The 143,536-nt window shown below is 43.1% G+C and overlaps 5 protein-coding genes and 1 pseudogene across 20 annotated transcripts in view; 2 read left to right on the forward strand and 4 right to left on the reverse strand.

Moving 5' to 3' along the window:
• Window positions 1-682: 682 nt before the first annotated feature.
• Window positions 683-33,311, forward strand: TUBGCP6 (tubulin gamma complex component 6). 2 transcript variants are annotated; one of them, XM_079994034.1, is made up of 26 exons: window positions 683-930; window positions 2,377-3,208; window positions 4,198-4,361; window positions 5,672-5,882; window positions 6,666-6,839; window positions 9,221-9,342; window positions 11,523-11,592; window positions 12,071-12,180; window positions 13,240-13,331; window positions 15,962-16,101; window positions 17,548-17,697; window positions 18,755-18,836; window positions 18,934-19,022; window positions 19,166-19,281; window positions 19,741-19,879; window positions 19,990-20,103; window positions 21,736-22,975; window positions 23,769-23,824; window positions 24,421-24,613; window positions 26,248-26,416; window positions 27,815-27,956; window positions 28,251-28,445; window positions 28,658-28,790; window positions 30,262-30,475; window positions 31,729-31,928; window positions 32,854-33,311. In XM_079994034.1, exons 2-26 carry the CDS (start codon window positions 2,462-2,464, stop codon window positions 32,943-32,945), a joined length of 5,154 nt encoding a protein of 1,717 aa, XP_079850160.1. In that variant the 5' UTR covers window positions 683-930; window positions 2,377-2,461; the 3' UTR covers window positions 32,946-33,311. The 2 variants fall into 2 exon arrangements, with proteins under 2 accessions (XP_079850160.1, XP_079850161.1); XM_079994035.1 differs by having other exon boundaries at window positions 2,380-3,208.
• A 21-nt stretch (window positions 33,312-33,332) lies between these two features.
• On the reverse strand, window positions 33,333-45,671 carry LOC307225971 (angiopoietin-related protein 5-like). 4 transcript variants are annotated; one of them, XM_079994443.1, is made up of 7 exons: window positions 45,448-45,671; window positions 40,763-41,871; window positions 38,731-38,822; window positions 37,477-37,609; window positions 36,556-36,741; window positions 34,595-34,819; window positions 33,333-33,493 (listed from the first exon to the last, which is right to left on the reverse strand). In XM_079994443.1, exons 4-7 carry the CDS (start codon window positions 37,511-37,513, stop codon window positions 33,459-33,461), a joined length of 483 nt encoding a protein of 160 aa, XP_079850569.1. In that variant the 5' UTR covers window positions 37,514-37,609; window positions 38,731-38,822; window positions 40,763-41,871; window positions 45,448-45,671; the 3' UTR covers window positions 33,333-33,458. The 4 variants fall into 4 exon arrangements, with proteins under 4 accessions (XP_079850569.1, XP_079850568.1, XP_079850566.1 ...); XM_079994442.1 differs by lacking the exon at window positions 33,333-33,493 and adding an exon at window positions 44,930-45,093 and having other exon boundaries at window positions 34,421-34,819; window positions 40,763-41,867; window positions 45,448-45,670; XM_079994440.1 differs by lacking the exon at window positions 33,333-33,493 and having other exon boundaries at window positions 34,421-34,819; window positions 45,448-45,670.
• Window positions 45,672-45,738: 67 nt separating this feature from the next.
• Window positions 45,739-58,898, reverse strand: SELENOO (selenoprotein O). The gene is made up of 9 exons (XM_079994214.1): window positions 58,307-58,898; window positions 55,533-55,736; window positions 54,429-54,609; window positions 53,939-54,069; window positions 52,952-53,232; window positions 52,371-52,521; window positions 48,491-48,676; window positions 47,912-48,068; window positions 45,739-47,625 (listed from the first exon to the last, which is right to left on the reverse strand). The coding sequence occupies exons 1-9, from the start codon at window positions 58,855-58,857 to the stop codon at window positions 47,437-47,439; spliced, it is 2,031 nt and encodes a 676-aa protein (XP_079850340.1). The 5' UTR covers window positions 58,858-58,898; the 3' UTR covers window positions 45,739-47,436.
• A 2,615-nt stretch (window positions 58,899-61,513) lies between these two features.
• On the reverse strand, window positions 61,514-100,420 carry TRABD (TraB domain containing). 2 transcript variants are annotated; one of them, XM_079994368.1, is made up of 10 exons: window positions 100,190-100,418; window positions 85,702-85,764; window positions 84,231-84,309; window positions 81,117-81,283; window positions 80,251-80,391; window positions 77,245-77,355; window positions 75,034-75,173; window positions 69,439-69,611; window positions 67,101-67,212; window positions 61,514-64,623 (listed from the first exon to the last, which is right to left on the reverse strand). In XM_079994368.1, exons 2-10 carry the CDS (start codon window positions 85,723-85,725, stop codon window positions 64,446-64,448), a joined length of 1,125 nt encoding a protein of 374 aa, XP_079850494.1. In that variant the 5' UTR covers window positions 85,726-85,764; window positions 100,190-100,418; the 3' UTR covers window positions 61,514-64,445. The 2 variants fall into 2 exon arrangements, with proteins under 2 accessions (XP_079850494.1, XP_079850495.1); XM_079994369.1 differs by having other exon boundaries at window positions 64,485-64,623; window positions 67,086-67,212; window positions 100,190-100,420.
• Window positions 100,421-105,170: 4,750 nt separating this feature from the next.
• Window positions 105,171-106,361, forward strand: LOC307225536 (tetraspanin-7 pseudogene; annotated as a pseudogene). The gene has a single exon. The product of its transcript is annotated as a tetraspanin-7 pseudogene (transcript).
• Window positions 106,362-136,204: 29,843 nt separating this feature from the next.
• Window positions 136,205-143,536, reverse strand: part of PANX2 (pannexin 2) — a 58,269-nt gene continuing 50,937 nt past the window's right edge. For all 10 annotated transcript variants that reach the window (XM_079994204.1, XM_079994202.1, XM_079994206.1 and 7 more), the window contains 2 exons: window positions 143,469-143,536; window positions 136,205-139,893 (listed from right to left, as the gene is read on the reverse strand). The exon at window positions 143,469-143,536 is cut by the window's right edge. In XM_079994204.1, coding sequence (XP_079850330.1) covers window positions 139,514-139,893; window positions 143,469-143,536 — 448 coding nt within the window. In that variant the 3' untranslated portion in view covers window positions 136,205-139,513. The remainder of the gene's footprint in view (window positions 139,894-143,468) is intronic.

The following is a 143,536-nucleotide window of genomic DNA, read 5'->3' on the forward strand; positions in this document are numbered from 1 at the left end:
TATGCACTGGTGAGAACAAAAATTTCTTCTCTCCTCCCCTCATCACTCTCCAAACATCTTTCATCTCTTTCCTTTTCATAATTTTAGCTAATCCTGGAATGTTACTACGTATTTCCTCTGGCGTAGGATTTGACTTATCCAATCGTTTATCTAATACCATATTGAAACTCACCTGATTTTCATTAGGAGCATAAATATGAATTATAGTGTATTCTTCCCCTGCCATTGTTCCCTGAATTATAATGTATCTTCCTTCCAGCTGTTTTGGGACTACAGTTCCCATCATCCCTCACTACTGGTCCTGCTAGCTAGGGATGATGGGAGTTGTAGTCCAACAACAGCTGGAGACCCAAGTTTGGGAGAGCCTGATGACACCTTTCCTGCGTGCTAGAAAAGGCTACCATAGGAAAGGCGTTTAACACAAGTCCCAGTGCTTTCCGGGCATTTGCTTAGGACGCGCGCCTCTTTTAGCTCCAGCAGCCCTGGAAGTTACTTCCCGTGGTCTGGAAGCACTAAGGGCCATGTCCCGCCCTGAGCATGCGCACTGCGTCTTCTCCACACGCCGACAACCACAACAACGCCCCCCCCCGCCGCCGCTGCGTTTCCAGGGAGGAATCCGCGCTCGGGTGCTTGCTTAGGCCCCGCCCCCTTTCCTTTCCCCTCAGGCGGCGAGTCCTCAGCGTTCTAAAAACCCCGCATTCCCGCCTTCGTCGCTTCCTTGTGATGTCACAAGGCCGCGACTCGCAGAGGAGCGCGTTTTCCCATCACGGCGGCGGCGGCGGCGGCAGCGCTGAGGGCTCCGCGGGGCGCCCGTTTTTCGCGCCGCCCTTCAGCGGGGATGGGCTGAAGAGAGGCCAATACGGACGGGCGGCGGCGGGCGGGCGGTTCGCGTCGCCGTGAAACACCCCGGAGCGACGTGGGGCCTGTTCGGTATGGGGCGTTGCCATGGAAACCGTGGGGGGGGGAGCGGGAGCGCCAGGCGTTATGGAGGGGGAAGCTCCCGAGTCTCGACCCTAGAAGTTCTTCCCGCCTTCTTCGTTCTAGGTGGTATGGGGGCCTCTCAGGGTGGTGCAGGGTTGGCACTCAGCACTGGCTGAATGGGAGCCCTGGTGTTACATCCTAGTGAGCCCTGGCTCCTTTTAAGCCCCGTTAACTGCCCCTTCTTCTTTTTTTTTAAAAAAAAGTAGGGTCTGTTTTTTGGGGGGCGCAGGGGCGCACTTTGGTAATATGAAGGATGGAGACCAAAAGGAGGCAGCTTTTTTCGGGGGGAGGACACACACACACACACACACACACACAAAAGGAGCCCCTATGTTGCTTTGACTGTATACTTTATATTTGACTTACTTACTTACTTACTTACTTACTTACTTATTTATTGTTTTAAAATAGATACACTTATGCCAGGAAAGCAAACCAACCAACAAACATACAATCAAATAAACAAACTATGAATTGCCAAACAGACAATAGCAATATATGAACAAAACACAGTTCTTATAATTAACATCATTTATACTCCCAGTGATGTGGAATGATTGTAAAACTTGTAAAACAAGAAATTAAAAATTACTTCCAATTAGTCTCGCTGTACTTTATCTGTTGATTCTCTTATACCGCACAGTTACATATTTCTTATATAGTTTCTGCTAACTTCCCTACAAGCTTATATTTATACAATGCAAGGTTCAGTCTAATTCTGCCAAGGAGTTTCCTTTTATACCGTGATTTTTAAAGTATTCTTTAAAAATTCTCCAATCCTTATAGACTGTTTGTTTTGTTTGGCCTCTTATCTTTCCTGTCCTTTGCTAGCTGCAGGTATTCTACCATTAGGATTTGCTAATCCGCCGTGTTAGGTATTGCTGTATTTTTTACTTTCTTCAATAATGTCTAATTCTTGATTGTTTTTATTGATGTTTTAAAGTGCTGTAAACCACTTTGAGGTTTTTCTTAAAAATATAAAGCAGTAGAGAAATGAAATTAATAATAATAATAATATGGTACCATGAGCGAGGAGGACAAACTTCTCCCCCACCCATTTCTTTCATGACAATTCATTTGCGTACCATTGTTTTTGAAATGGATTTTGAAATGGATTATCTCTGTAGGTGCCTGTATAAATGTAGGTATGATTATCGAGGTATAGATATAGGTATGGTTGTTGGGGGTTCGTGGCTCCATTCAAATATTAAAAATATCGTAGGGATACCAAAATTTTGAAATGTAGACGGTCCATGGCTTGGCTTTTGAAGAACAGGGGTCCCATAGTACTTAGCTTTAATACACAGTTCGTAAGGATGTTGCATTAATAAAGGAATTGAAAATCTATTTCAGTAGGGAGAAGATCATTAATTATTCTCCTTTTGCTTTTCCAAGCAGCGTAATGGATCCCCAGCAGATTCTTAGTACTGGTTATACACGATCTTGACTTCAAAAGGATATCCAGTTAACTGCTGCTGCCATGGAGAGTATTACAAAGCTGTTTGGGGATTTGTGTGAGGCCCACATAGCAGGTTTGTCAAAGAAGGTCCATTTGGGCAGGGAAAAGAACAGCAAAAAAGGATCCAGTAAAAGCCTCAAGAAAATTGCATATAATGCTTTGTTTTCTACCCTTTTCGTGGATGAGACCCAGAAGGCACAGTCAAATGTTTCTAGACTTCCAGTGAAAAACAGAATTCTAATGCTATCTTTCAACTTGAGAGTTGCTGGAATGGGGAAGGAAGCTGACCGGCTGGAGGAGCTTGTAGATGATTTGGAAAGGTCTACCTGTTTACCATTTACTGAAATTACTTCTGTTCTGGATCTTCTGGTTCAGCTTGCAGGAACTGGACCACCTCAGTGCTTACCACCCAAGAAAGACTACTTTGCAAACAACAAATATGTTGGAAGAAATGTAAAATACCAAGGTTACGATTATTATGATGTTAGTGTGTTTGAAGCCAATATGCAGGCTTTAATTGCAAATGAGGAACATCAGTTTAGTGATACAGTTCAAAAGACACTGCAGATCATGGAGGCAGCACCTGGCACAGGTCTTCCTACTGTGGAATTATTTTCACAAAGCTGCTCGGTCGGCGACAAGTTTGAGAGAGAAACCCGTGTCTCGCTCTTTGGGGCTCTTATTCACAGTCGTACATACGACATGGATATCAAGTTGGATTTTCCACCAGTGCCTGACAGTGCAGATTTGTCTGGACTTGCAATCAAGGTATGGAACATTTTGGGTGACCCTTATTTTATTTATATTTAGCATAGATATTTGTTAGAGCATGCAAGTTGTAATAAATTGTGGCATCTTCTTCATCAATGCTGCTATTCTCAGTTAGATGCTCATGAGCAAAATTCTTTGTTAATAATTTCCTTTCGTCTTCCTTCTATTGTCTACCTGGTGTTTCTCTTTCTCTCTTGCTTGTGCATCTGTGAGAGCACTTGCAGCATTCTGACCCATTCAGCTCCTTTGCAAATAGTAGTTTCCACATGTCACATTGTTTTTGAAATCCAAAGTGGTACAATCAGTAGCCACCATCTTCTGTGTCGGATTTATATGTGCAGCAGGGCTTTTGTTGTCTTTTTTGCTTGCTTTCTTCCAACACCTTGTATACAACAGTATACACCATTGTAAACAACTTTTGAAAATTAAGGAGCAGGGGGAGGGAGAAGAAAGTATTTTTGTTTTAAGGAAATGCTTCATGTATTTCTCTCCTGAATCCTACCAAATGATGTATCCTGATCTGATCACAATCTGTATATTGCAACAGCTTTGTAAGATAGCTCATTAGCGTTCTCGTTTTAAAGAGGGGGCGGGGGAACCACGTCTTACTGTATGGCTAAACAAGGATTTGAACCCACATTTATGGTCAGTATTGTTTCTCGCTATGCCCTTTAGTTCTTCTGCCTATTAAAAGAGGCAGTACAGACCATCCCAAATGTAAGAATTAATTTATCAAGTTACTCCTTGCAGTTGGGCAATACATGCTTTGCCACACTTATTTCAGAGTAAATAAAAACCTATTAATCTTGGTCCACCAGGGAGTAGATAGAATATGCAGCACTGTACTAGGAATGATTTTTAATGAGGAGATGCAACAGGAACGATCTGAGCAGCTAGGGAGGCAGGCTAAGAAGTTAACTCTTTTGGTCACAATTATGGAAAATCACTGTGCTGAAAGATAATCGACTGGGTACATGTTTTTATAGGTCCCCCAAAGTATAGATCCTTCAGAAGATGAGGGATTCCAGTCTGCATCCAATCTCACCCCTGACTCTCAGTCAGAACCCAGTGTCACACCAGATATTGATCTTTGGGAAGCAGTGCTCACCTATGGACCTAGTAAACGGAGATGTTGGGAAAGGATTGGATGGTACGTATTTGTCTTTAAGATTCAGAATGTTGAGCTGTTTTTGTTGGAAGCTGCTGTGATTAGGATCAAGTCAATATTTGTCAGTGAATTTGAAACAAGTTTCCAAAATTATTTTTAAAATAGCAAAATTCAAGGCCTAGGGTGGTATTCAACTATGTTTTTACTCAGTGTAGACCTATTAAAATGAATAGACCTAACTTGTACATTAAATTCACTGTGTCTTTTCTGATTAAAACGTAGTTGAATACCACCCCTCTAACATTCCTAATAAAACTGGGACTTGAGAATGGCAGCTGAATGGAATCTGGGATCCAAAAGGCCATACACACCCAAGCTTCTCAGGCCTTCCTATTGTATCTTCCAAAAAGTTATGGAGCCTGGCAGATGGGGAATCTCTAGAGTTGCATCCATTGTACTATTAACTGAGGGGAATCTGGCAAACCCCCGTTGTGCTCTAGGCATTCCCATGGATCTGCTTAGATCCTAACAACTGGGAGACTTTGCATGTAATTCTGAACCATGGTCTACCATTATGAAAATCGGCTGCAGTGAGCCTTTGGATCCCAGGCTTTCCTTTCCTCCTTGTGACTTCAAGGAGATCATCTTAGAACTGTAGAGTTGGAAGGGACCCTGAGGGTCATCTAGTCCAACCCCCTGCAGTGCAGGAATCACAGCTAAAGAAACCCTGAGAGATAGCTGTCCAACCTCTGCTAAAAAGCCTTTAAGGATGTAGATTCCACCACCTTTCAAGGGAGACTGTTTCACTGTCAAACAGCTCTTCCCATCAGAAAACTCTTCCTAACGATTCTCCTTTCTTGTCTTTTGAATCTATTGGTTTGGGTCTCTCCAACCTACCGAGCAGCAGAAAACAAACTTGTTCCGTCTTCCGTGTAACGGCCCTTCATATATTTGAAGATGGCTCTCATATCTCCTCTGTCTCCTGTTATCCAGGCTAAACGTATCCAACTCCCATCAACCGATCCTCTTAGGCTTAGTTTCCAGACCCTTTATCATCTTGGTCACCTTCCTCTGCACGCTGACTTGTTGATATCCTTCTTAAATTGTGCTGCACAGGACCCCAGGTGGTGTTTGGCCAAGGCAGAATAGAGTAGATCTGGACTAGACTTCCGTTGATGCAGCCTAGAATTGCATGAGCATTTTTTGCTGTAACATCTGAATTGATAGAGGCCATGAAAATCCTAGGTGGGTTGGATGAAAGCCATTCAGAATATCTCTCTTCTACAGGCCTAAGTTTTTCAGAGTGGCACTTTATACATTTGATTGTTATTTGTTTTTCCCCCCAAACACAGTCCTCCTGGGAAAAAAGAGGAGCCGTACCTTTCTGAAGCTGGCAGAGAAGCCTTTGACAAATTTTGCAGACTTCGAGAAGGGGAATTGCAGTTTTTCAGCAGTACCAAACTTCAGCTTCCACAACGTGTTTTAATAAAAGAATCAGAACTTGTTAAAGATGTTTTGAATGTCCTTATTGGGGTGGTATCTACTTCATTCTCATTTAATCAGGTATACAGAAGTATGTAAATAGCTGCTGAGGAGCTCTAACCTTTGCTTTTAAGACCCAGCATGCACACTTGTATTTTCTGTCAGCAGAAATAATATTATAGTAACATACATCATTTCACAGAGAGGATGCATGTTACTGAATTTTGCAAAGAATATGAAAACACGACTTAAGATGCTCTGCAAGTATCACTTATATACCCTTATGCTTATGAAGAGTTACTAAGTAGACATAAAAACTAATACGGGTTGTATCCATCATAAGAGTATTCATTAAAAACACACACATAGGAATCACAAACTGGTTTATAGTACAAAATATGCAGTAAAACCAATACCTATATAATAATAACAGTAAATCCAGATTAAGAAGAGACTGACATTAATTGCCAGTATGGACCCAAGCACACAATCCAGGCATGGTAGATATGGCAATAAAATGCAATTTGCATTGTGCAGAAAGGAATGTTTTGGGAACTATCCCCTAGAAAACAAGGGTTTCCATGTGAATTTTCATTTTATGGATTTAATTTTCTTTACAATTTTACCATGTGTGTATTTTTATTTTTTTACCTTATGCCATAATATTGAATTTGCTGATAAGCTATTAATAATCACTTAGTGGTTTTGCATAGTAGGCTCACCCCCCCAAAAAAGATTTTAACAAACAGTACACCTATTTAGTAGCTCTAATTTATGATGACGAGGACTTGTGTATCAATTTTGTAACTACTTTGTGTGCTGTACATTTTTATTGATGACTTCCTCTCTTTTACAACCCTGTAGGCAGCTGTGCTGTTTGTGGCCAAGCAGGGTCTACATGTATCTGGAACCTCCCCTGAAAGCATGAGCAGTCTCCTGTCAGAAGTTGCTGAATATGGAACTTATTACACACGACTGAGCCGCTTCTCTGTCCAACCAGTTTTGGACTCTTCGTACAGAAAAGGACTTGTTTTTCAGGTAGCATGCTGGCAGTTTTGCTATCGCTAATCCATCTTGATGTTCTGCTATATTTCTGTCTTTATCTGATGTCTGTTCGTTAGATCCAATTGCGCCCTCTTGTTCATGAAAGCAGCTAGGATCCTACAGCTTCACCTCCCAAGCTGTACTGTAGCGTCCCCAACACTCCTGAGCAGAATTTTGGGAGAAACAATGGGGAAAGAAGAACAGAGCACTCCTTTCAATCAGTAGAACCTGGGGATCTCTGGAGAGTACCAAAACTCTTTCAGTGGAGTCCAAACTTTTTTCAAAGAGTGCCAGATTTGATGAAGTGAAGGGCCGTGAGGGCCGACCAAAGTTGTTAACTTTTTTTTTAGGGTTGAAGTAGGGTTTTTTAAAGGATTTTACCCCAGGAAATAAACTGCCACAGGGGCTGGATGAAACCGACCTGCGGGACGGATTATGCCCCCGAAACGGACTTTGGACATGCCTGCTTTACGAGTGGAAGTGGGGAGAGGTATAGTCTCTTCTCTGAACAAAATGTGCTGTTATACAGCTGTCTAAAAGCCAGTTTGGTGCAATGGATTTGGAGTTGAAATTGGGTCCAAAAGTTGTTGAAATCCTCTTTCAACCTACTGGGAGCAGCAGTGGTTTACTACATCGAGTCTTTGTGATGGTAGAGGAGGGAAATAAATGTGGTATGCCTTGGGTCTTAGTGATTAGGTGACTGGGTTGTGGATAAGAATTACTAGTTAGATCTCCCAAAGTGGATTGCGGAAGTTTGGGATCCGGTTGTTGGGGAGGGAAGTTGATGAAAGGGGCCTACAGGAGGAGGAGGAGGAGAGGAGTACAGGAACAAGTACAGTGGTACCTCAGGTTACAGTCGCTTCAGGTTACAGACTCTTCAGGTTACAGACTCCGCTAACCCAGAAATAGTACCTCGGGTTAAGAACTTTGCTTCAGGATGAGAACAGAAATCATGTGGCGGTGGCGGCAGCAGGAGGCCCCATTAGCTAAAGTAGTACCTCAGGTTTAAGGACAGTTTCAGGTTTAGAACGGACCTCCAGAACGAATTAAGTTCTTAACCTGAGGTACCACTGTAATGAGAAATGCTGTGTTTATCCAAGCAGTTAGAGCAATCAGTCCAAGTTGCTTTGTGGACAGTTGTTGGCATCTGTCTGTCTCAAGAGACAATTCACTGCCTCCAGGGGTGAAGTCAAATTGCTGGAGAATTACAGAACCTGCTGTGGCTGCAGAAACCTCCAACAAAGATGAACAAAAGTGTCCCAGGCGATTGCTGGGGATGTGGAGAAAAACCAGATACTCTACCATAAGTGGTGGCAATGAAAGAAAATGAATGTGTTTTGGGAGGGCATCCATTTAGAATTGCAAAAAATGCTAAAAGTCTCCTTTAACAGAAAACCAGAGGCCTACCTTCTGGGGATTACAGATTTGGATATACCAAAAGAAGAAGAAAAAGAAGAAGAAGAAGAAGAAGAAGAAGAAGAAGAAGAAGAAGAAGAAGATACCTTTTTATATGCTACAGTTGCAGCAAGAGTTTTAATCGCTGCAAATTGGAAATCTGACAAACTAGGATCTGTGCAAGATTGGATCCAAAAATTGACTGAATATACAGAGTTAGATAATTTGTCCGAAAAAATAAAGAATAAACCAAAACAGGTATTTGTTTCAAAATGGGAAGTCTTTAAAATATATTTGAAAAACAATTACAGAAGTTTAAACTTTGTTGCAGCATTTGACTAATTTCAGTAGTAGTATCAAGAATGATGTGAGATAAAAAAAAAACTAAGAATCAGTTAAACCATGTAAATACAAGAACAACATATAACTACATTAACTTGTTCAGTGGTACATTCTTATTAAGTTTCATATGCAGTACACAAGCTGTACGTTTATTTGTGCATTGTCAATTCAAGTATCCTCTCTACAGAGATTCTTGTGGGTGGAATGAAAACATATTCTGTCTCATTTATAAAGGAAAAGAATGGAAGCCAAGTCTTGCCAAAAGTGTCTTATCTTGTCTTTTGCAGGCTAAACATACCCAGCTCCTTCAACCCTGTTCCTCATAAGGCTTGGTTTATTTATATAAATATTTATATAAATATTTATTTACCACAAAATCATAAAAATATCAAAGCGATTTACAGCATTAAAAAGATAAAAGCCATACAATGCAAGTGAAAAAAAACTTAGGAAAAAAAGTTAAAAACAAGCGTCTGCTCATAGGGTGTAAATTGGGCTTGCACAGATCCTAAGTATCTGAAGGAGGCTCAACAAGAATAGTACACCCAGTTGCCACTTTCCTATAAAGCATACACTGAATGTATGCCATGCACAAACAATTTTCATAGCAGATCTTCTTTTCACTTCTCTCCTGCCAGGCATTTACAAGCGGGCTGAGAAAATACCTGCAGTACTACCGAGCGTGTGTTTTGTCGACTCCTTCCACTCTGACGCTTCTAACCATCAGCTTCCTCTTCAGGAAACTAGGACGCCAGCTAAGGTAATACCACGGCATTAAAAGTTAATGGAAAGGAAGCCTTGACATCTTACATGCTTGATCCAAACCACAAAGGAATCGAGAGACCTTTGAACTGCTGATAGCATTGCTGTAGTTTAGTCCACATTGGTAAAGAAATTTCAGACTAGATTAGCTAGCATTGTTCTGCTTCTCCTGTCTTCTGTAATCTAATGATCAGTTCTCAGTCTCCTTCACTGTTATACCGTCTTCTTATGCAGCATAATCGTAGCGTAATATTTTTAGTCAGTTAATTTAGACGGTGGGTTCATAGCTGAGATATTTTAAGTAACCATAGGGGCATAGGAAACTTACTTATACCGAGTCATGCCATTGGTCGATCTCAGCTCAGTATTGTCTGCCCTGATTGGCAGTGGCTCACTAAGGTTTCAGACAGAAGATTTCCTATTTCTACCTGGAGATGATGGGAATTGAACCTATGACCTTTTGCATGCAAGGCAGATACCCATGAGCTTTATATATATTATTCCCTTCCTCAGTAACCTATATTACTTACACTAGAACCAGGGTTTCCAGCTTCAGTACAGGCAACTCTCCACTTATGTGGGGCTTTTGTTCCTGGATATCCCTTGTATACGGGAAATTGTGTATAGTGGGGGGGAAACCTGTACCCTCTAAACCCCTGATAACCAGTAGCACATACCAGATTGGTATGAATGGCAGCACTGGTGGTTCTCAGTCTTCTTCATTGCCTCCTTTCCCAAATATCAGCTCTCCAAAGGCCTCAATGGTCGGTGCTCATGGAATTGCTGGCTGATTTCCCTGCTCTTTTCATGCCATCTCCCTCCCCATCCCCCAAGTTTTCACACTTTTGGGGTCTGTTTTTGTAGTTTAATTTGGATTATTTTTTTATTTCCTGGTGCTGCATATATATGTGGGGAGTTGCCTGTATTCTGAGGGATACTGTTCCAGAAGTGTATTCTATTAGGCAAACTGACACATGTTATAAAGCAGAGATATTCATAGAAAATGAATTGCATTGTAACTATATTGTAACTTTTGAATAAAAACAACTATCAAGTTGCTGTAGTGTAGCCATAACAGCTTCCCAAGTTTGGAGCATATATACACAGTCGTACTTCTGAAGTCAAACAGAATCCATTCTGAAAGTCTGTTCAACTTCCAAAATGTTTGGGAACCAAGGCGCAGCTACCGATTGGCTGCAGGATGCTTCTGCAGCCAATCGGAAGCCGTGGCAGACGTTCAGGTTCCAAAGAACATTTGCAAACCGGAAGTCAGTTGATGGAGTTGAAAATAAGGCCATTAATTAGACAGTGAGGCTGAAATTGAAGACAGTTTTTAAGAACAGTTTGGATGGTGTGGTAAGAGTTAGTGTTAGTCTTAGAGTAAGAGTTAGTGTTGATATGGTGTTGCCTACTTGCTTATGTGGCTTTAAAAAAAAAGGATTAGGCAAAAGTATGTAGGCTTGATAGCTAAATGGAACCTTCACTAACAGACTGATGTGGGTGGCGCTGTGGTCTAAACCACTGAGCCTCTTGGGCTTGCCGATCAGAAGGTCGCGGTTTGAATCCCTGCGATGGAGTGAGCTCCTGTTGCTCTGTCCCAGCTCCTGCCAGCCTAGCAGTTCAAAAGCATGCCATTGCAAGTAGATAAATAGGTACCGCTTGGGCAGGAAGGTAAACACAGTTTCTGTGTGCTCTAGTTTCTTTCACGGTGTTCTGTTGTGCCAGAAGTGGTTTAGTCATGCTGGCCACATGACCCAGAAAGCTGTCTGTGGACAAACGCCGGCCACCTTGGCCTGAAAGCAAGATGAGCGCCACAACCCCATAGTCGCCTGTGACTGGACTTAACCATCTAGGGGTCCTTTATATTTTTACCTTGCTGTACATCTCAGCACCAGCTGCAGGGGCCAAATACTGAAAAACAAAACGCAGAAGCATTTAGTTATCCACTGGGGAAGACAGAATTCTAGCCTGGAAGGTCCAGTAAACCGGTTCTTAGGCTCTTAAACAGGAAGCTGTGGCTCTCTGGGTCTTGGATTCCACCTTCTATCAGCTCCAGCCAGCATGGCCAATAACCAGGAGTGATGGAAATTGTAATTTGGGGCCCACAGATCTTCCTCCCACCCCATGCTCTTAAAGGTACTACGCAAGTGTAATTTGCTGCTGTTGTGTTTTATAAAGGTATATAGCTGAACTCTGCGGGATAGGAGTGACTGCGCAGGGAACTGCTGCTGCTGCTTCATTTCCAACAGTGAGTATGATTGTGCTTCTCTTTGTAGTTGCAGCCAACCGAGTGGTGTGCATTTTTAAACATGAAACGACTAGGTGTGATTCAAACATAAGCAAGCAATCTCAGAGCGCTTTGGGTGCTGTTTCCATCCTGTATGCTTCCATTTCTAGGAAAAGTGATTTCCACCGATGGATCAGCTTGTAATGTGTCTGCTCATCGGTATTTAAAAAAACCCATGTCAGATTGTATAGATGTGCCGGAATGTATTGGTTTTAAAAGAAATATAGTTAGGAGGAGCACACTTCTGCTTTCATTCAGCATTAATAAAAAGGTATCTCCAAGTCAACAAAAGGCTTTCAGGATTTTTCCAGCCAAACCAGCACTTCCAGCTGAGTCCTGCCAGTGCAATAAAACTATCCAATGAAGCTGAGCCTCATCAGAAGTACCTATATGTGTTTATGGTTTTCCTTTCAAAGAGTGGCTTATGCATTTATTTCAGGGTGTGAAACTACTTTCCTATCTATACCAAGAAGCTCTTAATAACTGCAGCAATGAACATTACCCAGTTCTTCTCTCCCTACTAAAAACAAGCTGTGAGCCATATACACGGTAAGTATTTCAGTTTAAAATTGTGCATTGTGGACGTGCTGTTACAAAGATGATCTAATGCATTTCCTATAGATGGCGTTCCTGTGAGTTCTTAAAAGGAGCTGGAATTTCTGAATGGCGACAGTCTTATTTTAGTGTGCTGAAATAAAGCTAGCAATTCATTCCTGTTTGCATATTCTCAGGTCCTATTGATTTCAGTTGAGCTTACTCCTTGGTCAGTGGGTATAGGATTGTAGCAAAAATCTTAAAATGGTCTATGCTTACTGAAATATGTTCTGGGACTTTTTAAGGTTTTTTCTTTTTGCACATTAAAATAATTCTCTGTGTATTTCAGAGTGGCATATTATTATTATTTAAATGCTTATATGGCGATCAAGACACTGAGAGGCCCTTCTGGAAACTCAAGTATCAAAGCAGAAATCCCAATTAATATGAGACTCTTCTTGACATGATAGTTAATCTATCTCTTTCAGTACCAGGGTAAAACTGAGCTGTTATAGCATTCAGGTATCTTCTTTGGGGACAGTTTTGAACCTGAGCCATAGATCTTTACAGTTGCTATCTAACCCGAATAGTTATTTTAGTGGTAGTATTTTTATCAGATCTATTTTCTGTTTGGACAGCATACCCATATTTAAGAGGGTGTTTATAAAATACAGAGACACGGGTGGTGCTGTGGTCTAAATCACTGAGCCTTGGGCTTGCCGATCGGAAGGTCGGCGGTTCGAATCCCCACGATGAGGTGAGCTCCCGTTGCTCAGTCCCAGCTTCTGCCCACCTAGCAGTTTGAAAGCACTTCTAAGTGCAAGTAGATAAATAGGTACTGCTCTGGCGGAAAGGTAAACGGCGTTAACGTGCGCTGCTCTGGTTTCACCAGAAGCGGCTTAGTCATGCTAGCCACATGACTGGAAAAACTGTCTGCGGACAAATGGGCTTCCTCGGCCAGTAAAGCGAGATGAGCACCGCAACCCCAGAGTCATTCGCGACTGGACTTAACTGTCAGGGGTCTTTTACCTTTTTATAAAATACCTTTTTCAACATTCAACCTTTTGCCTTTAGGTTTATACACGATTGGGTTTATAGCGGTGTATTCAGAGACGTGTACGGCGAATTCATGATTCAGGTGAATGAGGATTATCTTGGCTTTAGAGGTATGTTAGAAATTAATTGTTTTCTTTTCAAATTTCCCTTTGGCTAGCAGGGAATGGTATGCTGGGTTACGGCTCCACCATGTGACGAAAGGCAGGAACGAAAGCTTTGGAAGCTGGCATCTCCTGTGATGCTCTTGTAGCCTTATTGGAGTTCACCGATTGGGTCTGCATTGCTCCCGGACAGGAGGAAGGAAGTCAAATGACACCGAGGGTTGGTTCAGAGAAAGAGTTCTTTATTTCTGCTCTCTGGAACAGGAGAAAGGCACCTGTGTGGTGTGTCCACAGCAAGTCCAAAGAAATGAGAAATTTCATGCAGTATATATATCCTCCAGGCACCCTCTCCCCCTTCCCCAGGAATCCAGCCACGTCAGCTTGTACACACAGGTTGACATCACAGATGTTCCTGCTCCGGCACTCTTAACCATAAAAGGGTATTCCTTCCTATACTTCTGACCCTAAAAGGATATTTCTTCCTGTACTTCTGACCATAAAAGGATCTTCCTGTTCCTACTCTTATCTTGGAGCAAGAGGTCACCATCTCCAAGAACACCCTCTGGCGCTGTTCCCAGACTAGGTCTGTGCGCCTTTGTGGTCAGGATATAAGATAAGTCACAGACGTGTCTTCCCTGTTCTACTGGTACAGTCAAGGTCATCCTTGCCGTCACAAACTGATAAAGGAGAGGGCTCTGAGCACTTGTTTATACAGCTGGGTTTTTGGCTCAAGAGCTCAAGTTAAAGCATTTTAGCTAAGGAAAAATAGGGATTTTGGTGCAGTTTCAAACTGCCTGCACAGTCAGTTTTGGGTTTGGGAAACAAATTCCTTCACTCTGACTCGCTTCCTGCCTTCCTTGAATCTAGGCACGATCACTGTGGCTCCCTTGCTTTCTCCTCTGGCTAGTGACTTAAGGACCTTTGCCAGACAACTGGAAAAGTTATGGTTCAAATCCACATTACTTTTAGCACGTTGCTCTCTTTCAAATTTTGATGAAGTGCTAGCAGCATTACTTCCTGCCCTCCCATAATGGGAGATGATACAGTGTTAACTGTTTCCCCAAAATTTTGGTTCATGGGGTGCAGAAGAGGAGCCCTGCTGGAATCGAGTGAAGGGCCCATCTAGTTCAGCACTCTGTTCCTGCAGTGGCCAACCAGATGCCCATGGGAAGCCCGCAAGCAGGAACTGAGTTCAACAATATTGCCCCTCTAGGATTCCCATCAACTGGTATTCAGAGTCATGCTGCTTCCAACAGTGGAGGTAGAACATTGCCATTGTGGCTGGTATCCCTTAATGGACAAATTCATGGAGTGTAAGGCTAAATCCTCTTCTAAAGCCATCCAAATTGGTGGCCTTCACTACCTCTTGCGGGAGGGAATATTAGCAATCACACCTCAGGCTTTGTATCTCTAGGAAATAAGCCAGTAGGGAAATAAATAGCCAAAAGAGAACATTTCTTATGTGCAGAATGACATCTGGCAGAGGTGTTCCTGTTGTTTGTCCGTTTTCATCTTTGCTTTTATACCAGGGGTCAGCAAACTTCTTCAGCAGGGGGCCGGTCCACCTTGTGGGGGGGGGCGGCGGAAAGTATTTTGGGGAGAAAAATGAACAAATTTCTGTGCCCCACAAATAACCCAGAGATGCATTTTAAATAAAGGGGCACATTCTACTCATGTAAAAACACGCTGATTCCCGGACCGTCCACGGGCCAGATTGAGAAGGCAATTGTGCCGGATCCGGCCCCTGGGCCTTAGTTTGCCTACCCATGTTTTATACTGACCCGATCTCAATGCCAGTCACATCTGTTTGCCACTTTGATTTATTCCATTACCGTTTCCCTGAGAGATGGCATTAACTTTCGTTGTTCATAAACTAAGCTGTTCTTAAACCAAGCTACCATGGTATTCCCGTGCAGAGGTTATACAGCTAACAGTATCACAAGACACTAGCCAGTAGACATCAATGACACTAGCGTTACCATATTCCTGATGCCAGTCCCAAGGTCCATCATCTGGATGAAGTGTATTTTGCTTGAAATGAAATAGAGTGATTGCAAAGTAAATCATTGGGTTCTGTTCAACAAATAGATAATAGTTGCACTTTTATTGCATTAAAAGCTTAATACACCAAAGTACTCTTTATACCGTTTCCCTGAAAATAAGACAGTGTCTTATATTAATTTTTGCTCCCAAAGATGCGCTAGGTCTTATTTTTCCATGAAGAAGAATACGGTACACATTTATTGTCTAATTGTGAGTCAGCCAGACTCCGTCAGGGCAGAGCGAGCAGCAGGCAGCAGCTTGTCCTGGCAGCGCCCCGGGCTCTCTGATTTAAAGAGACCTTGCACTGCCTGAACAGCTCCGGCTGCGCCGCGGCCAATCAGTGAGCTGCGCAGCAGTGCCCGCCGCTATGGTCCAGAGGAGTCAGACACCTTACAGTAGCTTCGGGGGCCTTATATTCCGGGGAAGCCTTTTGTTCGGGGAAGGCCTTATTATCAGGGAGGTCTTATTTGGGGGGGATGCCTTATATTACAGCGAGAGGCAAAACTGGAAGTAGGTTTATTTTCGGGGGATGTCTTACTTTCGGGGAAACAGGGTATGCCTCACTTTCTGACCTCTCTGTCCTTTTGGATCTCTAGACAAACACTACTGGACCCATGGGTACGTTTTAATTTCCAAGGAAGTAGAAGACTGCGTGCCTGTGTTTTTGAAACATATTGCTAATGATGTCTACATTTGTGGGAAAACCATAAACTTGCTAAAGTTGTGTTGTCCCAGGGTAAGTACTCGTTGCTTTTAAAATCACGGAGTAAGCATTGTTTTCAAGTACATTTGAAGTCGTATACCCTTGGAAAGTCAGTTTTAGCTGCAGAGACTATGACTCCCCTTGCAGTCTCTCGGATTGGCTGAGAACACCTTCCCTAACAATGACATTCATGCACCATGTCCATATTTTGGGTTAATTTCTTACATAGACATTCCTTGCTCCTGGACTGTAAGCCACTGCCCCACCCAAATGTATTATAGGACCTTTCTACCGAGATTATTCTGTTATTGGCCAAGATCAAGCTATTATATTTATTTATTTATTTATTTATTTATTTATTTATTTATTTAATTTATATACCGCCCTATACCAGGAGGTCTCAGGGCGGTCCACAGAAAAGATCAACATAAAAATCTCAATATATATAATCAAAAAAAACAACAACAACCCAATTACACCCCCCTCCCCCAATTTACTGGAATCTTTTAGTTTAGAATGTTTCTTAAATTGAAGACTAAATGACAGCTAATTTAAATAAAAAGCTGAAGTCGTTGCTTCCCCCTCGTTTTTCATGCAAAGATAGACTTCCAAGTAAAGCATCTCTTCATAGGCTTAATTATGATTTGATTTTTTTTTTATCACAAATAAGAGTGATAAGAGTGCTTGCACTCTGTCATATCATGAATATATTGCTTGTCTTCCCTATCACGTTATCATGGAACGTAAGTTTAAAATTCTCACTTCATAATTGGCTGCCTTATGTTTGATCTAAACTAACCGTACGAACCTTTCACAATGAAACAATTTGAAAGAAATGACAAAGCATATCCCATGGAGGTGTTCACGACAAAACTTTCCACAAAGAAAAAAACAGAAACAGTCACTGTAGTCACACCGCCGAGCATTTAATGGAATAATATAATAAATACTGTCACAAGAGCGGATAACTCTTTTAACAATCCCTTCCAGGGAACCCATGCCAGTGGCACATGGAACAAGAGATGTTACTCTTATATTTGACGAGGGCCAGCCGCACATGCATTTCTACACATACAGTACATCTCTATGGTCAGGCAGCAGAACTAGAGGAGAGATTGTAGCCTAGACAGGGAGGGGTGTGGCCTGGGGAGATCCCTGAGGGCCATTTAGGGAGGCCCGGGGGCCACATTTGTTCCAGGCCCAGGTCATGAGGATTCCCACCCCCAGTCCACAACAGACTTAAGACTGAACGAGACCCTACCAATAGGTTTCCAGTTCTAAAGTGCATGAAAGCTTGGATTGCATTCTTCAGATGTTTACTGCTGCTCAATAATAATAATAATAATAATAAAATTTATTTATACCCCGCCCTACCCAGCCAAGACTGGGCTCAGGGCGGCTAACAGCCAATATAAAAACAAATTGATTGAAATACAACTTAAAAACAAGATTAAAACACAACATTAAAACATTTTGCAGCACTACATCTGCTGGTCCGACATCCCCGTTCCTCGGATTTCTGTCATCTTCTCCCTCGACGAATTGAGAGAGATTGAGAGAGATTGTGCAGTGTACGTGGGCCGAATGGAAAGAATTGCACGCTATAGTACCATCAGCAAGGAGGAAAAGGTAAACTGACTCAACCAAATAAATCCTTTTTTTTTTTTGTATCAGGAAAGTACCAATGCCCAGAACATGGACTCTGCCTTTGTATGGTGCATCAAAAACAACAGTGTGGTCCTTGCGCATTTGTGTTCGAAAATAAGTCATTAATTTCACTGGGACAAGTGAGAAAGCATGCTGCCTTGGCATAGACATTAGGGTGCTACTGGTGCAGCAGATCTTAGGCCCAGGCAAATGAAAAGCCAAGCTTTATTTTACCCATCAAATTACAATACTGTAATTGTTTCAGTTAAGACCCCCCCATTTATAGGTAAGATAGTTTCTTTAAGTTGTTTGCCTGATAACTTGTTCTTCCTTCATGAAATTGCACACCTGAATACATGCTTTGGGTTTTTGTTTTGTCCCCAAATACAGGAAAGCCTTTATATTCATTCACTTCAATGTTCTCCCGTCAGCTGTTTTTGGAAGGAAGACTTAATGGCACTCCATATGCAAATCTTGTATGTCTCTGTGTGTCAGTAAAGAGTTGTGTATTTTTTAATAGAGGTGACAGAACCAGACTTGTTTCTTCTTTGATCACACCCTTCTCAGAGTGGCGTACAGCCTTTTTACACCAGTAGTCTTCAATCTTTTATGACCTAGAACCTTCAATTAACAAAACATGCATTTGAGAACCTGCTTCTCAATTTTTAATCATATGTTTGTATAGCAGAAATGATACTTTTGCATTCCACTATTGATTGGGTTGTGAGCCTTTAGTGATGGTCCTGAACCATCAGATAAATGAATTGGTTGTAATTCATGTTCTAGCTATAAAGGTTTCTAAGCAATTTTGACATAATGGATGCTAGGGTTGTTTTTTTAATCTTGTGCTGGTGTGTGTGTGTGTGTGTGTGTGTGTCTGTGTGTATAGTACTGAAAATTGACCTTTCCGTATTTTTGTGTTTATTTCCCCCCACTGTATGAAATCCAAATGTTTGAGGGTTAGTGGATTATTAATAAAGTTGAACTGACCCGAGTTATGCTTGAAAACCACATTAAATCCTGTGAAATTGCTTCCTAGGACTTGCGCATGGAAATTGAAAAACAGGAGCTAATTTTCCACGCTCGAGAAACAGCTACCAAAGCTCTAAAAGCCTTTACTGGTAAGTTACAGGGGTCTTTGCAGTCCAGTTGGTTTTTCACAGCAACTGTTTTCTTTATTTCTTTTTAACATTGCTGCATCTTAAATTTTTGTTTCAGATCAACAAATATCAGAGAAAATGGTGCTGGATGCAAAGAAGCGTGAGCAGTTTCAGAAATTGAAAGAACAATTTGAAAAAGATAAAGAGGTATTTGCAACGTGTGTTTTCTGCTAGCAACGTTAAGAGACAGAGAATCTATATACTGTAGAACTTGCTTGGATAAAAATATGCAGAGCACAATGTGTGCTTTTGGAATGTGGTTTCTAAAGCTTTCTTAAATGTTTATGTAGCGCCGACGTGCTCTGAAACAGGAGGAGACTGATGATGATTTCAGTTATGCTCGGGAACTGAGAGAGAGGGAAAGAAGACTGAAGGCTTTGGAAGAGGAATTGGAGGAAAGGGCAAGGTAAAAGTGTGGAAGGAAGGAAGGCTGTTAAAATTGCAAGTACCTATTTATCTACTTGCACTTTGACGTGCTTTTGAAATGCTAGGTTGGCAGGAGCAGGGACCAAGCAATGGGAGCACACCCTGTCATGGGGATTCGAACCGCCGACCTTCTGATCGGCAAGTCCTAGGCTCTGTGGTTTAACCTGCGGCGCCACCTGCGTCCCCAAAATTTATAATTAGGTTTAGAATTATTTATTTTTCAGTGAGCATTGGTTGCTTAGGAACTTCAACATGTTATATGATGCATTGATAAATTATCCTACTTGCTAGCTCACTAAATTTTGAGCTTGTGAGCTACATTTTTACTCTGGATGGTAGCCTAAGTAATCTAAATGCCTTCCTGTTGTACTCTGCTCTATCATGGTATATATCCTGTAAAACTACATGGTGAAGTTATTCTACCTTTCTTTTCACTTAGGCAAGAGTTGATTGACCACTACAGCAAACTCTCGGAAGAGGCAGCCCGTAGAGAGAGAAGAGCCCTATGGAAAATTCAGAGGCACAAACTGGAAACGGCCCGTCTCAAATTTTTGATGGAAGATCAAAAGCGTACCGAGGTAGCTTAAATGCTGCTGCTGTTGCTTTTTTCTGGAAAGCACATTGACAGTGGTTATTTATGTATGCATTGGTATGTATAAATCTTTTATCTTTTTCATTTGATACCTAGGACATGCTTGAGAAACTTACAGGTGGAAAGTATAGGAGGAAAGCAGACATTGGGGAAGGGTGGTGTCAACAGACTTCTGCCGCAGTTGTGCCAGTCAGAGATTCCAGCATTCAGGTTGGTGTTCCTTTAAGAAAACTCCTGTTCCATAAACACCATCATCTTCTTGATTCACCTGTGGCAAGGACTACTTTCCCAATCTTCCATTCATTCATAAGTATCCCATTTTTTCAGGTTTTATGATTTAAGTAAGGTAATATATTATGTAATAAATTCTTCAGCTATCTTCTCTGTATTTGTTACCATTAGATTTTTGTTTATTTATTTTTTAAAAGTGTCACCTTTTAATTGTTTTCTTTTTTAATGTTTCTTTTCTAACTCCTCTATTTCTTTCATATATGCTTTTCCTAATTCTTTCTTTGTTCAGACAGGCTGATATAAATTGCTCTCATGAAATGGTTTTACTTGTATTCCATTATTAACATTTTTGAGACATCTGCGGTATTATTTATCTCAAAAACAGTTTTTTAAGTCTAACTTTTTTTGCATTATTTCTGGGTCTTTCAGTAAAGAGTTATTTTATCTCTGTACTCTTTGAGGTTTATTCCTCAAGCTTTAATCCTATTTCCCTCCAACTCCAGCTATATGGGAGTTGGATATCCATCGTCTATTTTCCGCTTTTCTTCATGGCTCTTAATATTTCCAGGGATACCAAAAGTAGATCCACTCAATGGTACAAATCTTTTGGGTTAGAGTAAAAGGTAGAGATTTGGCTGAGTAAAACATTGTATTTTATAGTAAAAGCGGCTATCGTGACCCTCCAGATGTTGTTGGACTCCAGTTCTCATAAGCAACGTCCTGCATAGCCAGTGTTGAGGGATGATGGGAGTTGTAGTCCAGCAACACCTCAAACTACTGGTTCACCACCCCCTGTTCTTCTGGCATTTTGTACTATATGTGTCAGATTTATTGATGTTTAGATCACCGTTTAGTCATTTCTGGGCACTCCTAGAACTTCCCTTTCTTTTTGCTTTCCTCCTTTTTTGTGATCTGTGCTTTGTAAGATTGCATGTCACAGTGTGCACAGTAAGACCCACATTTTAGAATAGGCACCCCAAGACTCGGCCCTCCAGATGTTTTGGGACTACAACTCCCATCATCCCTAGCTAACAGGACCAGTGGTAAGGGATGATGGGAATTGTAGTCCCAAAACATCTGGAGGGCTGAGTTTGGGGGTGCCTGTTTTAGAGCCCAGTAGAACTGCCGTCATACCTGTAAGGAGGCGAGTTTATAAAGTGGCCTGTTTTCTGGTTTTAAATTGGGAGCTTTTGGGGCCATATTGCATGTTAGTGTGAATAGTAGGTAGAATAGCCTGCCATTTGTTCTCTATGCATATCTTCTTTTTCTTGAGCAAGTGTTACACTGTTGGGTTATGGATTGTGAAGTTAAAAAAAATGTAGAAACCAGTGCTTCAAACAGAGGTCTTTGTTTTCACCCGATATCCGAACAATGCAGCTGGTTATGCAAGCAAATGTCAACTGTTTCCATAGTGACTGAAGGAGCTATTGGAGCATTTGAAAAGCTCGGTGAAGATGATAATAATCCTAAACTGCTTAAAAAATAAACAGTGATATAAAACTATAAATACTTTCAGAAACTATGGATGAAACAATTAAGGTGAAGATATCCCAGCTGTATAAGTGAGTTGCATATCTGTTCTAGTAATTAATTTTCTTTTTTCCATTTCAGTTAACTTCTGCAGAGCCTGAGTGTCCTGATGGTGTGGACATCGGCAGAGACCCAGAATCTCAACTGGTGATATCCCCAGGCTTACTGCAAGCAACAAATACACAGTCTAATGACTATTCAGAGTCCGAAGAAACAGAAACTGCATCTCAGGTACTCCATACGGAGCCAGCAGCTACTCTGCCAAAGAGCGTATCTGAACTTGGTCTGGAGTTTGAAGATTTTTTACCAAAGCCTCAGAAAGAAACATTTGTTGTCCCCAGTGCCCAAGAGACCAACTTGTTGGATGAAGCCCTGCAGAATATCAGTTCAGATCTTTCCTTGCACGGTCAGACAGATGAAAGCAGTTCTGCACCGAAAGGTGCGGCAGAAGGGGAAACCAGTACCCAAGTCTCTGAATATGACGGGTATGACTTTAATACTGTTCTCAGGCCTTCAGTCTCGCACAGCCATGTTGCAGCTGGAGAAAACGTCTTTGATGTTGAGGACAGGGTACCTCGCTGGAACATTCACGGCCATGCGTCTGATGCAAATATTAAAATTGGGGAATACGTACCTGACGCTGCACTCACCCATCCGCATTCAAACCCTCATGGCCACTCCTCGGATGCACACATCAAAATTGGACAGTATGCTTCCGAAGTCGAACCTAGCCGCCCACGCTGGAATGTCCACGGGCATGTCTCTGCCGCTCATATTCAGGTTGGAGAATATGCCTCGGAGCTTGAGCCATCAAGGCCAAGGTGGAATATCCACGGCCATGCTTCGGATGCCAATATTAAGATTGGAGAGTATGTGTCAAATATAGAGCCGGCTAGACCTCGCTGGAACATCCATGGCCACTCGTCGGATGCTAATATCAAAGTTGGGGAAAATACGTCTGATGTTGTGTCCTCGCGACCTCGCTGGAATATTCACGGGCATGCCTCTCAGTCGCACATTAAAATTGGAGACATGGTTTCTGATTCGGAGGTTTCCGTGCCCCGATGGAGCATCTTTGGCCATGCCTCGCAGTCGAGTATTCAAATAGGAGAGTGGACTCCTTCAACTTTCAGCGATCCGATACCTCATCTTAAAGCCATCTCTGGCCCCGCATCTGACTCTACAGTTCAGACATTCCTGTATAATGGAGAATTCCCTACAATCAAAGAGCATGATGCAGGACAAGAATCGATGCCTTCTGGTTGTGTGTTGAGCGATAACCTGGATGAAAAGCCACAAAGAAGCCTAGAAGAACAGGGGGGTGAGTGGCAATCAGTGAACAAATTACTTTGTAGACTTCCTCCCTCCCCTCCATTATTAAGAGCCCTAAAATAGAAGTCTATTCAGGCCGAGATGAACCAGTTAGGATCCTTTGTCTTCAGTGGAAGTCAGTGGGCTTACATCTGGGCAGGTGCCTTAGTGGGTTTGTGGTCAGGTTATACAGTCGTACCTTGGTTTTCAAACGGAATCCGTTCCTGAAGTTTGTTTGATATCCGAAACTGTTTGAAAACCAAGGCGCAGCTTCCAATTGGCTGCAGGAGCTTCCTGTATTTGATCAGAAGCCGTGTCAGACGTTTGGGTTCCAAAGAATGTTTGCAAACCAGAACACTCACTTCCGGGAGTATGGCATTTGGGCGCCAAAATGTTTGAGTTGCAAGGCGTTCGACAACCAAGGTACAACTGTACTGAATAAAAACTTTATTTTAACTATATTTTAATGGGCACTTAAAACAGAAATGAATTAACTGTGCATGTTTCCTAAATACTGCTTTCTCTACAAAGGAAACCTAGATCCACATAAATGCAAGAGACCATCGCCATAAACGGACAAAATTCTATTATGAAACAGAAGAAAAGCCTGATAGTTTTTTATTATTACTATATTGGTCCTGGGTAACATGAGTGGGAGACTAAATCATGTATTTGAAATGCTTGTGTTTCTTGTGAGGCTCTGTACATTTCACACTGCTTTTATATTCCTTAAGGCTAGACAATATTTGTCATGTTTCTCAGTTCCCTCCAGTAACAAGTCCCCTCTTTTTTGGTTAATATAGCAATCATAATGGATGATGCCAAAGATCTCTCCACAGCGCCTTCTCAGGATGTACAGGTGAGGAAACAGCAACTTCAGTTTCAAATTACTAGCCCCCTAATCTTAAGTAGATGAATCTCATTGTGATACTCAAGTAAAATTACTGAAATAATGGGTACTATGTTCCTTTGAATTATTTTAATTCTCCCCAATGTTATTCCCTATCTTCACTCATTTAAATCTTAAACAGAAAATATTACCAGCAAGTATTACTGTCTTTACTTGATGATTAGCTAAGTGCCCTCTGAATTCCTTATCTGAACCCTGTTTTATTCTCCCAGGGCCCTCTGACTTTAGGAATTTGCAAAAATTCTGATACCGACTTGACAGATCGCTTAGCTAAAATCAAAGTGAAAAGGGCAGAGAGAAAAAATTAAGCTTAAGATGAGGATAACTCTAGCCCATTTTCACATATATATCCTTTAACATACATGATTACAAGCAACACTATTACTAGCGACAATGCTAAGGAGGGCTGCTTAAATGACAAGAATCTTAAAGGTTCAGTAAAACCCAGGATGTAATGATAAGTGAGCTTAAGCAAGAGTGCAAAGCCTTCTGGATCAAAAATGAGCCTCCTTTTCTCCAATGTCCATTCCACTTTTTTTCATCAGGTAGAGGAACCTGAAAAATCGACCGAATTGGTTCTTATGACTCAGCAGATTTCTCTCTCTGACGTCAGCACATCTGAAAGTTCAGAAGGCGTAAGCACCGCTATTGCCAAGTGGAAGAAAGAGGAAGATTATGTGAAAGCCTTATCCGATCAGTATTGCCTTGAAAAATACCAGGACAGCTACGATTTGATGTGTGAGTACTCCTAACATGAGGTGCATTAAGAGAATGGAACCGCATATATGCTGTTACCCCTCAAGGAGAGTAGTGCTTGTGGAATTTTGTAGTCTAGAGCGTCATTCACTAAAAACGTTTCTGGCGAGTCTCTTTCCTGCAATCAACTTGGGTCACATTTAAATGATCCAGCCACGTAGGTTGGGGTCTCTTGAGGATGTCGATTCCATGATGGGGATTCACACAGCGGGCCCCCACCTGTGCTGTGGGGACATTTCAACTTTATCCAAGTCACTCAGATAAAAGCTGCTCACACATGGTATGGGTAACATCATCATTATCATTATTTATTAATTGAATTTATATACTGCCCTATACCTGTTCTTCTAGACAGAAAGGTTTTTTATTGTGCCATCATGCTGAATTTGCACACTTGGTATCATTAAGGCACACAGAGATTGTGTCAATCCTTCGCGGATTCTCACAAATAAGTACCAGACCACAGCAGTGTTGCGGCACAAGTTTGTGCAGGATTCTGTAGACCTCATTTGGTTAAACTCTAAATTGCATTCATTTGTACCCTTTCCTCATTATTAATTACCTCTGAAATGCCCTGCCTCTGGATGACTTTTCTTTTGGAACATCATTTAAATATATTTTTGTTCACAGTTTTGGAATTTCTTTTAATGGCAGGCACTTCCTTCGCCAATTGAGAGGCTCTTCTGAATGTGTACAGTGTGTTTGAGACAGATATATTTAGGCAGAGCGGGGGGGGGGAGATGTATGTGTGGCCCTGTGTGTGAAGAAGTGCGGGGAGGTATGTACGTAGCTATGTGTGGTGAGAGAGATGTATATGTGGCTGTGCATATGTGAAGTGAGTGTGCTGTGTGCGAGAGAAAGTGTGGCCAACTTGTGTATTTTATCTTGCAATGGAGGAAGGAATGCTCCCTGTTATTAAACAACAACAGCATTGTTGTGCGCCGGGGAGATTAGTATTGTTCGACCAGCAGGACATGGGTGACTTCCAAGCATGAGAAATGTGGAGCAGCTGTTACCACACACTATTTTTGTATTTTGCTGTGTCTCCTCCCCCCCCCCCCCCCCGTGACTGCCACCCGCACTTCCTTGAAATTTGAAATGGGCTCACTGGCCGAAATAGGTAAAGGTAAAGGTACCCCTGCCCGTACGAGCCAGTCGTGTCCGACTCTGGGGTTGCGTGCTCATCTCGCTTAAGAGGCCGGGAGCCAGCGCTGTCCGCAGACACTTCCGGATCACGTGGCCAGCGTGAAGAAGCTGCTCTGGCGAGCCAGCACCAGCGCAGTGCACTGAAATGCCATTACCTTCCCGCTATAAAGCGGTACCTATTTATCTACTTGCACTTAGGGGTGCTTTCGAACTGCTAGGTGGGCAGGAGCTGGGACCGAAAGATGGGAGCTCACCCCGCCGCGGGGATTCGAACCGCCGACCATATGATCGGCAAGTCCTAGGCACTGAGGTTTTACCCACAGCGCTACCCGCGTCCCAAAATGGTACTGGCCGAAATAGTTGCCTCTAATCCGAAATGGGTGCCTCTAATTTTTATTTGCTGTATAGCATTTTGTTTTGAAAGTGCTTTAGAAACAGTAATCATTGTTTTTACCTATGCTCTAACACAGCAGAACTTCCAGTTTCCCATCTTCTGCATCATGTGATACCAAGATCCTACACCTTCCCTGTGGACCCATCAGTGCAGTCAGCAACAGACGAAACAGCTGTACAACTGAGCGAGCTCTTATCACTCCCAGTACTGATGAAACGGTCAATCACTGCCCCTTTGGTTTCTCAGTAAGTAAAATTTAGAAGTGATCGGTCAACATTGTAGTAATAATATAGCTTGCATTGCTGGTCATATTCTTTCCTTAATAGGGAAACACATCGATACGGACATTAACCTTCTTTCCTTTTATTTGGTTAGTAACGTGAGCAATTTAGTGACTGCCGCAACAAGAAATGTGAACTGATTCAGCAGTATATAGTTCAGATATCTATTATTGGACGGCATTCTTTAGCAGATCTTTAAACTGCAAATCATACTGCTTCCTTTCCAGGATGGATGTGCCTCAGAGTTCTTATCCACTGTCCATTCACTTCAGAATGTGTAATGGGGGGGGGGGGATGTTTTACACCTGAGGTCTTCATGGACCCTTCACCAACCCTCTAGGGCTGGCCAAAACTCCACAGACACACACAAACACAGTAAAAACTACAAACTCATTGCTGCCATTCACCCATTATGAAGATCCCCATGTATAATCCTATTTCTTTCAGTGGAGAATCAGGGTTATACACACAAAGTACCTGAATAGAGATTTGCTTCCTTCATTGAAATTGATGGCTCTTCAAGTGGGAGAGCTCAGTATGGATTGGTCCCATTAAAAAAATAAAATGTGGCAATTAAAGTCAGATTTCAGAAAGTGTGGTGAAAAGCATGCAGAGCCAAGAAGGGACAGAGCAGTCTGAATATAAGGTGCTAGACTGGATAGGGAGTCTTGTGCTCCATTTCTTCCTCATCGGGATTTCCATGCCCTTCAGGACACCGGGCAAAAAGGTCTGAACTTCTCTGCCTAGCTAGCCTTGAGCCTTAATGGGGATGCAGATCATTCACTTGATGGAGCAGGGAAGGGAGCAGTTTCCATCTGCGTCAAAGCGCTAGGTGGTAGAGGTTTAAACTTATCTTGTCCATTCCAGAGCCTTGACAGCAACGCAGGTTGCGTTGCCTCTGCTTGGTTGTGCACACTTCCTCTCCCTGTACAGTGCAAACACTATCTACCACCAGTGAACTATTGAACAGGACCTAGTAGTGAAGGTTTGGTGCTCTGCTCTAGAATGAGAAACCGTAAAGCTTCTAGTTAGAACATAGCAGCTGTTACAGATTTTGAACAGTGCAGGAAGAATTACTTGCAAGTGTAATGAACAGAAGTGAGAATGGGCAACTGGGATTTCTTTCAAAGGGCGTTTTCTTGACACCCTTGCTGCATCCTGTGTTTTTTGCAAGTGACTGCCTAAAGGTACCAGCCCAATAGAAGTAGATTACTTCGAGGGAGCCTATAATTTGATTGTGGGTAGAGGATCAAAACGTTGGCCATTTTTAATTTACCCTATCCATGAAGCTAAAATGCTGTTTTACCTTTTTATTAGCTTTTTTTAAAAAAGTAACTGGTGTTTGTTTTCATTTGTTCCTAGTGTTTCACTTGTGAACAAAGCCATTGTTGACTACTATTTTGTGGAACTCAATATTGAGAAGCATTTTGGAGCACTAAGGCATTTTTTGTTGATGGAAGATGGAGAGTTTGCTCAGTCACTCAGTGATCTACTTTTTGAAAAGGTATTTGCAAAAGCTTTTCCTTAAACGCCTGATTCTTGACTATATATCTAGTTGCTGGCATGTGAGGAAATCATATTACATGTGTATGTCCTACTAAAGATAGGGATTGTGTAGCATTTGGCAGTAGTTTTCAATGATCACAACCTGAACAACCTCTCTTGGAAGTTTTAAATATAAGGGACTTTCTGGCTTGAGCTGTGTTTGTAGGAACATTTTTTAAAATCCCATTATCTACTTTGGAAAGGTTATTCTGACAAATAAATTCTCAATATCTAATGTGTTTTCTAATTTCAGCTTGGATCAGGACAGACACCTGGCGAACTTTTGAACCCACTGGTCCTCAATTCCATTTTAAATAAGGCTCTGCAATATAGTCTCCATGGGGACACTCACTTGGCTTCCAATCTCTCATTTGCACTGAAGTACCTTCCAGAGATGTTCAAGCCCAATGCGCCCGATGCCCTAAACTGCTTAGAACTACACTATAAGGTGAGAAGGCACACAAGAGTTGAGAAGTGAGCCAGATTTTAAGATTCCCCTATATGCATTGCAGTTAATCGATCCTGCTTGTTCTCTGATGCTACTTAGAAATGCATTCTGTTCTGCTAACTGTGACGTAATCCTCATCTTAAACAGGCAGCGGAATATTCTGATGCCTTGGGAGACATGCAGTCATAATAGGTTTTTTTGTTTTTTTATAGGTTGACTGGCCCATGAACATTGTCATTACGGAGAACTGCATGAATAAATATAACAAGATTTTCTCTTTCCTGCTGCAATTGAAGCATATGGTGTGGACTCTTAAGGATGTTTGGTTCCACTTAAAGCGAACTGGTAAGATAAAATCTGACTACTTTTATTTAGCCTGAAAGCTAACCTGTTCACAAGATTCAGATAAGTGAGTTAAATCTAAAGTCACTGTTTCCTATTTCTACCGTATTTACTTGAATCTAATTCTCACCTTTTTTGGCCCAATTACGTTGTGAAAATTGAGGTGCACATTAGATTTGATGGCACATTCACATTCGCCAGCAAATACTTTATTTAGTTTCAAGACTCTGATGAGGTGCGCATTAGAATCAATGGTGCCTTAGACTTGAGTAAATACAGTATATTCCATGAGAGTTTGATTATTCAACCGCAAACCCATATAACTGAAGGTGAAAGCGTTTGCTTTGACACAACAGAAGAGGTTTTGGATTCTCATCCAGATGGAATAAAAGAAAGGCCAATTGTCTTCCAAGGGTGGTATTCCAGTTTGTTCTGTGAGCTATTAATGCAACAGCAAGAAAAAATAACTCCTGCTTCACCTAGTACATTGTAGGTATTGCACAATACCATATTTGAAATAGTAAAGAGGAAAAACATAACCAAGCACAAAAAGACAAATGGATATATTGATTGAGGGTGAGTTTATGAAAGCCTGTTTCAAGTAAGATCTATTTGATTTCTAATCTGGTCTCCTAGTACAGTGGTTTTCAACCAGTGTGCTGTGGCACCCTGGGGTGCCTTGAATGATAGTCAGGGGTGCTGCGGGCAACACTGGCTTCTGTCCCTCCTCGCATCTCTGCCTCCCAAAGGTTTTCACAGCTGTTGGTTGCAGTGGCCCTGGCTACGAGCTCGCCAGGCATATATTACCTCTGGGGCTGGCCAGGGGGTTCTTCCCAGGCCCTTTTGTGGTGGTGGGGGAGGGGGGACTCAGAAACCTGGGGCTGCAGCTGCCCAGAGGACTCCCGAGGGGAGAGGAGACAGAGGGAACACTCCACAAGGGAGGGTGTTCAAAAAAGGGTGAGAGGCAGCCGGCTCTGCAGGCAAGGGGTGACGTAACTGGGCTCCTGAGCCCCACAGGGTTGCCACAGAAGGAATGTAGTTGGTCAAGGGAGCCGTGGACTCAGAAATGATTGAAAACCTCTGTCCTAGTCTTATTAAACCAGGATGGTGAATCTGTGGGCTACATACTATGACCCCCACGCTAAAAAATCTGACAGCTCCTATGGGTCCCCTACTGTGATGCCATGCTAAGTGTTTTGTGCCCTTGCAAGACGCCTCAGAGATTTTTCTATTTTAAGAACAGTTTAGATTCCCTCCCAAAAAGTAACTTAAAACATTGTTTTTTTACTGACTGCCCCCATAGGCCACCCGCTACTGTGATCCCAACATATTTTTGTGGCTCTTCACAAAATTTGTTAGTAAAAACTGACTGTGCCCGCTTTGCACCTTGGCTGCTTCTGCTTTGGCATGCGGGCCAAGGGTGGTGTTCCCTTTTCAGGCGCTGCGAGCCATCCTTATCATTTTGGTTTTTCAGCTCTGGTGAAGCATGCATCCAACTCAGTTCAGTTTCGACAGCTCCAGCTTTATAAGCACGAAATGCAGCACTTTGTGAAAGTTATTCAAGGCTACATTGCCAACCAAATCCTGCACGTGACGTGGTGTGAATTTGGAAATAAACTGTCTTCTGTGGGGAACTTGGAGGAAATCTACAGAATGCATGCTGACTACCTCAACAAAGCGATCTTCCGGTAAGAAGATTTCTTAACAAAGCGTTGCACATTTGCCTTCCCTTGTCTGCATGTAGAGATGGACAATTCTCATGTAACTAGAAAGCTGGGTGGACGTGTCTTTTCTTTACGTAGGCTTCTGCTGCCATTGTGACGTGGACAGCGGGAGGAATTAGCAGACCTCACCACTTAGCCCCTCGTCCAAGTGCCCATATTTGCAATGCCTAAGGAGAGTTGCACTTTGCTTTCAACATATTTACAACATCTGAGAAAGAGAACCAGACCATTTCTCTCGCAGACTGCACAATGCCTCTCCCCTCACCCAGCTTGTGGACTGAGGCAAGGAAAAGTGAAGTGGGAAGGAGCAGGAAGATGGAGACAGAAATGTCTCCGGAAGTGGTGCCTGTCTTCGGGGGGACCGAAGCAGGGAAATTCACAGAAGAGAGCAGAAAGGCCTAAACCTCTAAGCCCAGCCCCTTGGCGTGGATGCATATTGTCCCTCCCCAATTATCAACTAATCATTTGAGGAGAGGGTGATAAGATTCCACCCCAGCTGGTCTGCATGGATGTGTATATGTATGTCTTTGTGCATTTGCTGTGGGTAGAATGCCACACCCCCACTAGCAGGGCTGGGCGATAACTGCGAGCCAGAGTGACAGGGGGCTTGTTGAAGCAGAGGGAAGAACAAGCTGTATCACAGCTTGTTTCTCCCTCTGCAGCGGTATCAGGGCAGAGTGCGATTGTGGTTTCACTCAACAGTATATCGCTGGGGAAACTCATGAGTCCCAGCACCCAGATGTCGCTTGTTTTTCCCTCAATGCACTGGGTGCTGGTAGCAGAGGGACTCAGGAGGCGGCAGTTTCACCAGCGATATACTACTGAGTGAAGCTGTCATCGTGATCTGCCCCTAATACCCCTAATAGGCGATAATATAGGCCAGGCCCACAGCCTGGGCAAATGCATCTCTGACTTACAGTAGCAATCTGAAACAAACTAAGCCTTAGTAAATGCTCTATAGTACCTGGCTGCATCTAGTCCATCAAAATGTTATTTAGGATAACTATATCCTAGTACTGAAAGGTAAGAAGATACAAAGGACACAAATTCACTATATTACTGGCATGTTGTCTTTCCTATCTGAAACGATTCAAAAATTGCATCTGCAATCAAATGTCAGCAGACATGTTCTTTAAGATGCTCCTGAACATTGCTGCAGATGAAAAGTATTGCTGCTTGCTAACTTAATATCAAAACCATCTCTTTTCTTTTGACAGAGGATTGCTGACTGAAAAGGCAGCCCCTGTAATGAACATTATTCACAGCATCTTCAGCCTCATTTTAAAGTTCCGTAGCCAGTTAATCTCTCAGTCATGGAGTTTCGATACCAGCAAACAAATGGCTGTGCATCCCAACTTTGGCTTAATGCAGCAGTCTTATAACACGTTCAAGTACTACTCCCATTTCTTATTCAATGGTAAGACTTCTGTTGCTGCAAGGATGGGAACCTGGGGGCTGTCCCCAAACTCCCCATCAGCCTCTGATAGCATGGCCGATGGTAAGGGATGATGGAAGTTGTAGTCTAGCAACTTCTGGCGGAGGGGCACAGTTTCCCCAACTATATTGTGATGGTTAACTAGTGATATTTCACGCCCAGTCCTAGTCGTGACTATGTTCCTATTATTTTAAACCAGCCCTCCCCAACCCAATATGCTTCAGATGGTGTTTGACTGCAATTCCTGTCAACTCTGGCCAGCAGGATCAATGTCATGTCTGAACCAGGCCATTGTGTAAAGCTTGCATGATCTTCAACAGGAAGAGGTGCACCTATAGAAGATAACATAGGTTACCTTACATTGGGGTCAGGCTACTTGTCCGTCTTGCCCAGTATTTGTCTCCTCTGGCTGGCAGTACTCTCCAGAATTACAGACACAGCTCTTTAACATTGCTAGCTTCCTGGATGCCAGAGATTGAACCTTGGCCTGTTGGCATGTAGAGAATGTGCTCTGCTATAGTCCTTCCACTTGGTGTTCTGCTTTCAGTCCTATGTATGTTTGCTCGGAATCTGGTGTGCTCAACAGACCTTGCAGCAGTTGTAAGCGAAATCTGTAGAGCACTGTGCTTAATAGAGTTTGTTAGCATGGGCAAGTGAGATAATATTTACGATAAAAGAGAGAGCAGATGCCTAAAGTGTTCTTGGTTGGAACCTGTAAAAACGAATAGGCTCAACTGAAATGAAACCTCTGCTAGGACAAATAAAAGAGGGCAGCAGCTTGCTTACCTCATTGAGCTTGTGCACACTGTTAAGAGAGGAATATCAGAGGGACAGAGATTTGAGGCTGACCGATCTGTATATCTCTTGCCATATTAAACAAGTGTTGTCTTATTTTCTCTTCTTACAGTAGTAACTAAGCTTGTAAACAGGGGGTACCAGCCTCACCTGGAAGATTTCCTGTTGCGAATCAACTTTAATAACTACTACAAAGATAACTGAGCTTTCTTAAAATACATCGCAAACCAGTGATAGAACAGACTCAGCTACGTGTTTTCATTAACTGGCACACTGAAAGCTGCCAGTGTCAAGACGCTTCTGTAAAGAAAAGTATGTTTATCAAAGACAATTGAAGGATAGAAGGGGATCCATGGAAAATATCACCATAACTAGGAAGATAACGTCATCCCGCCCTGCTTAGCATGGTAGAAGTTTTTATTCTCCTCTGTGCTGCAAAGCATGCTGCCAAGTGCCGATACAGCAATATGTGCATTAGTGTAAATTTGTTAATGTGTATATTTTTCCTAGTAGCATTGTGAAATCTTCTCATGTAAATGTGTAAGAAATAAAAAGCAAAGCAGAAACATACCACTTGGTCGTCAGCAGTGTGTATTACTAACATCACTCTCAGGAAACAGATTGAGAATAAGAGCAGCAACCCAGTGGAACAGGAAGTTAAAGCACAACTAGTGGTGGCCACAGACTCAAGGTTATAACTGGAATGAATCAATCAGTTTATTGGTGTACAAAGCTTAACGGCCTTATGAAATCTGAAAAAAAGCAAATTGCATATTCTGAAAATTGAAGGAAATAAAGCAACAAAGGAATGTGATATAAATTGCATTGCATAAACCAATTCATGGTTTAATGGAATGCACTAATCATTGCATTGACAACAGCAATCAGAGTTAATGACATTGTCTCCTAAATTCCTCCAGCCCATTTAGTTGTAAAACCCAAATTCTAAATTCTCCTAGCTTTGGTAACAACACACTTTTATTCTATCTAGGGCAGTAGGTGAGGATTTTGCGGCCTCCATTCAGCTGGGCAAAGCATACAAAGCTGAGCAGATATCAAGCAACAGTAATAAAACATCCCTACCCACTAAAAAAATAAAATAAAAAGTAGCTTGGTTCTTGTGTGCAGTCCTAGCAGCAAAGAAGCCTGCAATTCTTTTGCCCAGGAAGAAAATGGTGGGGGAGCGAGATGTTCATCCAAGCAGCACACAAAACAGCTGGTTTTTGCCAGGAGAAATTATTCCATAAACTTTGAAATTTGGTGCAACTATTTGGGGAATAATCAAAGAGGGAAATTAACTGGTGGGGAGCTGTTGCACTGCTAAGGCACAGATGCCACATCTCTACTGTCTTGCCTGTTACCAAGCAAGATCTTTAATCTTACTTCCCCCTTTTTCATCCTCTCTCTTTGCATTGGGGTTTGATGGAAATATGGGTGGGTTCCTATCTAATTTGTTCTACAGGGGACAGTAGAAGTACGTCTAGGATTATGACTGCACTAAAATATATGTTCCTTATTCCTGAAATGGTTTTGGCAAAAAGGGAGGGGAAGGGAGGACTACGTCTACTGAAAAACTAGAAAGACTTCAACAATCAATTAGCAGAAACTTCATTTCTTAGATCAGTCAGACTTGCTACTTGATTATATGTTGCATACGCAGCGATTTGCTAGTAAGCAGCTGACATTCATAGTAACACAGGGATGGTTTTGTACTAAAACTGCTGAAGAAAAGGAAACGAACTCGCAAGCCATCTCTGGCTGTAGAGTCTGACATTGTTACAGCTAAGTACATTTTATCTTGAGTTCACTAAATAGCAGTGAATCAATATTACTCCATGTTTTCCAGTACACGCCAGATACCCAACCTCTACAGCTGTCTTTGGGATGCCACATCCCATTGAGGTCCGCCATGCCGCAGTTACTGTACCACCACCCAGAACTGTAGAGCTCGCCAGCGCAGCTGTCAAATGCTTCATCGCCCACAAAACATGGGCCACAGTCATCATTGTCACTATCAACCGCACTGAAGAAATTGCCATCTTGATTCTCAGAGGGTTCACGCCCTCTGAATGCATCTCCTAAACCAAGAAAAAAAAAACCCTAAATTTTAGTCTCGTTAATTGCCTGCATATGGGCATTTGGCGCAAAGAGAGACAAATTCTTATTGGCCTACTGGTATAATTTGTTTTTCTTCAAGCATTGTCCACAGTACTTCTGCTTTTATATTTTTCATAAAATAATTCTAACTGCCATAACCCTGGGGATGTCAACCTGACAACACACCAAAACAAATACACACGTTTTTCAAAGAACAGCAGGCTGTTCTTGGAGCTTTTACAAACTATTGAACTCCCCGGTGATTTAACACACCTTTTTACAATCTTAACCATGTTGCGATTAGGAGGTGTCAGTCTAGAGCAGCTGGCATTCTCCACTTGGCTCTGAAACTGCCTCATGGTAACTAAAATGCCCTTGCAAAATATAGTGTGAATCAAATTACCAGGTATTTGCTTCAATGCAACCCTAAATTTGTATTGTTTGGTTATCTGAAGAAAAGCAACAAGAGTAGTATGGGCTGAAGCAAGTGTGGGGAGCCTTCAGTCCTTCAGAAGTTACTGAACTACAAGGCTCATTTGGTCGAGCAAGCATGGTTATTTAAGGTTGATGAGAGATGTAGGGAAACAACATTTAAAGGGCAAAAAGCTTCCCGCACATGAACTGAAGGTGTAGAAGTGGTAAGATGTCCCTTGTCAAGTGCCAGAACCTGTGTAGCATCTAAATGGAAGCAACTGGAACAGTCACCTTCACAATACAGTGGTGCCCCGCAAGACGAATGCCTCGCAAGACGGAAAACTCGCTAGACGAAAGAGTTTTCTGTTTTGGAGGTGCTTCGCAAAACGAATTTCCTATGGGCTTGCTTTGCAAGACGAAAATGTCTTGCGAGTTCCTGCGGTTTTCCCCCCTTTGTCTAAGCCGCTAAAAGCCGCTAATAGCGCTAATCCACTAAGCCATCAATGGGCTTGCTTCGCAAAACGAAAAAACCGCTAGATGAAGAGACGGAACGGATTCTTTAAGTCTTGCGAGGCACCACTGTACTGTATACCCACACTCTTTGTTCTCCCCCCTCTAAAATAATTGTGTAATTCTTATTTTTTACCAAATATAAAATCTATGAACAGATAGAACCCAACTGGGGCCATTGCTCTCATTTAAGTATTTTGATCCAGAAGATGATTTTCAGAGGGATTTCCCTTTTTGCCCTGCAGACCCTCTCCATTTTCCACTGTGTCCTGGGGAGGGGGTTCCCCAGATCATGTAAGCTGTTTTTCTAGGGGTGTTAGGGGGAGCGGGAATCAGCAAAAATTACCTCTCCCATTAGAAGAGGTATCCTCAGGATCAAAATTAATTTTGAAAGTGCAGTTGGGTAAGAACCATATATGAGTTGTATGTACATTTCCCCTTTCATTTGTATTAAAATTATTTTCAATTGCAAAATATACCGATACTTCTTTCAACTTAATGCTAAAATTATGCTTATATCCAGCCACTACACACCTATCTAAAGGCAGCTGTATTTATTTAAAACCATGAATGCATTGCTACCAGGCCGGAGTGACTCTCAGTGGCTACAATGGCTCTGGAAGGTTAATCCTGCCTGAGAAGCTGCTTCAGGAAAATCAGAATTTTATTCCAGGGGTGCAACCTACCAATAATGTCTTTGTTTTCCAGCTTGCTTGGTTCTGGACCCAATTTTGAGAGATGCTAAACTGGTAAACATGGGAGTCATTGAACACATCATTACTGAATCTCTTACCCACATTCCCTCTGTATTGCCCCAAAGAAAGGCGGTATTTTTCATCTTCGTTGCCAATTTTGAAGGTCTTGTATACAGCATAGCCTTTCTTCCCTTCACAGTTTCTCATGTCCACTCGGAGCTCACATTTTTTGTCTCTCTGGTGGGTCAGAGCATGAATGTAGACAAGCCCTAGCCAATGTTCAACTGGAAAATATAAAGTTGTTTTCATGTATCCATCGCCAACTGTACATCATCTTGAATGCAAGGAAATAAACGCCTGCAGTTTTGAGAGCCACAACAGTTTTCAGCTTCCTACTTAGGGATGTGGGTGGCACAGTGGTCTAAACCACAGAGTCTAGGGCTTGCCGATCAGAAGGTCGGCAGTTCGAATCCCCACGACGGGGTGAGTTCCCGTTGTTCAGTCCCAGCTCCTGCCAACCTAGCAGTTCCAAAGCACGTCAAAGTGAAAGTAGATAAATAGGTACCACTCCAGCGGGAAGGTAAACGGCGTTTCCGTGCGCTGCTCTGCTTCGGCAGAAGCGGCTTAGTCATGCTGGCATCATGACCCGGAAGCTGTACACCGGCTCCCTCGGCCAATAAAGCAAGATGAGTGCTACGACCCCAGAGTCATCTGCAACTGGACCTAACGGTCAGGGGTACCTTTACCTTTACTTTCTACTTGTGCGTACATGGGAAAGGATCATAGCAGAGGCTTTTGAATGTGGAAGGTCCCAGGTTCAATCCTTGCCACCTCTTGAAAATAATTAGGTGGCAAAATGGGATGGGGCAAAAGACCTCTGCCTGAGTCCTTTGAGAAATTCTGCACATGTAGGTTGGTTGCTGAAGTCAATCAATAAGATCCATTTGTGCACATAGTGTGACGTCTAAAGGTAAGTCCACAGATCAAAAGATTTTAGTTGAGGGGAATAATTTACTTACATTCAACATGGCCAAATCCTTTTTCATATTCAGACATCCACCTCCAAAAGTTCTCAGGTCCACCATACACCCCTTGTCCATTGCGTCGCAGGATAACAGTCCATCCACCGTCGTATCTCTTTTCACAGAATACCTAGAAATTTACGTTGGTAGGTAACCGATCTGAATTATAGGATCCTAAACACAATTGACTATCAAAAGTGGGCAAAGGGAGCCAGATGGCTTTCCTTAGGAGTGCGTGAGCTGTGGCACCACCATCCTGGCACTCGCCCATCAAAACTCCTGCAAAGTCTGACCAGAGACAACAGGAGTCTAGGGCTCACCTGTATGCACAAAGGCATATACTTAAGGTAACCTGAGGCTCTTTAGGACTTTTCAGGTTAGTTTCAGCACTTTAATCTGAAGCCAGAAACCAATAGGTAACCAGTGAACCTGGTGTTGGGTCGGTGTAATATGATTCAGCCATGCTGCACTAACCATCAATCTTTTGACTGTATTTTGAACCAACTGGAGTTTCCAAAGTGTCTTTAAAGACACCCCTATGGAAAGAACATTGTAACCAACTTGGATGCAATTAGGGTACGAGTCAGAATTGCCTTCACCAGGAATGGCCAGACCTGGCAAACCAGATGAAACTTATAAAATATGGCCACAAACACAACTTGAAAATTCAAGGAAAATGGTGGCTCCAGATGTGCACCTAAGCTGCACACTTGAGCTTTCAGAGGAAGTTTGGAGGCAGGTTGTATATCACCTGCCAGCTCTCTCAATTGACTGAATTAAGTTCTCCTCCCCCCCCGCCAGACCCCCCCCTAATTCCAGACATTAGTTCAAGTTTCCAATGCCTCTCCAGGATCAGATTACAGTGGTACCTCGGGTTAAGTACTTAATTCGTTCCGGAGGTCCATTCTTAACCTGAAGCACCACTTTAGCTAATGAGGCCTCCCGCTGCTGCCGCGCCACCGGAGCACAATTTCTGTTCTCATCCTGAAGCAAAGTTCTTAACCTGAAGCACTATTTCTGGGTTAGTGGAGTCTGTAACCTGAAGTGTATGTAACCTGAAGCGTATGTAACCTGAGGTACCACTGTATAGAAGTAAAAGGTAGAGCTGTGTGCCATCAGTATACAGGCCCAGACCTCCAGATCATGCAGGTGTTCAGAAGACAAGGCATTTGTAAAAACAGGTGCTCTCAATAACACTTCATCATAAATGGAACCTGCGGCTCAGAATGTAATTGCAGAACCATACCTTACCTCAAAAGGCTTATGAAAATGCTTTGGCTTGATCCGGTAAACGCCGCTGGGGAGAGATGCATTGGCGGCAAATATCGCTGTGCAATCAGGTCCTGTAATGGAAAGAATGAGTAAGGCTGATGTGACTCCTGCGGCTCAGAATGTGTGAACAGCGAAATGGAGCCCTGGAATTAACGGCAGAAGCCGGTTGGTAATAAGGCAGAACCTGATGGAATAAGGGCAAAGCTCAGTGGTAGCTGATGAGAGTCAAGGGAAGTGGGTGGATGGGCTTAGGGATGTGTAAATCTGTCAGTTTCAGTTTCTCTGGGTTTCTTCCCATCTTGAGTTCAGTTCTCTACATTTTTATATCAACTAACAAAAGTTCTTTTAAAAAAATCCTTATGAAAATGCATCAGCATTTAAGTGTTAATTTCTCCCAGTATACACACTGATATGCTGTTTTGCCGAATACATACATTTTAGTCAATCCATTTCCCCAAATATAACCTATAATTGCATGCTATTTTGCTAATACATGCTTTTATGCACACTGAACCTTAGCATATGCATTTTTGCATAAATTACTAGGCACTGCAAAATTCATAGAGTGCAATTTTCAAAGGCTGGATATGTTTCAGTTCCTCTATCGTTTTAGAAAGTGCGGTTCACCTTTATATGTGAACTGAAGATAAATTCTTCCCCATCCCTAGCTGTGCTCGATGGAAGTGGGGTGAAGCAAATGACAAAAAGTAATTACTAATTGCATCCAAATATATAATTACCTATTCTGGTATGCATATGGGGTATTATGAGCCAAGCATGATTTGTTTCAGAAACATGGAAATTCATGCGTTCAACTAAACTTCCAAAGACTTTTCCCCGATAGTGTAGGTTTCTCAGATAGAAATATATTCAGCCAATGTGTGCAAAATCTCCTGCCAGACCTTCCTGTTAAAGATGCAAAGTTTGGGGATGAAGCTGGCGGAGATGGAGACACTGGAGGCTGAGACAGCATGTGTGGGCCCAATTCTTCCTCCATGGGTTTTCCAATGAACACCCAAATAAGGTTTAAAGTGTGAGAGACCAGTTTCATAGCCTCCTTGCTCCCAGTTTTTCAGCTGTAACTGTATCTAGCTTGGATAAGATCACAGGCCCAAATGATCCATCTTGTTTTCTTAAGGCTGATGATACTTAAGCAATAACCTGAGCCAGGAATTTTTTTGGATTGGCCATATTTTGTCCTTCACACAGGCTGCGCCAGGGTGTGTTTCCTCCCCGGTCCTTGAAGGATCAAACAGCGGTACTTAATTTCAAAGTGATGCAGCACATAGGAATAGCTTCCATTAAGTGCTGTTAATGAAATGCTACTCATTTGCAGCAATACATGCAGAGAATAATAAGAAGTCATTCTCCAGCTCTTTTCCCTTCCTTGTTACCTCTGCTATCAGCCACTTTTATGACTGAAGTTTACATCAATGCGAGGAATGAGATCTCTAGTCACCAATGCTTGCAAAGGCCATCAGAACCATGAAAACACTATATAACACTTAATTAAAAAACAAACAATCCCACCCCCCCCATGTCACATCTTGCCCTGTTTTTTGCAATGACCAACGTCTCCTGTGTTTTCACCACTTTGCTTCCTCTTAAAACTAGTTACAGGAAGTAAAGAGGCTCTGCACTGCAGGGGTTAGGCTAGATGACCCTGGGGTCCCTTCCCAACTCTACAAACAATTATATGAGTCTCCATTCAGTTTCTTTTATAAGACATCTGAAGGCAGCCCTGTTTAGGGAAGTTTTTAATATTTAATGCTGTATTGTTTTTAACACTTGATTGGAAGCCACCCAGAGTGGCTGGGGAAACTCAGCCAGATGGGCGGGGTATAAATAAATTATTATTATTATTATTATTATTATTATTATTATTATTATTATTAGAAGCTATTGTGAATCAAGGCCCCAGTCACATGCTTATCAAACAGGGATGTGCCCCCACATTGTATGAAAATAAGGTTAATGATCATTAAAATATGAACAACAACAAAACACCTACCTTGAGCCGCCCGCCATGGTTGTGCCTGCAGAGATCAAATTATGTTTATATTAGACCGCTGGAAACACTACTGTCGTAAAAACGAAATTGTCTAACTTTACTTATGTACAAAGTTAAAAACCATTCCTGTGTCTTCATGCAAAAACACCTCTCCCCCCAAAAAAAACCCCACTGCTGTACAAAAGTTTATATTTGAGATAAGCAGACCTTACACCAGTGCTGTCTTTCATTTTGGAGAAAGGTGGAAATCTGCAACTCCCTTGCACATTTTTGCCACAGGACTGCTCTCCTCTCTCTCTCTCAGCTCAGCCTTCCCCAATCTGTGGCCCTCCAGGTGATGTTGGACTCCAATTTTCAGCAGCACAGCCAATGGCCAGGAAGCTGCAGTCCCAACACCTGGAGGGGATCAGGCTAGGGATTGTTGCTCTAGTAGTTTCACCTGGAGGACAGCCAGAAAACTGAGTTTTTAAAGGGGTATTTCCAGATGAAAGGAAGTTATTTCCTCTCTCCAGTTGGGTAACTTGCGAGGCAGTCTTCTTTAGCGAAGACTGGCATTCAGAATAAACTTCTGCCACATTTCCACTCATCCATTCTCTGCTGTTTCCATACTGCCAGAGGCATTGCAGCCAGACAGTAAAAGTGAGGCCTAAAGAAGTAAAGCATCAATATCTGGCTTTTTTGCTTCAACCTGGGGTGGGGAATCTCTGGATCAGGGGTCAGCTGTGGTCCTCCAGGCCTCTCTATCCCACTCTCTCTCACCCTCCCTAAGCCACACCCCCTCATTCAGACCACTCCCCTCCCCAGGCCTGCTCCACATCCTGCTCAGGTGCCTCCACCTTGCTGGAATGTGTCCTTGAACCATGATAATGCCTCTTGCATACCTGGCTAAGAGCCACGTCCTTTGCTCTACCTGCTTTTGTATCTGGCTCCAGTCCCAGAAGGTCCCCCACAATGTGACCCTCAAATGGACAAAAAAATTCCCTGCCCTTGGGCTTCAACGAAAGTGGCAATATATTTGTTTACTACCTTTGTCCCGGCTTGCTGAAATTCCAGAATTAATAAAATCCCCGCAATGCTCTTGATCTGGAAACACAGGTTCATTCTCCTAACTGAAATAAATAATAATAATAATAATAATAATAATAATAATAATAATAATACAGTATAGCTATTGCTTTCCATAGCAAAGTTCAGCTTATATTTTAGAAACCACAGAATCACTACAGCACATACTTGTGGTTCCCAGTTAGCTAAGTACTGCAGGCCCCTTGTTTTTCAAAAGCCAAGCCATGGACTTCTGAAAATGCTGATATCTGTATGGTAGCTTTTGGTAAATTTACTATGGCAGTTCCCTAAGAACAGGGTTGACAGTCGTCAGAGGAAACTTGGTTATCAAAATACAGGTACCTGAATGTCTTGCTTCTTATGGCAAACATACACAATTTTGATCTGGGGGAGGGGGACAACATTGGGGGGGGGAGTTTTAATTTCACCTTCCTAGTGCAGGCTCTTCAGAGTCCCATGGATTGCAAGAAGATCAAACCTCTCCATTCTGAAGGAAATCAGCCCTGAGTGCTCACTGGAAGGACAGATCGTGAAGCTGAGGCTCCAATACTTTGGCCACCTCATGAGAAGAGAAGACTCCCTGGAAAAGACCCTGATGTTGGGAAAGATTGAGGCCACAAGGAGAAGGGGAGGACAGAGGACGAGATGGTTGGATAGTGTTCTCGAAGCTACCAGCATGAGTTTGACCAAACTGCGGGAGGCAGTGGAGGACAGAAGTGCCTGGCGTGCTCTGGTCCATGGGGTCATGAAGAGTTGGATACGACTAAATGACTAAACAACAACAACAGTGCCAGGTGGGTCTAAGGCGAGCCAACAGCTAGGAACTACCGTATTTTTCGCCCCATAGGACGCACTTTTTCCCCTCCAAAAATGAAGGGGAAATCTGGGTGCGTCCTATGGGGCGAATGCAGGCTTTCGCAGAAGCTTGGAGAGCGAGAGGGGTCGGTGAGCACCGACCCCTCTCGCTCTCCAGGCTTCAGGAAGACATCCGCAGCCCTGCAGGAGGTCCGGCAGGGCTGTCTAGGCTGCGGATAGCAGCCTGCTTCCCGGAGCGTCGGGCGCCCTGAAAGCAGAGCACCCGGCGCTTTGGGAACACATCCGCAGCCTAGGCAGCCCTGTGGGAGTTCTCCGTAGGGCTCCCCACGCTGCGGATAGCAGCCTGCCACCTGGCGGGCGGGGCGCCCTGGAGCAGAGTGCCCCGTGTGCCGGGCAGATATCCGCAGCGTGGGGAGCCCTGCAGGAGTTCCCCGCAGGGTTCCCTACGCTGTGGATAGCAGCCTGCCGCCCAGCGGGTGGGGCGCCCTGGAGCAGAGCGCCCCGCGCGCCGGGCAGACATCCGCAGTGTGGGGAGCCCTGCAGGAGTTCCCCGCAGGGCTCCCCACGCTGCGGATAGCAGCCTGCCGCCTGAGGCAGACATCGGCCAGCCCCACAAGCTCAGGGAGGCGCAGCGCCGTTCCTCGACCTGGTTCGGTTTCCCCGACCTGCTTTTGGGGGAGGAATAAAGGAAAAATTTTTTTCCTTTATTTCCCCCCCAAAAAACTAGGTGCGTCCTATGGGACGGAGCGTCCTATGGGACGAAAAATACGGTAGGAGCCATGAGGCCAGCAAGCCAGTCAGGACCAAGGAGAAGTCATAATTGTAGGGGAAGCTAGGTGGGAAGAGTCAAGGAGCAAGCCTATATTGAAGTCAGAGGCAGAGGATAAACCTGGAAGTGGGGTTAAGGAGCAAGCCAGAGACCTTGATGCTCAAGCAAAGCTCAGGTAGAACAGGAAGCTCTCTTACAATCCTTCCAATTCAGGTGAATTCAGCAGTGACCATGGAGAGCAGTCAGTCCAGGGCCTGACGGTACATTTTAAATGTGGTACATGCTGCTCACAAACTCCCACATCACATTTAAATTAGCCCTATGGTAAAAACCCCCGATTCACAATACTATATCCACAAGGAAGAATTCTGTCAAGGAAACAGAAGGAGAGTCACTAGGGGACATTAACGGCAAATGAATAAAGAGGAGTAGGCCATCTCCATTAATTACAAGAATTATATGTTTATAAAAAGAATCAGAGGGATGCTGCAACCATCACATCTAGGATCATACAGAAGTGTTAACCTCATTTTGTCTCCGAAATGTAAGACTGGTCATAGATCATCCAGCAACAACAGAGGCAAACAGTCATGACTGCTCTTATAACATTTTACAGTTATAAATTTGTTGCTGTGATAAATGAGTGTCTGTGTAAGCCTGTCTGGTCATCGATTTGGCACAGACAATACGAGTTACACTGCGTCAAGGACTAAATGGAGAGAGGAGGAAATAAGAGATCAGATCCTATGTATTTCACACTTACCTGGAAGTAAACTAGACTGAACACAATGGGACTTACTTCAGAGTAGGTATGTACAAGATGGTGCTATGAAGTTCCTTCTCCCCAATGCTAAGACTAAGAATGGTTATTAAACAGGAAAAACGACAGACAGCAAATACTCTCCACTATGCATAAAATCCCTCCAGATTCAAATTAGCAGAACAAGATTTTTGAACAATCCCCCCACCCCCCAAAAAACACACACAACCTCGTTAGTGAAACCTTTGTATCGGGTCCATGCCCAAGCACACTTGATCACCTTTCCAGCAGGATTTCCAGAAGGGGGAGGCTGTGTTACTTTGCTGCTACAAACCCAACAGAATGTCTAACGGCAATTTAAAGACTAACAAATGTATTATGGCATAAGCTTTTGTGGACCAGAGCCCACTTCAGCAGATGCATTATCCTAAATTAGCAGGTAAATTGGCTGGGGTGGGCAGTAGGGGAGGAGGAGCGGAGACGGAATTGAGGTTATAGTGAGGTTATAGGCAAACACAAAAAGTGAGGTTATAGGTAAACACAAAAAGTACAGACTGTGACAATTACATTTAATGTAATTGTCACAGGCTGTACTTTTTCTGGTTTCCACTAATCTCATTGTTTACAACCTCTACCTCTCTTCCAAAGCATCCGTATAGACCTGCCAGTTTAGCCTAGCAACATATCTGTACAAAAGCAAATGCCTTTAAGTAAATCATTAAACTTGGACCCAAACTTAATCAAGCTTAGAGTAAACGTACTGGAATTAATAGAGCCAAATAGTTACAACTAACTTCAATCCCATTGATTTCAATGGGTCTACTAAGTGCCAAAATCTGGATCCAAACAGTCTCCCAGGTAGTTCCACAAATCTCTGTTGTTATTTTCCCCCAGTAGATGTCTTTCTGAGACAAGCAGCTCCTAGATTTGGTACAGATGTGTGCAAAGGAGACCCAAAATGCAATGACTGCTCTTCACACACAGTGTATTTATGGCAATATATGGCTAGAACGAAAGGAAACATGGCTAACTGGAAAATACAAAGTTTCTACTTATGTGCCATTTCTGATCAATGTCTCTTTATGAATGATGGGGAAAAGGTACAAATGTGTAAATAATTACTGATATTTTAATGCTGATGTCTGATTGTATTTCATTGCATCTGGGACTGCAGAAGCAAAGGGGAAAGGGCCTCCAACTGCTATGCCGGCAAAAATGCCACCAAGGGAAGATCAGCCTGCCCCCAACTGCATATAACACCCATTCATAACTCACCACCTATAGAAATGCTCTCTTCCCATCTTTTCTCTTTTTTCCTGCATGTCATTGTGAGCCTGATTGTCAGTGCCTATCTTTCTCTCTCTAAAAAAACGACACAAGCCTTTTTTGGGAGACAATCCTCTGAAAAGTGGGGTGAAATACAGTAAATAAGTAATTAACAAAGATCCAGAAACTTCAGCATTGGATTTCTCAGAAATATAACGACAATGGACATACATGCAAGTAGTGAACATTTTAATAATTTCTCAGATTTCTTAATTAGTCTAAAAATAACACAGTACAAACTTTTAATATAAGCATGGTCAAAATAATTTATTTTCAATGAACACAGCTCAGGATACTAGATTTCAGATTTTTGCTATTTGCTGAATGAGTAAATGTCCACAACATCCTTCAAAAGGTATAGAGTGCAATACTTAAAAGTATCATAAAAACATTCACGTGGCGTGTTTTTATTGCTAAAACTGCATAAAAAGTAAGTAATTTTGATTGTGGGCAACAGGTATTCCATTCACAAGAGCTGACCTGAGCACTGTTTTTTTAATTTAAAACTCTACATAAGACCCTCAGAAGCCACAATTAAGATCTGCTAACAGCAAGACCAATTAATAATAGCCCTATTCATTCATTTGTGTGTACAGAACTCTAAATTAAAAGCAAGAAAAGTTTAGCAGTTGTTTGCAAAAATTCCTGCGCCTGCCATTTGTCAATAACTCACACCAACGTATTACTATTTTCCAACTGCTAGTCTACGTTTACATTATAAGGCAGAAAGATCACAATATCTCGGAGGTGCGTTGACACTCCAGTACATTCCTACTGATTTTAAAGGGATACTGACTATAAAGAACAGTCCTTAGGACTACAGCCACAGCCATCAGGATGTATTGGAGCAACACCTCTTTTAACACATCTCTGAAGAACAGCCATGTTTTCATGCAGCTGTTTCGCTGAAGCTGAAATAAGCTAAAGTTAATATATAGCTCAATTGCCACAAAAGGCAAAAAGCGCGAGAACGGAAGACTTTCCATGAGGTAGCAAAGTTGTTTACATAGGAAATAAATAGGTTATCTGAGATGCAAGAGTGAAAGCATACGTCATTTGAAGGCATTGTTCAAATACAAAGCAATTTATACATTATACATTTTGGCAAAAATTAACCTGTTGACTCATGCTCTCTACTGTCAATGCTGAACACCTACAGGAGGCAGAGGGGAGTCATTTCCCCACTATTCCAACAATTGGTGCTGTCAGCATGGAGCCTCTTTTTGTGGGATTGCATTAACTATTCCTGATCCAGTAACTCAAACTGCACGCACAAACCCAGAATAGAGTCTTGAACCATATGCTTTAGTATGGTTATGACCCTAACTGAAATCAGGCCACTATATGTAAATCATTTACACTGAAAATAGTTTTCTTCTTCATTCCATTTTTTAAAATATACACCATCGTCTTTTCCCTACGACCCAAAAATAATTTCTCTAAAAACCTGATTTAAACACAAAGGTTCACAATAAATGAACTACGCAATTAAATGAAACATAGCTTAGAATAAGCAATGATGAGCTTAAACCCACTCCCCATTGAGAGATATCCCTGCATAATAATAAAAAATGTTACAAATACATTGCCAGGAAGTACTATTAGTTCATTTTCAGACAAAAATAATTCCAGCATCTGGATTGCTATTTTTGTCTTCACAAACACAGATTTCACTTGGATGTTGACAGATGAGGGCGGAAAAAATATAACTGCACTTTGCAATGAATAAAAGATAAAACTTTGGTCTGTCTTTCAACAGTGTGCGTGGACAGTTGTGATGGTCGCAAGTAGTAAAATGAATACGGCTCAAGTGAGACTGTGAAGACATCCGACCCATCTGTTTGAGACTTAATAGCACTTCTATACACCTTGCTGCACTCTCCACCCGGGAAGATCACTATCCCTTTGTGGAAAATACAAACAAGGCAGTTAGGAAGATCATGTAACACAGAGCTCTGAAGCCCAGAGTGGAGGTTTACTGCTATAGGGAACTCTTCTCCTGGGTGCTGAACTGCACTCAGCAGCGGCAGCCCCCACTTCTTCTACTTCAGGATCCTCAGTTGCCTCATTGTAGCATTCCAAGTCTTCTTCATATGGCTTTTCTAGGAGCCTCAAAACTTTCCTTACCTGGAAAAGGAGGAGTACAATTATTACCGCCAAACCTCAACTGTATTTTTATTATTTTTGTCCCCAGGGGAAGCCAAAGTTTGGGGATTCTATATCTCGTGAATACCTCTCAATATTTATTTTGCAACGTTTAGCCCAGGCACCCACAAACTCCAGATGTTTTTGGGACTACAACTCCCATCATCCCTGACCACTGGTCCTGTTAGCTAGGGATTATGGGAGTTGTAGTCCCAAAAACATCTGGAGGGCCGAGTTTGGGGATGCCTGATTTAGCAATACTGCTTACCTCCATGAAGTCTCCATTTTCTGCTGCTTCTATAGCATTTTGAGCAATATAATTTCTCAATATGTATTTTGGGTTATTTGAGTTCATAATTTTCACATGCTCAGTACTCCAGTTATCAGAATTGCCAAATTGCTCCATTTCTTTTTCTAGCCGAACTCTGAAAGGACACAGAAAGCTTCGCATAATGGGTGAGTTTTAAACAAACTAACAAACACACTGCTTCTGTCACAATCCTGAGACTCAGGAGCATACAACGAAGAATCATTTAAGAGGACAGGTCTAAAAAGGCACTCTGATATCCAGAGCACAATGCTGAGAGTTCATCCTGAAAACTTATTTGAGCATTGTATGCTACACAGCCAATACAAACAATTCATTTCAAGAAGACAATTTTAAAGATCTTATTTGGAATATATTCTGATAACAAATGCTGCAATATGAAAGCCTTAGGGTGCTTCCATGAAGTCATAGCCAAATCCTTTACAACAAACATTTATGCACATATGTATCAATAGCATATAGAAATATATAGAAATAGAAATATATTTCCATTTCACAGTACATAACCACTAGTCTCACCTGTAGTTCTGAAGCCAATCTTTCCAGTGTCCTTTATTTCTACTAACCAGTTCAGATGCTGTTAACTGCTGTAGCTTAGAAAATTGCTCTATGCGTTCCAGTTCTTTATTTATGTTAGATTTTGTCCCAATTAAGGCAAAAAGTTGTGGGTTAGACTGGGCTAACATCAGCATCATTGAAAGCTGTCTAGAAAAAAGGGAAGGGGGGGAATGGAAGACCATCAGAAATTAGTTACTGTAAGTAGTATGTCAGTTATGCTTAAAAACATACAATTCCTTAAATTATGAATCATAAGGGTACAGACAAAATATTTGACTTCTAAGGGGAATTTTGAAAAAAAAATTAGCAGACATGTTTTGTTATACATTTCAGCTGCGCAACTCTGCTGAATGCCAGGGTATAATTCTGTCTTTACAGCCTGAAATCGCTAAACATGCACAAGGGCAGCATGTTTCCACTAAAAATGAAACAGTAAAGCAGTCAACAAAGAGAACAATGCTGGAAATCAATTAAAAGCTAAGTAATAGAAAGAAATAGAAAATGTTTTTTAAAACGTGAACTCCCCCACATATTATCCTTTAACTTTCAGCTCAATGCTATTTTTGATGGCTAGCTTATATGGTTTTCACTGTAGTGCAAATTTAATAATAAGTGAGCTGCTTTCAAATACCAAGACTTATTGACAGCTTGGCTGGGTGAACTATGTATGACAATAACCCTGTGAAAGGTATTGGGTCAACACACCCAAGTCTTCAGGGATATTGATGCTTGTAAGGAACCAGGTGATACGTTGGGTATTAGTTCTGCAAAACAGGTGGTATTAGGCAAATGGTATGCCAGTGGTGTGAGGGAGAACAAGTACACATTCCAAAATACATTGACAGTAATGTTCTAGTTGTGGAACTTCATTTAACTTGATGATTAAAGACTAAAAGTTACACTATGTATTGCTGTATTGTCTGCTGTACTGAATTTGTATGTAGTCATTTTACTGCATTTTTAAATTTAAAAAAACAACACAGATTAAAGGCTAAAATAGTTGCATGTGGTGATGTGAACAGTTTAATCTCCTATCTAGCTAGTGATCCAGACCTAAAGGACAATATATTCTTTCATTATGGACAATATCTTTTTAATTTTTCTGTTATGGTGGGCATATATGAACAAGCACAAGGAGGGGCTTAACGTCTCGATTCTTTCCAAGCAATGTCACCCCTGTTTTCATCATATCACTTATGCATCATTTTTTATTACTTATTATTTTATCATATTAATTATGCATGCTGGAGAACCATACACCTGTGACATTTGCCAGGTACTGGATGAAATTAAAGAGGATTTCAGAAAGGGTAATTTTCTTGTCAAGAAGTCTCCTGGATCCTGACAGTCAAATATGGTCGAAATGCTGTTGGCAAAACAGCAAGTATCATTGGCATCACCACAACTAACTATGAGAAGGTGGGACCTACAGCAAAGAGTCTCCGATTTCACTCCAGCTACTCCACAGGACAAATGGAAACAAGCTTTTAGTCATGTTAGTTGTTCTGAACTCACTTCTGCGTACTAAGATTTTAAGACAACAACCATTAAATGTCTTTGTCAAAACAAGGCTTCGCAAAAAGAACGAACGATAGCATCGGGTTCTGTGACACAATGGCGAACAATGCCTTGACATTCAGATCATTGTCTGCAGTTAAAAGGACAGTAACATTCTTAACTGGGTAACAGGTGGAACTCAGTGATGCAACACACCATTGTCCTAGTAAAAATGAACAGAATTCAGGACACAAAGCCTAACACCAGACACACCAATTTGAAATGTTGATTGTCCCTTATTTCTACTTGGCACTAACACAACCTTAATTAATGGTGGACAGGCACCAATACAATGCAACTCAGAAGCAACAATGAAGCAGTAGCAACCTTTGGAGACTTGCTAGATGCATAAATATCAGACTGAACAACAACATGTGCAGAGTGCCACTGGAGTGCTTCATGGGAAGGCTGTTTCCAGCTACCCTACCCTTTGGCCTTGGAAGAAGGAGGAGAGCTGCTGAAAGAGAGCAACATCATGTGAGGGGGTTTCTAGGACTATGGTGAAACTGTGAAGCTCCCTTGTTATTTTTGCTACTGGATGCTGCTGTTATGTTGTTTATATAATCTTGTATTTTATATATATAGTACTGAAATGTGTTATTTTTGTATGTTATTATGTTTTCATTTTGTTATATTCTGATGAAATTGTTGCCATGTTTTGCTATGTTTTTATGAAATTGTATTTGCAGTGTTTGTTTGAAATGCATCCCTGTTTCTTTGTTGGAAGCTGCTTTGATCACCATTTTTGGGAGGGGGGATAGAAAAACGGTATAAGAAATATAATTAATGAAAAAAACAAAAAAATCTTCACTTTTCTGAAGAGCGGTGGAAAACATCTCTTTCATTACTGGCAAAATAGAAATACATTAAAAAATGCAGCTAATAAAGCAGGTTTTGTCAGACTGCAACTTTGTCTTAATTGTTTAGGAACTTGTGGCTTCTCTATGTTGAGTCAGCCTATTTGGAAAAAGAATTGGAGAAACTCATGGAAATGCATGAAGATGACAAAACCAGAATTGCCCTCCACTATGCAATCAGTAAATCACCATGCACTGTTGTAGGCATGTCCAAAGTCTGTCTCAGGGGCCTAATACATCCCGCTGGTCAATTTAATCTGGCCCCCGTGGCACTATATGTCCGGGGGGGGGGGGAATCCTTAAAAAAGCTCAACAATTTCAGCCGGTCCTCAAGCATATTCACTTCATCAAATCTGGCCCTCTTTGAAAAAAGTTTGGGCACCCCTGCACTATTGGAACTCCTCATAATACCAATGTCATGATATTGTTCATAGAAAACAGTGAAATACCTTGCCTGTATATGAATTAGGAAAGGCTTAAAGACTCCTACTGGTGTGAAGCTGGCTTGAGAAATCATGCATCAAACAATAGCATTTTATAACAAAGTACTGTATAGGATGCATGTGCAATTTGGATAATGTTGTATGAACACTGAAAACTCAGCCTAGAAACTTAGTGAGTGCACCATAATCGGGAGTGAACACATCTCATGGTACAAACAACATGGACTTCAGAGATTTTGTTTCAATAGATCTGTCTCCTAGCACAAACTTGCTACTGCTAAATTGTTTCATAGTAACAATATCACGAACAGCTTTGTTCAGGCAGATTGTGTGTACTGAACACTTTAAAACTATTGATAGGTTCCTATATTCTGTTTGTAAAGTAAGTTTAAAAAAATCTAATTATACATGGAATGTTTTGCATGCCACATAAACTTCCATATGTGCATATTACTAAAGCAACCATTATTTATGTTAGTACTTGACAGCAGGACCATGAGCAAAACCCATCATGAGAGCAGGGAAAGAGAAACCATTTCTCTTAAACTCTAAATGTAAAAAGTTGCCTGTGTCTGAAAACAGGAAACTGAACAATGAAATATGCAACAGATTGACAGGAACTACATGAGTGCTTGGTATTGTATTGCTGTATTTTATACTATTATTTAATGTTATGGAAATATTCATTAAAAAAGAAAACAGGAACATGACAAAAGCTAAATTAGTGGCCATTATAGATCCAAATATTGCAGCTACACATCAGTGCTATATTCCTAGATCTCAAATGTAATATAATAGGATGATACTCAACAAATACAATCAATTTCCAGCATTTAATTGGCTGTAGTCTGATTCTCAAAAGCATTCTTTCATCCTGTTGTTTTTTAGTTTTTAGAATGAAGTACACTATGGCATAGAACTAAACATATCCAAAACATATTAAAAACACACAGGAACTTTGCACAATATCACAGCTCAGTATACCTGGGGTCCATTTGAGGCTTGTATGCAACTTTCAGTTCTTCCAAGGATGCACACTGCTTTGAAATCTTATCTAAGAACTCTTCCAGGTTTAAAGGATCAGAATCTGCTGGGAAAGAGCTCAGCAAGCGGAAAGTATTTGTAAAATCTGCACCTACGAAACAGATTTAATGGGAACTTTATTTAGCTGTTTCTATAATTCAGTTCAAACTGTTTTATCATGTACAGTGGTACCTCGGGTTAAGTACTTAATTCGTTCCGGAGGTCCGTTCTTAACCTGAAACTGTTCTTAACCTGAAGCACCACTTTAGCTAAAGGGGCCTCTTGCTGCCACCGCGCCGCCAGAACACGATTTCTGTTCTTATCCTGAAGCAAAGTTCTTAACCTGAAGCACTATTTCTGGGTTACCGGAGTCTGTAACCTGAAGCATATGTAACCTGAAGCGTATGTAAACCAAGGTACCACTGTATTGGCATTGTCTTTAATTTCAGAGTATTAATGTAGATGATTTGAATTATTTTATGTGGAACATCACATGAATTATACTTTGTTATTTTAAATATTAATATACAATTCACACTAACCTGTGACCCGCATAGTTTCCAATAAATCAGAAACCAATTTATTATCATCATCCAACTGGAGCTGAATTAATCCTAGCTTTTTTCTCATTGTTTGCAAATAATGCCTCTCAAATTCTGCTTCATATTCTTCTTCCAGGATGGGTATACTGATTTCCAATGGAAGTTCTGGGACTAAGGCTTCAGCAAGCTTGCCTAGGTTCCACTTACAAATCTCTGGTTGCTTATTATAAGCATAGCGCCCTGTGTTATCAGATCCATTGCAAATATGTTCAGGATCGTATCTGCAAAACAGGAGTATTTGGTTTAATATTTAGTTTATATGAATAGTAATATTGCAGTAACTAGATAACGTACAAATACAATGCAGACTGTTTCCTCCTCCCCTTGTAGTTTCCCACAGCATTTCCAAAAGGGTTCCCCCTCAGCCCGCTAGAGCAGTTTTTTGGGGGGAAGAGAGGGGGTTGTGGGAAGCCTCAGGGGGACAGGCAATTGCTGAAAAGAGCCTCAATCCCCATTTTGCTGGTGGGAAGCTCTGCTAAATCAAACAGCCTTCTGTTGGTGCACACCAATTGGATACAACTCTACATCTTTAAGAATTATTGTGTATCACCATGTCAAACAAATACTTTGTTTCCCTCTTCCCTAGTTTAATCTTACTCAAGGTACTTAGTAAATAACTGAACAGGGATAAAGTACAAGGTAACCAATATAAACCTTCAACACCTATAGATCTAACAAGGTTGATCACACTGCTGCTGCATTATACAGCAAAATTATCCTGGATTAAGTCCATTAACACTAACAAGTATAAGTGAATACAAGGGTTTTGCCAGGTCACCTGAAAACATATTACCATACATTTACATTTCTTCCACAGTTCACTAGAAATAATTTTTCAAAAATGAAAGCAATAAAAAGAGATCCTGGTGCCATTTGATCCAGTCAATATAACAAATCTATGTTTTGAAGTTACTGAGATACACTGACCTGTCCATAAATCCAAAGGGTCCATAGTCAATTGTAAGTCCAACAATACTCATATTATCCGTATTGAGCACACCATGACAAAATCCAACACACTGCCATTCGGCAACCATCCTTGCTGTCCGCCTTGTTACCTTAAAAATACAATCTGATTTTCAGTCACTTTTCATCTATGAACTTTATGCTTGCATACACACTGCATATTAAGTAGAGTAATATTTAAAAAACAGGCAGTTGCAAATGTGTGTTGAACATTTCCCATCCATGTATGCCATCTCCACAGATCCTTAAGAGTTCCTATGGAGAATAAAAGACTAATAGTTGCCAACGCTGTGTGAATGAAAATTGTCTTGTCTATGTTAACAGGATGCCAATGAGTATAAAAGGGTGAAAAATCAGCCCACTGCAGTCCATATAATTTGGAAAAGATTAGCATTCCAAGGAGTGGAATGCAAACATATTTTTTATAAAAATAGTAAGAATTAATTATTACCTCCCGAAAGAAAGCAGCATTCCTCTGGACATTATTGTCTGGGTGCGCTTGTAGAATCTCTGGGTAGAAAGTGCTGATTACATAATCAAGCATTTGTATTCGAATATCATTTCTATCAACACTGGGGCCTTTACGTCCTGTATATTCATCAGTAGCTTTAAAAATTTCAAATGATCCAAACCTAAACAAAAGGATTGTCAATTATTGAGCTATATCACCAGGATATAAATATATTTCATTGAGGGTTCCCGCCCCCGTATAGTTTATTTATATATATTTAAAAATAAAAGTAAATAAATTGCTATTTAGCTCCATGTACTGCAACAACAGGAAATGCTATGGTATAGTTTTACTAGAGAAACAGCATATTTAATTAGTAAGCCCCAATTCCGAAAAATGCGCTTTATAAGTATTTTGAAACCTCATAGCTTTCTTGGCTATTAGAGACAAGTGACTGAATTGTGTTTCAAGGATGGAATTGCCATCGCAGGGGACTGGACTAGATGACCCTTGGGATCCCTTCCAATTTATTTCTATAATTCTGAGATATGGAGCTCACCTCTGCCCCAAACAAGCATTTGGAGAACGACTTCTTAATTTTTTACCCATACTACTAGGGCTGCAATTGCAACTCGGTATTGGGCGCCAAATCACTTGTTGATGGCCAATATTTTAGAGCCAAATATGAGTACAGTGGTGCCTCGCAAGACGAAATTAATCCGTTCCGCGAGTCTCTTCGTCTTGCGGTTTTTTCGTCTTGCGAAGCACGGCTATTAGCGGCTTAGCGGCTATTAACGGCTTAGCGGCTTTAAGAAAAAGGAAACAAACTCGCAAGAACTCGCAAGACTTTCGTCTTGCAAAGCAAGCCCATAGGGAAATTCGTCTTGTGGAACGACTCAAAAAACGGAAAACTCTTTCGTCTTGCGCGTTTTTCGTCTTGCGAGGCATTCGTCTTGCGAGGTACCACTGTAATTAATATCTACAATTTTAGTAGGCAAAAGTCACAGGTACCTGAAATGTCTATATTATAGACAGTTTATCTGTAACACATCGAAACTGTATATAATACCTGTTTTAATATAAAACCCAAAGCAGGATATTTACCTAATAAACGTGGGTGCTATTCTCAGGACAATTGTGCACCTTTCTTTTTTTGGATTTCCATCGTAAAAAATGTCCCGAATAACTTCTGAATCAGATGTTACACAAGTTCCAGCTCTGGTTGTAGGTATTCCTAGGTGAAACATTGCTTCGCTGCACAGGAATTCTCTTATGCTTGATCGCAGAACTTTACGACCATCTGCTTGTCTGAAATTAAATTAATAAGATACTAGAATAAGTTTTTTAAAAAAAATAATCTCTAAAATATTTTAAAAGCACAATTAACAGATGAGAATGGTCAAATTCACTCAGTATCAATAATTAGGCATTTAGACAGCATTTTATTTCAGAAGAAAGAAGTATACTTGCTCTGTAGTAAAAAACGAAGCAGGGATTAAGCTACTTCTGCTCACTTTATAGCTCAATTCTAGACATGTCTACTCAAAAGTCCCAATTACTTACTCTCAGTGAAGTGTGTTAGTGCAGGGTTTCCCAAACCTGGTCTCCAGCTGTTTTTGGACTGCAACTCCCATCATCCCTAACCAGTGGTCAGGGATGAAGGGAGTTGTAGTCCCAAAACAGTTGGAGGTCCAAGTTTGGGAAACCCTGCCTTAGTGTGTCTGCACATACCAAGTCATGTTATCATCTCAATACAGATGTTTTATGAGAGCTCAAGTAAGCCCACAGGGGATCACACCTAAAGCCAAAATCACATACTGTGTAGCCAAAACACATTGGGTACAATGGCTAGAGAGATTGCCAGTCTTTCCCAAAACCCGTCCCGCTTTTTTAAACAATTTTTTTTTGCAATGCGCATAAAGCTTAAGGTTACCAGATGTCCCCATTTCCCAGGGACAGTCTCTGGATTTACAAATCTGCCCCCATACAAAATCCATTGAAGTTGAAAAGTATCCGCGGATTCATTGAAAAACATCTGGTAACCTTAATAAAGCTGAATGTGCACAAGTTAAATGTGTGTATGCTGCAGACTAACTGTACTATATTTAGGGGAAACTTTTCACATGTTCTTCTGCAGGCCGCTAAATGATGCAGCACCAAAGTGGATATACATGAAGCAGCCTTTAGCAACTGGAGCGGGGGCATGAATTCTGCTCATACTTTGTTATTCATGGTATGTTATGCATCCTTGACAATAGCTAACTAATAGCGCAGTTAGTAGAGCATGAGAATCTTAATCTCAAGGTCACGCTGGGCAAAAGATTCCTGCATTGCAGGGGGTGGAATAGATGATCCTCGGGATCTCGTCCTACTCCTACAATTCTGTGATTTTAAGAAAGACGAGATATGGATCTAAACCTTGATTCAAGTTGTCAAGGAAGAGAGAAAACAAAAGGCTGCATGAGCCAGTGACATGGGCGTAGGCAGGATTTACGTTAAGAGCAGCAGGTAGCAAGCATTTATGCTAGGTGCCATCATCCCGTCTGGCTCTGTCTAGCAGATCTGGAATGAAACTTCTCGACAAGAAGTTCACTTTAAATTACTTTCTTTTGACCCCATGTGCTCAGAAAAACCTGTCGAAAACCTTTCTACAATTTTTACTTTTGAGTAGTATTATTTATTTATCATTTTATTTTAGCTGCATGAAATTCTGGAACCAACGCTGTAATCTCTCGCTTCCAGGAGTAGCCTGGACAATTCTGCATTAGAATATTTTTATTTATTTACTTGATTTAGGGGGTGGGCTGCCCTCACCTTCATGGACATTAACAGGCCCAACCCAATACACATTGACTCAAGCCAGACTAAACCAAACGGGTTTTGTTTTTATTTAAATCACACTGCCCAACACAAAGGCCTGCAGACTGTATGGTGCGCAATGGCCTTCTCAGGGTCACATTTAGGTTTGATGAGGCCCTAAGCTACTGAAGGTAGTGGGGCCCTTTATATGTCCAGCTGTCCATTGCCAACAACAAATTGTCACTGTTTTTGTGTGTTGAATACATGCTATAACCTAATAGGTATCTAAAGGGATGCGGGTGGCGCTGTGGGTTAAACCACAGACCCGCGACGGGGTGAGCTCCTGTTGTGCGGTCCCTGCTCCTGCCAACCTAGCAGTTCGAAAGCACATCAAAGTGCAAGTACATAAATAGGTACCACTCTGGTGGGAAGGTAAACGGAGTTTCCGTGCGCTGCTCTGGTTTGCCAAAAACGGCTTAGTCATGTTGGCCACATGACCCGGAAGCTGTACGCCGGCTCCCTTGGCCAATAAAGAGAGATGAGCGCCGCAACCCCAGAGTCGGTCACGACTGGACCTAATGGTCAGGAGTCCCTCTTTACCTTTACCAGGTATCTAAAGCCATTTGCACATAACAAAATATGTATTTTATCAAAGTAATGGTTGAACTGAAATACAATTTTGAAGAAGTATATTAATAGTGAAATACTTTTAAATTTTTTGGGGCCCCCCCAAGAGAGTGGGGCCCTCAGCTATAGCTTGTTTAGCGTACAGTGGTACCTCGGGTTAAGTACTTAATTCGTTCCAGAGGTCCGTTCTTAACCTGAAGCACCACTTTAGCTAATGGGGCCTCCTGCTGCCGCTGGAGCACAATTTCTGTTCTCATCCTGAAGCAAAGTTCTTAACCTGAAGCACTATTTCTGGGTTAGCGGAGTCTGTAACGTGAAGCATATGTAACCTGAAGCGTATGTAACCTGAGGTAGGTAAATCCGGCCCTTCCTGCATTAAGAGAAGGGAGCCGGTCCCTGCCACTCCCCTCTCCCGAAAACAGCGCGTGTGTCGCTGGGCCTTCGCGGTTTACCGGGAGAAAGGGGTGAGGCCGGCTCCTTTGAGCTGGATCTCCCAGCGCTCGCCGCGCAGGTTCAGCACCTCGCCCAGGTAGAGGGCCGCGCCGTCGCCCAGCTGCCCGGCGAAGCTGCCGAACTGGTGGCCGCAGTAGCAGTGGGCGGCGGGCTCCGCGCCGGGAGGCAGCCGGTTCCCGCTGAAGTAGAGCGCCGCCTCGGCTTCCTCGTCGGCCGCGCGAGGCTCCCTCAGGCCCAGCAGCTCCAGCGCCGGCGCGGACGCGGCTACCAGGCGAGGGCCGCGCACCGGGGTAGGCCGCACCCGCGAGAAACAGGCGCCCGACACGGGCCGCGGCCCGTTCTCCTCGCTCGGGTCCAGAGGCAGGGCCCGCAGCGCCCGGTTGTCGAAGCGAAGCGCCCCCAGCCACAGACCAGCCTCGGCGGCCGGGCCTGAGGGAGGAGAAGAAGCAGCAGCAGCCGCGGCCTCCATGCTGCCGAAAGGGCGTGAAACAGGCACCGGCAACAAACGGCTGAGGCGCCGACTGTTACTACGCAGCAGTGCCGTTGCCATTCGCTTTTCTCCGGCCTTTTCGGCCACCGTCGGTCCCGCCCATAACCGCCTTGCGAGTCCCGCCCATAACCGCCCACCCTCTCTCTCTAGCCTATCCCAGCTCGCCCCTGGGCGCGAGCCTCCTTATTTTCACCCAATCAGGGAGGGGGCTCCAAGGAACTGGCCAATGGGACGAGGGGGAGAGATATTAACCGCCTTCGCCTCCGCTTGGGAGTGACGCCGTTGCGCAGGCGCAGCTGCAGCTGCCTCGGCAACGTGGGAACCGTTATTTGAACAGAAAGGGTGCGGGGGGAGGGGGGATCACTCTGCTAAAATCGATACATAATATCGTGTGGCCTATGATAGGTCCCTGTATATTTTAATTTCATAGAATTGGGAGGGACACCCAGGGTCATCTGGTCCAAACCCGCTGCAATGCAGAAATCTCAGCTGAAGCATTTATCAATTTATTTAAATTTCTATACCACTTTATATTTTTAAGAAAAGCCTCAAAGCGGTTTGCAGCATATTAAATCAATAAAACAATATGAAGAAAGTCAAATGTAGAGTATACAGTCAAAGCAACAGTCAAATATAGAGTATACAGTCAAAGCAACATAACAGAAAACTAAAATATTATCTTAAAAGATTTCAAAATAAAACATTACAAAGGAGGTCAGCTACAGACATCTATGACAGATGGCTGTCCAACTTCTGCTTAAAAACCTCCGAGGAATGAGGGTCCACAACCTCTCATTCCACTGTCGAAAGTTCTTCCTGATGTTTAGTCTGAATCTCCTTTCTTGTAACTTGAAGCCATTGGTTTGAGTCCTCCACTCCAGAGCAGGAGAAAACAAGCTTGTTCCCTCCTCCATGAGACAGCCCTTGAGATATTTGAAGATGGCTATCATATCTTCTCTTTTCCAGGCTAAACATACCCAGCTCCTTCAACTGTCCTTCATAAGGCTTGGTTTCCAGACCCTCAATCACCTTTGCTGCCCTCCTCTGCACACGTTCCGGCAGCTTAAATGTGGAAGAGTGCAGTTTATGATTTTCAGCCTTGGCCCCCCACACCAATAAAAAACACGGCACAGAATACACATCTTTAAGTAGAATTGCCTTTTCATACCTTTTGTTTTAATGCTTAAAAACCACCCATACAGCTAATGCTGCAGTTGGGCTCTCACTTACTTTGTAGTAAACCCCTTTGAACTGAATGGGATTTACTTCTATTTCACATGAGGTAGGATAGGACCCGAATTAAAATAGGAAATCTTAACTAGATTTGGTGATACTTTGGTAGATTAGGAGGACACCAGCCTGGTCATAGCTACAGTAAGACCCTCCATTTTTATAAAACCAGGATTTGGGTTGGCCAGCTGTCATGTCATGAATGATGGAGGGAATGTCTGCAGAAGCCCATGTTTACTCAAGTGAATCTCACACCAATTTCAACACAAGGACAGACTTCAAATATGCAAATATATATTTGTTTACAGTACTGTAGTTGCCTGAAATCAGTGTAAGTCTTGCCTCCCAAAAGTTATGAACCTAAACCAGGCATAGGCAAACTTGGCCCTCCAGATGTTTTGGGACTACAACTCCCATCATCCCTAATCACGGGTCCTGTTAGCTAGGAATGATGGGAGTTGTAGTCCCAAAACATCTGGAGGGCCAAGTTTGCCTATGCCTGGCCTAAACCCAACCTGTATAAAGGAAGATGGGCAGCTGTGTCAATAACTGGATTTATCTAAACAAAACCAGTTCCCACATTTACTTGGGAACAATGTTGACAAGCTTGTAAAACTTCAGGTGCAATGCAGAAGAACATTTTCAATTTTTTGCCTGGGATGCCATACTGGTTAAGGCTAATCCTAAGAAACTGAAGGGTTTGTTTTCCTCTAGTCTGATAGCATTAACCTAGGAGTTGGTTACCCATTATCTACAAAGGCTGTCACTGGTGTCTCTGGGCAGGTGTCCCAGACTCCAAATTTTCATTTTTTAAAATCACCTTCCTAGCCTTCCTAGAAAGAGAATTACGGTGCAAAGTCCAAGATCCTTCTGTGCAATTTCTGTGAAATGAGTATGGTGTGGCCACTTCGTACATAATGAATGCCCCCTTCTGCTATTGGACAGCAACAGCATCTCGGTGTCTGTAAAATCAATATTGTGATCTTCAGCAGCAGCACATCACTGACTTCTCATGGTAAAGTGTAAGGTTGCAGCAGGCAGGTGCCTCTCTAACTTTTGTTATACCACACCCCACAGCGCAGCTATTTTGTGATGGGCACGCTCAGCACTCTCAAAATTCAAAATGTGCCCACTAGCCCAAAAAAGTTGGCAACCCCTGCATTACACTATAGCTATGTTTGAAATAGGCTTATAGAATATGCTGTATCACCACAGTAAAAACAAGGGACTTGATAATTCACTTTTTATTACGTTGGTTTTGCATTTTTCAGGAAGTAAAAAAAAAATTCTATGAATCATCTTTATTCAGTATCCATGGGGCATATTTAAATCAGGCAATTTCAGTTAGGTCAAGCACTAAGAGGCATTCAATATATATCAAATACTGGTAGCCCCATTCAACTGCATTGTGCAGAAGTCTTTGGGACATGGAATAGCATATTCTCTTACCATACACTCTTGAAAGAACACACACACACACACTGAATTGGTAAATATGAAATGCTAGCTGTTGGATAGACCTTTTATTCTATTTCTCTCTTTTTGGCATATGGAAATACATAGAATACAGCATGCCTCAAGTCCATCATTTAACATTAGTCCATTCAAGCTTAAGGCTGACTCTTGCCATTCATCTTGTTTTTTGTAACTTTTGTGAAATTTACCTGAGTATGAATACTTTAAAGTAAACATAATACAGTTAACTTACAAAATGGGACTGGAGGAACACAATAAAGAGAGCCAACATATTTGGTAAGATGTAAAAGGTAATTTAATAGCTCATTCAGCTGATTATCTAACATTCCCAAGAGGTATGATAACAAACAAACAAAAATATCATTGGAAACCTTTTAAAAGGTAAAGGAGAAACCATCAAAATAAAAATAATCATTTCAATTGTTGAAAAGTTGCTTATAACATGGTACTTTCCAGCTCACTCCTTTTTCTTCCAAACAGTTGTCAGGAAATCAGTATAAGTGGCAAAGACCAATGACACAAACCTTTCTCTCTTGCATCTTGTGTTGAGCTGTACCTGTAAAAATCAACCTGTGCACCTTTCTCCCATCATTTAACAAATTTCCATTTTCTTCTGTACTGTATAAGGTATTCAAGAGGTTTGCCTATGGAGGGTATGTGGAAGAGTATCCCAACTCAAACCAATTAATTGTATCAATATACTTAACTGTTGCGGTTCCAGAGCAAATTGTCTCAAGTGCTATTAACAGGCAAGCGCCACCATTTTAATTTTTTTGCAAGATATAATTGCAATACATGATGCAAAAACAAAAAAAGCAGCATCAAATTTCATTTAGGGATATTTGTTTTCATTGATGTTGGGGAATACAATCTGTTAGGCCCTGTAAATCTATCACTTGAATTTAGTTAATTTAGTTAAAACTTTGGAATCCATCATAAAGTCCCATCAAAAGATGTAGAATTCCCCACCAGCATCATATCATCAGCAAAAATACCAAAGAAGAAGAAGACTATAGCCTCCTTTTGGTGAGAACCAAGAACTAAACCCAGGAACAATCATTACCCAGCTAATTGTGCATATTTCCTGTTTATCGCCCCTTCCCCGCAACTGGACCTAAGTGCACTTATCTGTGCTGCATTATGTCCAGTTAATGGAAACTTGCAAAAGAGCATTTTGAAAGACAGGCTGTAACGGTATTAATCTGGAAACGTTTGCTTTGCTAAATATGCAGTCAGGTTGTGGACTATGTCAGCGTTTAGTTTCTGCTCCTCAATTGCCACCTTCTCTAAAGAAGAGGGAGCAGGGAAGACTAAAGTCAGAAATTGTCTTTACTCCAGCCGATGGACAATTGCATAAAAGGCAAAAAGCTTTCCACGGGATAGATTAACAACCACATTTTTACGATTAATATTCTGTTGAGATGGCAACAAGCAATATGCACTCCAAGGCAATCTTAAGGGCATATAAATGTCTACAAAATGTACATGACAAAATGTTTCTTTAAAAAAATGTGTATGTTAAAAAAGTAGAATTATTGAAAGGGACGCATAAAAGCTACACAAACAAAACCTAGGCAGTTTCAAAAAATACTGATTGAAATCTGTTAAAACAACATTCCACTGATTTTTTCTTTTAAATCAGCATTTTATTACATTCCACTGGAATTGTGATAAATAGCTTACATGGCATCCGAGGGAGGGTAAATACGACATACACAACAGTTCCAGATTTGTTTTCCCCCAAAAGGAGAAGTGAAACGTCATTAGTGGGAGGGATAAGAGTCTCAATAATTTTGCAGTACTGAAATTTATCCTGACAAGGATTTGGTTTACTAATTATCAGTGACATTAATCTAACCTAGGAGGAACTGTGTGCCCTGTAAACAAAGGAAGTTACCCAACAACAACTTAAGGAGAGAGAGAAAAGCAGACATATTGCAATGTTTCATTTGAGACAGAGAAAACCTTGGGAAAGCCCCCAAACGACAAAGCACGATCTTGCTTGTCCTTCCCCAACTTTCCCCAGATGATTCTGAATTTAAAGACATCTGGAGGGCGTCAGGTTGGGCTAACCAAACATAAGGAGTCTTGAATGGAACTTGTGAGCTTTCCATTAATAAAAGAGTTGGGGTTTTAAAGTGATCCATTTTGGCGGGATACAATGCTGAAGGCAACTTTTTCTTTTTAAAAAAGTAAGGCTTGTAAAAGATATGTAGAGGTTTCATCGATAGCAGCCAGCACGTTTCTGGTATTTCAAAAGCTTTTTTTAGCAGTTTGTCTTCTTTTAAAAAAAGCCACTAAGTATAAAAGTTTTCCAGTAAGAAGAGGTCCTTCTAAGTCATCTTATAGGTGCTTGGCACCAGGAAGGATAGCCTGGTATTTATTTACCTGTACTGAACGCACACATACTTAATGGGCCACTGTGCTTTCTAATAGGAACACAACTAGCCTATGGTTTGTTCTGTTCCTCTGGGGGAGAAAACAGATCATGGGACACAATGCACCAGCAAGTTCTCCTGTGCCAGCTTCAGTTAAATCAACAGCTGCATCTTTGTACAGTCTCTTTCGTTTCAAAGGTGCTTGCATAACGGAAGTTTCCAGTGAATTGTGTCCAAGGATACTAGATTCTATGTTGTTGATCCATTATATCACCATCTTTATAAATGCACTATATACACATAATAGTATGATATATATGTGTACATACTTTAGGTACCCTATACTGGCATGTCATTTTATGCTGCCCATTTCACCAGGTTTGTGGGCAAATGCTTAGGTCGCAGCTGGTGTGGCGTTTAGTACTGATCCATGGTTATGCTCCAGCTCAGCATCAAATGAGACCTCTGGACAGAATTTGGTTAAATTTGACAAGTCACTCCTTTCCAACCTAGTTTTACGTATGTTAGATCTTGCCCCAGCTACTTGCAGAATCTTCTTCCAATTCAGTGCTGAGGCTTGACATCTGCCAGTTTCTGAAGATAGTTCTGTGCAACGGGCATGGAGAGAATAAACCGAACTGTCCTTTGTCCCATCCTATAGCAGCCGTAGCCCACTAGTCCAAATACTGTGGCCTTTATAGCAAACTTGAGGATTTTACTTGAGGTTGATGGAGGCGGCACACTGGAAAAAGGAGAAGGGGGGGAGGAGAGACTTACCATTTCACTTATGTTCAAATACTTAATACTTAACACTACTTGCCTATAACACTAAAGTGTCTGCCGTTACCTTTATTACTTGGGTGGGAATCCAGTATGCATCATGCAGCAATATGTGTGTTTTGTTTAATTGTGCCAATGTAATAGCTAATGAGCTTACACACACACACACAAAAAAAACCCACCACCACCAGAATAGGGCCATTTTGCCCTATTCTGGCCACTTATCTTTTGGGTAACAGCATACACAATACAGTTCAAGCATTATCAATTGCTTTAAATGAAAATAATCTTTCATGGATCAGGCCATGAGCTAACAGTCCACATCAGCAGAATTTGTTACATACATCTTATGATTTATTTATACTATTATACTATTATGGATTTGATTTTTGAAATTCTTTTCATTTTACAATGAGTCTTGCAATATATAAAAACGATTCCGTAAAATTAATTGATACATACATTTTGGAGAGGAAATCACAGGTGGATTTTTCTTGCACCGCTACCTTCATCTAAATGAGCATTTATTGGCTACATTCACATGCCATGTCAAAACTGTATTTAGCATGATGAGAATGAGTTGCAGATAACTTCAGGCTCTGCATTCCACCCCATCATTCTTAAGTGTGGCAGCTGACGCGGGTGGGAGGTTTGAAAGCTTTCAGTTCTGCTTTCCACTAACTACAGTTTAGCTTTCCATTCAAACTCTTAATTCCCAACTTATTAATATGAGCAAGAGTATGCTATTGCATTTATATTCAGATTGCAAGCTTCCTAGAGGCACCTGGTTTAAAATTTATTTTAAATTTAAATTTAAGTAGTTGGCCACAGTGAAAGGCAGGATGCTGGGCCAGGCAAGTGTTTTGGCTGATCTTATTATTATCTTATTATGCTCTTATAATATAATCCATGACTTGAAGTTGGTTTGTTAACATTAGCATGGCTAATGTTAAGCTACAGTTTAGTGGTTCCAATAATATGACAAGCTGCATTTAAGGAAAAACGGAAGTGGAACCCTTTATTTGACGCCAAAATGGCCTTGTTCACATGTATCGTATTTTTCGCTCTATAGGACGCACTTTTCCCCCTCCAAAAATTAAGGGGAAATGTGTGTGCGTCCTATGGAGCGAATGCAGGCTCCTTGTCTTCAGCGATAGCAATGTGAAGCTTCCAAAGCTCAGAAGGAGCGCTCCCTCCGCGCTCCGGAGGCTTCGCGTTGCTTTCGTTGAAGCCTGGAAAGTGAGAGGGGTCAGTGCGAACCGACCCCTCTCGCTCTCCAGGCTTCAGGGATAGCCGCCTGAAGCCTTCGGAGTGCAGCACAAGTTCCCGCTGTGCTCCGGAGGCTTCAGGTTCCTTTCGCTGAAGCCAGGAGAGTCTTGCGGGAGGTCCTGCTGCGCTCCGGAGGCTTCGGGTTCCTTTTGCTGAAGCCGGGAGAGCAAGACCCTCCTGGCTTCAGCAGAGAGGGAGAGCTGCGCAGCACCCCTTCAGCCAAGCGGGAGGAGAAATGGAAGGGGCTCCATTTCGCCTGCGGCTTCGCTGAAGGGGTGCTGCGCAGAGAGGGGGAGATTTTTTTTCTTGTTCTCCCCCTCTAAAACAAGGTGCGTCCTATGGCCGGGTGCATCCTATAGAGCGAAAAATACGGTAATTCCAAGCCAAATGATGGTTAAGTATGAATGGGCAAGCAGGCTGGTGCATAGAGTAAAAACTTCTCTGCTTTGCTCCTGTCGTGCTACTGGTAGCTAAACCGTGGTTTGGCTTATGGTTACATATGAACTGAGTCTTATTGTTCATCTCCCCCAAATGTACCACAAGCGACAAGTCAAGATGTAATCTTGGTTACAGCTTGCGGTTTGTTTGGCTTGTTCTCATCACTCTCAATGGTGACTCAGCATAATGTCTGAATGTCACCATTATATCTACTTGTGGTAGTTTCCAGGTTTATAATTTTGTAATAGGAACATCTATTTTTATAATGCACCTTTAATCATTGAAATATTCACCCCAGACACCCTTTCTTTTTTTGAAAAAACCGGGTGCTCTCTTTTCCCGTTTTATTTGTAGAGAGCATCAAATCTCAACCTTCAACATACTTCAGATCACAGGAAACAATCTGTATCTCAGGCCTCGGTACTGCACAGATAAAACAATAACCCAAAATGCATAGCCACTTAATCTTTGTTTTCAGTCATTTGTTCCATAGGGAAAATTGCACAACAAGCTTTCTCCCAAATACTCATTTCTCAGGAGATACTTCCTGCCTAACCAAGGACATTCTAGCATTTTAGCATCTCTGGGAGTTCATCCTGTTTCACCTTTAGTGTCATTAATAGTCTGCCACTATACCTATTCACTGCCTTTTATTTACCTCCTGCCCCCAGGCTAACTGCAGAAATCATAACATATAAGGAAAATGACCAAACCTACCAGAGAGAGAATTACCTCATTATTTCCTGGATGTTCAAGTCTGTATTCCAGTTCTTTTCGATCCCAGGCACGTGACCCATTCCAACCACCCCAACTACAATGGATGGGACGTATCTTCTGGGTTCAGCTGAGACAGCAGAAGAAACATAAACAAAAAGTTCATGTTCAATGTGTTTATTATATTTACTACCACTATTTTTCGGATTCTCTTCAGCCACAGCTCTCAAACAGAAACAAAGGGATACAGTGGTATCTCAGAAGTCAAATGGAATACGTTCCAGAAGTCCGTTTGACTTCCAAAATGTTCAGAAACCAAGACATGGCTTCCGATTGGCTGCAGGAAGCTCCTGCATCCAATCGGAAGCCGCGTCAGACGTTCAGGTTCCAAAGAACGTTCGCAAACTGGAACACTCACTTCTGGGTTTGCGGCGTTCGGGAGCCAAAGCGTTTGACTCGCAAGGCGTTCGGGATCCAAGGTACAGTGAACTACAAACCAAACCACAGCAGGCTGTTAAAGCCTGTGAAAAACATAACCTAAACATTTACAGAGGATAAGCAACTTGAGAGAGTGCTTGAATGTATTATTGCTACACACTGAATAAAATAAAATAACTCAACATATTCCTACAAATCCAGAATGGTTAAAAATGAAACCTGCCAGGTGACTTGCTATTCAAGAAGTTACTTCAGGAATTAAGAGAGAGAAAACCCCAGTTTATTGAATGCCTACGTTAGTTTTTTAAAAACAAAAAAACCAGGAAGCTGCCTTATACAGAGTCAGACCATTGGTCCATCCAGCATTTTTGTCTACACCAGGGATGGGGAACATCTTGCCCTCCAGATGCTATTGGATTCCAGCTTCTATCAGTCCCAGCTGGCACTCCCAATTGCTACAGGGAATGGGAGTTGTGGTCCAACAATATCTGGCAGGCCACAGAATTCCCATCCTGGCCTATACCAACAGAGACTTCCCTGAAAAGGATAATTCCCAGCCCTAACTGGAGGTGCTGAGAATTAACCTCAAGAGGCTCTGTATGCATAGAACACACTCTGCTCTTCCACATTATAATATTGCTTTAGGATAAGTTGCGAGGTTCCCTGAGAGTTCAATGGAATCATTTGAAAATAAAAAAACCTGTTGTTCATATAACTAGGGGTTATTTCTTCATCTCCCTCGCTTGCAAGGTAAAAACAACTATCTAATCAACAAGTGATTGGTTTGATTATCTGCACCCATGTGCCATCTTCCTATTAGTTTAATGCAAGCATGGCCAAACTTGGCCCTCCAGATGTTTTGGGACTACAATTCCCATCATCCCTGACCACTGGTCCTGTTAGCTAGGGATCATGGGAGTTGTAGTCCCAAAACATCTGAAGGGCCAAGTTTGGCCATGCCTGCTTTAATGCATTGGTCAGCTGGTAAGTCAGAACCCACTTCTGACTGACAAGTCCCACAGTAGCCCTATCATAATACAAACACATGGTACAAAATTCAGAAGTGGGTCCTAATACGCCATGTTTGGGCTAAAATATGGTCTTGGATCTGAAAAAAGCTGAATACTAATTTGGCCAGTTCTTCTAACAGGAACATTATCTAAAAACGTATGACCCCTTTATGAAAGGTACATAGAATTCCTAAATGGATAGTGTCACCTCTCTCATTTCAATAATCCTGCAAATCAGAATACTTTTAATTCCCATTTTGCAGGTAGGCTGCAATATTGGGCCAATTCACATGTCTTGCTATGTTGGCAACGTCACTTAAATTATGAAGACAGGGAAAAGTCTTGGCAGAGGAAACTGAACAAAACCGTGTATAATTTGAGGGGAAAGGAACAGGGAGCTTTTGTTTTAGTTCAAGCCTTGAACATAGCAGGGAAATGAAGCATACAGAGGAAAATTCCCTCAAATCTTCACAGCCAATTACAGTGGTACCTCTGGTTACGTACTTAATTCGTTCCGGAGGTCTGTTCTTAACCTGAAACTGTTCTTAACCTGAAGCACCACTTTAGTTAATGGGGCCTCCTGCTGCTGCTGCACCGCTGGAGCCCGATTTCTGTTCTCATCCTGAAGCAAAGTTCTTAACCTGAGGTACTATTTCTGGGTTAGCGGAGTCTGTAACCTGAAGCATCTGTAACCTGAGGTACCACTGTAGAGCATTTGCTACCTCAGTGAAGAAAAAACTTAGCAACCAGGCCGAGTGGCAACACTCTCTTGGCTAGTTGGCTATCAGAATTAATCCCTATCTTGTACATTAATCTACAAATATGTGCCTAGATTTCCTGAGAGGCAGCATAGTTGAAGAACCACACTGCTGGAGGAGTGCAATTCTTAGTCATAAATGTTAACTTACCTTCGGATGCACGAGGTAGTTCTGTTCGCTTTGCAGCTTGCTTCAACATGTAAGTCAAGTAAATATCTCTTTCTGAGACGATTGTCCGATGAAGATCAGGAAACTCGCCAATCATCTCGGCCATCATTTGCTCCAGCAGATCCTTTTGTTTACACTTCTCCACATCATCTTTACTGAAACAAACAGTTTCAACATCTACATTATGCTCTCAGTGATGAACGAAAGCAAAAGGAGAAAGAATAATAAACCGAACCGATGCCCTTCGGGCCTCAATAATGCCATAAATTGTTTGTTTTTAAAAAAATCCAGATGGATAAAGGCAAGCACAAGGAGGGATTTCTCCACTCTTTCAACTTACTATTTCTTACAGAAGAAGCCGAAAGTGTAACCTGTTATTACTGCCTGTCTCAACAGGCTAGCTACTAATGTAGAAGGTAAGGGTACAGTCTGGTATAGCTACTAGCCTTTCAGCATGTTGGATTTCCCGGGTTTATTGCACGTGAAATAATTGCAGAGCAGATTGGTATTTTAGATTCCCATGGAAAACTCCCAAGTGACTTCCACTCTGAAGGTACTGGGGAGTGTGGGTACAAAGTTGGTTACCTGAACCCACCCTCAACGAACCTACAAGCACGCTTGGAACAGAACCAGGACATGTAAGTTGCAGGAAAGAAAGTGCTGCTTAACTTCAGAATGGGGTCAGCGATAAGAACGGAATTCGCGGATTGCTTTTTCTGCAGAAAAGCCTTGCTGGAAGACAGCTCACAAAGAGATACAGCAGCAGCAGCAACACACACACAATTAAAAAGCACTGCATAAAAATTCAGTTTAGAATTTGGCACAGAACTCTTTCTTCCCAAGGAATCAATTTTCATTTCTGGAAAAAACAAACAAAAACAAATTGGCAGGCATCTGCGCTGAAAGTGCAGTGGAAAGAAAAAATCAAACCGGTTGTTACCCCTTTCACACTCAAGTACTGAGTGGGAGGTTTGGATGTGCAAAAGCATATCAACCTCATTCTAATTATAACATGTTAATTCCTTGGGGAGAGAGAGAGCGCTTCAGCCTTGCTCTGATGTCATAGCTATGTTGCGCTTCTGCCTTGATGCTGCCGAAACACAACAGCAGGAGCACAAAATGCACCTTTTAGCTTGTCAATTAGGCTTCACTTGATAACAATTCTTCCAGCATCAGCTTAGTCCAACTTAGTACTAGGGGACAGCTTCTAAGAATATTCCCAGTTTGATTATTTCTGAACATGCAGCTCATGATCTTTATTACATTTTAACAATAGCCAAGTCTTAAAGCACTAAACCGTGTCTAAAAAATTGCACCTCTACTCCTGTGATAGTTGAACTTTTATTGTTAGTCTCCCCCCACCAAAAAAACCCCATCTGGTTTAGTTGATCCATATTGCATAGTATTGTGGCGTGTGGGTCTTTTTATCCTATTCTCTTTTCCTAGGTGTAAACCCAATCCTGGAAAATTATGGTGGGGTGGGTGGGGTAACCAGTACAATAAATAATAATTAAATCTGCAGTCAGAAATGAGACAGACACTTGCACCCTTAGGGTCAATTCACACATTCATGTTAATCACCTGAGTGTATGAAACAGCCAGAGATAGAACTTCTGTTCTGCACTTCTTCGAGCAAAATTCACATCATGATGCATTTTCTGTGTTCAAGACAGTGGGAATATTTTCTGTGGGATCTTGCTATTTTGAATTTTTTAAGCTTTTGGATAAGATCCAAAGGTACACAGCTCTAACATTATTACTTGGGCTACCCACATAGTGGATAGCAAGGCAACCATGTCCCCTATTTTAAATATTCTTCCATACTCCGAGGTTCAGAGCAGAATCAGGCGAACCCAGTGGTGGTCAGGATTATTTATTATGAAAGCAGTCTCTCCTTGTATTCAGCAATAACAGTTTACCGCAAGTTTGGGGTTAGCTTACCTAAATGACATATTTTGCAACGCAACCCTATGCATTTCTACTAGGACGTAAGTCCCAATATGTACAGTCGGGTTTACTTCCCACTGAGAGATAAAAGAACTGCAGTATTGCTTATTCTCACCCACTACCCATTGCTCTCAACTGGCCAACTGTTAAGACACAAACTCCACCTGTATTTCTGACTACTATCTATCCATGCAAAGTATCTTAAAGTGCAGCGCCACTTGTAAACTGTATACGAAGGTCAAAACGTACAATAATGGGCCACAAGTTGACCAGATGTAAAACAATACGTCTTGTGTTAGTAATTCACTGCTACGCAGTTCCAGAAGCAGCTACGGTATCTCCCACTTGGCGAGTATTCCAACTCCTTCTGTTCTTATTAGGCTCCCGGTAAGCCCTTATGGAATATCTTTCAGATTGTAGTCTTTTTTGGGATGTGTTTATTTTCTCTAAATGCAACGTTTCTGAAGGACACAAAGCTACCTTGTTTGCTCCAGCCACAGCCTGAAACAGATACGCTATTGCCTTCAAATGTGTGTGTGTGGGGGGGGGAGCAGTGCAACTATATTACAAGCGGAGGCAATTTCTTGTGGGGGCTCCACATACCCCCATGTTGGCGGAGTGTGTATAAACATGCACAGCCCCATTACGCCCTCTTCTGGGTGCAAAAGGACCCATGCGCCAGCGGTCACGTGTCAATTGGAGGCAGCTAAAACGGTCGCTGCCTGTATTGTGGAAATAGTGCATTCTGTCAATCTCCCTGCGGGCTACAACTTAACAACTGAAGGGCTTTCCTAGAATAAACCAAAGGCAGCCCCCATTTGCGCAGGGGGGAAGCTAGGCGAGAAGGAACTGGGGGGGGTGTCATCTCCCCTGCACCGGGCTAAAAGCCACTTAATTTGCACAGTCCTCCCTAGTGGGAGGAAAACCCATTCCAGGATTCTCTCCTCCATTTTGTGTACCTGATGTATTCTGGTATCTGCAAGACATATGAAGTTGCCTTATCCTGAGCTACAGAACCCTTGCAATGTTCTTGCATATAAATGATGCTCATACACACAGTTAAAATATCCAACACGACTACAGCTTCTTTTCTCTCCCAGTCTTTTCTTTTTTTCACAGCTCTGTAGTGCCTGCTATATTTCTCAAACGGCCCTTCTTACCAAACACATTGCTCATTCTATTGCAGACAACGAGATTCTCTTGGGCGTACGACGGTTGCAAATGGTAGACACCTACTACTGCATATAATGCAATTTTTTATACACGGCAGCAGAAAAATAGCGCTGCGAGGCACTGAATCACACCGAAATGTAAACATGCAAATAACTGCTTATGGTAAAAGAACATCTCACTGCTGTTGCTGTGATGGATAAAAATAACCTGAAAATTGCCACGATGGAAGCACTTGTATTAGAAAATAGCTCTGTAGCCATGCATGAATGTATCAAATAATTCACTGACTACCAACACAGCGTAAACAAAGCCCTAGTTACATGCTACTCCCTCGTAGGGCGATGGTATGATGACTGGGGAGTGGGCCTGTGCTTTCAGCCCCACCAATTGCGTTCACTTCCAATAATAATAATAATAATAATAATAATTTATTATTTATACCCCACCCATCTGGCTGGGTCCCCCCAGCCACTCTGGGCGGCTTCCAACAAAACACTAAAAAATACAATAACCTATTAAACATTAAAAGCTTCCCTAAACAGGGCTGCCTTCAGATGTCTTCTAAAAGTTTGGTAGTTATTTTTCTCTTTGACAACTGGTGGGAGGGTGTTCCACAGGGCGGGCACCACTACCGAGAAGGCCCTCTGCCTGGTTCCCTGTAACTTGGCTTCTTGCAGCGAGGGAACCGCCAGAAGGCCCTCGGCACTGGACCTCAGTGTCTGGGCTGAACGATGGAGGTGGAGATGCTCTTTCAGGTATATTGGACCGAGGCCGTTTAGGACTGTGCATTGTGTACAGCTAGGTGTAAAGACAACTCAGCATATGAACTCTTGCTCATACGCAGCGGCAAAAATAGGCTTTAATTCACCTGGGTCTAAACTAGGCTTTAATTCACTCCCCACGTTTTTGCGTATACACACACACACACACACACACAGGCTGGGAGCCTCAATGGCACCCCTCTGGAAACTTCACCTGGGACAACCCCCCCCCCCCCGACCAGTACCCCCCCCCCCACGCCGTAGCTACGGCTCAGTCACATGTGTGAGCTCTGTGAAATTGGGGCATCCACACAACCAGGCACCCTGATCATATTGACCCTCTACATGTGAACTTCTTACAGACAACAGGAAAGAATCAGGGGCGGGTCTCAAAGTGCACCCCCATCCACCACACAATTGCTCGACGTGCGAGTAAAACGCATGTTTTGCAGAGGGCACCGAACACTCACTGACCCTAAGAGCTATTTGGCATAGCTTAAATAAAGAACAGCTTGTAGGATCTTGTCCTTTTATCAGGCGTTTTTAAACAGGCATCCCCATTTATGCGGTGTGTGTGTGTGTGTGTGTGTGTGGTTACTTTCCAAGGCACTCCACGCTTCGGTGAAATTGCATATACAGTGGTACCTCTGGTTATGAACTTAATTCGTTCCGAAGGTCCGTTCTTAACCTGAAACCGTTCTTAACCTGAAGCACCACTTTAGCTAATGGGGCCTCCCGCTGCCGCCGCTGCACCACCACCATGTGATTTCTGTTCTCATCCTGAGGTAAAGTTCTTAACCCGAGGTACCACTGTAATTGAAACCCATGGGAAAAGCCTGCAGATGTCCTGCCCTCACTTCTCCCTTTTAGTGATGTTTCTGGGTCACTTCTGGATTTGGCGTGATTGGTATACACAGCTGTGAACATACTGAATGCATGTAAATTGGGGGGGGGGGGGCTGCCTGCATTTCAACGGGATGAATGTTTATGTATTAAATTTACATCCCATCCTTGTTTCCAAAGGAACCCAGGGTGGCAAAACAGGTGATTAAATGTATTTAAAAATCCAATACAGATGAGAAAGGTCTCAACCAACCAGATTCCTACATTGTACAGTGCAGACCTCCAAATAAGGTATGTCAGGAAGCCCTCACCTGAAGGGCACAGTGACCAGTTGGGTCTAAAAGTAAAAGGTCAAAAGGTAAAGGACCCCTGGGTGGTTAAGTCCAGTCAAAGGCGACTATGGGGTTACGGCGCTCATCTTGCTTTCAGGCCGAGGGAGCTGGCGTTTGTCCAGACAGCTTTCCAGGTCATGTGGCCAGCATGACTAAACTGCTTCTGGCACAACAGAACACCATGATGAGTGCCAGAGCGTACGGAAATGCCGTTTACCTTCCCGACACAGCGGTAAATATTTATCTACTTGCACTGGCATGCTTTCGAACTGCTAGGTTGGCAGGAGCTGGGACAGAGCAACGGGAGCTGGGATTCAAACCGCCAACCTTGGCAAGCCCAAGAGGCTCAGTGATTTAGACCACAGCCCCTTCAGTTGGGGAGTTTGGTGTTGACAGGAGCTGGAATCCCAACAATATCCAGAGAGCCTCTAGTCTACTGTTCCAACGGTTGCCCTTTCTTTTGTTGTTACTGGCACCAGAAATATTTGCACCCAACCACAAGTTGCCACACTCATTCCTACCTGATTGGGTCAGAAAGGAAGCAGAGGCCCCAAGCAAGCTTGACCTTTTGCCAGAAAGAAAGTGCAGCAATGGCCCTCTTGAAGGTCACCGGGATTGGCCTGTCCCCAAGATGAAATTTGCAGAAAGGTACTTTACTAGCCTGCAAGATGAATATGAACATTAGCGATTAGACAGCATTACATACAACAGGACGCTAAGGCACTACACAGGGTGTGTAACATAACAACAACAACAACAACAACAACAATAATAATACAAATAAATCATTTTCAGTTTAGCTATCTTGCATAAAGGCTTCTTGCACAAAGGTTCTTTCAGGGTTTCATAGCTTACATCAGGCTATTAAGTTGGTTTTCAGAAATGATCTGTTTTCTCTTAGAGAAATTGTTGAAAGCAGAAGAAAAAAGGGACACAAGTAGCAGTAGCAAAGTCTTCAGACTTCTCTGAGATGCAACAGTTTCACTGTCCATTTCTGGGCACAATTCAAAGTGCTGGTTATAGCCTAGAAGGCTTCGGGGCAGGCTACCTCAAGGAAACTACTTTTCCTCTACAATCCCAGTTGAGTTCTTGTCCTGCCAATGGAAGATGAGCGTTTGGGCAAGAATTCAAGACAGGGCCTTCTCAGTGACTGCACCCAAACTTTGTTGATGTTGGCAGGTAAAACAGTATCTTAAGAGATGTTCAGATTACTGAGTGGATTTGTCTTGTTTTCCATTTTAATCGTAGTGAGTGGTATCTTACTAAGTTTTCCTCAATAGCAGATGAACTGAAATTAACAAACTAATGGATTTCAATGGGTCTACCCTGGGCAAAACTTAGTTGAATGCCACTCAACTTGTCTAACTAGTCGACAGCTGTTGTCTAATTTTCATCTTCTCTAATTTGATTATTCTTTGCTTTTTACTTATCATTTACACTAATTACTGCTTATACTTTATTGACTGGTCCCCATTTTGCTATGTATTTCATTGCTAACTGTCATTAACCACATTTTACATGAAAAAGTGTGGTAAAAATAATAAATAAGTGGTTATGGGTTGAAACTTATCATGCCAGCATTTACAGCTATACTGAATAATTACAAGTTACCAAAGCAGATTGGATACAAGAGACTCCTCAGACTAGCATGGCTAAGAAAGTGCAAGTGTTGTCATCACAAATCAAATGCAATTTGCGTGGACAATTCACATGAAAAAAATCGAACTCAATCAGTCAATCGATATAAGTTTATTGTTCTAGCTAAAGGCCATGACAAACCCGCAGAAGCAGTACCAATAAACAATACAGATTATAAATCCATAAAGATAAGCCAACAAACAAAATTATCAACTGCAATACCCATTGAGAAAAATGTTTCAATATGCAGTGAGAAAAAAATGCTTTAATATTGGCCAAGGATTATGGTAATAGTTCTAACACCTCTCTCAAGAAAAATAAATTCAAATTTATGAGATGATTTGCGCGATTACTGACAGGGGGAATCAGACAAAATTTGTTATGTAAAACAGAATTGTTCACAGATGCTCACCCAACTTGAAAATATTTAAAGGCTCCAGGATGGAAGCTAGAGGAAGGGCAGCTGTTAGTTAGTAAGAGGGCTTCCTTCCCTCCTCCCCCCATGGCGCCCCCAAATCTGGAGGTTCAGAACAGCATTGTAGGAAGAGGAAAGGGGGGGGGGTTGAAACAATCAAAATAGCGCAATGTTGAATTCCTCCCCCAGTTTTCCCCTTATGAAAACACAAACTTTCTCCACTCCCACCTTTTTTTGTTTTTGTTCTTAAAGAGAGATGTATCTGGCTTAATTGTTATCCGAAAATCTATTAGCCTAGCAGCCGAGACATGGGACAAAATGAATCACACACTCAATTTTCTGATATGTTTAAAGTTCCCTCAGTAGACGCAAAGGATACCATTCATATTACAGCTTTCATTATGTTTTGCCAGCGTTAAGACAATCAGACTGAAAACGGTAGATGGGAGGCCCAGATTTTAAAAACCAGATGTTCTTTGAACCGGTAATTATTATTTTTTTCCAGATTTTGATTTGTTTTTAAGAGACAGAATAATGCACAAAGAATTTGGCCCAAGTGAAACCCACACCGGTTTCTGCCGTTGCCAGCCTCCCAAAATTCACTCAGCCTTTTTTAGCTCAGGGGCGAAATCGCACACAAAATCACACACTTAAAAGAAGAAAGAAAGAAAAGTCTCACCTCTTTGAAAGCCTCCCTGAACTCTCCTCCGGGAGCCATTCCCAGCTGTTCTGTGATATGTGCAGAGACTTTCAGTAGCAGCATTTGCATCAACCCAGACATGACTCCATTCTATCATAAGAAGAACCATTAAAAAAGAACGAGTTAACCTTTTACAGATTACTAGAAAAGACAAGATGCACGGTGCCATTAAGAGCTGTGATGAAACACATCTGGCGAAGGAGTAAAACACCAAGTCTGCCTCTGGGAGCTCATTTATTGCTGAACACAAACCCCCTTATTTCAACATACAGGATCGTTGCTAAGATGCCTTTTAGACATCTGCTAATTTGTTTCCTTGTGGAGGAACAGAGGAGAAAATAGCACTAAATTAACTGTCTGGCGGCGTAATATTTATTATTTCTACCCACCCACCTCTGCCTGAGAGAAGAAAGTGATTTAAGTATGCAAATAGCAAGGGTAATTCCTTGCATAGGTTTGCAATTAAAACAGATTGGCATAGACTTATTTACCTATTGCATAAAAAGGGGGGGGGGATTGCAACATTTGAACAATTTAGAAGCACGCACACAGTACAAACAAAGCTTTACACTGAAAGTGTAGAAAATACTTAAAGCATGTACGTAATAGTTTCAGAGTTGAGGGTTTTAAAAATTATTTTTAAACCTGTCAACTCAGCTAGCTCTATGTGGGGCTACCTTTGAAGGTGACCCGGAAACTGCAATTAATCCAGGATGCGGCAGCTAGACTGGTGACTGGGAGTGGCCGCCGGGACCACATAACACCGGTCCTGAGAGATCTGCATTGGCTCCCAATACGTTTCCGAGCACAATTCAAAGTGTTGGTGCTGACCTTTAAAGCCCTAAACGGCCTTGGCCCAGTATACCTGAAGGAGTGTCTCCTCCCCCATCGTTCTGCCCGGACACTGAGATCCAGCACCAGGGCCTTCTGGCGGTTCCCTCATTGTGAGAAGTGAGGTTACAGGGAACCAGGCAGAGGGCCTTCTCGGTAGTGGCACCCACCCTGTGGAACACACTTCAGATGTGAAGGAAATAAGCAGCAATCCTATCTTTAAAAGACATCTGAAGGCAGCCCTGTTCAGGGAAGTTTTTAATATTTAATGCTGTACTATTTTTAACACTTGATTGGGAGCCGCCCAGAGTGGCTGGGGAGACTCAGCCAGATGGACGGGGTATAAATAATAAATTATTATTATGCAGGAAAATCTCATGTCACCAATTAGCTCCTGTTACTCCTGCAACTAAACAGCCTTCCCTCACAAGTACCAACCTACTTACTTAGTTGCCAAAAATGTACATTTGGTTTCAGTTTGATATTTACGGATGACCTTTTTGCCATATATCTATTATCTACCTTTACACACCGAGTGTGGAGGGTGTTTTGGAATATTAAGCAGGTGACTGTATTGGATAAAAGCATTGGACAAAGTATCTTTTAGCTTCACACTGAGAAATATGCTGGAAAACAATTCTAGCTCACCCCTGGAGAAAAACTAGAAACTCCTGTGTTCCTGCTTTCTTTTGTGTGGCAGAGTTTATGTCGCAATGCTGTGAAAAATGATCCAGGAAGGAGAAGCTTGCTTTCGTGCTGAGTCACAAGTCAATGGCTAACCATTCTCCTCGCTCAAACTTAGGCAGTAGTTTTCTGTTAGGCGGACAGCTTTTTGAATGCCAACAGATCTGCTCTCAAGCAATGGACAGACAGAAACATTTGCAAGGTGAAGTCTTGCTTGCCAAGAGCACTGAGGAAACTTCATCGTGTCGAAGATGTGCAACACACATCGGTTGTAATTTTACAGCTTTCCTGACTGATCCAAATCCATCTGTTTCTGAAATCTACTGTACATAAGCCATAACCCTTTGCTAAAAACAGAACGTGATGCCTTGCTTTGGCCGTCTAAATGTCTCTCAGTTGCATGCAGAGTTCCCTGGGAAGAGGGATTGTTAACCACTCTGTGAATTGCAGTTCTGTGTCTCCCAAGAATTCTCAGCATTTTACAAACTAAATCTCCCTGAGCATTTATTAAATTAGCCACCTAAATATTTTACTTCTAAATTGACCTCCTTTGTAATGTTTTATTTTGAAATCTTTAAGATAACATTTTAGTTTTCTGTTAATTATGTTGCTTTGACTGTATACTCTATGTTTGACTTTCTTCAGAAATGTTTGATTCTGAATTGCTTTATTGATGTTTTAATATGCTGTAAACCGCTCTCAGATTTTTCTTTAAAATATAATGCGATATAGAAATGAAATAAATAAGAATTTTTTTTTAATGTTATGACTTTTTAAAAAGAAAAGTGTTATCCTGCAGCAAAATTAGACATAAATAAACAATTTTTTAAATAGAAACAGAGATTATCTGAAATAAAACAACAGAATATATAAATTGACTAACTAGAATGGCAATTGTGATATTATCATTTGCATATCTTCTACAGGAAATTAGTGGCAGTTTAGGGATGTATTTTTTACATCTTTGAAAAGCTTATTGAAGAGGCAGCAGGAAGTTCCAGATACCAGTGTACCGTGCTGGACTAAAGACTTGCTTTCAGAATGTATAAAACAAATAAAAGTCTAGCCATTTCTTGCCACGGGGGAGAGTTTCTTTATTTGGCTTTTGATTAAGAGAAGATTTTCTGCTGTTGCAAAGGACCATATTTTGTTGCACCATCCTCCTTTAGCTTCCCCCTCTAGCTGTTTACCTGCATGGAATTTTTGCATGGATATCATACTGGACTTTAATCCTGTTATTTGGCTTTACATAAACGTACAGTAGAGCTCTGCTCCACTGAAAACCTAGTCCCTGCATATCCCTGCTTTTGTAACACTCCCTATAGAACAAAGCCCTGAATGGGAATGGCTGTGCAATTAACTGCATGTTCATACAAGCCTTGACTGCGCCAGATTATAAAAAGTTAGGAAAGCGGTATTTCAATTTTGCATACAGACGGACAGATGATTTTGTCACTGAAGAACACCTACCTGTTTTATAGCTTGCTGAAGTTTCTCCAGATTGATTTCTTTGGCTTCCTTTAGCAATGTCTTTTCATCCATTTTTAACATGGAAACTCTGTATTGGCACAGCTCAACCACGACCACGTCAGGCTGTACTTCTTGTATTGTCTGAAAAATACAGATTCAGTCGCATGCTTGCAGTACTTATGTTTTCCTGGGAGAAATGTCCCAAGCATATCATAGCAGAGTCCCAATCCACAAACTATTTTTTAAATAAAACTGTTTTTTGTTTATGTTTTGGTGGAGAAGATAAGGTTTCTCATCTAAAAAGAGAAAGACTCTGAGGAAAGAATGTGTTTGTTTATTTATTAATTACACATTTTTGTATTTTGCTGTTTTCAGCTCAAGGACTTTATAAAATATACACCTTTAAAATATTTCAGGAAAAAGAAAGAATATTGCCAAACAGTAAAAACAAACAAATTCAAGAGATTTTTCAGTGCCCTCCTCCTGCCAAATTACCCATATCAGCTCTCCGCAGAGAAAACAGGAAACTGACCTCCTTGTTCCCCAGAATTTCTCCACCTCTGCATATATTCTACCCAACTCCTGGCCTCTGCAGCTTTGTTTGAAACATGGATGATAAGATTATCTCCTCACAGGTTTACAATCAGGATGAATAATATGGGAGAAGAATACAGTATGCATGATAGAACCTCTGCACAAATTGGTTCTATATAAAGTTATCCACGACTGCAGCTACATTCCCCACCCAAATTGTAATCCTTTTCCGCGTTAACAAAAATAGTCAAGGTTTCAAAGGTGTGCTTCCAGCCCCAAGAGGTGGGGGGGGGGGAGCTTTTAAGGCCCCAATTTTTTTAAAAAAAAATTACCTTCACTACGTCTCTTTTGCTGCTATCACTGAAGTGAGCAGTGCCAACAACATATACTTTGGAGCCCTCCTCAGTGGAAAGTTCCGTCACGGTGCTTGGGAGGATGGGTTTTTGCTTTCTTCTCTTCATCTTCATCTCCAAAAGTATTTTTAACGCATCTGCATCAGCTGCATATAATTTGAATAAACAAACTCATGGTTAGTTTGCGTATTCATCTCTCACTTTGCCGCAATACCTATGAAAAGGATATGAATCGACCACGGTCGTACCATGGGTTCTCCAACGAGATCCATTCCAGAAGCCTGTCTGACTTCCAAAAACATTTGAAAACCAAGGCGCGGCTTCCGATGGGCTGCAGGAGCTGCCGGTACTCAATCGAAAGCCGTGGAAGCAGCAGTCGGACGTTTGGCTTCCAAAAAAATGTTTGCAAACCGGAACACTCACTTCCAGGTTTGCGGTGTTCAGGAGCCAAATCGTCCGAGTCACAAGGCGTCCGAGAACCAAGGTGCGACTGTATAATGTTTAAATGGAGCCAAATCGTCCGAGTCACAAGGCGTCCGAGAACCAAGGTGCGACTGTACAATGTTTAAATGGGGCCAGGTCAAAGTTTTGACCATAAACATTCTGGTGACAAATGGGAGGGTTTCAGGATAAGTGTGTGCGTGTTTGAAAAATATCCCCAAACCACCACCTTCCTTGCCCTTTTTGTGCCCTGCTCACTTCATGTTTGCAGCAACGTTCCCCCCTGCCTGGCCCCAATCCAGAGCTGGTGCCAATTAAAAACAAAAACACAGGAGGAGCTTCTTATAGAAGCAATATCGTCACAGTGCTAATCAGATCTGGCTGCATGAAGTCACCAAGCCATACCAGAGGGACAGCGAGGCTTGCTTCCTTGACTCTGAATAGACAGGCATTGTCAAGATAATTCTCAGCCTGCTCCCCATCAAACTGGGGATGGTATAGGGGGTGGAGTTGAACTTTGAGGACATTTTTTTCACAAAATACTTCCTGCTTTGGCGCCGACACCGTTTATAATTCATGTGTTATACAGCATTAACCTTTGTTTTAGGAACAGTCTGTTTTCTTACAAGATCTCTACACAGGATAACATTAATGCTATTATAAATATGGCATTATACTTTTATTTTGGGGGGCGTAGGCGAATGTAAACTGCCTTCAGAGGACTGTACGGCCCTAAAAGGCAGAACACAAATGTCTGAAATAAATATATGGATCAACTTTATGTAGCTGTTTTATCACATTAATTTATAACTGCCTTCCCTCCAAAGACCTATTTTGTCCTCACAACAACCCTGTGAAATAAATTTAGCCCAAAATGCTGGCTGGCCCCAAATAGTGTGGTTAGCATCCTTGGTACCTAAGTGCCCAGAATCAGCAACATCCCATCTAGAGAGTAATTCTCTTCCCAGCATACTGGGTTCTCCATAAGCAGCTTGATGATTCCATTGGGGCTGAAAATATTGCTTTACAGAACCCCGCTCAACTGGTTTAAGTACATCATGAAATTCTGTATCGAAAGGCAGGGCAAAAATATTTCAGCTAGTCATCTAATTAAAATAGGACCCAGACACATTGCTGGTGATAATACTCCGAAGAGTGGTACCCAGAGAAGATGTGGTGCCCACGGTCCCCTGCCTCCTCGTTAACTTAAAGCACAATCCTATGCATGCTTTCTCCAAAGCAATTTCCAGGGTGCTCAATGGGACTTACGTGGGAGGTGCTGTGGTCTAAACCACTGAGCCTCTTGGGCTTGTCAATCAGAAGGTCGGTGGTTTGAATCCCTGCAACGGGGTGAGTTCCCGTTGCTCTGTCCCAGCTCCTGCCACCCTAGCAGTCTGAAAGCATGCCAGTGCAAGTAGATAAATAGGTACTGCTGTGGCAGGAAGCTACCGTATTTTTTGCTCCATGAGACACACCTGACCATAAGACGCACATAGTTTTTAGAGGAGGAAAACAAGAAAAAATATATATATTCTGAACGAAACAGTGGATGTATGATTTTTGTGGTTCATGCTGTGGCCACAGACATGTAATTGGCCGGTGAGTTTGGGGTAGCCCAATGCAAAAATCCTGAGGATCCATGTGGATCCGTGCTTCGTAGCCACGTTTTTGCACCATTGCGGCCCCACAAAACAGTGGGTGCATGATTTTTTGGGTGCAGGCTGTAGCCATGGACATGCTATGTGATCTGATGGTGAATTTGGGGTGACCCAATGCAAAAATCCCGAGGATCCATGGGCTTTTACCTCCCCCTCCCAGGCAGCCTCCTTTATCGCTAGCCTCCCTTATCTCCCTCCCGATCGCTTGCCAATCAGCTGCTCAGCGGCTTTGTTTCAACATCCACTTCCCTCTTTCTATATATATTTTAAAAAAGCACGATCTGCTTTTTGCCCCTGGGCAATTCGGCTCCAGGGACCATGCATTCACTCCATAAGACGCACAGACAGGTGCGTCTTATGGAGCGAAAAATACGGTAAATGGCGTTTCTGTGAGCTCTGGTTTCCACCACAGTGTCCCATTGTGTCAGAAGTGGTTTAGTTCTGCTGGCCACATGACCTGGAAAGCCTTCTGTGGACAAACACCAGCTCCCTTAGCCTGAAAGCGAGATGAGCGCCGCAACCCCCCTTTGACTGGACTTAACCACCCAGGGGTCCTTTACCTTTTTTACTACCTAGTAAGTGTGTTTTGGATTTCAGGCTTAGACCTTGTGCCCATGCTAGTTAAGTCTTTCTATGTGCCTTAGGATCTCGCCCACACATGCATTACAACAAGATGGCAGCCTGCAGGTTCATTTTTGAATGCCTCCCTGACAAGTAAAAACAAAAACATCAAGGGAAAAGGTCCCAGCTGCCCACTTTCCTGGTTGCCACTGGTCCTCTAGAGACAAGCGCTCAAAACACGACTATCATCACTCCACATACTGGAATGGTGCAGTCCATTCTAAAGTGGCACAGTCCATTCTACCAAGCTCTGCCACTGCATAGGTAGACCAGACTTAACCCTCCCCCACCCCAAACTCTAGCCATTAACTGCTTTAAACCAAGACAAGACGTAGGAGGCAAAATGGCTTTGCTATCCACAACTATTACATACAAATATTTGACGCAATGCCCGCAGCTTCTTTCGGCCCATCTCCTTGTGCCTCGGGTGAAGGCGCTGGTTCTGCAGCCATCTGTGTTGGATTAAAAAAGGGGGTGAATTGTGCGAGTGGAAAGAAGAGCTTAAATAAAGCATGTTCTGTGCACGGATAAATCGACAATTATAACAAATGCTAGAAGCTGATAAACTTAAAACACAGTCTGGGCTACAAGGCAAGTTTGTTTTGCATCTTGTAGAACAATTACTTCACTTTGTGGAGATCTATGCTAGAATTATGTGGCTCTGATTTCAAGTCACTAGCAGCTCAAGATACATCTGTAGGGTTTGTGTGAGGGCTCAACAAAACAAGCACACTATCTCTGCTATCTTGCTGGCATAAAATAAACCCATACTGCTTTCTCCATAGAAGACAATGGGTGAGTGCACATATTTGCTCACTGGGATGTATTAGTGGTATTAATAATAATAATAATAATAATAATAATAATAATAATAATTTTATTATTTATACCCTCCCATCAGACTGGGTTTCCCCAGCCACTCTGGGCAGCTTCCAACAGAATATTAAAAACACGATAAAACATCAAACATTAAAAACTTCCCTAAACAGGGCTGCCTTCAGATACAAAGTAGCCATGAGACATGTTGGGTTTTTAAATAAAAATACATAAAATTCCCCATAATGCAACACACCCATAGATTCACAAATTACATAAGGCAGAAATGGGAGCCTGTGGCCCACTAGGGCATAGCTGTCAACTTACAGATTTGAAAATAAAGGACCAGCAGCCTCGAAAATAAGGGATCAACAATTACTTTGATAAAATACATATTTTGTTGCATTCAAATGGCTTTAGATACCCATTAGGTCCATAAATTACCAAAAAGCATATATTCAACACAAAAAAACAGCAACAATTTGTTGTTGACAAAGGACAGCTGGCCATAGAAAGGGCCCCATTACCTTCAGTAGCTTATTTAAGGGACATCATCAATAAGGGACAGCAGCGGGACATGGCGCTGGGATAAGGGACGCTTGACAGCTATGCACTAGGGGTAATAACTAGGGGTTATTTTATAGAGATATGAGAACCAGCATCGCTTATCTATCTCCAAAAGAAGGACTGGCTCCCATCATCCCTGACCATCGCTCATGCTGGCTGAGGCTGGTGGGAGCTGGAATTTAACATCTGCAGGGACACAGGTTTGCCCTTTCTACCCTGGATAAGGCAGAAGGCTGCAGAGCAAGCAACACAATATGTTAAACTTCTTATCGGGTTAGTTGCTGCCTACAAGAAATACATGCCACATTGACTCAAGCTTCTCTCTCAAAGATCTCAGAATGCTTTGGTTTTCTGCTTCTGCAGCTCAAGCACAGCAGCCCCTCAGAAATTTTGTTAAACCAAAATGCCCAGTGAAGCATCTTCCGCTCTCCACACAGGATGTTACTGTTCCCAAAATTTACCTCCTGCTGCTGTTCCCCCTCCATCACGAGAATGTTCTTTAAATTTCACCAGCCAGATCAGACCTGCAAAACATTAAAAGAGGGGTAGAGAAGTTCAGGGGTAATAATTAGCAAGGTGCGAAGTATGCGTTTAAAAGATTTAACGATTGGCTAGTGTTTGGCAGTATAGATCTGCACAAATGTTGTTATTGAAATATGCAAAAGCGGTGATACACGACTTAACGATTGTCTCTGTTGCCAACCTGACTTTTTGTGCCTATTGATTCATTCAAAAAGGTGGAAAGATAAATATATAGGGAAGCCTGAGCCTGAACATTCTGTCCAGAGGCAATTAGCAGGAACATGAAGCTTGGTCAAACATGCTTAAAGGCCACATTTCAGTTACTTCCTCTCCTTCTTCCTCCTGAAAGAGAACCCATCTTCCTCTTGTCAGAAACACAAGAATACAAAGAAAGCACTCTCATCTGCTCAGCTGGTTCAGTATTGTTTCATAAACCATTTCCGACCAACAAACCCCCACAGCATAAGCCAAAGCACACCATCCATCTGGTTAAAAAAAGATAATTCTGCAATAAACGAATTAGTCATTAGGATACTAGAAAGGCTATTTGATGCATCTGCAATATCAGACTAACCCAGCAAGCTTTCTGAAAGTTGTCAAGAGTTTAAAGTTGTTGGTTTTTAAAATATATAGAAGAAGAAGAAGAAGAGTTTGGATCTGATATCCCACTTTATCACTACCCGAAGGAGTCTCAAAGGGGCTAACATTCTCCTATCCCTTCCTCCCCCACAACAAACACTCTGTGAGGTGAGGTGAGTGAGGCTGAGATACATCAGAGAAGTGTGACTAGCCCAAGGTCACCCAGCAGCTGCATGTGGAGGAGCGGAGACGCGAACCCGATTCACCAGATTACAAATCTACCACTCTTAACCACTACACCACACTGGCTCATCAGAACAACTTCTTTAAAGCCAAAACTTTCACCAGCGGCCTGGGTGGTATGTAGGGCTGGGCGATATATCGATAAAACCGCTTTGAAGTCCATATCATGATATCAGTTTCATAATTTTTTTAGAAAATATTTTTATTAACCAATTTCAACATAACAATTTGTCAATCCTCATAATCAATTACATTATTCCCCCCCAAACCTCCATGTTTTTTTACAAATGTCAATTTAAACATTTTTTTCAATTCATTATATCAGTTCTATCAGTTTCATAATTTTTGACCTTGCAATATATTGCAAACGTGGGGTGTGGGTGGGTGTGCTATGCAAAAACCATGAAGCTAGCCAATGCCTCTATATAGCTCTATTCTTATTTCCGGTATAGTGATATATCAGTATATCACAATGCTTAGCTGGTGGTATATCACGATACTGAAAACGAGCTATCACCCAGCCTTAATGGTAAACTTGTGGCACATGTGTCATTCATCAAATGTGTAGTATTCTTGGACTGGAGCAAGAAGAGTTGTATTCCTACCTGTCTTGTCTTTGCAGTTCTACTCCTAGTTCTCTGACACAGTAGGCAGCAGTTCATCCAAGCACTGCCCATGTACTTTAGCTCACAGTACAATGGCACACCCATTTTTAACCTCTTCTTTTTGCATACACACTCGTTCATCAGGGGTGAGCTGTAATAGTCACTCAAAATAACCCTCTGTTTGAGTACCTTGTGGCAATCTGTGACCAGCAGTTAAGCCCAGGGTGATTTGAAGTCTTCGCATTACTAGAGAACTTTGAATGAGCACAAAACCCATTTGCAGCCAACGTCGCAAAGTTGTCTTTGCACAAAAAGAGCAACTCATTGAACCGCCGTCTGGTAGGGCCCTCACAGGTAAATTTTTCGAAAGCAAGGTTATCCAAATTTTGGTTTCCCGTTACCACTGAGTATCCTGAGCTTGCCAACGAAGCCGTATCTGTGTTGCAATCATTTGGGAAGTGTGTATCTTTGCAAGACAGGTTTTTCAGCAGTGACTACAGTGGTGCCCCGCAAGACGAACGCCTCGCAAGACGGAAAACCCGCTAGACGAAAGGGTTTTCCGTTTTGGAGGCGCTTCGCAAAACGAATTTCCCTATGGGCTTGCTTCGCAAGACGAAAATGTCTTGCGAGTTCCTGCGGGGGTTTTCCCCCTTTTCCTAAGCCCTAAGCCACTTATCAGCTGATCCGCTGAGAAGCCGCTTATCAGCTGATCCGCTAAAAGCCGCTAAACCGCTAATAGCGCTAATCCGCCAAGCTGTCAATGGGCTTGCTTCGCAAGATGAAAAAACCGCTATACGAAGAGCCTCACGGAACAGATTAACTTCGTCTTGCGAGGCACCACTGTACTATGAAGGTGAAACAGAAAAGCAGGCTATGTTATCAATAACCAGACTACGTTTGACATACCCTGCAATATGCAAGCTCTGCCATCCCATGGATATGTGCCATAATGGCCTTTAACATGAAAAGAAAAATACTCGTGGTTTGTAATAACTTACATGGCTTGTGCAACCATACACTTTAGGGCTGGGCGATGTTGGGCTTTCAACATGGCGGTGTTTCGTCAGCCAAACACTGTCGCTTGGCAATAAGCTCAGATGTTGAAAAAAGCTGCACTGGCCCCAGCCAGGTGAAACTGCTGGAGGCAGTTGAGGTGCTTTCACCATAGCGCCTCGTGGGCTGCGGCCAATACAGCTGTTCCCAGCCTGTTGCTCAGCTGGAGGCTGGAAAGGCTCCTGTCCCCAGCTGAGTGAGCCCTGAGGCCCCTGCTGCTTGTGTGCAACCAGCAGGGGCCTCAGGGCTCCTTGGCCAGGCTGCCTCTGCCTTCGCTGGCGTGGGGGGTGGGCGATCTACCTTGTCCGCTTGCCCCCCACTCCCCAAAGACGGACCAAGCGGCAATAGCCAAGCACACACTTAAAAAGTCTAAGTGGTGGATTGACCCTGGCGCTCAAACTTACGATCTAGCATATACCCCCACTAGAATATCAAAGGATGCAAAAGTCAATAAGGCGGGAGTGATGCTTTATCAGATGACTCTACGCCTTAATTTAATTACATTAAATGGCAGGTGTCCTCCAGACATACCAGGAGAGTTCACCCACCTGGGGTTAAAATCAAACAGTGTTCTCGACTATGTTTTGGTTTCCCGGGATTTATTTTTGAAAGTCACCTCTTTTAAAATTGATAATGCCCAATTTAGTGACCATCTCCCCCTGACAACCAAGTTATGTGTTGACTGGCAGTTGCTCGACCGCTCCCACACAATCCCGGTGACTGTGGAGTCGTCCACTAAAATAAAGGGGACTAGATGGTCCCCTGCCCTTGCTCATAGATATATGGATTTTATCAGAGAAAAGTTTCCTGGTGACCAGCTGGATGTAGGAATAGTCCCGCGTGATCCTATTACCTGTATAAATTTTTTTTCTTGCCTGATAGAAGTTTTAACTCGCTTTTTTACTTCTCCAACCCATGGAGTTAAAAACGATTATTTTAAATTTGGCGCCCCTTGGTTCAACTCTGCTTGCAAGCTAGCCAGACTCCATTTACATTCAATATATAATGACTATAAACTTTCCGGCGCTCCGGCCTTACCTCCATCTTATTCCCTGGCTAAAAAAGCATACAAACAGGCCCAGAAATCGGCCAAACGGGAATGGCATTTAAATCGTTGGCAGACTATAATTTCTGCCTCAAAATCTCATAACTCCCGGAAATTTTGGTCCTTAATAAAGGGAAGAAACACGAAATATCCCTTAACGGTGATCCCGGCCCCTATATGGGAGCAGTTCATGAGAAAATATTTCTCAGTGGCAGAAGCTCCAGCCACTCATTGGAGACCCTCTAATCCCCTTCCCGTCTGGCCCAATACCGACCCTGCTGAAATCCTAGAATTGATAGCCGAGCTGAAAACTGGTAAGGCCCCTGGGCCAGATTTGGTCCCTGTTGAGGCTATAAAGCTTCATTCTGCATGGTGGGCAGGGATTTTAGCTAAAACATTCGACGCAATAAATGCCACGGGCTTAATTCCAGGAATGTGGAAGGAGGCCATTATAATTCCTATCTACAAAAAAAGCCCTCCCGGTGATCCAGGGAATTATCAGAATATTAGTCTGCTATCGTCCATTGGGAAAATATATGCCCGTTTTTTGCTGGCAAGGTTGATGAAGTGGTCAGTTGAGGCTGACCTGATTGGACATGAGCAAGCTGGATTTAGATTAAACCGATCCACAACAGACCAGGCAATTATACTTTATCACTTAGCCCGGAAATACTCAACACCTAGACGGGGCCAACTTTGCGCAGCTTTCATAGATTTGAAAGCTGCGTTTGATAGTATCCCGAGGAAATTACTATGGGATAAACTTGCCAGTTGGGGAATAGATAGAAGGCTCCTGTGGCTTATTTCCCAACTTCACGCCGGGTCCGTGGCCAGGGTGAGATTATCCCCTGCTGGAGACCTGACTAACCCAGTGCCAGTAAATAAGGGTGTACGCCAGGGTTGTATTTTAGCGCCGCTTCTTTTTAACTTATTTATCAGTGATATGAGGAACCCATTAGCTGTCTCACATAAATTTATCCATACCCCTCGTATAGCAGATTACCGTTGTCCTTTACTTCTCTACGCAGATGATGCTGTACTACTCTCTTACTCCAGAGTGGGTTTAAGGAGGGCACTAAAGATTTTTGCGACATATTGCCATTCTAATCATCTGTCTATCAACCACACCAAGTCCAAAGTACTGATATTTTCAAGGAGTCGAAAACTTTATTCATGGAAACTGGAGGGCACGAAAATCGAACAAGTACACAAATTTAAATATTTAAGAATATACTTTCAATATAATTTAGGGTGGAAAGCGCATGTTGAATATCTTCAAAACAAGACAAAAGCCCTATCACACTCCCTCCTTCATTTTTTCTATTCTGAGGGGGCCTTATTCATCCCTGCGGCCCTGAAAGTGTATAGCATCAAAGTGATGGCCACAATGGCCTATGCTGCACCTTTATGGGCTGCCTTTGCAAACCTCTCACCATTAGAGTCACTTCAAAGCCAATTCTTACGCCGACTTTTAAAATTACCAACATGCGTAAGTAATGCGGCTATTCGCTTAGAAATGAAGATCCCGTCAGTGGAGTTAGTTATATGGAGGAGAGTTTTGATTTATTGGATATCCCTATGGCATAAACTCCCGAACCACTATCTCATTCAATGCATGTGGCGAGATGACTTCACAAATTTGTGGTCAGGAAAAATCCATACCGAATTGCTGTCCTATGAGATCTCGCCCACTGAATTGCTCAAACTGGATCTAAATGTGGCAAAAAGGTGTATAAATCAAAGGCTGGATGATGCGGAGCTATACCAAAATTTCGTAGCTGGTGGTGAAGCCTGTTCGCCGTTAAATTTCGGCATAACCCCTGTCTACCGCACTCCGTCCTACTTAACATCGCTTATGGCTGCGTCTCACCGATATGCCTTCATTAGAGCTAGGTTTAATGTCTTTCCAACAAACGTGCTGAGACATAGATTCACTAAGGGCCAAGTCCCTTCAATGTGTGCTTGTGAAATGAAAACATCTGAATCTCTACATCATGTTATGTTTATCTGCCCTTTGTACAGTTCAGTCCGTGCTAGCATACTAAACTCCATAATCCAGCCTATGGCTGACAAACCAGTAGAACTACAGCTTGCCTGGGTTCTTCAAGATGTGGATCCTTATATTACCCTACAGATTGCTAAATTCCTAACAGCCATCCTCTCGTACAAGAGACGGAATGGAATGTTAGCTGATTATTGATAGCTATAAGAATTTTTTATAACGACATCGGATATTGATTTTAGTGTAGTGCAAATTTTTTTTTAATTTTAATCTTAATCTTTTCTTATGAATGGCCAATATTTGTCCTTGTGAGACATGAATTGTGTTATACTATTTGTGGCTTGTACGAGTCTGCTGTTTTATTTGATTTGTTTTTGTTGTGTTGAGTTTCATGATGGGCGTAAAGCCGAATAAACATTTTGATGATGATCCAAGCACACAGAACCTGTCAGGCTCTGTGTGTTTGACTGCCTTCGCCTGTGCAGGTCTCTTTCCTCGTTCACCCCAGGAGGAAGGGCACAGCCCACCCTCCCAAGAGAAGTCTGCAAGGCGTGGGGTGCAAAGATCACCCCATCCACACCTTGTGGAGAGGGGCTGCTGGAGAGCGCTGGGCCAGCAGCAGCATCGAAGAACCCCTACACCACTTGCCTGCCTTCCACTGGGAGGAAAGGCGTAAGATACCCTCCCAGAGGAAGGCCGCTGGACAGTAGCCAAGCAAGGCCGCAGCCCTGACCCCACTCCTACTCTTGTGCAAGCAGGTGTGGGGTTGGGGCTCTCTCAGCTGGGAAGGGCAGGCTTGGCACTCCTCTCAATCAGTTCTGGGTTCCCCCTCCAGAGGAGATTTGGGGAAGTGGGAGGGCAGAAGAGGGAAATCTGTCTGCACTGGTCCCAAAACTGCACTAGTTGAATGCCACCCTCTGAATAACTTGTATAACTAACATTAATATTTCAATGAATTCCACATGAATCAGGGCATTACATACATCTCTGTTTAGGATGCCTCAGATAATGGTTCTAAAACAGCCAAACGTGCAGTTAAAATGCATGAAACCAACAGCTGCTGAAGACCTGGTCCAAGTCTACCCGGGAACAGCTGTGGGCAGGATCCGTGCATTGCAGGCAGCTGAATTAGGAGACCCTTGAAGTCCCTTGCAACTCTACGATTCTAACCTAAGGTCCAAAATTTATGTGACAACAAATCAATGGGTCACCACACCAGGTAAATGTGGACTTGTTCATCATCATACCAAAAAGGTTGGGAACCGCTGTCCTAAAAATCACTAATTCTGTTCCCCATGTTCACAATGGCTCATTTTTAATGCTACTTACTTTTGGGAGTGATGTGTGAGGGGATATGTCTTCTAAGAAGGCAACACTTTACCCTAATTATAGAAGTTAAGACTTGTACACAAGGAAGATACTTTGCTTTGTCAACTACATCTAGTGCCCATAATTTTAATGGATTTTTCAGCCGTGGCAAAGGCAGAAAATCAAAGTTTTGGTTCAGTTTTCCTGAACGGCAGGGATATTCTCAGAAGCTTTCAGTAGTCAGCACTTACGACTACTACTCCCATGCAGAAGGATGCTATCTTACCGTATTTTTCGCTCTATAAGGCGCACCAGACCACAAGACGCACCTAGTTTTTGGAGGAGGAAAACAAGAAAAAAATATTCTGAATCTCAGAAGCCAGAATAACAAGAGGGATTGCTGCGAAAGCAGCAATCCCTCTTGCTGTTCTGGCTTCTGAGATAGCTGCGCAGCCTGCATTCGCTCCATAAGACGCACACACATTTCCCCTTACTTTTTAGGAGGGAAAAAGTGAGTCTTATAGAGCAAAAAATACGGTAAGTGCAAACAATGGAAAGGAAAACTGTGTATTTAATGCAATGTGTAGTTTGGTCCTTGGTCTTACGGTTTTGCATAGCAGCACCTGCTGCACCAGTCTCTTGCAGACGCACATATCAGGATCATCTAGATCTAGACAGATAATGAAGATAAGAACTGCCGCAATGAGCTACATCAGAGGGGTATCTGGCCAAGGGGGTGGTGAGTACTGGGTGAATCAGAGGAAGCTTCTCGGAAGCAGAACAACTGCAGCATCGCCCTTCCTTTGCTGGAAATGGACCAAACAAGATTAGGAATTGCACTGAAACATCACACCAAGTTGATGGGAATGATGGAGCCACATTCAATGAGCTTCATGGCTAAGTGGGGATTCGAACCCAGCTCTTCCAGGTCCTAGCCCAACCCTCTAACCATTACGCCACACTGGTTCGCTTGTAGAGGGGATAAAAGGTGAGGAAGGGTAGGCAATTTCTGGCCGCAGCACTTTGCAGAAGGACAGTAAAAAAAAAACACACACACGCACGCAGCAAATGAAAGCAACGAAATCATTATACAGGTACAGTAGTACCTCAGGTTAAGAACTTAATTCGTTTCGGAGGTCCGTACTTAACCTGAAACTGTTCTTAACCTGAAGCACCACTTTAGCTAATGGGGCCTCCTGCTGCTGCCACACCGCCGGAGCACGATTTCTGTTCTCATCCTGAAGCAAAGTTCTTAACCTGAAGCACTATCTGGGTTAGCGGAGTCTGTAACCTGAAGCGTATGTAACCTGAAGCACCACTGTTTATAGTTGTTCTGAAATAAATTGCTGTATTTTTCGCTCTATAAAGACGCACCAGACCACAAGACGCACCTAGTTTTTGTAGGAGGAAAACAAGAAAAAAATATTCTGAATCTCAGAAGCCAGAACAGCAAGAGGGATTGCTGCGCAGTGAAAGCAGCAATCCCTCTTGCTGTTCTGGCTTCTGGGATAGCTGCGCAGCCTGCATTCGCCCCATAAGACGCACACACACTTCCCCTTACTTTTTAGGAGGGAAAAAGTGAGTCTTATAGAGCAATAAATACGGTATGTCCTTCGTGCAGTTCCATGCCTAATATTTTGTAGGCAACACTTCTTTACAGACCATGTGCTTTGGGTTCTCCTTACGCCCTATTCTGAAGTTAAAGTGACGTGTGTGTTTCCACAGCAGTAAGGAGAGGAGGAATGGCTGCTGGGAGCAGAGCAAAGAGAATAAACGCCATGGTGCATCTGGCAAAGCAAAACCAGACGCCTCTTCTGCCCCAGCTGCAACAAAACTTGTCTCTTCCATATCAGTCTCTACAGCCACAGCAAGGCCTGTAACTCTCCAGCTGTTTGTCCCCGAAGCAGCGCTCTTCCATGAGATTATAGAATTACAGAACTGGAAGGGATCATCTAGTCTAACACCTTGCAATGCACGAATATGCAGCTGTTTCTTATAGGGATCGGACCTTGGTGCAACCAGCACACTGTTGTAACCAACTGGAAATGGGATGGATGTCAACAACCGATGTGTGAGATCAACACACGCTCTGCCTCTGCATGAATATCTGAAGGACAGCTGCCTTTGTATGTACAAACACCTTTGCACACTAAACCTGTGGACACTAGGAGTGCTAGACAACATGCACAACACCAGGGAGACTTGAAGTTTGTATTGCCTGCTTTCCATTCACACACTGATCTTGGTCTTACACCTGAGTATAACTTCAGAAAAGGGATCCACTCTCTCTTACCACTATTAAAACCCATGGCAGACTGTGCTACATTTAGGTTTCAATGACATTCAACATCAACTGGTTGAATATAACAGATAAAAGAAATCTCTACAGCAAACAAATTAAATTAAATCTGCCTTGCCACCCAACCCTGAAACTTGCTTTTTTTGCTCTTATACAAAAATTGCAACCCTGGGATCGACCAGGCTAGGGCAACTGATTACACATTTGTCTTGCTGTTTTCTGAGAAATACCAGTGTATGCTCTCTTTTATCTTACTACAGAACCTATTGGATAGATAATAGTAAAAGTACTTTTCCAACTTTGTTGAGAATGAATATTCGGTTCCTAAATAATTTTTTCCCTCACACATTAAATCAACCAGAGCAAGAAATGAGATTTCATCGTCAGACCAGTCACACTGGTTTTGAACCAATGGAAGTTCTTCAAAATACTTGACGTTCACTAATGCAAGCCAAGACATAATTAAGACAGTGGAACGATCATCCTGATGAGTTCGTCTCCCATCAAACCAGCTTGTCTTCCCAGCTCAAGATTATCATTTTATGTGCTTTCCAGTCCTTGTGAAACCTGCTGAACTAGACCAAGGTCATATTTAAGGGGAGGAGAAGCAAAAGCTAAAGGTAAAGGTAAAGGTACCCCTGCCCGTACGGGCCAGTCGTGTCCGACTCTAGGGTTGTGCGCCCATCTCACTTAAGAGGCCAGGGGCCAGCGCTGTCCGGAGACACTTCCGGGTCACGTGGCCAGCGTGACATCGCTGCTCTGGCAAGCCAGAGCCGCACACGGAAACGCCGTTTACCTTCCCGTTGGTAAGCGGTCCCTATTTATCTACTTGCACCCGGAGGTGCTTTCGAACTGCTAGGTTGGCAGGCGCTGGGACCGAGCAGCGGGAGCGCACCCCGCCGCAGAGATTCGAACCGCCGATCTTTCGATCGGCAAGTCCTAGGCGCTGAGGCTTTAACCCACAGTGCCACCTACTTAAGGATAAAATACATGCCACTAATCCACCACGCAGGGGAGGAGGATTGGAAGGCCCAGTCCAGAACAGTTCCACCACAGCTGTCTGATGGTACCACCACTCTGCTGGTGCAAAGCTCCCCCGTTCTACCCACCAAAAGTGCAGGTGAGTGGAAATATTGCTGGCAGGAACTTGGAAGCCCTGAAATGGAACATGGTGTACTGTCATTATTTGATGGCGTAAGGCCTGAGCACTATGGCAGTTGAAGGAACAAGCAATGGGGCTAGGGATGTGGATATGCCACTCCTTCATGCCCTGCCAGGCTTTGAATTGCTCTGCTAATTTGTAGCGCACACATCAGATAAACGTCTGGCGTTCTGCATGATGGTGCAAGGAGAATATTGGCATTTATCTCATCTTGAGGACATTGGAGTACAGTGTGTGCTAGCAGCAGATAAAGGTGTGTTTCCTCATGCATCTTCCTTGAGTATTATAGAGTACAGTCATACCTCGGGTTGAAGTAGCTTCAGGTTAAGCATTTTCAGGTTGCCCTCCGCGTGACCCGGAAGTAATGGAGCACATTACTTCCAGGTTTCGCCGCTCGCGCATGCGCGGAAGCGGCGAAACGCGACCCGTGCAGTCACGTGTTACGTTCTACTCAGGATGCAAACGGGGCTCCGGAACAGATTCCATTCACATCCAGGTACCACTCTACATGTACTGTACCTGCTCATATGCAACAAGTTAGTTAAAAGGCCCGGATAATTCACTGCAGTATATCATGAGTGACCTCCATGTGGCCTGCATGTCACACAGAGCCTAATACCACTTCCTGGAAGGTTAGGAAAATGAACAAAATAGAATTTACACTTTTCACAACCCTTAAGAATTTTAAACATTCGCTTTAGATGCCTTTCACCCAATAACTTTATGTTGGCTCCTTGGAACTTGAGGCATTGAGTATTCTCCGGGGGGTGGAACAGCTGGGCGTGTTTCAACACAACAGCTTGCCAGGTCTCAGCTGGCAGACTAACCTAACTGACTATTCAGAAGCTACATATGTTGGGAGGCTGAATTTTTGCAAGCTCAACCGTCTCCTAAACTGGGCTGACCTGCACCTTGCCTTTGGGTGAGGCGATAAAGAGCGGCTTCTAGAACAGGGTTCCCCCAAATTTGGACTACAGTTCCCATCATCCCTGACCACTAGCTAGGGATGATGGGAGTTGTAGTCTAAAAACAGCTGGAGACCCAAGTTTGTGAAACCCTGTTCTAGACTATTCAGCACACCAAGGCTGACATCTAGGTCAGTTTCACTACAGTTGGCATGGTCACCTGAAAGCACCCTGAAGCCTTTGCCAACCCGGGACTCTCCAAATGTTTTGGACTACAACTCCCATCAGCCCCAGTCAGTTGTAGTCCACACTAAACAATCAAGTTCTTACAAATGTGGGGTGGGTATTATGTGGCACCTGCAGTACAGCAAGTTCTGCAAATCTTAAGAGACTGGCATGCGTAGGGTAAATCAATCTTGTAGGTAAACTGGTCCCAAATTGCTAAGGCCTTATATACTGACAGTAACACCTTGAACTTGGCCCAGGAACAAATTCGCAACCAGTGCAAACTCTGACCACATGTGTTATATGCTGACTCCCTCCTATCAGCAATTGTGTTGCAGCATTCTGCAATAACTGCAGCTTCCGCATCAAGCACAAGGGATGCCCCATGCAGAGTGCATTGCAGTAATCCAGTCTTGAAGCAACCAATGCATGTGCTACTGTTGAACCAGTCACAGTTGGTCAAAGGCACTTCTAGCCACTGAGGGTACCTAAGCCTCCAGTGACAGATACAGAAGCAACCCCCCTCCCAAACTGCAAACTTGCTCCTTCAGGGGGAGTGCAACCCCATCCAGGGTAGGCAACGGACCAATTTCTTGGACACAGCAGCTACTCACCCACAGTGCCTCCTTCTTGCCAGGACTGAAGCTCAGCTTGTTTTTCTCCTCCATTTCCCCCCCTGCGTCCAGGCAATGGCCCAGCGATTGTACAGCCTCTCCCGATTCAGATGTTATGGAGAAATCAAGCTGAGTGTCATCAGTATACTGACAGCACCTCGCCCCAAAACTCCTAATGATTGCTCCCAAAGGTTTCATGTCGATATTAACTAGTACTGGAGAGACAGCACTACTCTCTGGACTCGGTCCTGAAGGTAGGATTGGAACCACTGTAATACAATGGCCTCAGTTCCCCACAGCTGGTCCAGGAGGACGCCATGGTCAATGGTACCAAACGCCGCCGAGAGGTCAAGAAGCAGGAGCAAGGTTGCATTCCTTCTGTCCTGCTCTCATCCATCAGGGTGACCAAGGGTGACTCGGTTCCATGGACAGGCCTGAACCCTGGAATGGATCTAAATAATCTGTGTCCTCCAAGAATGCCTGTAGCTACCCCACCATGGTCCTCTCCCCTGCCTTCCCCAAACGGGGTATTGATAACTGGCCAATAGTTGTCCCGATTCAAAGGGTCCAGAGCTGGTTTCTTTAGAAGTGGTCGTACCACTGCCTCTTTCAATGTAGAAGGGATTACCCCTTCAAGCAGTCACGTGTTAGCCAAACTCTGCACCCAACCATATGGTAACAACTTTTACTGATTGCAAGGTATAAGCAAGCTTTTTGGCATAACACAGTACAACTAAGTCAAAACTTAAGAACACATGGGATTGCCTTCAGTCCAACACAGGCTTCCCCAACCTGGTGCCCTCCAGATGTTTTGGACTTCCACCACCCCTGATCATTGGTCATGCTGGCTAGGGCTGGTGGGAGTTGGGGTCCGAAACATGACAGGAAGACTGATCCAGTGAGCCATTTTGAGTTTTGCTTAAATTGCAGGTTTCTGCAACAATTCTGAGCTACCTTACTGCTAAGATAATACAGTGGTAGCTTGGTTTAAGAACAGCTTAGTTTATGAACAACTTGGATTAAGAACGATGCAAACTCGGAAGTAGGTGTTTTGGTTTGTGAACTTTGCCTTGGAAGCAGGACATGTTCTGCTTCCTGTTGAGTGTAAATTAAGTCCCCCGCTGCTATGGGAAAGCACGCCTTGGTTTAAGAACGCTTTGGATTAAGAACAGACTTAAACCAAGGTACCACTGTACTACTATTGTATTTCGCAAATGCCTCAATGTTTGCTCTTACAAAAAACCCAGTAAGAGATCGCACAAAATTTCCCCATTCTATTCCTCCAATAAACCGGATAGTTTTAGATGAATCAAGTCTGCATCATGACAATGGCGGGGCTACTCCACAATTCCAGTATAAATTTATTTCCGAGACAAGCTGTCCACACTGCCTGTATGAGGCCAGATGTTCTCTGTAACACGACATCAGGAATGACACGAAGGGAAATTTACGTTTTCAATTCAAGTGGCTGAAACAATCTCTCCGGTTTTTGTTCAAAATCAACTGCATTTGCAAGGCAGCGTCATCACCAAGTAACACACGTGGCCGAGCAAAGCTAGAAGAATAGTTAATACAGGACGACCTGCGATCTAATCAAACCATGCACATTGTTCTAAAATAAAAGTCCAGAAGCGCTGTGTCCCCAGTTAATTAAGTTCCTCGGGCATGACATACCACTCTCCTAAGTCCCTGGAAAAATAATTTAGAAATAAAATAAAAAAATCGGAGGTGGTGGAGGAAGGGAAGTGGTGGTTGAAGACACATATCCATCAGCTGAGGCCGCATTTTCTCTGCTCTCGCCACAAGTATGACACATACTTTTCAAAGCAGCATTGTTCCAGCTTCTGCCTTCGCTCGCACCAAAAAGCAGGCCCACCCAGGAAAGTTTGCGCGCTTTCCAAGCCAGCGAAAACTTCAAACCTTAGGGGCGAATCTGCAGCCTTCAAAACAGCCTCACGAGGCAACACTTGCTAAGCTGGGGGTGGGGTGGGGCAAAAGGGGGGGGACAAAAGTTAAAAAACGGACAGCGTTTCAAACTCCCAACCCAAAATGAAAAATGCAAACACACACCAAATCCCATTTGCTAGGAGTTCCTCTTGCAAACTCCTACCCTTCCCCTCTTGATTCCTGGCCATTTTGAAGAAAGGAAGGGGAGAAAAAGAGAGGGACTGTTGTTGCTGTCGCTGCTGCTGTTGTCGCCTGACCCCCCCTCGCAGCAGGACTTGGGTCGCGGTGGCACAGCGACAATGAGGCGCGCGCTCCTGGGCGCGCAAGGCGAGGCGAGGCGAGGCAGCCGGGTCTCCTTCCCTGCGCGCGCCCACCCAGCGCAGGAAACGACAAGGGTCTCTCTCTCCCTCCTCACCCCACACTTCGCCCCCCTGACTTACTTGGCAAGCCGAGCCCCCCCTCTCCGTGCAGGGTGCTTTCGGTGGGGCGGAGGGGGGGGGAAAGGAAGCTACCAGCCCGAGCTTGGCGGCGTCGGCGGCGTCTCTTGGAGAGGACCCCCAACTCGCTCCAAGGAGAGCCGAAAGGGAGGCGAGCCCTCCAGGTACTCGCGGCCACATTAGCCTGACAACATGTTGGTATTAGTCATTCATAGAGGGAGGGGAGGAAGGCGGAGAGGGAGGGGTGGGTGGGGGTGGAGGCACCTCCGCGGTGCATTCTGGGAGCTGTAGTTCGGCCTCGCTTCCTGCCCCCGGCCCCGAGGAGGCCAAGGGTGGAGGGAAGGAGAGGCGACTACATCTCCCAAAGTGCGCAGCGGGAAGCGCACGTGCCTTGCCTGTCTTGGACTGAATCGGGAGGGGTGCTTTTTTAGAGATAGATAGATAGATAGATAGATAGATAGATAGATAGATAGATAGATAGATAGATAGATAGTACTTGCAGTTATTATTGTTATTTAACGTCCTTATGATTTTACTTTTAAAACTTTAATAACCTGAAATTTGGCATCCAGTATCAGGAAAACCAGGGACGCAGGTGGCGCTGTGGGTTAAAGCCTCAGCGCCTAGGACTTGCCGATCGAAAGGTCGGCGGTTCGAATCCCTGCGGCGGGGTGCGCTCCCGCTGCTCGGTCCCAGTGCCTGCCAACCTAGCAGTTCGAAAGCACCTCCGGGTGCAAGTAGATAAATAGGGACCGCTTACCAGCGGGAAGGTAAACGGCGTTTCCGTGCGCGGCTCTGGCTCGCCAGAGCAGCGATGTCACGCTGGCCACGTGACCCGGAAGTGTCTCCGGACAGCGCTGGCCCCTGGCCTCTTAAGTGAGATGGGCGCACAACCCCAGAGTCTGTCAAGACTGGCCCGTACGGGCAGGGGTACCTTTACCTTTTTATCAGGAAAACCTGTCACAGGAGAGACACAAAACGCAAACAGAAACTATACTTACTTATTTCCGTTTTATAGACAGGCACGCTGAAAGTACAGGCTGGCTTTTGAGAGGCAAATGGTTTATCTTAAATGGGTCACTAGAGGGAGCTTACATCTTTTTAGTGGTACGCAGGCATAGCATACCTGAATACATTTAATCCTGTAGGCTAACAGCCTAAAATGCTTCCATATATCATTATTATCTTTACCAAGGCCTCCAGAGAACCATAAGATCCTTAGCAACGTACACAGCAGGTAGATAATACAACATTGTGCCCAGCCTTCCCCATTCTGCAAGCCTAAAAAAATAATGGCTTGTCTGAGATCAGATTCCGCCCCCCACCCCCGTATGGAATCATGGATTTATTAATGTGTGTTTTGAGGAAAGCAACACCTACCGCATTTCAAAGCAATGTGTCTGGTATTCGGCATAGGACTCCTAAGTTGGAGAATTTGTTTTGGATTAGATCCAGTTCATCTCTACTAGAGCTAGGGTACCCCAGATTGCAGCACCACACATTTCTGTAATAATAGAGTGCCATTTGCATGCTAATTGGAATATTATAATATTTCCCAGGGGGTATCCAACAAGTATCGGATCCAGTGGCCCTTTTCACCAACAGACTTAAATGCACAATAATCAGCACACACCCCCCCCATCGCACCACTGGTAGTACTAAAAAAAATGAAATACCTGTACTTTTTTTAAAGCTCCCTGGAAAAACTCGGCAATCAGTATTTGAGATCAGCAGTTTGTACTATTCATAGTGAAGGCAATAAATGTGTGTGGCTTAATGATTTACAGGTAATCGTTGCTTTAACCACCCAAATAAAATGTATTTCGCACTCCCTGGTTCCAAGCTGTGGTGTTCCATAGGTCTGATGTAGTTTGCATGAGCACCGGAGACTTGTTTTATTATCAGAAAAACACAAACATAACCTAGGGATGCCAAATAGCACAGAGCAGTCTACATTAGGGAAAAAGCACTCAGCTAGCCCCATGGACTTTGTACTGAAATGAAGATGAAAGAGCCTTCTCCTTTCTGGGAAAAGCCATGCCATGATGGCAGTGCTGCCATGTGAAGACTTCAGTACGTAACATTTATGGTCAGATATAATAAATGGAAAGGGATGCGGGTGGCGCTGTGGGTTAAACCACAGAGTCTAGGGCTTGCTGATCAGAAGGTCGACAGTTCGAATCCCCGCGACGGGGTGAGCTCCCGTTGCTCGGTCCCTGCTCCTGCCCACCTAGCAGTTCGAAAGCACAAAGTGCAAGCAGATAAATAGGTACCGCTCCAGCGGGAAGGTAAACGGCGTTTCCGTGTGCTGCTCTGGTTTGCCAGAAGCGGCTTAGTCATGCTGGCCACATGACCCGGAAGCTGTACGCCGGCTCCCTTGGCCAATAAAGTGAGATGAGTGCTGCAACCCCAGAGTCATCCGCGACTGGACCTAATGGTCAGGGGTCCCTTTACCTTCCATTCAATAATAATAATAATCTCCTTGGTTCAGGGGCCACATAACTCCATACTCTCCTATTTCTCTGATGAAAATAGGGACCTCCTAAGGAAAAGCAGGGGCGCGGGTGGCGCTGTGGGTTAAACCACAGAGCCTAGGACTTGCCGATCAGAAGGTTGGCAGTTCGAATCCCCACAACGGGGTACACCAGCTGCCTCGGCCAGTAAAGTGAGATGAGCGACACAACCCCAGAGTCGGCCACGACTGGACCTAATGGTCAGGGGTCCCTTTAGCCTTTTAAGGAAAAGCAGGACATTCCAGGATCAAATCAGAAACCGGGACAGCTACTGTAAGTTCGGGACTGTCCCTGTAAATTAGGGACACTTGGAGGGTCTGCACTGACCAGATCCAGACCTGCTGAGGTTCAGCAAGGTGGTGGTCTCATACAGTCTTTCTTTGTTGGGCCTTATGTTCCAATTAGCATGCTGCTTTCCCCCCTTTTTTCTTTTTTTGCAGCCTCTCTGAAGAAACAAATAGAAGAAGAAGAAGAAGAAGAAGAAGAGTTTGGATTTGATATCCCGCCTTTCACTCCCTTTAAGGAGTCTCAAAGCGGCTAACATTCTCCTTACCCTTCCTCCCCCACAACAAACACTCTGTGAGGTGAGTGGGGCTGAGAGATTTCAAAGAAGTGTGACCAGCCCAAGGTCACCCAGCAGCTGCATGTGGAGGAGCGGAGACGCGAACCCGGTTCCCCAGATTACGAGACTACCGCTCTTAACCACTACACCACGCTGTTTTTTCCTTGAGCTCCAGGCAGTGGCGTAGCGTGGGTTGTCAGCACCTGGGGCAAGGCAAGTAATTTGCGCCCCCTAACCCGTGGATTTGCGCCCCCTAACCCGTGGATTTGCGCCCCCTAACCCTAACCCCCAGATGTTGCGCCCGGTGTGGCCGGGCCCCCCCTGCACCCCCCACGCTACGCCACTGGCTCCAGGGCAACTGCATAGTCATGAGTATATTTTCTGGAGGGAAACTCAACAGGTATTGGATAACAGCTGTGGAATGAAATAAAAGATTCCCTTTTTTGTGAAGGTTCTTATAATTACTGTCCGGTGCCCATCTCTGTATGCTGATACATGACCAGGAAACATTTGCTATTTGGTGAATGCAATCTGGGATGCCGATATCTTGTGTCCAGGACTAATCTTGCCCTGCCAGCTGCAAAACCCTTTCATTTTATAGCTTGCAACTCCCAAGAAAAGAGCAAGTGATAGATCTGTTATACAGCCCTATTCTCATCATGCCATAAATCTACCAAAGGGAAATCTAAACAGTCTATTTATTTCAGCCTCCTGGAAAGCCGTACTACTTGCTATGCATGAATGGTGGCAGAGCAGTGAAGAAAGGTGGGTGTTTAGATCAGGGATCCTTGTTATCTCAGGGCAGTAACCTGGTTTTTCTGATGTACTTCTCCCCCCTTAGATTAATGCTTGAAATAGTGTAAACTCTGGGAATGGCTGGTTGCAAGACTCTCATTCATCTCCATAATACAGCACAGGAGTCACCAGATGTTCTATATCCGTAAGGATACGATAGCTCCATGGAATTTACATTACGGAGCAAAACAGCTGTACAATATTCTTCCTTCTTCTTTATTTACTTTTCACTCTGACAGTCTTTACCTACATCTGAAAGTTATCAGCACAGTCTATGGCAAGAAGCAACATTCCCCCTTTCAGGAATGGGGAAATCTTTTAACATGAGTGTTTCACCACCGGTTGGGATGCACCGGGAAATCTTGTGATCTTTGGCTAAAATGAAGGTATGTAACATTTATATGTTATCTCTTGAGAGGGGAACGATCAAAGTTGAAGAGCTACCTGCCCGCTTTGCAGGAAAACGAGCTCCCCGTTACTGAGGCTGATTTTCCTCTGTGGCAGTTGAATGAAAAGCAATCTCTGAGCTACAAAAGCTTGCGTGAATTGGGGAACCAGAGCCCATGACGGACAAATTAGCAGCTGACATACCAAGGCGGAGCGTGCAACTGTAGAGGCAAGGACAGTAGTGTCTGGAGTGATTGAGAGACAATTCTGGCAGGAGGCAGTCCTGCTCTCTTCTGGGGTGTCAAAAGCCGCTTTTACTACAACCAGGACAGCAATTTGACCAGAGAGCCTGTCCAACTGGTTTTGCACTGTGCAATCTTCTTTGCATTCTGCGGAATAGGGAGAAAGAGACTGGTATCCTGAGTTCTGACCAGGTGAAGGAGGCAGAGATTTCCAGACATCCCTCTCTGTGAGAGCTGCTCTAGGATCCCTGCAACAACGTCCGCTGGTTGTGGAGCTGCTGAACCCCAAAGAACACCATCCCAGTACTGGTTGTGGAGCTGCCAAACCCCAAAACAACACCATCCCAGTTCTATCGTCTGGCAAGAGCATGCATTCAGCATTTCATACTTGGGGTCCCGAGTGAAGGTGTTCACCATTGCCCAGCTTGCAAGGTGGAGGAGATTAACCAAAACTTCAAGGAAAAACCATCTAAAGGTGGCATCAAGACCAAGTGCCACTTCCTTCCTCCATACCGGTTATAAGTACCTAGGAGATTTTACCTTCCATCGCCAGAAAGGTACCATGGCTGTGCTCAAGCTTTTCCTCATGGCTTTCAGCTTTGTCTTCTGGGCAGCGGGGCTCACCATGGTTACCCTTGGCATTTGGGCCAAGATTTCCCTGGGCACCTACTTGGTGCTCTCCACCAACCAATACCCAAACACCTCCTTCATTTTGTTGGCGACCGGCGCAGCTGTCATCGTGTGGGGCTTCCTGGGCTGCTTCAGCGCCGCCACCGAACACCGATGCCTGCTGCGCACTTACGGGAGCTTTCAGCTGGCAGTGCTGGCCGCCGGCTTAGCGGCGGGCCTCTCCAGCTTGTTCTACCGCAAGGATATCGCCGAAGGCTTCCAGAACGGCCTCCGCGAAGCCATACGCTCCTACGCAGAGGACGAGGAGAAGGCCGAGGCTCTGGATTCCATCCAGCGCACCCTGGACTGCTGCGGGGTGGAAAGCTACCGCGACTGGTTTTCCTCGCCGTGGTCTATGGAGCAACAGGCACCCAATGGCTCTGTGCCCTCGAGCTGCTGCAGGGCACCCAAAAGGTGCCTGCACAGCCCTCTCCCTTTCGGTGCCCGGGGAATTTACCGCGACGGGTGCTACAGCAAGGTCTACAATTTCGTCAGCGACAACATGTTCTACATTGCCACGGCGGCCCTTGGGCTGGCACTCATGCAGGTGGTGGGCATCATCCTGGCTTGCCTGCTGGCTGCTCGGGTCCCGCCCCACGCTCAGCCACCCGGAGGCACCACCCCACACTGAATATGGCTTGTAGCTCACTCGGACGCAGCACTGAGACTGTGGAAGGTACTGTAGCCTCACCACAAAGCCTCCAACCACACTCTCTGCATGCATTGCCACGGCACCTCAATGATCTTTCCCCCCCAAATTTATTTGATTAAATTTCCAGAAATCCCACATACAATTCCAATACAGTGGTACCTCTGGTTGCAAAGCGCCATATCTGCGCAGGTGCGCGGCACGATTTAGCGCTTCTGCGCATGCGCGAGCGGCGAAACCCGGAAGTAACCCTTTCCAGTACTTCCGGGTCACTGCGGGACGCAACCTGAAAAAACGTATCATGAAGCAAACGTAACATGAGGTATGACTGTACATTAAAAAAATCCCAACTTCTATATTATTGACTTCCCATCCCATTGTCCATGATGTTTTCCTTGACGTCCCTGCTTGCTGAACCCTGTCCCCCCCATTTTACATCATAATCATAGCACAAGAGTCTCTAATTCTTTCTGTTGCTCATCATCCTAATCCTGCTCGTGGAGTCTTCATATTTTCATATTTCTTCAAATAATCCGAAAAGGGCTTCCATTCTTCAAAAAAGACAATCATCATTAAATTCTCTTATTTTAGCTGTTAGCTTTGCTGGATCGACGTGGTCCATTACTTTGCTTATCCATTCTTCTTTAGTGGGAACTTCTTCATTTTCCTATCTCTGAGCATAAAGGAACCTAGCTGCTGTGGTTGCATACATAAACAAATTAACCATCTTTCTGGCATGGCACCTCATTATCTTTGCAATTGGTTCCCCCTGTAACCCCCACCTAATTCTCCTTCTACCTACCATCAGTGATACTGTGCCAGGGAACCCGGCTAAATCTGCCCCTTTTTATCTCTCTCTTTTTCTGCAAGATGGGCCAATTCCTAATTTTGTTCCTGAAATATTTCTCCATCCAACCACACCGAACCCCTTCAATGCCTTCAGAGGACACGAACGGCAGCAACTGCTTTCATTCTGCCCAACTTTATTTTGTCCACTTTACAAATCTGCTCCCAGCTTTGGTGCTTCTTTATATACAATGGTGGGAAGAAAAGCAAACTCATAAATTTTCCTTGGCCCAAGACATTTGCCATAAATTTTCACCGTGTTTTGAGTCATGGCAGGAAAATGGGAGGGAATGGATCAAACATCGAGGGGAAGACAGAGATCTGAACAGTTACTGACGGGAAGAAAGCTTTCCTTTGGGAGGGCAAATGAAAATTGAAGGTCAGAAAGGAAGAGAACTCTTGAGAACGAAGGGGCGGAGAGGGCAGAACTTTGAGCTCTCTGTTATTCAATCACGCAAGACCGGATGAGGTGAGATGCATTTCTTTGCAATGTAAAATGGTGTTGATGTTTTCTGAAAGGGGCTTATCTTAGAAAAATAATACTCAAGTCCAATTTTCAAAGGGTGAAAATAATCTCAAAGGGCCCTTTGTGTATAATAGAAAAAGTTAATTCCTGGCAAAATACATGACAATCCCAGTGGCCAATGGGTGTGTTTCTCTCCAAACTGCAGCCAGGAAAACTTGCCTTGAATGCAATTTCTAAACCTTTGTGTTGTGTTGTTTTTGTATATGATGCTTCCTCCACACACACCTGTGGTGTTCTGCATCTTTGTGTTGTTCTAGTGAAAACCATAGAGTCATCATCAGAATGATGCACAGTTGCAGATTTGTTTTTAAAAAACAATTTTTTTCCAAAGGTGTGCTTGATAATCATTCGATTCAGCGTCCACTTGCATCAAAACATTAGGAGTTGAATCGTATTTCAGCCCAGGAAATGAGAAAAATGCTGTTGATTTTAATCTGGAAAAGACAAAGAGTGAATTTATGTAAATCAAATCCATAAAACAAGAATTTTAAAAGTTGGCTGGCCGGGAGATGGGAATGTTACATAGAAGATCCTTCAGAATTTCTAAGCAGGAGAGATTTGGATGTCCCCCCCCCCCCGCCCCCGTTAATCTTATCATTTCATCTACCATTACGCAGCCACTTTTCCATCAGATGAGCTATCATATAAAATCTGCCGGCTGGAAGAAAGAAGTGGTGCTATTATCATATTTATAGTTTTGTTGGCTGAAATAGTGAACGAGAGTCAATAGCTGCATGCTCATCTTTCTATTTGATAAGCCCGGGGACCAGAGTAGAGGTTTTCCATGGGATGCTTGGATAAACTGTTTAACCATCAAAGCCCTTGGGCAAAGTCTTAGACCAGTGGTGTCCAAACTTTTTTCAAAGAGGGCCAGATTTGATGAAGTGAAGGGCTGTGAGGGCCAGCCAAAAGGCCGACCAAAGTTGTTAACCATTTTAGGATTCTACCCCAAAGGTTTTTTTTAAGATTGAAGAATTTTACCTCAGGAAATAAACTGCCACAGTGGCCAGATTAAGCTGACCGGCAGCTCGGATTAAGCCCCCAAAACAGACTTTGGACATGCTTGTCTTAGACTCTTCATGTGTAAAACAAAACAAAACCCTCTCTGTCTGTTCAGCAAGAGGTTAATCAACTCAAGCTTGAAAGGGGAGCTTTAGGAAAGGGAAAAAAGATATCCAATTGTGCAAAGGAGCCAAGCCACACGAGGCAATGGCAGTTGATAAAGGTTCAGGCAACATGCTTAAGTGCAGATTGTTAAGGGTGCTGGGAATTGTAGCTCAGCGAGGGGCAAACTACAGTTCTCGGGATTCTTTGGGGAAAGCTATGTACTTCAAATGTATGGTATGTATACAGCCTAAGTCCCAGGGTTTTTTGAGTAGGCACGTACGGGATTGCAGTGCGCAGAATACTGCAGTTTGTGCATTGTTGGAATGAAATGTGCTAAGGCCAGTCAGGAATAGGGATCTGTAGCATTTCAGTTCCCTGGGGCAATTTAAAAATAGCAGGAAAATAATTCAGACTGTCTAATGCCAATTGCCAGCTTTGATAACTGACAATTGAGTAAGCTGTTCTTTGAATAAATTGATGCATCTATGGGAAATTTGAATAATGCCATTTGTCGGTTTTGATAACTGACGATTAAATAAATTGTCATTTCAATAAACTGGAAATTTGAAGAAATTGATGTATCTACTTCACCAGTTTCACTTTGAAACTGTACGATGAAACTCATAGCAATGGACCCCTCACCTTGCCCTGGAGAAGAAATATTTTCGGAGAGAGTTCTGACTGAACAATTAAACGCCCTTTAAAAAAAAATGCTAAATCCCTACATATAAATGATTATGTGTTGTGTCTGGCTAAGGCATACCCAATAGACTCACTGACATCCATGGGCTTAAAGTTAGTCATGGCTGACTTTATTTACTGGGTTTACTCTGAGTATGACATAGTCAGATACAACTCTATAATATGATATGTAAGATATGTCATCATTCCCAAATAATGCTTTGATAAGGAACTTGGAGGGGAATCACATTGCTCTAGAAATAGACCAAAGAAGTCATTTCAATTGCTTTCTCTTCATAAAATGCCCATTTTCTACCTAAATTATATCTCAGGTTATAACTTAAATGTTTTTCTAACAATGCAGTCCTATGCATGCTGTCTCTGGAGTAAGCCCAGAGTTTACTGGACTTATTTCCGGATAAGTGCACACAGGATTACAACCTAAGCAAGCCCTATGCGCCAACTGAACCTGAAAAATTATTGAATTATTAGCACTGATGCCGCAACTATTCCAGCTTCAAGTTCCTATGGCTCTTACGTACATTATTTCAAAATGTGATTCACACGTGTAAGCACTTTGCAAATAATTTGTCCCTATTCTTTCCTGTGTGACATCTAATATTTTATCTATTAGTACGCCAGACAGGAGCAGACATTATCACAGTTTCCATAGACAAACTTAGGATTTAAAAGTCCACTTACTGTACTAGAATAAAAAGATCTGTCTTCTCGTCAGTTTTCTGTTCTCAGAGTGTTCCCTATTATGTCTTCTGAGCCTATCAGGGCCCAATAACACTTTTGCTGTCCTCCATGTTCCCTGTGATGAAGTACCCATTATAGTAATTTGTCTCATGGAAGCTCTTTGGGAGCCAGTTTGACGTTATTGGCTGCCATCTCAAAGACTTCAAGTATACAAATTCTCCGCAGCTGAATCTCAAAAGATAAACCTGTGTGCAGGAGGGAGCCATTTGCAAAGATTGGGCTTTCCTTTTCCATAGCTGATTATGGGATCATTTCAGAGATGATCATGGGAAAGTCCTCAGCATCGCGGAACATGTCATCTGTAGAGAAAAAGTCACAGGGTGAATATCCCGGCTGAAAACATAACATCTGAATAAGATCTTGATATTTAGGGAAAAGGAGGAGGGGGCTTTTTATTGGTGCATATTTCGTTACTTAGAGGTACTGTTTTTCTTAAAATTTTATAAAATTATAGCATGGGGTCAATTGGAAATATTTTCTTGGAAAAGCTGATATTCTGTGCCTGACTCTAGTGTAATTTTCCAAACGGTGCAATATTCAGAGAGCAAAGAACCATTCTGTACTTCTGTTCATTAATCAGAGGGTCATTAGTTAACTAGACATCACTAGTTTGTCTTCATAATTTTAGGGTAACTAGCTATTAGCTGACAATTTGTAAATTCCAATACAACGTGCAATGCCACTATGACCGTAATGTATGAATGTATTCAAGTGCACCTCTGTTGAATATGAGGAATATTACTATTTTTAAATCATAACGAATTAAATGACAGATAATTATGTTTTTACTTCTTAATTTACAAAGTATGATAAAGAGGGTGAGCAAAATGCAGCCCAAAGTACAACAGGAACACAGAAGCAGATCTATGTACAGTATTTTAATTTTAATTTATTTCATGTCCTGTTTTATCCCGAACACTCAAGACAGGCTGCAACATTTTAAAAACCCAAGTGTTCTCTGAAGGAACAGACTTCCTCAAACCAGTGCCCTCTAAAAATTGTTGGACTATGTACATCTCTCATTTACTCTAGGCCAGCATAGCCAACTATAGATTATACGGTAAAATACATAGTTATCCTGAAGAAGCTGAGTTATTTTTTGTGTGGTTTGGATCTATATTACATATGATTATGCAACAAAAGTTCAAATATAACTTCTGACTGTCAACATCACACATATATATATCTATACTTAAAATGTATGTAACATAGGCATGAGTCAAAGTGATGGTATATAGGACTTTGGAATGACTACTTCCCAAAGGATAACTGCATTGACATTTCTGTTTCTCTGTCTTTGGATATTTTGTCTTCAAACGCAGCAAATAATCAAATGCACATTCTTAAAAAATGAAATAAATCAATGGCTGGATCAAGGAAATACGCTGAACATGTGAAGATGTCTTTGTGCATGGAAAATGCATGCTAAGGGCCATGTTCCACTGCCTATTTATAAATGACTAAATGAGCCACAAATATTTTGTTCTTCCCAGACATTGCATTGGTGAGCCTTGTATGTTCATCCACAACTTTATACAGAACTGTGCACTAATCACATGTTTCACTGTGGAGTACACACATAACTGTTGCTTGGGTGATGTCTATTGCAATATTTCTTATTGATAACTAGTAAATATCTACACATTTTGAAACTTTGTATGCTAAGTTTGTCGCCACAGTCTTCCTGATATATGAGCCAATAAAGCTTTGAAATCACAAATGTCACCTGTCCAGTTTACTTGACTTTGTATTCCTTGGCAAAAACTACCGTGAACACCAAGGTTCTAGGCTCCTAGAGCTTCCACAAAGAGGAAAATAGGATAATATATCCAGAGGAACCTCAAATGTCTGGAGCAGTTCTGGGAGACGGAAGCACACAGGAACGCCTTGCATGAATGGGACTACTTTTGGGCTTGCTGATCGGAAGATCGGCGGTTTGAATCCCTGCGACGGGGTGAGCTCCCACTGCTCTGTCCCAGCTCCTGCCAACCTAGCAGTTCGAAAGCATGCCAGTGCAAGTAAATAAATAAATAGGTACCACTGCAGTGGGAAGGTAAACGGCGTTTCCGTGCACTCTGGCACTCGTCATGGTCCTCCATGCGTCAGAAGCAGAAAACTTTCTGACCCGGAAAAGTATCTGTGGACAAATGCCGGCTCCCTTGGCCTGAAAGCGAGATAAGCGCTGCAACCCTAGAGTCGCCTTTGACTGGACTTAACTGTCCAGGGGTCCTTTACCTTGTTATGTACTGAAGTTCTCACCCTGGGCTAGCAGGGGGATACTGTAGATAGTTTTCACTCAGGTCCACATATGCAAATAAGGGATTGAAAGTGACCTTCAGTGATTGCATAGTTACAGAAAATGGTTACTGTTGCGTTCTGTTGTTGTTTAGTCGTTTAGTCGTGTCCGACTCTTCGTGACCCCATGGACCAGAGCACGCCAGGCCCTCCTGTCTTCCACTGCCTCCCGCAGTTTGGTCAGACTCATGTTTGTAGCTTTGAAGACACTATCCAACCATCTCGTCCTCTGTTGTCCCCTTCTCCTTGTGCCCTCCATCTTTCCCAACATCAGGGTCTTTTCCAGGGAGTCTTCTCTTCTCATGAGGTGGCCAAAGTATTGGAGCCTCAGCTTCACGATCTGTCCTTCCAGTGAGCACTCAGGGCTGATTTCCTTAAGAATGGATCGGTTTGTTCTTCTTGCAGTCCATGGGACTCTCAAGAGTCTCCTCCAGACCATAATTCAAAGGAATCAATTCTTCGGCGATCTGCCTTCTTTATGGTCCAGCTCTCGCTTGGAGCTCTATATAAGCAGGCTGGCTGAACCCTTCAGTTCAGTTCTGTTCTGGCCTGTGAATAAACAAGAGCTGTTTGAAGAATCGCTGTGTCGTCTGATATGTTCACCCACAACTTAACATACCTTTTACCTTTTTGTTGGATACCAGGGACCCATGAGGCAAGGAGAAGTGACTGCCTCAGGTGGGAAGATCCACAGGGGCAGCAGATCTGGCCTCCAAGGAAGGTACCATCTGCCGCCGCTGCCACTGTGGCAAGTATGCTGTGGCAAACCCCTTGGAGGCCAGATCTGCCACCTCCTCGGCAGCCCCCCCCACAAATGCCGCCTCTACAGTGGCGTCTTAGCGAATAAGAAGCCCTGCTGGCCTCCTCCTACCCCTAGGAAGTAACTGGGAGGGGCTGCCCTGGGGTTCAGACCAGGTCTGTTTCCCTCCGATGACAACCCAAGATTCCCACTTCAACTGTCAGGGAAGGTCGATTTGATTCCCACCCCTTTATTCCCAATGTAGATCTTTATTCCCCACTTCTTTGTGATGTAGATCTTCATTTCTCCGCTTTTTCCCTGGCGGGGCGGGCGCCATTTTGTGGTTCGCCTCTGGTGTCAAAATGTCTTGGGCTGGCCCTGTTCGATACGAAACCATAGCTGTCAACTTTTCCCTTTTCTCGCGAGGAATCCTATTCGGAATAAGGGAACTTCCCTTTAAAAAAGGGAAATGTTGACAGCTATGTACGAAACCCCCAGTTTTTCTGTATGATTTTTTCCCCTGGCTGCTGCCATCATTGTGAATACGAGCAATTCCTTATACAACAAAATTTCATTTCAGCAAAGAAAAGCAGTAATGCAAATAGGAGGAATACAACACCAATGCTTGCCAATTATTTTACTACATTCTGAAAACATTTTCATCCAAAGCATATGATAAAATGTTCCTAACGCCTCAGAGCCTCTCTGCCACTTTGCAGCTGGTATTACTATAAATATGTTTTTATGTTAATGGGGAGAAAGACCATCTACACAGGATTTTATTGCATTTCATCCGTGCCAGAACTGAACCTTGTTTTCTTTCCGACCGCGAACGTAGCAGAACAACAGGAGAGCAGTCATAGGGTGAGGAGGACTGAGAAGAGGAGAAATTTTGCCTTTTCCCTCAGCCACTTCTCTATGAGAAAGAATATGGATGAGGGGTAGCTTTGAATACAGATGGCCCCAGGTGCCACAGGGAGTGGTCCAGTGTCAAGTCCCAGGGAGTTCCAACTTCCCTGCCACTTGTCCTGGATCTTCCTGTTCTCCCCCCCCCCCCCCAATAATATTTATTAAGTTTCGTACAAATACAACACATACTATCAAACCAATGAAACAAAAAGAAAAGAATAAGAAAAAAGAATTAAAACAAATATGGCAAATAATAACCAAAAATATAACCACATACACATAGACAATAAACGTTAATTGATTAGTTAAACTTCCACCTTATAAACATATTGCTTGACTTCTTCTAATCTCTTCCATCTGAATTTCCTTGTAACTAAATGTAGCAGTTTTCCAATATCATTATTCAAAAAAACCCCCACAATATTCTGACTATAATCAAATTTCTATGTCTCCTTTAATTATTTTAATCCTAGGCCTATTTAGTACTTTCAAGTAACTACTACTCTTTAATATTACAATATTTATTCAAATAGTCTTTAAATTTCTTCCAATCTTCTTGGTATTCCTCTTCTTTCTGGTCGCGGATTCTCCCAATGAGATCAGCCAGCTCCATAAACTCCATCATCTTCATCTGCCATTCTTCCGCAGTTGGTAATTCTTGTGTTTTCCATTTTTTAGCTATTAAAATTCGTGCAGCAGTTGTGGCATACAAAAATACCTTTACATCTTTCTTGGGCAGTTCAGGACCTAATATTCCAAGGAGAATGGATCTTCCTGTTCTTAGTGTACATCATTCCTCTTCGCCTCTTGCTTCCTCATAGCATGTGACGGTCACTTAGTGCCAGGGTGGATTTGATTTAAATCAAATCAATTTAAATCACTAGTCATAAGACTTGATTTAAATCGCTAGTGAGTAAGAATTGATTTAAGTCATTTTTATTTTTTTACAGAAAGACTCATTCTTGCTGGTATAATCTCAATCTTTACAACCAGATGAAGGTTTCATTTTTGGAATAATAAATTTTTCAGAGTAGTATTCACAGTTATAGCAAAAATTACTGATTTGATTATAATATTAGAAATACACAGACAGATAATTATGAAATTATTGTGAGGTTTAATAAGTTAACTTTTTATATTTGGACAACTTTTCTGCTGTACTTTATTGGAAGGAGAAAAATAACCTTTCCTTAATAACAGTTTAAACAATTTATTTAACTAAAACAATAACATTATGGCATATGGATCCATGTTTGTTAACTGATATGGTTAAACGGTTAACCCCCCCAAAAAAAAACTTAGACTGAGTTTTAGCACACATGAAAAACTTAAAACAAATCCTTATTTCCTGATGAATAGCTTTTGGGCTATAATGTCACTTAAATAGAAAACTATCTTTAGAAAGATTTTCCCTCCAAAAGCATTTTATTTTAAAAATCCAATTTAAATTTAAAAAATCTGATTTAAATAAAAAAGAATCTGATTTTTTTTTTAAATCATTGATTTTATCCACCCTGTTCAGGGCAGATGGTTCTTCGACTTGAAGATGAGAAGTGTTGCGCCAAGTTATGCATACCTCAGGATTTAAAATGTGATGCTTGGGTTTTCCACCCTTTTTGAATTTAAATCAGGTATACATTTCCAGCCACAGTCTCTCAAGATACTTTTGCCTGCTAAGATTAAAGTCTCTTCAGAGCAGGGGTCAGCAAACTTTTTCAGCCGTGGGCAGGTCCACCGTCCCTCAAGCCATGTGGTGGGCCGGACTATATTTTGGGGGAAAAATATGAACCAATTCCTATGCCCCACGAATAACCCAGAGATGCATTTTAAATAAAAGGGCACATTCTACTCATGTAAAAACATGCTGATTCCCGGACTGTCTGCGGGCCGGATTTAGAAGGCGAATGGGCCGCATCCGGCGCACGGGCCTTAGGTTGCCTACCCCTGCTTTAGAGTCTTTCCCCACTTGCTAATGGATATTCAGACAAATAAACAGACACAGCTATAAACTCTTTGTTTCCCAGTGGAGATTCTCTGTCTGCCTCATGACCTTTCTAAGGCAGTCCATCAAACTGTCGATTCTGCCAGTACAATGCTTGCAAAAGTTCACAGTCTTGGCGTCGCCCTTCTTGCTATGCCGACAAGCGTTCAGGTCCATATATCTAACTTGGAAGGTAAAGTCAGGCCAGGCAACATATTGAATAACGATCCGTAAATTAAATGGAGGCTTAATTCATTACCAGTCTCTCAGAATTACTTTCTGCTGCCTAACAACTATGACCTCCTTCCTTTCTGCATGAGAACTTAAGCAGCCCTTCAGATGTTGTTTGCAAGAAATGCTAAAATTGTAATTTCCCAGTTAACACACCGCAACCGGATTGTGGTTTAAGCACAAGGGAGAGAAAGCAGGAATGGTAAGGGAGGGAGATCTGTTGGACAGTGACGGAAGTTAGCAGTTAGAAAGCTTTTAAAACCATGGCAAAGTCTTGCATTGGCCATGTTTGATGCTGTAACAGGAACATCAGAATGAAGAGTAGGTAACCAAAATGTGTTGACCTGTAGTGCAAATATTGGTTAAATATTTTAAAGTACATTATTTAGCAAAATAAAAATAAAAATGTCCAATTTAGCTGATGTACAGTTATTTCCTTTTAAATCAAAGTTTCCAGACGCCATCTTGGGTTAACTGATTTTGAGACTTTTGAGTACAGCTATAGCTGAAGCCTTTAGGTGATTTACTAACAGAGGCGGAATCTACACACAAATAAAAAAAACGCTGTGAAAATGCTTTAAAAAAAAAAGTTTTGAAAAATACATTGAATTTTGCATAGCTCACTTTCGCCATCTAGTGTCACATTTGCATATTGCACTTCACAACACATTTTAAATGTTTTATTTGCAGCTGTGTAGCTGAGTCCAGAGTAGAAGTAGAAGTTTATTCACTCACAGAGCCTTCATCTTAAAAGAATATTCAATTCTAGTAACCATGCAGGCATGAAAAATGTTTGCTGATAAAGCAGGATATCAAATCCAAACTCTTCTTCTTCTTCCCACTTCCAGTTTATTTCTAGAAGAAATCCATGTTTACCTTTTTATATATATAAAAAACCCAACAACCACAAATAAAGTCGAACCTATTTTAACATCTGACTATCCGAATCCACCTGTTTTGAAACTATTTAAATCCATTACATAAAATCATCTTCAACCACATCAAGCAATTAAGTTTGTTTTACTCTGCAGGAACACCAACAAAGGAAGAACTAATTGTTAGAAAGCAACAGAGACCAAATTTGGCCCTTTCCCAATGACAGACTCCCATATAGTAAGCAGAGGGGGAAGGAGATTGGGTCTTCCCCAATCTACATAAACGCTGCTGCTGATAGGCAGCTGGTACAATACTGCTTTAAATGCACAGGGAATAAATTTGGAGCTGTCTACACCTTTGGTCGTGTTGCTGTTATAGGAGAGTGAGTGTGGTTCTCCCCTTCCACACTAATGGTGAGTTGTATCCAAATTAAGAAAACATCTGTGGCTAAGGTCACATTCTTGGTCCTCCAGCCAGGAAACAGTGGAGTTAAGAGCATGCACACATAAGATCAGGGGTCAGCAAACTTACCGCGCCTCAGACCAGTGTCTCCAGCGCCCATCGCGCAGCGGGCCAGAGGGTGGGGGAGCACGTGCCCATACGTGTGCGCACACACTATTTCCGGTGCACTTCCGGGTCGGAAAAGCACCGGAAATAGCTTGTGCGCATGTGCACAGGCCTCCTCCGACCCAGATGTGCACCGGAAATAACGCTTGTGCAAATAACACTTGCGCATGCGCACAAGCTATTTCTGGTGCTCCTCCGACCCAGAGGTGGGCAGCCAGTAAGAGCGGGCGGCAGCAGTGGGCAGCGGGGGTCGTCTCAGGCAGGATAAACGAGTCCCTCAGGCCTTATCCGGCCCATGGGCCTTAGTTTGGGGACCCCTGCATAAGATCTTTCATTTAAAAAAAAAAGAAGAATTCTAACCTTGTGGGAGTACAGAAGATTAGAAGAGGAGTCATAAGAAGAGAGACATGTGCCGCCATGCAGGTGGGACTTTGGTTTTTCAAATTACAGAGGCCAAAATTCGGCATTCACCAGCTCTCGTCTTCCATTTTGCGGCACCCCCAAGGGTCAATGCACTTGACCACCATATCATGCTCTTCCTTTCTTTTCCTTTTTAAAAAGATAAAAGTACTCCTGAACATTAGGTCCAGTTGTGGACGACTCTGGGGTTGCATGCTCATCTCGCTCTATAGGCCGAGGGAGCTGGCGTTTGTCCACAGACAGTTTCTGGGTCATGTGGAAACACCGTTTACCTTCCTGCTGAAGCGGTACCTATTTATCTACTTGCACTTTGATGTGCTTTTGAACTCCTAGGTGGGCAGGAGCAGGGACCAAGAAATGGGAGTTCACCCCATTGCGGGGACTCGAACCGCCAACCTTCTGATTGGCAAGCCTTAGGCTCAGTGGTTTAGACCACAGCACCACCCACATATAGCTTAAACCAGCGAAGGTAAAACGTTGGTCTTTGTTTCCTTAAACCGTTGTTTCTCTAAACCTTTCCAGCAAATTCCCCTCTTGGAAAAACGGCTTTGCTTTCCCTCGTTCTTTGCAATGTTTCACTTGCTCCTCATTTTATTTCAAATTTTTTCATCAATCTTAACAGCAGCAGCTTCATTTTATCATGCAAACTGCTCTGCTGACGAACATGCCTATTTATTTATTTTCAGATGACGACTGCCTTGCTTGCAACTTATTTTAAATTTTATTACCGTCACACTGCTTTCCCTGCACTTTTAATTATAAGATTGCAGAACTGGCAAAATACAGCCAGCCAGAGTGTTGTTCATCATTCATGAAGCAATTGCATTATTTTATTTCCCGCTTCACTTGCCTTATGGATCATTTGTACCTGATGCTTAAGTACATGCCTTCATAGTTTTTCTGCCCTGCCTTGTGCTGCTCTGCTATAGGAACCATAAACCCTCTTTTAATTTCAAATTGATTTTGCTAAAGGTTTAACGTGAGAGCTGGTGTGGTGCAATTACAGTGGTGCCCCGCAAGACGAACGCCTCGCAAGACGGAAAACCCGCTAGACGAAAGGGTTTTCCGTTTTGGAGGTGCTTCGCACAACGAATTTCCCTATGGGCTTGCTTCGCAAGACGAAATGTCTTGCGAGTTTTTCCGAGTTTTTCCCCCTTCCCCCCTTTTTCTAAGCCGCTAAGCCGCTTATCAGCTGATCCACTAAGCCGCTAAGCCCCTAAAAGCCGCTAAGCCGCTAATAGCACTAATCCGCTAAGCCGTCAATGGGCTTGCTTTGCAAGACGAAAAAACCGCTAGACGAAGAGAATCGCGGAACGGATTCTTTTCGTCTTGCGAGGCACCGCTGTATTAGAACTCAGGTTCAAATCCTCCCATAGTCGCAAAGCTTACTGCTGACCATGGGCTACTCAGGTTGCATAAAATCCAAGTTCTCAGGCTTGCGCATGCAATCTCAGGCATCAGTGCACTCCCAACACTGGTGTTTGGAGTACACACGATATAGGTAAAACAAGGTAAAACGGTAAAGGACCCCTGGACGGTTAAGTCCAAGCAAAGGTGACTATGGGGTTGCGGCGCTCATCTCGCTTTCAGGCCAAGGGAGCTGGCATTTGTCCAAAGACAGCTTTCTGGGTCATGTGGCCAGCAGGACTAAACCGCTTCTGGCACAACAGAACACCATGACAGAAACCAAAAGGCACAGGAATGCCCTTTACCTTCTCGCCACAGCGGTACCTATTTATCTACTTGCACTGGTGTGATTTTGAACTGCTGGGTAGGCAGGAGCTGGGACAGAGCAATGGGAGCTCACCCGTTGTGCAGATTTGAACCGCCAACTTTCTGATCGGCAAGCCCAAGGGAGCCAACATTTGTCCACAGACAGCTAAACTGCTTCTGGCACAACGGAACAACCAGAGTGCACAGAAATGCCATTTACATGATGCGAGCCACAAACCATAGGTATCCTGTAGTTTCTTGAGAAATACTGCCATATGGTGTGTTTTCCTTCAAATCTGCTTCCATCCAACTTGAAAACATATGCCACAGTTAAACTGAGTTGTGTACATTTGAGATAGCCATAACACATATTTATTTATATGCTGATCAGGCAGACTTACAACAAGTATGCAATCCATTATCCCATACAAGGGCATCCACAGGAATCTTTCCTAGGTGCAGGCAAAGTGAATTTTACGTACATACATACGGAACTAGTATCAGAGAACAGGTATACCATTTCTGGTAGATCTGGTGACTGTGTGTTGGCGAGGCCTTAGTAGACTTGGCCTCTGATTTTGTTCCAGTTGAACCCCTCCATTGCTTCACAATGGGTAACCTTCCTGCATATCTGTTGGTGGACCTGGCATTCGGACAAAATCTTTCCACTCACCACTGAAACCTTCCATTCTTTCCCTGTCTTCCTTCACCTTCTTTAGCCCTCATTTCACCGCACTGCCCACCTCAGTCCAGATCACAGCATCCGGCCCTCCATGTTTGCCTAAAAACAACACCTTTTACCACATGTGGTGGACGTGCCCCAAGGTAAAAGACTTCTGAAAAAGGATTTATAATGAATTGAAAAACATGTTTATTAAGAAACAAGAAGCCTTTTTACTTGGTATAGTGGGGGGTGAAATCCCCCCAAAGGATGTTACCTTTTTTTTGTATGCCACAACAGCTGCGAGAATATTACTAGTGAAGAATTGGAAGAAATGAGATTTACTGACTATCAAAGAATGGCAAATGAAGATGATGGACTATATGGAACTTGCCGAACTGACTGGGAGACGAAGAGACGGTGGAAGAAGATTGTAAGAAGTTTAAGGAATATTTGAAAAAATATGTTAAATTTTAGAATAGCTTTGGAAGTGGATATAGGCTGTAGGGTTAGAAGTAGAAGATAGTGTATATTAAAATAGTATTATTTGTAAGTGATAAAATGTGAAGATTTTTATGGTAAAAGTAAGCGTGATTTAAAAAATGGTTAGAAATTATGATATATGTAAACTGCTAAAGATGAGGTAAAATGAAAATCAGATAAGGGGGACTTGGGGAAGCGCACCTAACAATGTTTAGAAAAAATAAGGATAAGACAAGAATTTGTTTGTATTGTTTGTTTTTCTGTTTGTGTTGTTTATTTGTGTTATAAAATGATTTTTTAAAAAAAAAATAAAAAAAATAAAAACAAAAACGACACCTCCGTCTCAAAAAGGTTACCTGCACTTCACTTCAGGGGTTGTAAAAATAAATAAAAAAATGACAACACTCAAGGCAACTGTGCTTCCTTTGCTGTGATTTCTTTAGCTTCCTTGGGACATGGCCTCCATTCTGTGCAATAAGAAGTCTTTTTAAACAGATCTGTTAAACTGTTTGGTGGATGCTGGAGCGGCGGTGACAAAAACATCACAAATACCAACCCGTCCTGTTGTGAAAACGATTATTATAAGCTCTCCTCTTCACACATGAATGAAACAAGTGTTTGCTTTTGTTCTTTACGATAAGCTGCTGCCCAGAGCTTTAAAGGTCGTATTGCAGCACCGTCCTCATTAAACAATGTGCCTTTTCTATGAGATTAGCCCGTGCTGTGAATCGCTTTATCCTCCAGGAGTCCAAATGTTTTTCCTAGTCAGGAAGTTGGTGTTCTGAGCTGGAAAATGCTGACTGTCGTGCTGGTGGCTTTTGAAACTAAGGACTTTTAAAAGCACCATGAGAATGGGGTGTTGGATATATGCTTGCAGATTCATGAAGATATATGCTTGCAGATTCATCTTTTTCCATTACTTCTTCTGAAGCCTGTTGTCAGACTGAGACCTCATTCCGAAACAGATGTGACAGCAAAACTGAAACACTAAATGTGAAGAGACTTGCCACATGAAGATAAGATGAACACACTCTTTAACAGCAATCTCAGCCAAAGAGTGTCAACAAGAGTTTGGTCTGAATGTTATCATATGTGGTGGGATTGTAAAAAGGTAAAAACCTATTGGGAAATGATATACAATGAATTGAAGAAAATGTTGAAAATAACTTTTGTAAAAAAAGCCAGAAGTCTTCTTGCTAGGTATTTTAGGTCAAGATATACCAAAAGAAACGAGGGCTTTATTTATGCATGCCACTACAGCAGCAAGAATATTGGTTGCACAAAACTGGAAGACTGGAGAAGTACCAACTAAAGACCAGTGGCAAGAGAAGTTGATGAATTGTGCAGAACTGGCAAAAAAAACCCAGACAGACTGAGAGAATAAGACCAGTGGCGTAGCGTGGCGTAGCGTGGGTTGTCAGCACCCGGGGCAAGGCAAGTAATTTGCGCCCCCTAACCCGTGGATTTGCGCCCCCTAACCCTAACCCCCAGATGTTGCGCCCGGTGTGGCCGGCCCCCCCTGCACCCCCTGCACCCCCTACGCTACGCCACTGAATAAGACAACAGTGACTTTGAAAAAGAATGGGAACCATTTATATTATGCTTGCAGAAACAAAGAAAGTCAATAGACGATGGCAGGATTTAAATAAACATTCACATTAATAGTATTAGAAAATGTTTAGATGATAGAGAAATATTAAGGTGTATTCATTCTTACTTTTATGTTTTTTATTAGGTTTGATTTTATGTTATTAATTTTTTCAGATAGGTAGCAAAGTGGGCGAAAAGAGAAACAAACCAGAAACAGAAGTTGGGGGAAGCCCAGGAGAGGAGGGAGGGAGAAATATATAGTAAATGTTAAGAATTTGAGATGTATGTAATGAATGAAAATAAAAATGAATAATTTTTTTTTAAAAAAGAGTTTGGTCTGAATGGGGCAGTAGTGGCTAGTGTCCATTGGGAATGGTAGGGTAAAAGGTTGGGAGGCCACCAGTAGGTGGAGCCAGAGTCAATGACAGGTAGCAATGACAACTGCTTCCACAGCTGAGTTCTACAAGGGCAACACTGAACTTAAGGAGAAAGATGACAGATGGTACCTGGTTGTAAGTAAGAAGGGGCTGGCTGAGGTTGGTGGGGCAGTTCCCATTTGGGTGTGTGTGTGAAATAAACTCGGAGTCGAGAGTGGATTTCATGCTCTTTATTCAGCTCATAGTGGTGAGGAGGAATGGAAGTTCCCCCAGAATGTCTGCTTTATGTACATTATTTACACAATGGGATTCACCTGTAGGCCAATCAGGTTGTGGATTCACTTCCACCTGGAGCTGGATTAAGTGGCTCCTGTGGACCAATCAGACTGCTGCATTCTGGATCCTATTGTTCTAGGACCAATCAGACTGCTGCATTCTGAATCCTATTCTTCTAGGACCAATCAGACTGCTGCATTTTGGATCCTATTCAACTCAGTACATAACAGTGTGCATGCCTCTATCGCCCTTCTCATCTGATGTCACCCATGCTGGCACTGTTTTCCTACAGGGCGCCTGCAGATTTGTGAAGGCACCTAAGTCTGTAGGTCCTAGGAGGCCATAGCCATCTGCATGAGATGGGACCAAGACCTCCGTTGGTTGACACTACTGAAAGCAGTCAGCGCTGGACTCCACGGTCCACGTGGTTGGTTTCCTACAGCGAGTTTTGGAAGAAGAAAATATGGGCGGTGGATGACGTTAGAAATTAGCTTACAGACTTATGTGAAATAATACACCCTCCCAACATTTCATTGGTCAACATTTCAAATTAAATTCTCAGAGATTTGGCAGGTTCCAGGAGAGTCAGCTAACAACAAATTTAAAATACTTTAAAACACTTAATGATAAAAGCAGCATAAAATACAGTATAAAAACATGAATAACAATAAAATTCAAAAATCAAAAATCAATTAGATAATCCCCAGGGCTAGCTGGCTGAATTGATTCTACTTGGGCCAGCAAGGAGGCCAGGGGAGAATTAGCTGTGGGGTCTCAGAGCGGGTGGTCTTTGTAAAAGGGGAGGGGGAGGAAAGAGAAGGGAAACAAAAGATCAGGCTGAATTCAAATTAAAGGCCAGGCGGAAAAGCTCTGTCTTACAGGCCCGATGGAAGGAGGTTAAATCCTGAAGGGCCTTAGTCTCATGGGACAGAGCATTCCACCAGGTTGGAGCCATCACTGAAAAGGCCCTGGCCCTGATGGAGGATAGTCTGACTTCCTTAGGGCCTGGAACCACTAAACTATGGTTATTCATGGACCTTAAGGTCCTCTGTGGGCATACCAGGAGAGGCGGTCCCATAGATACGAGGGTCCTAAGTCACAAAGGGCTTTAAAGGTCTAGATCAGCACTTTGAACCTGGCCCTATACTCCACCGGGAGCCAGTGCAACTGGTAAAACACTGGGTGAATATGCTCCCATGGCAGGGACCCCATGAGGAGCCTCACTGCAGCATTCTGCACCCACTGGAGTTTGTGGGACAGTTTCAAGGGCAGCCCCACGTAGAGTGAATTACAGTAGTCAAGCCTGGAGGTGACTGTCGCATGGATCACTGTGGCCAGATCGGGGCGGGAAAGGTAAGGAACCAACTGCTTAATGCGGCGAAGATGGGAAAATGTTTCCTTAGCTGTTGCTGTAACTTGTGCCTCCATGGAATTCACTTCACTATTCAGTTCCCACTTTCAGCCAAACAGTGTCTCCTCTGAAAGTGGAACAGATAATCTGGCTTTTGGAAATCAGAAACCACCCAAGCTTCTCCAGATTTATCATGTTTTGCCAAGAAAAAAAAATGTTCAGAAGAGTTCTTATTCCAAGATTACTGGAACAAATAATGTGTCCGGCAAAGTAGGTAGGATGTATCTCAAAAGCATAGGTTACAAGACAAATATCTCCAACGTCTAACATAACTCATAAATGCTAAAATCCATGCTCTCTTCTTAATGTCCTTATGTAATGCTCCCCCATTCCATTGTTCTTTATGTACTGTGTCCATCCTTTTTGCAATCGCGTACACCGAAAATTATATAATTGCTGATCTTGAAATGTCTTCTTGTTTTCAAAAACCAGCAGCAATGTAAATCTGATACGAAAGACAGCCTGTTGTTCTCTCGCCTCCTCCTAATCATTTTAATTCTGATAAATACATTAATGCTTTCATTACATGGGCTCTTTGGTAGATGTTTGCATTGTGCAAAAGCTCAAGCACCTGGGATATGGGCGGAGAGGAAAGCTGACAGCAGGACGCTCTTATTTCTGGAATCTGCTGCCTCCCAAACAATTCATAGAATAAAAGATTTGTAGAGTCTACAACTCCATGATTCCATGATCTGCTCCATTACTATGCTCAGACTACATTCAGAACACCCAACTGCATCAGCTTAGATTTGATGAAAAAGATATAGAGAACTTGGTCTTATCTGAATATTAGTGACAACCTCAGTCCACGTATGGGACGCGGGTGGCGCTGAGGGTTAAACCACAGAGCCTAGGACTTGCCGATCAGAAGGTCGGCGGTTTGAATCCCCACAACGGGGTGAGCTCCCGTTGCTCGGTCCCTGCTCCTGCCAACCTAGCAGTTCGAAAGCACGCCAAAAAGTGCAAGTAGATAAATAGGTACCGCTCTGGCGGGAAGGTAAACGGTGTTTCCGTGCGCTGCTCTGGTTCGCCAGAAGTGGCTTAGTCATGCTGGCCACTTGACCCGGAAGCTGTATGCCGGCTAAAGCGAGATGAGCGCCGCAAACCCAGAGTCAGTCATGACTGGACCTAATGGTCAGGGGTCCTTTACCTTTACCTTTACAGTCCACGTTGTATTTATACTAATCTAGGGAACATCATCATCATCATTATCAATGTAAATAATAATAATAATAATAATAATAATAATAATAATAATAATAATTTATTTATATCCCGCCCTCCCCAGCCGAAGCCGGGCTCAGAGAGGCTAACAACATCAAAAGTAATGCAGCATTCTAAAATCAATTCATTCTAAAATCAATTCAAAAACATGACATGCTACAGAGTTTCATAAGCAAAAAGTAAAATAAAATAAAGCAGATCCCTCCCCAAGGAGCTTAAAATCTAAAATCAAAATTGAGGGAAACAGGGAAGAAAAGAAAGAGAAAGAGACCCTATGCAGTTAGAGTGTCTGACTATTAAAGACTCGGGTTCAAATCCCTACCCATCCATGAAGCTCACTGGATTAGGCTGAGCTAGTCATCCTGATCTCTTAGCCTAACCTATCTCACAGGGTTGTTGTAAGGTAAGGTTACCAGACGTCCACGGTTCCCGGGGACAGTCCCCTGATTTTCAAATCTGCCCCCAAACAAATTCCGTCCCCAGAATGTCCCCAGATTTGCAAATCTGTCCCTGGGAAACGTGGCAGCGGCAGCCTCAGCAGCCCGGAGCCAGCCCGGTAGCGCAGTTGGCTCTGGCTGGTTTCAGGAGCTGCTCGCTGCCGTGGCGCCCACCATTTTTCCTTGCCGGACGTCCCCATATGATGTGTCTTGTGCGCATATGATGTGTCTTGTGCGATCTCCTGTCCCCTTCCTCCTTCGTTTTGACTGATCGGGGGAGGCCCGGGAGTCGCGGGTGGGCGGCTCTTACCCAGTTTTTAAAAAAACTCTGTGCATTTATGTTTTACAGGATGCAAAAGAAGGGCTTTGCACCTTTATATAATATGCATGTGTGCTTGGGCCCAGGGTCTTTTGCCTCACCATCCCCACTACTGACTCCCTGTTGCTACTCAGCTTCAAAAAATGTCCCCGGATTCATTGAAAAAAATATGGTAACCATATTGTAAGAGTAAAATTGGAAGGGGGAGCACAAGCAAGAGAGAATAAAGGTAAAGGTAAAGGGACCCCTGACCATTAGGTCCAGTCGTGACCGACTCTGGGGTTGCGGTACTCATCTCGCTTTATTGGCCGAGGGAGCTGGCGTACATGTGGCCAGCATGACTAAGCCACTTCTGGCGAACCAGAGCAACACATGGAAATGCCGTTTACCTTCCTGCTGGAGCGGTACCTATTTATCTACTTGCACTTTGACGTGCTTTCGAACTGCTAGGTTGGCAGGAGCACGGACCGAGCAACGGAAGCTCACCCTGTTGCGGGGATTCGAACCGCCAACCTTCTGATCGGTAAGTCCTAGGCTCTGTGGTTTAACCCACAGTGCCACCCGCGTCCCTATAAATGCAGGTACACATCCTTAGACTTGAAGTCTGAGATCAAGGCACAAGATGCATCAGTGGGGATTTGTTGCTTGCATTGTGCTGCAACACAATCCCAACACCTGGGAAGCCTGTGTTATTAAGAGTTTTAGCAACGCCGCCATTCCTGCAGCCCCCCCCCCATGTTATTATTTTTACTAGCCAACTCGAGACGGAGGTGCTGCATGCATGAATCACAAAAGCCTCTAGAGTGAAGGCAAAAATGACATTAATGTCAGGAAAGCTTTATTACTGCCAGGAAATCATTTACAACCTCTTGGCAGTTTCTCCCTGAAAATGCTTCCTATTCAACTGGAACAAATGAGAAAATAATAGGGATAGTATTGTTTCATTTTCAATATTATACATCGGTCCAGAAGGATTACTCTTGTTGCCAGCTGCTTTGGTTTCCAGTGGCTGCAGCAGCAAAGCCAAATCTTGAGGCTATTGCATGTTCTTGATTATCTTTGGTCTCGCAAGGCAATCTTTATCTTTTTACGTTAACCATTAAAGTGAATGGAAGATTTGTACTGAATGTCAATGGGACAGTCATACCTTGGAAGTCGAATGGAATCTGTTCCGGAAGTCCGTTCGACTTCCAAACTGTTCGGAAACCAAAGCGTGACTTCTGATGTTAAGAAGAAGAAGAAGGAGAAGAAGAAGAAAAAGAAAAGGAGGAGGAGTTTGGATTTGATATCCCGCTTTATCACTACCCAAAGGAGTCTCAAAACAGCTAACAATCTCCTTTCCCTTCCTCCCCCACAACAAACACTCTGTGAGGTGAGTGAGGCTGAGAGACTTCAGAGAAGTGTGACTGGCCTAAGGTTACCCAGCAGCTGCATGTGGAGGAGCGGAGACGCGAACCCGGTTCCCCAGATTACGAGTCCACTGCTCTTAACCACTACACCACACTGGCTCCTGAAGACACCTGAAAGCAGCCCTGTTTAGGGAAGTTTTTAATGACTGATATTTTAATGTATTTTAAATCTTTTGTTGGAAGCCTCCCAGAGTAGCTGTGGTAACCCAGCCAGATGGGTGGGTATAAATTATTATTATTATTATTATTATTATTATTATTATTATTATTATTACTATTATTATTATCGAAGGTACAACTGTATAAGGATCGAACTCCATGAAAATAATCAGCTTTAGGGATATTTAAATTATTTGTGGGTTGCAGCATTCATCAGCGGAATGTTAGATTATGCTGCCTAATGGTTCTTTTTTTGTTTTGTAACCACAAGGGGTCAGGCTTCACTATTCTAAGGGGGGAGGGGAGCAGAATGCATCCTACCCAGTCTCAAACCTTTGCATGACTGTAGTGTAACGTGCTTTACAAAGTAAGAATCACATTCATTGCTCTCCCACTTTTGTCTCTGGTTCCCCGCACTACTGCCCACAAGGGAATGTGGCTCTCAGGCCAAAAAAGTGGATAAGACCAAGTTACTGTATTTTTCGCTCCATAAGAGGCACCCGACCACAACATGCACCTAGTTTTTAGAGGAGGAAAGGGGGAAAGCCTCGTTTTTTGGGGGGGGGGGTCAGCTCACAGTTGTGCAGCTTCTTTTGCAAAGGGGAAAAGCCTCTTTTTTGAGGATCAGCTCAAAGTTGTTGAGCTTACTTTGCAAAGGGGAAAGAATCCTGTTTTTAATGGGGTTCAACTCACAGTTCTGCAGCTTCTTTAGGAAAGGAAAGGGAGATGTTTCTACAGTTCCCAGACAGATAATCTAATCAGCCAGTCTGTGATGGCCTGGGATTTGGACTCAGAGGCTGAACCTGAGGAATCTCAGCCTGCACAGGAGTCCCCGCCTCCAGAACCAGCTGAGCCGGGGCAGGGGCTTGAGCCTGAAGGGTCCTCACCTGTGCTGGATCCTCAGGTGCAGGCACCAGCTGAGTCTACTCTGGCTCCTGAGGTGATGGAGGACCCATTGCTTGCAAGTGCTCCACTCTCAGCCCTGTCAGGGGAAGCTGAGGTTGCCTCTGGGTCTGGTAACCCTCCAGCCTCTCCTGAGCTGCAGAGGCTCAGGGCAGAGAGGCGGAGGGAACTAAGTTCCTGCAGGAGGAGTGCTCGCCTCCAGGCCAGGAGAGGCGAGTCACCTGTGGACCGGGGCTGCCCTGTGCCTCAGGGCAGATAAAAGCTGGCCAGCCCCAGTCCCAAGTCGTGGGAGCAGCGTGGTTGCTAGCCTGTTCCTGCCTGCACTCTGTCCTGCTCTTCAGCCAGAGTTCCTGACCTCACCCAACTCCCTGCCTTGGAACCCGCTTCAGCTTTGACGGACAGCCTCCATACCGCACCCTTGACCTCGGACTGGACTCGGACCTTGCCGCACGGTTAACCCTCGGGACCAGCACACAGTCACATGTCGCTGGGGAAACAAACAGGCTGGGGAAGCAAACAGGCTCCGTTTGCAGAACATTCAACAAAGGCCTGGGCAAGGGGCCGGGGCCAGAAAGGGAGCCAGCGATTGACCACACATTTGCTCCATAAGATGCACAAACACTTCCCCTTAGGAGGAAAAAAGTGTGTCCTATGGTATTGTTATGTACTGAGTCAAATAGGATCCAAACTGCAGCACTCTGATTGGTCCTAGAACAATAGGATCCAAAAGGCAGCAGTCTGATTGGTCCTAGAACAATAGGATTCAGAATGCAGCAGTCTGATTGGTCCTAGAACAATGCAGCAGTATGATTGGTTGGCAGGAACCACCCAATCATGCTCCAGATTGAAGTGAATCCACAACCTGATTGGCTTACAGTAGAATTCCGGAATTAGCCAATCATGTGCAGCCCATTGTGTAAATAATGTATATAAAGCAGATACTTTGAGGGGACTTTCATTCATTCCTCCTCACCACTATGAGCTGAATAAAAAGCATGAAATCACTTTGCGACTCTGAGTATATTTCAGGTATGAACCTGCCCGGATGTTAAAATGGGGCCATATTCCAGGTCCCACCACCCCACCTTCCGAGGTGGAATGGTGATGAGAAACAGGGCCTTGTCTGTTGGAGCACCTCATCTCTGGAATTAAGCGCTCCTAAGTACACTCCTAAGAAATATCAACAACCTCAGATATGCAGATGACACAACCTTGATGGCAGAAAGTGAGGAGGAATTAAAGAACCTTTTAATGAGGGTGAAAGAGGAGAGCGCAAAATATGGTTTGAAGCTCAACATCAAAAAAACGAAGACCATGGCCACTGGTCCCATCACCTCCTGGCAAATAGAAGGGGAAGAAATGGAGGCAGTGGGAGATTTTAGTTTCTTGGGCTCCATGATCACTGCAGATGGTGACAGCAGCCACGAAATTAAAAGACGCCTGCTTCGTGGGAGAAAAGCAATCACAAACCTAGACAGCATCCTAAAAAGTAGAGACATCACCTTGCCAACAAAGGTCCGTGTAGTTAAAGCTATGGTTTTCCCAGTAGTGATGTATGGAAACGAGAGCTGGAACATAAAGAAGGCTGATCGCCGAAGAATTGATGCTTTTGAATTATGGTGCTGGAGGAGACTCTTGAGAGTCCCATGGACTGCAAGAAGATCAAACGTATCCATTCTGAAGGAAATCAGCCCTGAGTGCTCACTGGAAGGACAGATCCTGAAGCTGAGGCTCCAATACTTTGGCCACCTCATGAGAAGAGAAGACTCCCTGGAAAAGACCCTGATGTTGGGAAAGATGGAGGGCACAAGGAGAAGGGGACGGCAGAGGACGAGATGGTCGGACAGTGTTCTCGAAGCTACCAGCATGAGTTTGACCAAACTGCAGGAGGCAGTGGAAGACAGGAGTGCCTGGCGTGCTCTGGTCCCTTGGGTCACGAAGAGTCGGACACAACTAAACGACTAAACAACAACAACAAAGTACACATCTTTATTATTATTATTATTATTATTATTATTATTACTTATATCCCACCCTATACCCAGGGGTCTCAGAGTGGTTCACAGAATGAAATCAAGATATAAAATCACAAAATACCTAATAAAAATAAAAACAGCATCCCAATAGCTCTCCCCACCACCCAAAAAAATAAAAATAAAAAAATTTAAAAGGGCAAAGGATGTAAATCGGATCAACCAAAGACCTGGTTAAAAAGGAATGTTTTTGCCTGGCGCCTAAAGTAAGGTTACCAGATTTTTTCCAATGAATCCAGGGACACTTTTCAACTTCAATAGATTTTTGTATGGGGACTGATTTGTAAACCCGGGGACTGTCCCCGGGAAATGGGAACATCTGGTAACCTTAGCATAAAGGCATGTAATGAAGGCGCCAGGCGGACTTCCCTGGGGAGAGCATTCCACAGATGGGGAGCCACTGTAGAGAAGGCCCCGTTCTCATGTTGCCACCCTCCGGACCTCTCGAAAAAGTGGCACATGAAGGAGGCACACATCTTTGTCTCTTGTTTGGTGCCAGGTGAAAATCTTTATATTTGCTCAACCATTTTAAGTAGTGTATGAGGCTGGCATTTTATCTTATTTTATTGTTCCACTCTATTTTTTAAAAAAATTATGTTTTACAATTGTTGTTTTATTGTAAGCCGCTTTGCAGAAGCGTAGCTTATAAATATTCAAAGCAGATACATAAATAAATACACGGGTTGGCTTGGGGGCTAAGGAACTTTAGGACTGAAAAAAGGAGGCATGGTGATTAATTGGGGATCTAATTGACCCTTGTTAATTTAATCAGGTTGATTAATGCTGCGGCTCTAATGGTCCGAAGTTCGGCGCTACCTTGGATGGGAATTGATTTATTTCCATTTCTTCAGCAGAGGTTTGCTAATGTAATTGATCTAGCGAGTTTAGTGTGTATCAAAGAAAATTTGGGAAGTTTGAGATGCGGATACCAAAGCAGTTAGCTAATGGAACATGGGATTTTCCCTTTTCCACACATTTTTACGGATCTTCAAATGGGGGGGGGGGGAGAGAGAGATTATGCACACAAAATTAAAGCTGAATGTGTGTGTGTGTGTTTATGTATGTGCATCTATAAGTCTATATACATTTACTAGTTCAGCTGCCATCAACATTTTCCTAGAAATTACTATAATTTTCACCCGGCTCCTGCTTAATTAACATTTACTCATATGGAAGAGCCAAAGCTGTAAAATCTCGCATTTGCATTTGATTAAAGCTACTTTGATGCCATGAAACCATCCCCTCCTCACCATTCATGCCAAACTAGTCTTATCAATATGCCTTGAGAGCCATATGCTTCTTCCTTTATTGTGCAACGGTGTAAATCAACAGATGAAAACTCATTAAAGGTAACTATTTGTGGAAGCAATTATTAAACAGAGCTTGACAGGCCGTTGAATACAATTAAACTTCATTCTGACCCATCTGGAGCTTTTATATATAATACTTCTTCCCGATCTGAAAAAGTAGCTGATAATTTAATACAGCGGTACCTCGGGTTACATATGCTTCAAGTTACATATGCTTCAGGTTACATACGCTTCAGGTTACAGACTCCGCTAACCCAGAAATAGTGCTTCAGGTTAAGAACTTTGCTTCAGGATGAGAACAGAAATCGTGCTCCGGCGGCGCAGCAGCAGCAGGAGGCCCCATTAGCTAAAGTGGTGCTTCAGGTTAAGAACAGTTTCAGGTTAAGAGTGGACCTCTGGAACAAATTAAGTACTTAACCTGAGGTACCACTGTATTTTTAAAGTGTGCATGCTCACTTAAATAAGTCCCCAACGACATGAGTGGAAGAACCTGGCAATGATACAACATACATAAATGCTATGTATTTCTATTCCATCGGGCTCAGTAAGACTTATTTCCAGGTACGTTTGGTTAGCTGCCTTTCCCAACCTGATGCTCTCCAGATGTTTTGGATTAAAGGTAAAAGGTAAAGGAGCCCTGGACAGTTAAGTCCAGTCAAAGGTGACTATGGGGTTGCGGTGCTCATCTCGCTTTCAGTCCGAGGGAGCTGGCGTTTGTCCACAGACAGCTTTCCGGGTCATGTGGCCAGCATGACTAAACTGCTTTTGGTACAATGGAACACCATGACGGAAACCAGAGTGCATGGAAACGCCGTTTACCTTCCTGCTGCAGCGGTACCTATTTATCTACTTGCACTGGTGTGCTTTTGAACTGCGAGGTAACTTTGAAAACCCTGAGGCTGGAGGGAGGGAAGTAAGTCGCAGGCTCTTAAGAGCTAAAGAAGTAAAATGGATAATGATGATGTGTCTGAATATTATAAACCGGAAAATTCAATAAAAATTAATAACCAAAAATGAAAAGCACATAGAGGTGAAAGAGGAAGTGGGAAAGAGTGTCATTCTTTCAACTTCCTCCCTCAGCTCTATGTGCTTTTCAAGGGAGAGAAAGGTTAACCCCAACCCAAGGACCAAAGAAGCAGCGAGAGGAGGGGCAGGAACTTCACAGGTGCCAGGGGAATCCCTTAAGGGTGTCATGATCCATGTGGTAGTTTATTTGCTGCTTGGTAAAATGCCAAGCACCTGGAAGTCTACACTTATGCTGCACGGAGTCTTTCCAGCTGGAATGGCGACCTCTTTACAGTGGATGCTCGGGTTGCAAAAGTGATTCGTGCGGAAGGCACATTCACAATCCACAGTGTTCACAACCTGCAGCACCGCATCTGCGCACATGCGGGTTGCGATTCAGCGCTTCTGTGCATGTGCAAAGCATGATTTAGTACTTCTGCGCATGCGCTGAAACCCGGAAGTATCCCATTCCAGTACTTCCGGGTTTGGCGCGGTGTGCAGCCCAAAAACACAAAACTTGAAGCGTCTGTAACCCGAGGTATGACTATATTTAGGGAGAAATGTTTCCTCCTGGATTGCTATCGAAACGATGTACAACATGCAGTGCGGGTTTTGTTCCTGTAGACCTGGACAATCAAGGGAAATAAGAGGTTTGAAAGCAAAATCTGAGTTTTAATCCCTTCTCAAGGAATTCAGGGTGACGCACACAGCTTCCCTCCCCCATCTTCATAACAACCTGCAAGGTACATTGGCCGCTAGAGATTTTCAGCACTCAGCACCCTTCATACGAGTGCAGGGTGGGGAGTTTGGAAACCAGGTCTACTTACTCCTAATCTGGCATGCCAACCAGTATTCCACACTGGAGCACAAGCTGTAGATCAACGAATGCACAAAAACAAGAGTAATGATAGCATTTATTGGTTTTGGGAAGGGGGAAAAGGAGCTCTGCAGCTCACAGCCATTCCGCACAGTGGGTAGGATGAACAATGAACTGTACCGAATGTGTGTGGGAAGTCATGTTTCTGAATTTCCCCCTATATAATAAGGTTTTGGCATGTAGTAAATTGGTACCTAGTGGGGAGGTCCCTGCTAAACCTTTCTCCCTCTTATATCAGTTTTCATGTGGGGAAAACATCATGAATTCTGCCAACTTATTTTGCATAACAGAGAGGCTGAATGCTTGGATGAATCACGTGACCCTGATGCAATCTGGTCACAGAATTTTCCAGAATGTGCGAGTGTTTTGAGGCAAATAGTGCTATAGATGACTTACCCAATTCTTTTATACTGGCGCGTTGAGATGTGTGCTTTTGTGCAAACATCAAAGCCAGACATATATAGAATCATTTGTGTGAAAGCTTTAGCGCTTCAGACATTCCGCTTTTGTAGTTCTTTCTGGGAAGAGGAACTAAAAATAGACCAGGAGTCAGTTCTATGACAATTGTTGCTGTATCAAAGTTATGTGGAAACATGGGGAACATTTAAAAAAATGATCAGTAAAATAAGCTGTATAGTAACCCTGAAAATTCATGTGCTGTCAGCCTCATGCGACAAGCTGATTTCTTTTTTTGTAAAGCAACAGAATAGCAGCGACGCTAAAAGGAGGTTATAACTAAGGCTGCTCTCCTAAGTCCATTCACCTGGGAGGGAACCCCATTTAAGTCAATGGGACTTACTCAAAGGTAGGAATGGATCTGCCCACTTCAGTTCTCTTAGTTTCTTATTTTTCCAATCTTAAAGTCACATTTTTCAGCAATTAGGAATCTTTTTTACATCCTCCGATGTCAGTGTCACCTTCAGTGAAAGGTATGTTCATTTTTTGTGCTTCTTCTATAGCTACTGTCTCAGGAACCCCTCCCCCAATCATTCAGTTTGTACAAACCCGACACACACAAACACACTCACACACGACACTTCTGTTATAAATTCATAGAAAATCAACCATACATCGGATCTGCACCGTTCTACTTTTATTTTACTCCATGAAGGTTTGATACAGGGCAGCCATAATCTCTTGAGTGTACCTACACGTCCGCAGGAAACCTGCCCAGTTGGCATGCCAACCTTGATGGTCCTAGACAGAAGACCATCAGACTCACAAAGGACCTGCATATGGGAATGGAATCAGCACGGACTGAAACAAAGGACAGTGATCAGCTCTTCTCTCTGGGGACAGGAAACTGCAAACTCTCTTTTGTCCTTTGGAAAGTACTCATGGGGAGGGGGAAAGATGGAACCGGCCAGGTGACAAGACACTCAGGTTACCACCACAACTCCTCCCTCAACCCCTCCTCTTTGTGATCTGTCAATGATGTAGTTGTGATGTAGTCTTGGGGGTGTAGCATGGGGGATTAGTAGCTAATAAAAGTTGGGGTCTTCTTTTGTTCAGGGCTTCCATCTTGTTCCACCTTGTGGCAGGTGGGAGTCAATAAAGACCAAGCCTACTGGCTGCTGTTTTGCTCTGGTATTCCTGGCTGGTGTCCTTGTTTTTTTTTGTCCAAGGGAACCCTCAGATTTCTCCGTTAACACTACTGGCATAACACATTCATGTCTGAGGCTATTTGAGTTTTAAAAAGCATCAAGGATGTGGGCACCACAAGCTACATTTCTTTCTCGCTATGAATTGTCAGGCTCACATGAAATGCCACTTCGTTTAATAAGATGACTTTGCTGGCCTTGTGCAGAGACTGTGCAATAATAAACGTTCCAAATTTCCCTTTGAAAAACTGCTTGTTGTTTCTAGGAAACATGCATGTGAAAAACATGGGAAGTGGGCGACAGTGATGCTCTGTAATGGCTCAGCATTCATTTGATCGGGTTTGCTTTTGGTTGTTAATATGCAGCACCCAGCAGTTATCAAACCAGGCACTTTAGATAAGAGTACTTATTTTCCCAATAAACACTCTTAGGATAATAGAGCAGTGTTCTAACGATAAGACAGTAGACACAAACCGTATTGAGAATATTTATTTGCTTTCAGTGCTATTTTTCAATAAATACGGGTGCCATATTGATTATCTGAGGTAAAACAAATGAAAAAAACACTCAATGTAGACCCATAATTTGTGCAGTGTTTTCTACCGTTATACAGAAATGTCAAAATCCTTGATATTGGCTTAACATTGCTTTAATAAAAACTTCTCCTCTCCTTAGAAATTTGTCAGTTATTGCGTGCTACGTTTTTCCTGTGTGCCTTTTGAAAACTACGCTAGGTATATTTCTAAGAAACTTGCACATCAAAGTTATAGGAAGAACCAGGCCATGAAGACGCGCTTTGGGCCAAAAGCAAGGTAAAGATTGCTCGAAAATGACAGTATGTTTATTACTGCTTGTTTATTACCCTCGTTAACGGATGGCCTGGAATAGCAAAGTGCTTACAGGCACGCTGTGTAATCTTCAAAGATGCAACCCATCGATTTCAACAAAGCTGCACCAATATTTAAAGCTACTTGAGTGCTCTGCTACATCGGCCTTCTCTATGCTACTGCATTACCACAGGTGAATGCTGAACATGGGAGTGGCTTAGCTAGAAGCTGACCTGCAGCATCTGCCCTGAATAAAAGCATCTGGGCGATCGGTTTGCTAACTCAGAAGGAAGGAAGGTGATACTTGCCAGTGTTTCCCCCTTGCAGCCCTTGGCGAACCCTGAAAATACACCCCAGAGGATTGCAGGGCCCTCCCAAACAGCATGGAAGCTGGATCAGGGGAATTACAGAACATTATTTCCCTTCACCCACCCCCTATATTAGAAGGGGTACCTACTGGAAGAAAAGCCGTTCCATAAATGGAACAGCAGCGCTGGATTTCACCTAGTCCAGATGTTGAACTATAACTCACAGCATCTCGATAGGGGGCCACAGGTTGGCAAACCCAAGCTTGTATCATTTGCTAAATATGACTATGTTGTTAAACCATATTCCCCACCCCAGACCTGGTGTAACGGGACAGAACCTCATATTTTGCCATCAGAGCTAGTTTGCCCTCTTGTTCCACTTTATTGGCTCACACTTAACCCTGTTCAGACACCACTTTTGGCCTGTATTATCTTCCACACAAAGGCCAAAATGTGTTGTCTAAGAGCTCTTCTACAGGCCGATTTATTTCCTTGTCATGGCTGTGCGTGAGGATTTTCTGCTATCGCGCAGTGCCATATTCCAGAGATTCTGGCCTCTTCGCTTTCTCTCCACCTCCAAAATATCCCATATCCTTTCGTAGCATCTGTTTCCATTCTAAGGGGAAAGCAGATCCTGTGAAAATGATGGAAGGAAGCAGTTCAAGGCTACTTCTGAAGACACTAAACTACAAGCAGTGGGCAGCAGTAGCAGATATTCATGAATGCAATGGGTATTCTCAACCAACATTTGCTGATTTGGGTCTGCTATTAATTTCCTTCTCCTCAAGAGGGATTGTGAATGCAGAGCATTCAGTAGAAAGGAGCAGCTTTCTTCCCTGTGTTAAATCAGTCTCTCTGGGCACACCAAACTAGCAAATAGTGGTGTGAGAAGCTAAGATCAGAACATGGTCCTATGTGGCACACTTCAGCTGTGTGCTGAGCAATCCTTCCTTTCTGATCTGTACCACTGCAGCCAAGAATTTTAATGTTTGAGTCACACCCCCTGACATGTGGAAAAGAAGCCCTTCTGAAAGAAAACAGTGCGGACATTCCTCTCCCATGCATGCAAGCTTTCCACACACAGGGAATTTTTAAAAGCACAGAGAATCGTTCCAACTTGCAATCCTGCCCCCACAATTTGAAGTGATGCAGTCGTGGAAGGTCTGTACCACATGGTATTTCCTGCACTTTTGAATCTGCCCTTATTCAGCCACAGTTCAAGCAGCAAAATGTTCAGATGCAAAACCATTACAAGCGGGATGAGTCAGTATTTTCTTGACCTGTGGTAAGCTGTAGCGTAGACAAGCCCTTTAAAAAGACTCAAGTAACCATCTGCTGAAACACCACACCATTGGAGAAATTAGCTCTTACTGGATATTTTTTTAGCAGCACTGGAATATCCTTCACATCAGTGAAGCACCTTAGAAAGTTTCTAACCTGGTTTTGCAGACGTCATTCTATGGACAAAAATAAGCAACCCTCCTCTCTCTGCTCTGCTAGAAGAGAACATCTGACTCAACATTCACCCTCATTCACAAGAAAATAGACGTTAAAAAAAATAAACTCTTCATTTTTGTCACCTCTCGCAACACATATGAACGTACTAAAGGGCAGGAAGTAGCTCTTCGTTTCCTCATTCGTAAGTGCAGCAGGCTGGCCAGTTTCAGTTCTTTTTACACTGATGCTGGTGGAAGACCAATTGCCACTTAAGTGGCTGGTTGGGCCGGCCCAACTATTCGGCAGAGTGAGATGGATGCAGCTGTTTGCCATGTAGCCTGGCTTGTACCTGCTAAACTAGCCTGCTGCCCTCACAATATGGTGGAGGATACTGGCCTGTTGTTGCAGTATGCGGAATGCATGTGTGTGGCGAGCGCTCTCCTCCTTTGCCTCAGGCGGCAAATTTTTTAGGGCCAGCCCTGGTTGCCCAATACCCGTGGACCAAAATACAGCTTGCTTACAACCATGTCATTAAGAACACACACACCTGGCTGTGTTTTCTTTTTGTTTGTTTCTTTGTACCTTAGGGACAAAACACGATGTTACTCCTGCCTTTTAAAATGGAAGAATAAATATCATACATATTATGTGCTTCATTACTTTACCACAGGAGATGGGGGCCCTGTGACTCTCAAAATGCTGTCGAGACTCCGTCAGTCCTGGCCCACGTGGCCAACAGTGAGGGATTATGGGAGTTGTGGTTCAGCATCATCTGAGGGGCTCCAGGTCTCCCCCCACCCCCGCTCTACAGAGAGTGAACTCAAGTACCAAGGCTATAAGTGCTTTGTTTAAGAAACACTGTGTGGCATGCGCTCAAGCACTTTAAATATTTGGATAGTTGTAGTAATCCACACAGAACTCATGAAGCTACAGCTAACGTCTTTGTGCTTTGTTTCTCGGTGTTCCAAGCATAGTATATAATTTGGTTGTCGATATTATGGTGGTTATTGTTATTACATTTTGCAAGCTATCGATAAGACACGACGACACTACCCTGAACGACCGATTTGGAGTATTGGTGAAACCAATGGTCTGCATTTCAGCACTCCATGCTCATGCAGTGGATGGCATTGGCAGGGCAGCATGGTTCACGTGAAAGTGGCACTGGGAGGCGGGCCATCCAGCTGTGATCAGCGTCAGCTCTGGACCGTCAATACTCTACAGAGTTCACCATTGCCAGGGGCTCATCAAACGTCGCCAGCATGACTTGCTTCGTGGAAGGTCTGGAGATGATGTCTCCTGCCTCCGTGGGCGAGTGAATACTATTGTCTAAAGACTCGTCTATAAGGTTTGACACTACTTCTTCTTCATGGTTTTCATACAACGTATTGATATGCAGAAGAGGGTGAGCGGCGTTACAGTTTAAGGCAGGCACTGGCTCTGCTGGGCTTATGTGGGGCAGAGTGACCTTTTTCGCAGCACCAGAAGTTGCTATGTGGTTGTGATTGCAGGTGAGAAAAGTCCCGGCGGCAGGCACAGTCCTGCATGTGTTGTGAGAGTAAAGGGTATCTTTCCCCGGAACGGAAGATCCTAAAAGAGAAACAAAACACTTTTTAAATCATTGCTCGCTTTGCATACACCCAACAGGATCAGTTCTGGCATTCATGTTTTGTGGGTTCGTCTCCATGAAAACAAGCAACTGGCGGAGACTACGTTCTCCATGGATCTACACTGTGATACAGTTGGACAGAGTATCTATAATAGGATCCTGTATTATCTTATGCCTCTCTGGGCAAGTTGACACATTAGCCTATCAAAGCCTCTTTGTCCCTGTAGTGGCCACTGGTTTCAACAGCCACTACAGGTACCTGATCTGGAGAACCGTCTTCTTCTAACCCTCAGAAGGACAGCAAGCAATACTCACCCATCCTCACCTAACTCACTTTTTTTTTTTACTTGCTGAAGGTAAAAAGGAAGTTACCTGTTTTCCTTCCTTATTCTTTCTATTATTTGCTGCTCTTGATTTCAACTGGGAGGAGACAGAGCAAGGAAAACCAGCTGGCATCTGAGAGAACAAGGAAGAAGAACAACAACAGGGGCGGTGACTCTCTTTCTCCGCAGTCAGAAAAGGCAAGGATGCTATGGTTGTGAGCGCATAGTGACGCCTTGGGCACCTGGAGAGGCCGCCAGAAGCATGGAGATGCACAGGGTGCTTCCTTAAGAGGCTAATGTGTGAACAGATCCTGAGAGACCACCAGCAGCTGCGGAAAGCCTAGCTGCCTAGAAAGCTATTTTAGACTCTGGTGGTGAGAACATTGCTCCAGATTCTAAATAATTGTTAACACAAAAGGTCTCTCAGAGAAACATACACAGAATTCTTTGAGGAGGGATCCAGAGGGGAAATGCCAAGATTTTCACTGTCTGTCTTCTCCCACATGAAAACCAGAATATTCAATTAGGATGTTCATCAGAGGCTGTTTTCTATACAGCCCTATCTTCCAAAGTGGGCATTATTGAAGAGAGTTTTCTGCAGTGACCCTTGAATTGTGAATATCTCCCTAGATATTTTTTAGATGCCAAAGTCTACATTATTCGCTCAGTGTTTTCATGTCATTTTAGAATATCTGACCTTCTTTTTAATTGGGTGATTGCTTTAAATTTTATTTATTGGTTCATTATTCCTATTGTTTTTATTAACTGCTGTGTGGTTTTATTGTTTCTACCTTCTTCTTTTAAATAGCTTTCTTGAAGTGTGGAAGCTGGAATATGGAAGCTGGAGGATAAATTGTTAAAAATAAACACCTTAAATATTTCAACACACAGGAAAGCAGGATATTTTAAGCAGCAGACGTAAACACCCAAAGGCCAAAGCAATAAAAATATGATGTAGCATTATTCATAGAAGAGCTGGAGCCAGAATATATATTAAGTAAAAAAGCAAACAAACCTCAACTGCTTATATCAAAGTAGCTGTATTAAAACTAATAGGATTGCTCAGTACTAAGTAATTTGATGATGGGCATTAACGGTCTAGGAAAGCTTTCAGAGCATATTAATGCTACAGTTAAATAGGTTTAAGAGTTATTTTCCTCAGTTAACTGTAGTACTGCGAGGGGGTGGCTGGGAAGCTGAGAATTCTCAGTATCCTCAGCTATAACTTCCAGAATTCCTTTGAAGGAAGCCATGACCAATTAGTACAAAACTCATATAAATTTTCCTAGTCTAGAAATACTCCTGAGTGACATTGAAAGAGGAGTAATTTGCACACTTTATTCCCCCCAGGGAAAAGCCAAATTCTACAAAGCAATTTAACTCTAAATATCCCAGCATTTGCACCGAGAATGTAAAACCTGAGTTATTCCAGAACGTTTTCCAGAACGACACCCTTTTTAAGTCCCTAGTGTGATTTTTGATCATTGGTCTGGATTTGTGTTTCCCAAAGCTGGGCCTCCAGCTGCTTTTGGACTACAACTCCCATCATCCCTGAGCACTAGTCCTGCTAGCTAGGGATGATGGGAGTTGTAGTCCAAAACCAGCTGGAGACACAGCTTTGGGAAACACTGGTCTGGATTCCCTTCAGCTGTGTGAGTTTTCCGCAAGCAGAGCTATTTGTGTACATCCCTCTGAGGCGAGACATTTTGAGGTCTAACAAAAAAATGATGGACAGCCTGTGATATTCAGCTGACCTGTCTCTAGAAAGGCCCAAGATGGCAGAGGTGACTCTTCTTATCCCCCTCCCTCTCCAACAGTAAGGGATGGGGGGAAAGCAGGTACCTATGTTAAGGAGAACAATCGGCCTGCAACTTTGCAGTTGTGTTTGAGGCAGACCAAGTGAGAAGAGACTCAGAGCCAGAGCAGAGTTTGGCTCCCTCAAGAAGAGTTCTGGGACACCTGTTGGGTGTCCAAGCTGTACAGCTGTGTAAAGAAGCTAGATGGAACAAAACATGAAAACGTCCCTAATGACGTCATGCAAAGGCAACCAAAACCCAGGGTAAACACTGGAACTCTTGAAGCCCCACCACTTGGAAAACTAGGGTGCAATGACTAATACGACCCACATTCTGCATTTGTTCTGCCTCTGCTCCAATTCTGAGGCTCACGTCATTCAAAGTGAACCACCTTCCTAAAAAACATCAGTTGACAAGCGCAAGAGGAATAAAAAGCTTGGTTTTGCAAGAGTTTAGACTGAATTACCAGAGCATCTGAACGGACAACAAGACTATTTTCTTTTAACTGTTACATTAGTGAGTTAAAATTTAAAAATAAGCTGCAGATGTGGGCGGCCAGCCTCTAGGTTAACAAGAGAATATGCAAGAAGGGGGAAATTCCTATCAGCAAGTCTCAGGTTCAGCTTACATCCCTGGGGTCTGGTTTCTGTATCTGCATGCTCAGAATCCCATGACTCTGCGACCGCACCTTCACACCCTACCTCCTCCCATCTGACACATATAGATTCCAATACAGAAGCTACTGTATTGGTGTGATGTGAGATTCCAACCATGTGGAAAGCAGCAATCCTGTCCAGGAACTTCTAAGTAATTGTGGAAAGAACCGCCTAACATCAGAAGCAAGTTTGCAATCAGCTTTTGCATTTGACTTGGACCCCATGGGACAATTAGCCACAACATTCACTGTACCAGGATCAGGTTTAAGGTGCTGGATTTAACCTTTAAAGCCCTAAACAGCCTAGGACCATCGTACCCTCATACCTATGGGACCACCTCTCCTGGTATGTCCCACAGAGGACCTTACAGTCTTCAAATAAAAACATCTTGCAGGTCCCGGGCCACAGGGAGGGTAGGCTGGCCTCAACCAGAGCCAGGGCTTTTTTGGCCGTGGCCCTGATCTGGTGGAACACTCTGTTACAAGAGACTAGGGTCCTGCAGGACTTGACATCTTTTCGCAGGGTCTGTTCCACCAGGCCTTTGGCTAAGGCACAGTCTGCCCCCCTCTTTTTGAAATCCTTATAGAACTCTAGCCCAATGGTTGCCATTAATTTGACTCTGAATTGATTTTAGAATGAATTGATTTCAGAATGTATTTCAATTAAATGATTATGATTTTATGTAAACTGTGTTATTTTTACTGTTGTTAGCCGCTCTGAGCCTCGGCTGGGGAGGGAGGGATATAAATAAAATTTTATTATTGTTGTTTATTATTATTACCTTTGAGGGAAGAAGCGACATGCACGATGACTTTCTCTTCTTGGCTTAAAAATCCACTCCCTTGGCTT

Source organism: Podarcis cretensis (assembly GCF_951804945.1).
Source record: "Podarcis cretensis genome assembly, chromosome: 10".
Classification (NCBI taxonomy): domain Eukaryota; kingdom Metazoa; phylum Chordata; class Lepidosauria; order Squamata; family Lacertidae; genus Podarcis; species Podarcis cretensis.

Excerpts from the sequence above, each read along its gene's own strand:
- TUBGCP6 (XM_079994034.1), top strand. The coding sequence starts at position 2,462 with ATGGAGAGTATTACAAAGCTGTTTGGGGATTTGTGTGAGGCCCACATA. Across the intron at positions 19,023-19,165 it reads AATTTGAAAAAGATAAAGAG|CGCCGACGTGCTCTGAAACA; the intron begins GTATTTGCAACG and ends ATGTTTATGTAG. Across the intron at positions 23,825-24,420 it reads CGCCTTCTCAGGATGTACAG|GTAGAGGAACCTGAAAAATC; the intron begins GTGAGGAAACAG and ends TTTTTTCATCAG.
- LOC307225971 (XM_079994440.1), bottom strand. The coding sequence starts at position 37,513 with ATGTCTGAATATGAAAAAGGATTTGGCCATGTTGAAT. Across the intron at positions 36,742-37,476 it reads AGGATTTGGCCATGTTGAAT|TTGAACATTGGCTAGGGCTT; the intron begins GTAAGTAAATTA and ends TATATTTTCCAG. Across the intron at positions 34,820-36,555 it reads GCAATACAGAGGGAATGTGG|GAGATGCATTCAGAGGGCGT; the intron begins GTAAGAGATTCA and ends TTCTTGGTTTAG.
- SELENOO (XM_079994214.1), bottom strand. The coding sequence starts at position 58,857 with ATGGCAACGGCACTGCTGCGTAGTAACAGTCGGCGCCTCAGCCGTTTG. Across the intron at positions 54,070-54,428 it reads ATGCTGCTTTCTTTCGGGAG|GTAACAAGGCGGACAGCAAG; the intron begins GTAATAATTAAT and ends TGTATTTTTAAG. Across the intron at positions 52,522-52,951 it reads GGAAACTATGCGGGTCACAG|GTGCAGATTTTACAAATACT; the intron begins GTTAGTGTGAAT and ends TCTGTTTCGTAG.
- TRABD (XM_079994368.1), bottom strand. The coding sequence starts at position 85,725 with ATGGAGGGGGAACAGCAGCAGGAG. Across the intron at positions 80,392-81,116 it reads GCAAAAGAGACGTAGTGAAG|ACAATACAAGAAGTACAGCC; the intron begins GTAATTTTTTTT and ends TGTATTTTTCAG. Across the intron at positions 77,356-80,250 it reads TTCAGCAAGCTATAAAACAG|AATGGAGTCATGTCTGGGTT; the intron begins GTAGGTGTTCTT and ends TTCTTATGATAG.